This window comes from Lepeophtheirus salmonis, chromosome 2 (assembly GCF_016086655.4).
Source record: "Lepeophtheirus salmonis chromosome 2, UVic_Lsal_1.4, whole genome shotgun sequence".
In the NCBI taxonomy this organism is placed as follows: Eukaryota; Metazoa; Arthropoda; class Copepoda; order Siphonostomatoida; family Caligidae; genus Lepeophtheirus; species Lepeophtheirus salmonis.
The window spans coordinates 38,571,792-38,715,970 of NC_052132.2; the positions used below are offsets into that span (position 1 = coordinate 38,571,792).

At 29.6% G+C, this 144,179-nt stretch overlaps 1 protein-coding gene across 2 annotated transcripts; it reads right to left on the reverse strand.

Moving 5' to 3' along the window:
- Positions 1-19,877: 19,877 nt before the first annotated feature.
- mAChR-A (muscarinic Acetylcholine Receptor, A-type) lies at positions 19,878-119,225 on the reverse strand. 2 transcript variants are annotated; one of them, XM_071886820.1, is made up of 5 exons: positions 119,198-119,225; positions 118,912-119,026; positions 49,304-50,052; positions 30,198-30,351; positions 19,878-22,980 (listed from the first exon to the last, which is right to left on the reverse strand). In XM_071886820.1, exons 3-5 carry the CDS (start codon positions 50,050-50,052, stop codon positions 21,958-21,960), a joined length of 1,926 nt encoding a protein of 641 aa, XP_071742921.1. In that variant the 5' UTR covers positions 118,912-119,026; positions 119,198-119,225; the 3' UTR covers positions 19,878-21,957. The 2 variants fall into 2 exon arrangements, with proteins under 2 accessions (XP_071742921.1, XP_040563560.1); XM_040707626.2 differs by lacking the exons at positions 118,912-119,026; positions 119,198-119,225 and adding an exon at positions 50,126-50,288.
- Between the last annotated feature and the right edge of the window lie 24,954 nt (positions 119,226-144,179).

Here is a 144,179-nt window from a genome sequence, read left to right on the forward strand (position 1 = left end):
TAAGTACTTTACATTACCAACATCAAAAAATGTAATGAATCATGGTGTGTACAAAGTGTTCACTATATACTTAAATATTATAATTTACGATGCCTTAAATACTTGCAAAGTAGTACAAGATATATACTTGATCCATCCATAGAGGAGAGTTAGAGGTGGAATTAAATGTATTCATACTGTAGCGATAGGAATTCAAATCTAAGGTTCATAGAGATGATTATTAATTAGAGTTAAGAAAAATATAACCGTATGCCCGTCCAAGATGTTTTGTAATTGGCAATTTGAGCAGTTTTTTTTTTTCCATTCCAAAGTTGTTATCATTCATTTTTCATTCTTGAGGAGATAACATTTACATAAATATAAAGTGTGTCTTTACTCATGAAAGACTGAGAGTAATCCAGAGGATGGGTTTGGGAGTTAGAAGTTATAATACGAGGAATATTATATATTATTATAGACGGAATACTTAGATCATAGTTCTCTGCCTGTGAGACGCATGCCAGGATATTTATAAGAGAAATATACATACATAGTAATTTACAAGACATATGTAAATACATCTTCATTCATAGAGCAAAGTTTGTCTTTCTAAATATATATGACAACAAGTCACCGGGTGCACTTTATATAGCGCTCCATGATGTATATCAAAAACACACATTGTTTTAAGACATAACAATGTATTCGTATTAATGAAATGTTGCAGATGTGTGAATATAGCATCACAAGTGTACAAGGTGCATTGTATATAGTTTTGAACGAAATATAAACACGTGTTTGTAAAAATGGTTGTTTGTTGTTTTAAGTGAGCCCTCTTAAGACTCAAATACCCCATCATTCATACCAACATATAAAAAAAAATTTCTCCAATTCTTATAATAATTTTTTTATTCTTAAGAAGAGAGTATTATTGTGTTAAGTAGTTACGTTTGCTCGTAAAAAACCGAGAGTAATACTGAGTCTTTCATGGGAAGTTACTAATAAAAAATTATTTAGCTTTCACCCAATTACTTTGGACAATACCGGGTATTACCGGTAGTATGTTATATGTGTTATTTTTATAAAAATATACACTTTCTCTTTATTTGATTGGAATAATATTTGTTTTGTCAAATAACCTATTAATTAGATACTCGCCAATGAAATTTCAGAAATGTAACGCAATTTGGCCAAGAGTTCTCAGCTTTTTTTGGGTATGAGTTGGATTAAAAGTTGTCTTCAAGACACCACATTTGTTACAGTTTTAACAGATAAATGCAGATACTACAAAATTTCGAAGCCACTAACTAATGTAACAAACAAAAAAAAAAAATTTTTTTTTTTCTATTATTATTCTTTTATAAAAAAGTATGGTTGACTTTGACCATATTTTTGGATATTAAATATCTGAAACACCATTACTTTTGGGTAAGAAATTTATTTATTACTATAACTACTTATGGTAATAAATGCTACACGTAAATTGGTTTAAAAACAAAAGATTTTCTTAATTTTATAAGTATTACACATCTAATAACCATTAAATGTACCGTTTTATTATATAATCGTATTTATATGTACTAATAAAACTTAATTGATCTCCCAAGCTCATATACCTATCACTCTAAACTTTTTTTAAAATGTGATGTATAAATTTCATCCTGTTCTGATATAAGTTTTATGAAAATTAGACGGTATAATGTTTGAGTGCCTTACATAGTACATGGTGGAACAATAAAATTGATGCCCTAGAAAAGACGCCATAATTCCATTTCTATTTGATGAAAACTGGTTTTCTTTATTTTTGTAGGAGATCATCTACTAGTTGAGCAATTGTGTAGGATAGGAACATTCTATTGCGTCTAAAAATGATGTAATGTTCAACGAGCGAGATTGGAGATAAACCACTGTATACTTCATACTCTATACTGATCCAAGTCATTGGCAGGACCCTTAAAAAGCAAATCCAGAGAGTTCAACGCTTGAGGACACAGCTCAAGGGATCAAACAACTGTTTGGAGGTGGTGGAGAGGAAGCCTAAGGCCCAGGACACCACCAGGATAACCTGGATCAATGAGTTCGTCGAGAAAGTCCGAGCAATATCTACCTGAACGTGTTGAAGAGTGTAGTGATCCCCTGGGTTGGGGGGCACTAGGTATGGCAGCGGGATACAGCGTCGTACCACAGTCCAAAGAGACCCTAGATTAGTTTCAGAATGAGCGCTATGACTTTTTTAAGCTTCCCTCACTTACCTCCCACCATACGAAAACCCGTCTAATCCCGGCATCCACCAACTTCCCGTCGGTGCTTGTGGAAAAGTTATGCTTCAGGTTCTGGAACTGTTTCCCAGCGGGATTGAAGCTAAATACGGCTACATTAAAAAGATGTCAGCTTTAAGTTATAGAACTAAGTTTTATCGTTTCATCCTGTATGTATATGTATATTAAGTCTAAGAAGAGGGGGAGATACACCAATTGAACAAGTCACCCGGTAACTATGTATATGTATTTATATATGTACAATACATGTATGAATTGCTCACAGTAAATGTAGAGATAAAAAAAAAATTAAGAATTAAATGAGGCGATTTATTGCCCTATATCTGGTTATATCTATGTATGTTACTCTGATGAAAAGAAAATGTTGAGAAAATATCAATGATTATGTATACATCTATACTCTGGCTACACAAAGTTACTCACCAAGACTGTAGAAAAAGCGATATATTTATATGACTATTAAATAAATAATATTTCCATTATGATATTTCTTTAATACATATTTCGGTCCCATTGTTAGAGTTTATTTAACTGAACGGATATTTTTTTAAATAATCTTTTTATTAATAAAGCAAAGTTGCACTCCAGGGTATGCATAGTAACATCACCTCTATCTTCCTTCAATTTAAAATTTGTTCCATTAAGCAATTTAGGGCATTTCATTATATGACCATGATATTATAATTCAAGTATTACCTGAGTTGAGACAATTTGAGTGAAACATCTGTCCTTTTGAAAAAAATATTGCTAATTATCGTGAAAAAGTCTTTAAAACGTAAGATTGATTTTACTTAAAAGCCATCTAGGGAGTATAAAAGAATAATTTTTATTGTTATAAAAAGACGTTACTGGGTGCAGTATAAATAGTGGACCCTGATGTATATATATCATATACCAATACAGTATTAAAAAAACGGGTATAATATACAGGGAAAAAAAGTGAAGTTCCTTACAACAACTTTAAAAAAAGGAATTTGACTTTTGATTAGATCTACTAACGAGCAAAGTATTCCCTGCCTCATCAAATCATATAAAATTAAAATTTAATAGTCTGTTATTATCCTTTTTTTATTATTTAGGAGAGAACATATAGGTATTGAGTGAGTATCTACGTGTGAGTGTGCTCATAAAACACTGAGAGTAACACCTAAAAATAGGTTAGAGAGTTATATTCTATATTATTAAAGCAAAATTTGTATGTTCGTCGTCGCCTAATAACTCCGAGCAATGCTGAGTACAACTACTATTTATTTAACATGATTAAATAAACCACTTTTGAGTTGTTTTAAAGCAGAGATACTCAATATATTATTTGTTCTAGCCCAATTAGTGATGTACCGCGGACCGAGAAGAAAAAATCTTTTTTTTTTGTGTGCGTATACAGAATGTGACCTAAATCAGTTCAATCTTACAAAAAGTAGTACGGTCCCACAAGTCCAACATTAATTCCTATTTAAAAATAGTCTATTTAACACTAAAAAACGGGTATTCGTGGACTCCTGAGTGTTGCTAACAAAAATGAACCTCTCTTGTACTTAAGCAATGCAATTTACTCAATTTATATCAAAAACTATTTTGAAATTTACAAAGACCTTCAGTACTTCAGCAACGCAAATTAGTCAATTTTTGTACAAAATTATTTCTTTTTAACAAATAACAGTAAACCCACACTTGACTGGCAGTGAATTAAGACCTTCCCTTGTGGACTGCGGGTTTAAAAATGATTCTATTAAAGTTTCTAAGCTATACTGGCTAACAAAATAATGGTGGTTGAGTCTGTTTTGACTAATATAGTTACACTGCAAGTATTAACTTGCTGCTAAACATCAAAATAATTAATTTTAATTTATCTGAGTACATATTTGACCAAGTACGCTTTAAGGGGGTACCGATGCATCAAAATTTGCTCAATACTGCCGAAAACAATGCATAATTATTCATATTGATAATATGTTATTTGAGCTCATTTTTGGAGACAAAGTTATGTTTACAAAACAACATAATAACCTGACTGGACAACGTAATTAAGACTAATTCAAAAAAAGTATAAAAGGGAGGAGGGGTGAAGGTACATGGAAAGATTATAAAAAATTTCCTGGGTTGTCCTTGAAAGTAAATTTTTTAAAATAACCATATTTATATGTGAGTAGAATCATGAGTCGTTCAATGGTAGAAGTTGAGTTGAGTGGTTTACTCTGAGACTATTAAGTTATTTTTCAGTAAATCTTTCTTTTTGTATTTTGGTTAAATAATATTGTTTATAGCAGAACTGAAGTCGAGTACATACCTTCTAAGTCAAGTTCGAGACATTAGTATCCATCCCGCGTCCATTAAAAAAGACACAAGTCCGGACTCACCGATCACTGATTTATACATATTTATAAATTCATAGGGTAAGCACATAAAACTCAGTTAGGGTCTGGATACAGTTCAAAAGCATTTTATCTCATGTGGCCCAAACAAGTAAAATAATATGAAGTAGGCTATTGTAAGTTTTGCTAGTATTTTTTATTATCAGTGAGGCAGTTGAAATTTGATCAGAAGCCAAGGAGCAAGGAGGCTGGCCTTAAATATCTAACAAAGGAGAGGCGTCAAATTCCCTACGCCAACAAGAAATTGAATTACTCCTGAGCAGGAAAAGTATTTACTTTTTTAAATTTAAATTTATTAACGACTAATTATTATTGATAAATTAATATACTTTTTTCCTATCCGTAATTAAAAAAAAGTAAACAATTATACTATTTGTTAATAAATTCCTTTATATGTAATAAGAAATGGGAATCGACTGAAAATTTGGTATCGATATATCCCTAGTAAAAATCAATGCGTACAAAAATGATTCCCCTGTCTACTGAGCTAGCATTAACTTTAAGGGATCATTAAAAGTATATGGCTTCGAAACTTTGTCTTGTTTAATTGTTAAATAAATACTTTTTTTTTTGCAAGGCTAGGGTTTTACGACAAAGTGAAAATTGTATTAACAATAATAATCGTTGTTCTTGTGTAAAATCTAAAAAAACGGCCAGTATCATCCTTACGTTAAAAAAACAAAAAACAAAAATGAAGCTAAAGGGCCACTTTAATATTTCGTATTTTATTCAATTTTGATACCAAAATGAGTTAGATACTTCAATCAAAAAAGAAGATAAGAAAGTATATATAAAATTTATTGAAGTGTTTACATCTTAAATATTTGTATTTAATTGACAAATATATTACGATTTTTCAAGTCATTTCTCTTAGATGAAAAAAGATTCTCCTTCAAAGCCTCCCCCCTATATTTACACTTTCAAAAAGCTCTTTAAAATATTATTTATGAATGGAAAACATATTTGAATATATATCTTTGTTATTTGATTCAACATTTTGTTGCTTGAAGTTCCATCAAAAAATAGAATTGTATAACAAAGTGTATTGCTTAGATTTTATTCCAATATTAATATAACTTACCATAATATGTTTTTTTGAACAAAACGACTGCTACAAACATTATTCAAGAATGTTTTCAATATGGAAATGTGCTTATTTTTGAAATGATGTTACCTATTGTTTAGGCACAAAGCTTTTTAAAATGGATATATCCTTGTTAGTTTAAGAATATTAAAAATCATGTCAAAATATATGTGTTGGTTCGTCTGAGGTAGTTTAGGCAGTCATGGTAACTTTTTGAAAGACACATTTTCTCATTAAAAAAAAAAAAAAGGTAGTACATTTTGTGAGTTGTTTGGTTTTGAAATAAATTTTGATTTTTGTAGGCACAATTATATTAAAATATATTACCGATATGTTATATAAGGAAAATTGGCTAATAAAAATTGTCCGTCTGGGTAACTTACCTTGAGGAAAATTGCTCGTCATTTACTAAAAATTTAAAGTTGGATAGTTCTTCAATATATAAGCAACCATCAATTAATGAGTTTCAAAAGGGTCCCAAGGTGCATTTACTTTTGTGGTGAGTTTTATTACATTTTTTCTTAGGTATCTACTAGAATTTATTACCCTGGGATCTTGTTTTTGTTGGAATATCTCTGGTTCTTACGCTCAAATGGACAATTCCAGAGAAATCACAGCACTAATTATTTTAACATAAAATACAATATTTTCCTAACACTTATTTTTTAAATTTTCAAATTAAATTAACTAAGATATTAAAGGTGTAGTTAAAAGAAATCTATTCTTTTTTAATATTTGGCTTTAGTAATGTATATCTCGAATTATATAAGTGCAATCGGCTTAGACTAGATGGCTTTAGAAGGATGTATCTGCTACTATAAAAACTTTGCTTAAACAGTTTTATAATTGTCTGACTCAGTATTGTTTGAGAGCAAATCAAACATGGACAATAGCAAACACGTTTTACAGTTTTTCTTTGAACAAGCAAAAAGGCAGGCCCGATTTGGTTATTTTGATATCAAAGATGCAAAGCTTATTGTCAAAAATGTGGATAAAACATGGGAATTGTCGAGTCGGACCATCATGTAAGCACTCGTTTCATTGCCAATGGGATAAACATTAATAATGCAAAAATATTTCTTTTTTCTAAATCTAATATATGTCTAATTTTTAACATAGTATTATAAATATTTAATTAAAAATATTGCCATTTTCATTGATAGTAGCAGTGTATTCAATAAAGTAAAAATGACTTATAGTTGCATTAAATGGGGGTTATATAAGAAAATCATTGATGTACTTGTATATATGTGCACCATAATCAGTGATGCTACCAGAAGCTGTGAAATAAAAAAGTACATAGTCAATAATTACTTCCATGTCAATCCTCAATTATACTCTGAGTCCAACAAGGACTTACGATCATAATTCCGCAACAAATGTAGTAGAAAATGAATTTCCTTCCTTAGGCATTAAATGGTAATGATAACAGCTTAGAAAAAAAAGACACTCTTCAATAGTTTAACTCTGAATAAAAGAGCAAGCTAAAAAATTCTACCGATTCTCATCACTGACTTTAACTTAAAAGTAAAACATAGTTTTGTAATCAAAAGTACATACGTAAAAGGGTGTCTTAAACGCACCACAAAAGCAAAGACTTCTATTGAAATTAATTAATCGATATTTATTAATTAAGTATTATTTGATTTTAATTTTGTAGTAACTGACAAACAACTTTCCTAGAACCTTAATATGTAGTACATTTGCCCCAGACATTTTGCATTTTCAAGACCAGATCTATATCTCTAACAAGTTGGGAAAATGACACTTCAACGTAATAGATGAATTTCTATTCGCGCACTCCATGCAGTCGGGCGTCCCTAGAACCACTGTCTACGTCATCAGCAAGTCCAAACGTTGGAGAGGAATAAGGTTTATGTGAAAAAGGGCAAAATGGACACGGAGGAGTAAAAGAAAACAACCCATGCCAATCCCCTCAAGCCCACGTGGGCCCTTGCAAGAGATCTTGGGATTTTCACACCAAATTGTCCAGCAAACTATCAAAAATTGGGTGGAAAGAGCCTTGTGAGGGTGAAAAGAGTCTTATAAGGGTGGAAAGGCTGTTTTTGACTACAGCAATTAGAAAACACATATGTTCCACTCCATTACTTTTTTGAACTCTTTTTTCACACTTTTGGCCCCTACTGTCCTAATGCCAGGCTCCATCGACTACAACTTTTAGGTGCATGCCTTCTGCTGCCCCCTGGAAGTCATCATTGCTGCTAAGGGCGGCTACATTAATGATGAGACTCACATCTATTTATAGTATTAATCTTGTTGAAATTCTAGCTTTAATCAATACATTACATATATTTTGTTGTATTTTAAAATTCAAAGTGTTCCAATTTCAATTGACCACTCGGTATTTGAGACAACATACATTACATTTAAAAAAACATATTGCACTAAAATAACAATTGCTGCAGCAACAGCATGTGTTCTGTCCAAAGACATGAATAAAAATGAGCAGGTTCAATTTTCACCCAACATTTTTATTGACCCATATCTTGAGGTTATTTTGCCAAAAAAAACAACAACTAAAATCACCCACCCCCTTACGCCAAAAATTACTTTTCAATTGTTGTGATCATAAAAGGCCTTTTATCCTTAAAGCAATAGCTTTTTAATATTTTAAATTAATAAAATACAGTTTTAATTTCATATTTGTGACATCAAACGTCACAAAGACGAATAACTTTGTCAAATAGTTTATTTTATCATGTGCATCCAGTTTTTTGTCTGTCATTGTTGAAGTTCCGCTTATGTTCAATTTGTTCAAGCATTTTGTATTTACGATATAGAGGGAAATATTTCATTATGTATTTTTCATAATTTAGAAGAGTAAGAAATACCATCAATTTATACTAATACATAAGAATCAGAAGAGGAGAATTCCAAATCCAGAAAAAAGCACCAAATTCTCTGATTTCCTACCTTGATTAATCGTCCTATCAAGAGACAGAGCTTAATCAAAAATGGTTACTCTGGTGCTTGAACACAAAAACAACCTTCAACCATAATCAAGAACAATAAAATTCCTTATTTATTTAATTACTTGTATAATCTCCTGAATATTTCATTAAGATATTTGGATCCGTTATGCCCTTCATATTCAAATTTACGTTTATGTTTGAGATACCCAGGAATGTTATAAATAGTCTAAAGTCTTCTTTTTATTTATGAGAGTTATATGACTCATATATAGCTTTTCAACCCTAATATATTACAATAGCTTTCCTTTATTGTGACAGGGAATTTTATGATCCTGATGTAAGTGCAATTTTCGGCACTTTCAAAAAGATTAATCCCAATAGTTTATTAATATAAGGAGTAGTCAAAAAAATAATTATTTTTAGTGGAAATAAAAGAATAGATGAATGTTTATTCTCTTGGCAATCAAAGCAGTTCTAACGTAACGGCCAGACTCGACAATTTCCATTATGTTATCCACATTTTGGACCATTGACCTTCCAAAGCGTTATGCATCTTTGATACAAAACTTATCGGAACATGAGTGGCTTTTAAAGTATCAAGCCCATACATACTTCACAGTTTTAGCTCCCTGGCTTGCGTTTTATGGCGTATTTTTACTTTGGTGGCGTCCGTCTTAATGTCTTCTACTATGCTTATAAATGCTAAATAATTGGTTTTTTAAATTTCTTTTTTTGTTGAAGACCATATTTCTAAAAATACATGCCTTCTGAGTAGATCTCCTATAAAAACAAATACGGAAATAAATCAATTCATTTTGTAGTAGCGTGCCTGTTTCCCCCCGAATATGTATTAGGGTTGTTTGGTAATTGCCTGGGCGTTGACTGACTAAAATATGAATTTTCTAAGCATACATTAGGTATATATGTATATTAACATAACTTTCTTTTATTTTATGTAGAGGTAACGCAAATGTATGTGCCATTTATATAGTGCACCCTTTTTTTTTAGTTTATGTTTTAGTCCAAAAATTGGTTGAAATAATTAGGTAATTAGTTCATTATTTTGTCCTTTTAATTACGATAAAAATAGTCTCTTTATACATATATTAGACCAGTGGGTCTCCTTAAAGTAAAACACTGGGATGCCCCCTTACCATGTTAGGAGTTCTGCTAAAAAATGAGGATTTTGACATCTAATTTAAAAAAATTATTATATCTGACATATTTAATATATATTTGAATACATAAATAAGTTCTTTTTACATATGTAATGATACAATTTTAAATTCATTTCAAATAAATAAGTTTAAAATAAACAAAAAAATTGTTCGTTCTGTATAGAAGTAGAATTTATATATACCAATTTTTGAATAGATGATAAAAAAAGTCTTTCCAAATGGCATATATACGTACCAATTAGTAGCTCGGGTTAAAAAAAAAGTTAAATGCGATTACATTTTATTCAAAATATTACAAATTATTCTTTGAATTGTCAGAATTACTGTGTTGAGTTTTGGTTTCTTTTTTTTTTAAGATATCAAAAATAAAACCAATTTTCGTCATGCCATATAAAACACTATATGGGACATTCCACGTCAAGTGTACACACCCTCACGGCATGACCATCACCACTTTTGATGATTTTTGGTGTGCTGACTTTTCTATTTAAAAGAAGAGAGTGTGTGAAATATGAAGGATTTTTTATATTACTTGGGTCGTTGTAGGCCTGCTCAAAGTTTTGCCTAGTGCGTTGGACCAATGTTATTCAGAAGGCCATAATTTTACTTATTGTGGCTCGCTTTTAACAAAAATTACGCCAAAAGATGCACAAGAACACAAACTATAATTGATATTCAATCATAATGTTATTTTAATAAAACAAATGTTGGGGGCTCTGGTTTGTCTTTCAAAATGGCGCCCCTGTTATGTCAAAGATCAAGTATTTGCACTAAAAGTTACCAATATACAACCATAATGAAAAAAAAAAAATCTTTATCAATATAGTTTTAGTGATATAATTTGTTGAAATAATTAGGAACTATATTAATTATTCTAATCTTTTAATTCTGATCAAGAAATACTTTTTATATATACGAGAAGTATGTACCTATATATGAACAAAACTTTAGACTGACACCGCATGAGTAATTTATTATTATTGAATTACTTTTCACAATTTATCTGCTTTCGAAAACCAGAAAAAAATATATATTAAATAACTACTTCTTTATATTGTGAAGTATGTACATATAAATCAATCAGAATAAACTGAGAGAAGGCAATGTGTGTTATAAATTAGTCTCCTTTGATGTCAATATATAAATTGTACCCTAATAATAATATTAACACTAGTTATACAGGGTGTGTAAGCCATCATTGCCGCCACTTTAGTGTCTCTATTTGACAAACCCAGGCACATAGGCAGTTGATTTATTTTATAGATAGCTTTTTCAAATTTGTACCAAAATGGAATCAATTGACAATTCGTTGTCCCAGATATTTGGAAAGGCACAAAGCCCTTCTAGGAATCTGCAGCGCCAAAGGCGACAACAAAACAATTGCACGAACTCTGGGACTCTGTGAGATGTTCATTTCAATTTTTAGGAGGGAATTTTAGGCCTCTAAAGGAATCGGCTCCCTACCACACGCCAAAAAAAAAAAAGTATCCCATTCCTCCAAGATAATCTCATTGTATCTGAATCAGATGGATTTTTTTTTGTGTGGGGTGTAAACGAAAGTTTGATCAAGAATGAATTCCTAGATTTTCCAAAGGACCAAGTGGAGAAGGCCTGCTTGAGCTTTTGGCCTCGTATAGAGAATGAAAGTGAGGCTGGTGGCGATTTTATTGAATTAATTAAATCAGAATCAATCAAGCTTTCATAATCTGTTTTTTTTTTTAAATTTGATAACTGGTTGTAGATAAATTGTGTTAAGAAAAACCATCCTTTTTGCGGTACATATGGCATGTACACCGTCTAATCTGTTCAATTTACTTTTCTTTTTACAAAATTTGACGGTCAGATATCACAATGTCATTTCTTACGGGAGTCAGTCAAGTTCGAGCCTCGAGAGAGATTATTAGGGTTTTTGCTGTTGTTGGAAACCTTAGGAGTGTTTTTTCTATTTCCTAAAGCTGTTATCATTATTATTTAACGCATGAAAAATAAGTTATAAGGTGACAGGGTAACCAGGCGTAGTGTTGTGATGATGTTTATTTACAACTGAAGACTGCAGTCCCGTGCAGTGGAGTACTCATATCAGTCCCAAAAGTGATAAAGTTTGGTCCTTTATTATGTCACTCAACTTTATTTATTTCATTTTTAAAAATACGGACAGTCGCCATGGACTGACCCCTCTTAACACTGGACTGGACACAATAAATTTTAATCTGACACAAAACTAAGCATGAGTGCTCATTAATGATGGAGAGGAACCGTTTGATCTAGTTCAGTCTCGGTCCGATTAAGTTCAGTCCTGCATATCAGTCCTAAGACTTATAAAGTTAGATCCTTAGGAACCTCACTACTCAACTTAATTTCTTTTTTAAAACAGTTCTTGTACTGCCAATCTGAGGGACTAATAGTCTTAAGGTACGGCCCCAAAGGATGATAATACCGGTCCTAAGACTGAACTGGACCGAATAAGTAAGGACTATAACAATAGAATTGTAGTCGAATCGACAGATTTTTTAAACAGAATTCAAGTAAAATATTAAGAAATTTGTCCAACCATATCTGATGGACCAATCTCCAATAATACTAATTCCAAATCTACAGAAATCTAAAATTATTTAACTTTACCAATTTTCAACGTCTGACTTGTTAGTTACTGAAATATGTTTGTTAAAATGTATTTCATTTTTTTTTATAAGAATCATGTTTGAAGAATACATTTAGTGATTAAAAAATGGAGGGATATTTGGTCCGGGAGTAGATATTTTCCTAGCTCTTCAAAACAAATATTACTCTAACGTATGGTCAGAGTAGTATAAAATATGTCTTAGAAAGCAGCAGGGCTTTTTTTAAGTTATCAATCTGAATAGGGGTTTTCTGTTCCAAAGCTGTTATCAATATTATTTAATCCTTGAAGACAGAACATCTAAGTACAAAGTCATAACTAGTGAGTGTTTTCATGAAAGACAGAGCGTAGCAATGAAGGGTTGCTCGGGAGTTATGAATAAAAGTCCTTGTTGAACTTGGAGGATAATTGAAAATCGATATCCAAGTAATTTCATTGCTAGGTCTTTACTAGATACAGAGTGACATTTGTGTTATTTCCTTTCTCAAACAGCTGCTTGCAGCTGATTTAATATAACGTCATGGCAGCTAAGCTGCTCTCCTCCCAAAAGTTTTTCATATTATCAGGGATACCACGTTCATTTCTGGCTTAAATAAACCGTCTTTATATATCTTTCAATAGGAATTTATTATTAAATTAACGAAAAAAAAGAAGATTATTTACAAATAGAGTGTTAGTCTTTTTTGTCTCTAGGTTTTTGATAATTTTCTCCCTTCCAGGTTTTTGTCATTGAACCATGTACCTATACAGCAGAGCTAACTTTTGTATAGTTTGCTTTTCAAAAGTACCATCAAAAAATGTTTGTTTTTTTTGCTTTTTTGGTAGAAAAATAGTTCTATTAGTTTTGAGCATGACTAACTCTCCCTCTCTCTATATATGTTATATGCACATTTATGGGGTTTTTTAACGGGGAGGGGAAATATGAACGAGTTCTCTTAAAAAAGAAAATGAATTCCTATGGAAGAACCACAATAATAATTTATGGTGCTATTCATCTTATTTTAAGATGGTTTGATAAATTGTTTTACACTTTTTTGTGAAGGAAGAGATAGAAAGAAGAGAATGCTTCACTTGATTTACTTATATATTATTTTATTTTTGCAGATTTCTAAATCATTTTATTAGTATTTTAACAATAGCTAAATTGTTGACTCTCACTTCTTAATATTAGAAAATCTTTTCCTTTATTCTGAACCTCCCAATTTTATATAGAATGGGGGACTCGATATTATGAAAATACATTGGAAAAAAAAAAAAAAAAAAAAAGGATAGAAAAACGAGTGTATTATCAATAAATATCAACCATTTATCTCCATGTCATGTAATATTGTCTTTCTTTTAATAAAGGAAATTGATCAGCTTAGATAACCCAGAGTTGACATACTTGTATAATACTTATATAAAGAGGAAAAGATCCCTCTCTTTATGAAGAAAGAAAGCACTGGGTGAGTATGTAGAAAGCTTCCTTATGCGATGATCATATTTTGCAGAATTGTAGTTATTTTTATGGAGTTGGACTCAATCCATGAGAAATGGGGATTGATTCAGACGTGGAAACATGTATACAGGAGCTTTGCATACAGGATTATTTGGAATTATTCTCATTCCCAGTATAATGTGCTATATTCGCCTCATATCTCATTTTCTATATTATGATAATAAATGATAAAAAAAACACTATATTGAGGTAAACAAAATTTTTTTGTGGTTGTTGATGAGTTTGTTCATACTATGTTAATATATTCATAGAATAGAAGTGTAAAATTTTGCGTTAGGGAAAGAGGGTTAATGATTTAATTTGATACCTAGACAATCAAAATTTTGGTTATGAGCTATTACTTAGAATTCAAAATTGAAATTTTAAAAGGATGCGGCTTAAATATTGTTGAAGATCCCATTGTTTAGACTTTATTGTATTGAAATGACCAGATTAAAAATCAAATAAATAAGTGATGAAGATTAAATTTTACAAGTATCTTGTCCGGCCTACACTATTTTAAATTATTTATTATTTTGATTGCCTAATTTTACTTTAAAAAAAAGGAAAAATAGTAAAAAGTGGACATTGAAAAATAATTTATCTCATTTGACGTGTTTTGTTAATAAAGAAGCCCTCGTTCGTACAATGCGGATTTTTCTTGTTTCCAAAAAACTGTGATAAGTGGGGACACCCTGTACTTGAACTCAAAGTAAACTCAGATCCTTAACTACAGGGAGTGGCACATCCCCTAACTAAAATCTTAATGACAAATTAATTGAGAAAATATTTTTATTCACTATATTTTTTGTAGTCACCATTTGAAAATACAGGGTTTCCCCCCTTATTGCAGTTTTTTTCATGATAAGTTAGGGTATCCGGTGCAGGTTTGCTCACACGTCATACTTTCTCTTTCTATCTCAAAATGGGAGACATTGACAGAGGATAGTTCAAATTCAATCATTGCAACCTTTTAATAATAAGGAAATAGCTTCGATACGTTCAGCGTCGGGTCCCGAAGCGAAGAATATATTGACCGAGGAAGAATAGAATGATCTCGAATTTTTCGAAGGACAGGAAGTGAAGTAAAGAATATATCATATATTGATTGGTCAAGTGAATGCAACTTAACTTAACTTTTATTATACGCAGAGCATAATGACTCGAAAAGGAGTAATCGAATGCAAGTTTCGATGTAATGCTTAGCCTGTCTATTCATCATTAGGGAATCCTAAATTTGAAAAAAAAGAAGATATTTCTTTGTAAAATGTTTGATAAATATTTATTTAAGAAAAAGTTTCAGCTTTGAAAAATCTTTTTATTATTATTTTTAAATGTTCATTTAATTGGTCAGATGGGCTGATTATATATAAGTAAACATTATTATTGTATTACAACTAATCCATCTCACATAGGAATCGTCTTTGATGTCTATATACAAACCCAATATATATTTTGTTCCCTCAGAGCGGGCATGAATCGAACATACATACATACAGTTAAAGTAATAATTTATTCAGAGCCTGTTGTCATCCACTGAGCACCGTTGCTCCATTTTGAAAAAAATCTTGGACTTCATTTGAAATATTTTTAATCTGCTTGGAAATTGTTTTTATCCCACAATAAGACTGTATACCTTTATATCTTCAGAGTGGAAACAGATACAAAGCAAATAATTAAAAGTGAAGTACCTATAGTCTGATTTTGCTGCGCTATAAATAATTCGTTAGTCAATATGTAAGTACTCTAAAATCCACCGAATCTTATTCCTTGTGTAACTGACTCTTCGGTGCTTTAAGTGATCATTTGATTCAAACAAAGTTGCCAACACAATTTGATGATTTTCAGTATCATCATTTTTTGGCAGAGTTGTACTTATATGTACTTAAAAGACTCCAGAGACAATTAATTGATATTGAGAAAGATATACTATTAAATATATTGATAGAAAATGTTTTGGATTAGTAGAAAATATATTCAATGTAAAATTTCTTTACTAATGGTTTTTATTTTATTTTATTTATTCTTATTGAAGCAAAATTCAATACAAAAAACCCTGAAGGAATTAAGTTGATTATCATATATATCGTGAGTGTACACATATATAATTGTAGAAGGACTAAATAACTCTATAAAATATAATCTCCAAACTTCTACAATTTTCACTTTGAAAATGAGGAGGTATTTTAAATAACATCATCCTTTCATTTTGAAAATGTGTTTTGTTTGTAGAAGTGAAAATTTCATAGGGAATACAATTTTAAAAGCACAAAGATTACTAATTTATAATTTTCTCTCCTCCAGACAAGAAATATTATTAGTCACATAACTTTTTTATTTTAACAGGGAGAGTTTTTGGATGTTTGAAGATTATAATATGTAAAGTTTTTGAAATTAAAAATTAACTCCTCTAATTATTTTAATTTTTATTTAATTTTTAAAAAAAAAAGGATCTACAAAGACAATAATTCAGAACGTAGATTATATAAAATTAATTCTAAGGAAATTGTTAAATAAGCTGAGAAAGTTAAATTAGGGAGAAAATATCAAATATAATAATGATCTTTGAATCAAAACTCTAATTGATTCATTCAACGATTCCCGTGATTCAGATAAGTTTCCTCATAAAAAAGACCTTACAAAAAATGAAGGACTTTTTTTTGGAATCATTTTGTCATTCTGTTGAATTTATTACGTCCAATTATCAGTCTTAATATTCTGACATTTTCTTAAAGTGACCAGACGACTTTATGGTTTTAATTCATCCAATGCAAATAAGTTTAGATGATTGTTATACCAAAAGGAAACTACATTAAATTCTAGAAAAATAAAGTTTATATAGATTTGGGCCCTTCATAAAATGAAATAAATATGACTTCGATGAAACTATGGAGACCAAAATTTGCTTCAGAGCATTCTCAAAAAGAAAAATTTCGATTGATTGTTATTGACAGTAAAGAAGGACAATAGAAAAAAAATGGAGCAGTTCAAAAATCATTGGATGAGTAAAATTTCGTAAAACTGCATACATAAATAACCTTATAAAATCTAATTTTACACACAAAAAAATAGAGAAAGTATATACCACTGCCTCTCAATCCACTGGGATTCTTCGAACTGACTGGAGAGAAATGATGAAAGTCATTTCAATTTTAGATGGACGAATTTGTGCACAAAGTAAATCTACTACTTGGTGCTTTTGGCGACCTCAATCCAATAATTCTAGATCAAATAACCTTATACCAATGCAAGTTAATTCAATGTTTAATGACACCATGCAACAGGATTTTCAACTACAGGCTGAAATCCACATTTATTAATGTTATTTAAGCCGCAGAACTAAAGAATGGTAATTGAAAGTTTCAAGCTAAACAGGTGTGGCCTTTAAATCTTTTTTTTTTTTAAATAGTGCCATATTTCGAACTATATGGATGAAAATCAAAGAAAATATCAAATTAATACAAATATTTCAACGCTTGAAAAAAAGAATCATTGATTACTTTATCTTGTTTACAATTAATAAAAAATTTATATAACACCGAAAAATTTAGTATTATTAAGGGCCTTACTTAGAAGATAATAATACATATTTTCGTTTGGTCTTCAAGTGTTTTATGTCATAATTCAAATTACAGAATAGAGCTAATATTTCAATTTAAAAAAAATGCCTTTAAAAAATTTCGATTTGATTGATTTTTGTTCTATTTAGTTTTTATCATTTATTAGGAAATTCATTAAAATAAGCTGGCTAGGTTGCGTTGAATATAGACTACCATAATATTTCATGGAAAAAATTCCATCTCTTATGAGTTTATAATTAACTATTTCATTTATAAGTGGGTGAATACTAATCAATTATTTTGAAAATGAAGCATCTATAAACTTATTTTAATTCCCTTACATATAAATTGTTAAGTATATAGTTAATTATAAGCTCATAAGCAATTCAGAATCGACCTTTTATAAAAAGCATTTCAAAAAAAATGAAATATAAGGTCTATATTTATAAATTCAGCTATGATATAAAGCACCTGAAGAACAAATAAAAACCATATTAGCTTCTAAATAATGTCTTTCATTTTACTCTGTTTCTTGATGGTTACATACATTAATTAATAACAATTAATTAAATAACAATAATAAATGTGGGTCACACCCTGTGGTTACTCCGAGACCTTCATTTTGTTGCATAGTGTTAAACATTCAATTACGTTATTTACCCTTACTTTAGACACAATGTTTGTAGAATGAAACCTTACTTTTTGTTTTATAAACTCTTCATTAGGTTTTTTTAACTACTTGGGGGTTGACTGACTAAAACATGATTTCTCTGTAGGCTACAAAAACAGAAATGGTTGTATGTAAATATTTTTCTTATCTATTGATGTAAAAAAAGTCATGTCAATGCAAACATTTTTTTAATAGTGTAATTAATCAAAGTTTCTAGGAGAATTTCATAAGCAGGCAATTTTTTCTAATCAGACAGAAAAAGATTTAAAGTACATAATACCTTCCAATTACAATAATAACGATGAAATGCAAGTAAGCTTTTATTTGAAGTTATGACTTTGATGGATGTTGAATTAAGAAAATGAAATACAAAGAACTTTTTGTTTGATGAATGTCTTAGATCTATATTTTAAATCTTCAACCTTTTAATAATTTTTTTTTGCAAATCATATAACTATTATAGTATAATCAATTGTTATCATATCTAAATTATTTATAATTATCATTGAAAATTACAGTTTATAGAATTTTTTTTTTTAGAAAATACAATATTTATTTTGACAGAAAAGAAGTTATGAAAAAAATGAAGATGTAATAATAAAAAAAACATCCGCCTGAAAAAAATTATTAGATGAAAAAACCCTTGAGTGGCTCCATCTATGAATTCAAATAAAACACAAAAAAAATTAAAAATTCTCAAAAAATAAAATAAAAATACTAAGTCTATATATCACATATGAAGGTGGCAGATATTTTGAAATCCTTTTTTTTTTGCTCATAATTATTAAATAAAAAAAATATTTTTTCATTGTTTCTTAGCGTTAATTCTTTTTGTTTTCCCCTTAAGCTGTGTGCAAAAAAAATGCAAATTCCTAAATAACATATTATGAACTTAACTTTTAATAGAATTCAAATTAATTTCATCTAACTACACAAAATAATAAAAGTTAAATTGTTTATTAAAAACGAAATGATTCCTACATTTTTTATTTCCTTCCATGAAATTTGATGGAATAAAAAATTCCACTCTTCATGTATATAGAAAAAAAAACAGCACTTTTTCCTAAAAAAAGTGATATAAAATTGAATCCAGAGATTATCAAAATAATTTATTTTATATATATTTCCTGAATTAAATTAAAAAAAAAAAAGAAAAAGGTTGAACTTGTTAAACTTTACCTTTGAAAAAAAAAATAGTAAAACAAAACCATGTGATCTATAATCATACAGTGTAGTGAGCGACGTGATGACTTTTTTTTCCGCTAGGGGGTTCTTGAATATTACTGCTTCATTATCTATGCAACTCCCATGAATTTACCCTTTTAACTGAATTAACTAAGTACATTCTTCAAAGGGAAAAATTACATTAAAGGATATCTCATCTGGGGGAAAAAGGGTAATTCCATGACGACATATCTTTTAAAGCTGATCTTGTTTTAAAGCTTTAATCAAACTTAAAGTCGAAAACCTTATGTTTATTTGATGGTAATTAAAAAATCCACAGAGTTATACAAAAAAAAAAAAAAAAAAAAACTATCATGAGGGAAAAAAAGTGAAAGGGACATGCCCTTACAGGGGCCCCACGTCATTTTGTAGGTAAGGGGCGTGCTCATATATTTGCTAATTTTTTTTAATATTAAATACTTTAGTTTTGCATTTGTTATTCAAGGACAGTTTCTCCCGAAATAGGCCATAAATTTGAGGAGATACGTCATCGGCTGGGTAATTTCTTTATGCCGTAGTGGAGTGGCATGTACCTGATGCTAGAATAATTTGGTAAAGTACTGTTTTAAATGTGAGAGTACTCTGATACTACTATTAGCAACAGCACATCGACCAATACCGAAGTATCCCTTGTTATGAGGAAATCGAAAGATGTTATGAATGTGAACATCTATAAAGATGCTGAATATTTATAAAAATAAAATTTTGTTTCGAAATGAGTCTTTTATTATGATCTTATAATATCCATATTATCTTTTTAAAAACAAAAGTTCAGCCCATGATATGGTATTCCATGATAGATGGTGAAAAAGTTAGCTATTACATTCTTCATTTTCTACTTAATTTCTTTCAACATTTCCTCAAATCTAAAGATTTTATCTTTTTAAGTCTTTGAGTTTACAAAATCATTATTTTTTGCAATTCAGACAAATACAAAAAAACTCGTTTTTAGATATTCACAAAATTCATAACCGAATACAAATCGTAGTTTTGTCGTTATTTGAAGGCCTTTAAAACTCAGTGTAATGTTTTGTTTTTACATCTATTGTGCTGCATGGTATTTAAAAAAAATAATTGCAGTAAACATAATTTGAAAGATTTTGTATATGTATTTTGAATTACCAATTTTCCTCCAAAATAAGAGGTTTATGTAAGCTTTTTGAAATAATTCAATAATTAATATGTTCCCAAAATTTCAATCATTCCCTTGTATAAATCGTTTTCAATAAAAAGATGAACATTTGTTACTTAGAAAATCTCTAATTTTTGGAGGAAAAGATTAAATTGATTGAAACATAGAGGGTTATTAAAATTATGTCACTATAATATATATCCAAAACCTTACTACGAGACGTTGATCGATGTTTAAACGAGCTCATCATTGATCATACTATTGCGTGTTTTAATATTAAACCAACAAACATATCTACATGCTCAACGCTCGTAGCTGACTACAGTATGTATGCCGAGTTTATGAAGGGTAATATATTGATATGTACCCTTAAAATGCAGTGCAAAACCACTCACTGTAGAAAGTATTTGTATAGGATTATAGCAGTAAAAGAAAGGAAAATACACTTTGGGGCTATTTAAAAAAATAAGTAATTCCTAAAAGTACCTGTAAGATGCTCTACAAAAAATATTAGTGTACAGGTGAGATAGCTTTACTCTCCCCATGCATATACCTCTTAATATGACAAATAAATGTACCCTATGAACAATTTGTAAACATTCTAAATAGTTCTTACGAATGTATAAATATATTTTACTTTAAAGGTTTTGGAAATGATATAAGGAATGAATTTGGAAATTTCTTTGTGGGTGTTGGATTTAATTATGTAAGATCTATTCATGTTTTTTTTTTAATGTAGTAACTCTTTGTGGGTCTTCACAAGCCCATGCTTTTACAAGCTCAATTTGATCCTTTTTTTTTCTAATACAAATTGGTGATTATTATTGCGAAATCATAGAAAAGTTAGAAAAAAATTAAATTTAAGGTGGATGTGTATAGTTGATGATAATAAAGAAATAAAATTATTTAAAAATAAATTTCCTTAGAATAAAAAAATAACCCGTATTATCTACTAAAAAAATTAATACATATTGTGATGTTGTTAAGAAATTAACATGAGAGTATTTAGAATAATATTAATAATGATTAATCTATACTGATTATAATGAATTAACTATTAACATGGATCATGCAACTTTTTGACGAAAGAAAAAAATCCATTAATTTGTTTTTGGGAAACAAATCTTTTGTGTGTGCGTGTGTGCTGACGCGATCTTCGTCAATGCGTTGACAACTACATATGAAATAGTACTGATAATTATTAATTATATATATAAAAATAGTCAATATTTGTGCTTTTGAATTATGAAAACTTCTGAAAGCTACGAAAGAGATGTTCATACAAAAAAGGGGGAGGGGGTGGAGTTAATATTTATATTAATATTATAATTAATAAATTGGGATATTGTATTTTTCGAGTATTATATGATCCTAATACTGATGCGTGCTCTGTGTTTTTACCAAATAAAGGAATCCTAGATAGGTATTTTGGACATAGCATAATATGTATTATCCATAGTAGTACCGATTGAAGGGCTGCCGGAATCGGGCTCTCCACCGACAGGTCAGTATCCGTACGTAGGTTCGTCTAAATGCAGCATTGCAGAGAGCATAGAGAACGGGATTGACAGTGGAATTGATATAGCAAAGGTAGTAAGCAAAGTCCCAGAGGGTTGGAGGTATGTACACATCTGCCGTTTCTTTGCCTAGAACTGCATTCAAAACAGTCAGAACGGAGTATGGAGTCCATGTAACTATAAAAGCGAGAAGGATCGCACTAAGTGTCTTGGCAGCCTTTCGGTCTTGTTTCTTTTCGTTGGTTTTCTTCACTTTCCCAGGGTTTTTCTTACCACCCCCCGTGAGTCGCTGTAGAGTGTTGTGTGGAGAGGAGCTTGAGCCTCCAGATTGAGAGCGTTTGATCATTTGACGACCTACCCATCCGGAATCTAAAGGGAGCTTCGTGATGTCACTCGTTGTCGCAGAAACGCCTCTCTTGGGAGGAGGAGGAGATCGGGATCCCGTTGTTTTTCGTGAAATGGGAAGAGAGCGAGGATAAAAGTCCGAGGAACTCTTGTCACAGAGCATTTGTATCGATGCAGAAACAACCTTGTCCTCAAGAGAAGGATCACTCTTTCGAAGGGAAGCTCGCTTTTCACTCATCTCCTTCGGTGGGAAACGAATCAAAATCGTGTAAATATTGTTATTATCTCCACCACCACTGGCTGTTGTCCCAACAGGAGAGTCACTTGATCCCATAGTATTTGAGTCTTTATTGACTGAAGTGGTTGTGATGAGAGACTTGGGCCGATTTGCTTCTCCTCGTGAATAGCGATTCACATTCGCATAAGGATCTCTTATATAATTAAGAGATGGGCATTTAGACGTAGTTGGAAGAGGGGTTTCGTTACTTCTAGGTGTTGCATAGCCTTCACTTGAGGGATCATCAACTCCTCCAGGATTCCCTCCATGACGATCAGGATCCAGACAAGAGCTGCACCATGAAAAGAGTCGGGATTCCCTTTTGTAACCAAGCTGAAATGAAAAAAGAGATATGTTGTTAGAATAAGTGACACTGTTGTTTGGTAACCCGGTACTGAGGTGGTACAGGGGTACTGACTCCTTCAAAACTGTACTGTACTTAATTGTTATTGAAACCGTCATTAAAATTAAAATTTATGGGCTATCCTAAAATTGAAAATGGTATTTTATTTGGAAATGTCATTTTCCGAGCAAAAATCCAGCGTTACCCTTGTAAGTGGTCGTTCTTAGCGAGATTTTTGTTGGCTATTGTTGGAAAAATATGGACTAACATCAAAGTATCAATATTAATTTTGGTTCAAAGACCGTGTATTTCTCATATTTTTGGTACCGTGACGACAGAACTACACGGTGTAAAATTATTTTGTTAATTAATTTTATAGAAGCCCCTACCGGACTCTGTATTTTGGTGACTGAACTATGAATGAGGTATAATGAAGCGATGTAGTTCAATGGACAACGCCCACAGGAAAAATTATTCTCTTGAACTCAGTCTGCGTAGGTTGGAATCGCGGACTCTACTAGAAAGGGAGATATAGAACGGAATTCAAAGACAATTCTTAGGTGAGATCGATAAGTTGTAAAACCAGTTATCCTTCTATACTCCATCGCACCAAACAAAGGAATATCAAATGAAATAAAATTGGGAACTGAATTAAGTCAGAGAGATAGAAGGGGAAAAAAAGAAGGATTTTTGACCTTTGTATCGTACATATTATATGAAGAAATATGGATATCAAAGACATTCAAAGGATTTCTAAAGCCCCCCTGGATAAAAAGGACTCTTTTCCTATTATTTCATTCTTACTTCTATGAGTGAAAAGTGTTATTATCCCTCCCCCCCCCCCCAAATGAGCTTGCTTGGATTTTGAGCTTATAAATCATCATTGTATAAAAAGGAGTGTACAATATACATGATGTTTTCCCCGAAAAGTTAAGTTTATTTTCATTCTTTCTTTACTCTATAAAAAGAAGGAGAGAAAAAATGTATGAAAAAAGGTTATTTTAGGTGGATCCTTATTTTTTAAAAGATTGTTAATATTTTGCTCAAACTTTTTGGAATCGATTTTAAATTTGCATTAACAGATAATCAAGGCAGGTGGTTTATTTTATAGTGTCATTGTTTATTAAAAATAAAAAAATAATTATTTATTTTGTACCAGACAATAAAGTTAATTTCATGTTTGTAAGAAAAAAGAAAGATAAGGAATTATTTAATTGATGGTCTAGATAAATTGAGAAAACATTTAGAGGCTTATAATGAACAAACTAAATTTTTAATTGTTTGAAAGCTATATTTAATTACATTCAATTAATAATAACAAAATGCACCTGTCTTGATAGCCTCGGTCACACGGCGCTTGAAGTTTTAGCAGGCACCCGGTGCAGGTCCAGCATTGCCATTGTACGGATAAGGGACTTCTTCCACAGACGAATGATACTTGGGACATGCTTCATGCTCGTCCCTCCCAAGAGATAGAAATCCCAGGCCCAAAATCCTGGCTCAAAAAGTGAGGAGATTTTTTGGCCAAGACATCCTGCACTTTTTTGACCCTGTGAGATGGCGCATTGTCTTGTTGGAAGGTGTAATTTCTTCCTTGGGTTTCTTCATCCATCCAGGGAATGTAAATTAAAAGTGAAGAACCAGAAAAGTCACAAATCTGTATCTGCACGAGCGTACGTGTGCCTGCCAAAGATACCGGCACCGTTTGGACGAGGTTATCGAGAGAGGCATATTTAATTGTAAATAATTCAATTTCATTAAATGTAGCTTCCGTCTAATAATAATGTTCTACCATATCTAGTTAATTATTTATAAGCCTTCAAAGATTTTCCCAATTTATCTTGACTACCCTGTACAATTATGGCAAATTTGACTTTTTTTCTAATTATATACCCGAATGCTAAATTGTATCAAGATCCTACTCTATCTTTTTGGATACTCATAGCGTATGAGAAGGTTAGAGCTATATATTAAAAAATAGCAAAATCAAAGTTCCAGCTTGGCTTTGGCGTCATTTTCAATATTTCCCAATAATGTTTTCATGATATTTTTGGTATAAATGCTATTTTTTAATAAAAATTAAATTAACCCCTTAACAGATTTTCAAATCCAAGTCAATTTCTTGAGGAAACAATCTCTAAGAAATAAGGAACATTTTTTGTAACCCACACACCTGAAGAAATATGAAATAATATGGTAACCCTCATATCTGAGATTCAGCATATTAGTTTTCCATATTTGTATTTTTGAAGAGGGGTCACTCATCATCAATCTGCTGTGAGAGAAACATCATTACGGATTTGACAACCCATGGATCGTTGAATGAATAGTTCCTCTGGGAAGGCTACTTTTTTAAAGGAATCCATGAAATTTATAAATCAACACAACCTCGAATCTATTAAATGCATTGAGTTACAAGGCACATGTTATCATTTTATTTAGTTTATTATTATTTCAACTAACTTTAATGTTATATTGTTTGTCATAATTATTTTACTATTTGGTATAATTTTTATTAATTTATAACTTTGATGTTGGAGTGCAATGAATGAGTATTCTATGAATCCATTTCGTATATCCCCATCCAAGGGTGCATAATTATGGAGTCACATTAATGAACGAGCTCCTGAAGTTTATGATCTCCCCTTCACTATGAAATGCCGCATAGAACTAATTAGTCGACTTTACATATTAAAAACTCATTATTTTTAATTCAATCTACATCATTGGGTTATCTTTCGGAGCACTCAAATCCGCGTGTAAGTTTCCTAAAATTATTCTTATTATATATTATCTAGTTTTTCTTTTAAGACGAGATCTGCAGCCAAGCACAAAACAAAAAAACAACATTGCTTCGAGATATCTTTTGTAAAATCTGTTAAAAAGTTAAAGTTCCTTTTAAGTATTTTCAAGGAAATATTTTTGAAATCAGTTGACTCAGAGCGGAGCTATGTCCCACTGAAGTTCAAGGTTTCTTCAGAAAAGGACCAAACCTTGAGAGACTCCCAAACGAGTCCTCACGTATGTATAAGTCTAAAACTTCAGCCATTGTGTTCTTATATTAGGATAAACGCCCGTACTAAAAATTATCAATATTGCTGATGATTAAAGAGGGTGTGTGTGTAGAGAAAAGATTAAGTCTAACAATTAGAAAAGAAAAAATGGATGATGCGTGTGCTCTTTCTTATTTTTAGTTCATTATTTAATGAGTCGCGGGGCTGTTGACATCTCCCTTTAAAAAAAGTTTTCTAACCTATCCTTCAAGTAAATTGATTTAAAAATTGTTAATAAAATGAAGAAATATGAATTTGATTTTAATTATAATATTTTCCCTGTACTAATGCTACTTTAAATTTTCTCCCCTTTATAGCAGTAATTCGTTATCCCCCTCCTAAATAATAAAACAATCAGACAGAGGCTTTAATTCAGGTGTACCATATCTCTCCCTCAAACCTTTTTCTCTCGCTCCTACAAAAAGTACATCTCCAGTGATGGTGAGGTCTTGGTTAGAGTTGTACACTTTACATGGAATGATCCTAATATTATATCAAAATCACGCAACCTCAGCCCTAAATCTATGTAAATTTGAAATCCATATAAAAGAGTTCTGCTCAATAATATTGGAAATAAAAATCTCTCAACACTTTTTCTTCAAATGTCTATTCTCATTTACAAAAATAAGGATCACCCTAATATAATTCCCATCAAACTTTCTTTAATAAGATAAATGAGTGCAGGAATTTCAAATAAAAAGTGGTATAAAAAGCACACACGACAAAAGTATAGGAAGAAGAAGGGGAAAAAGATGAAGGTTACTTTCACTTCCTGACTTACAGAGAGAAGAAGAAGGATTTCATAAAATGAATTCTAAATGAGATTTTATGAATGTATAACTTTATTTTTAATCGAACTTTTTTTTTGTGCTTTTTGATGTATGTACGGGCTAAAGAAAGGAATCCGTATGATCAATATAATTAAAAAATTGTTCTTTTGTCTCTCTAAATATCTGTTTATATGAAAAATAGTCACTGGGTCCACTGTATAAAGTGCTTTATTATGTATATAATAAGCATATTTTGATCTAAGAACACCAATGTAACCGTATGCATGAAATATTGCAGACATGGCACATAGTATCGAACTTGTATACAGAGTGCACTGTAAAAGTATATTACATAAATATTTTTGAAATACTAAATAAGAGTGTAGTCGTATTAATGAGCCATTACAGGCGTGTCCGAATAACAAAAGGACTGTTTCTGTTTGTTTTGTATATCATAATTCGTGTAGGTATATTTTAAAGTACAAAAGTACTCATCAGTCATCCCAACATACGATTTTTTTTTCTCAAACTCTCTCATTAATTATTATTCTTCCATTCTTGAGGAAGGAACACGTCATTTGGATTGATATATGTATTATTGTATTGAGTAGTTATGTGCAAGTGTGCTCATGGAAAACGAAGAATAATACTAATTATTTGTTAGGGAGTTATCTTCTTTATTATTAGCTGGCGACTAATTACAAAAACAGGGTACATCCCCTAGTATTCTATAAATGGAACGTGCATGATCCCCCACGGCCTTTCCTTTTTGACTACCTTAAGGGTACTTTTCTATTTGTAGAGCAGTTATGGAATAAAGAGGTAATTGAGGTTAAACAATTTCGTGTAATGAATGCTTAAGGAATTAAAGTACTTTTTTCCCCAAGTTATCAGAGTAATAATCTAGATTAATAAAGAAATGGATGTTTGGAATAGGTGTAGTTATTTTTTGTTCCAAGAAATAACAATGTGTCATTCAATCTCGAAGATGCCTTGAATTTAGAATAGCATCGAGAAAAAAATTAAAGAAAAACATCACTCACTAAAATTGTCACCCGGTAGAGCGTAAAATCTCCGCCTAAAATCAAATTGAGCTATTTATCTCAATTTTGTTTCAAGGTATTATGTATTTTTTACGTTTTGTCTAAAATTTTGAAATTTAATAGCTTCTTACTGTTACCATATATATTTATCATCTTTGTACATTGTTTGATCAAAATCGATTGTAACTTTTGCCGTAATCCTGATGCCTCACATATAAACAGAGGCAAAAATATAACCTCAGTCCAACTTTGTTGCAGAGGTAAACATAATTATAATGAATGCCGGTTTAGTGTTGGTTTAAAAAATTCAGCCATTTAACCCTCTTGAAACATCTTGGCGCATCGCATTATGTTATTTATTTTCTCAAGCTGTTACTATTTGATTTTTGAGGATAAAACATCAAAGTATTGAACAACTACGTGTGAGTAAGCTAATAAAAAATGTACAGTGCACTGAAGATTTTGTGGGGATTTATATTCTTTATTATAAGAGTAAAGTTTGTCTTTTCGTTGTCGCCTAAAAACTCTGGGCAACTTTATATTAAATCTTTACGACAATTATTGAAGGATAATTCCACATCAATACGAATACTGAGCATCATTAGATTATAAATCCGGAAATTGTTGACTTTGAACTGATAGTCTAGTCATATCTAAGTGCCTTTATTTTTGAAAAAAAAACAAATTTAATTTAAAATTTTTTAGAAGCCCATATCTCTCATATTAATAAACTGAATAGTTTTAAACATTTAGGATTTTTATGCCCGTTCAATGTATATTTCTTTAAATTATTAAGCCAATTTTGAGATATTTGTTGAACTCCAAATTGTCGTCTGGGAGAGGAAAGGTTCATCATTTCAATATTATTCTACTAATTGAAAAAATCGACTTTAGTTGGCCAAACAATGAGTATATTGATTCAAGTTATGTAAATAAGGGCCTTGTTTAACTAACGAGCTCACAAGGAAAAATGTTATTTAAACGTTTATTTAATTGTTAAATTCTAAAGTCGTCATGATTCTTTAATAAATAAAAGTAATCGGATTAACTATTTTTTTATCGCTTCTGTAGTGTTATAAAATAATTATTTTGTATTATTTGAATATGAGGTAAAATAATCTTTAGGCTTTAATCTCCTTACATAAATCATTTTTCCATTAAAAAAAGAAAGGAAAAATATATACTAAAGTGTCTAACCTTGTTTGAATACTAAGTCACTAAACCCTCTTCATTATTACGACAATACTTTACAATTTACTAATTATGTCGTGTATATCTCTGAAATTTGTTGACTAAAAAAAATAATTCAAGAACCGCAGGTTACATTGCGAACAACTTATTTCCATTCAATAGTAGGAATAACACCTAGCTAAGGGTTATCTCTATACAAATGCCCTATAATGATTCAACTCAAAATATTTATGGATCACATTGGTAATTCCAAAAAAATATTTCGATTAGTCCTTTGGAGGTGCCCAAAATTTCCTTTACATAAGGGTCGTAAAATTTCTGATCACAATAAAGGAAAAATAATATGGTAGATTGAATTTCAAAGGTCATGTCGAAGGCGAATTGAGTCCTGTAATTGAATAAAGACTATATAATCTATGCCTGAGATTTCTGGGTATCTCAACTTTATCACAGAATCCTAACATTTTGTATTGTTGTTATATCTTTACACGTACTTGTCCTATTTACGGTGGCAATAATAAAAATAACTAGATCTGGAAAGTTTGAGGGACCTAAAACCATTTACCACGTGTTATGGGGCATTTCAAAGTAAAAAAAAATAACAAAATGTTTGGTTTGAAATAGGATGTTATTAAAACTTTTTTGAAGATTATTAGTCAAAAATTGTACTGTTAATACTTTTTAGTATTTCTTATATCTGTAAAAAATATAATTCAACTTATTCTTCAACATGCACTCAATTATTTGTTTTTTCTGTTTTATCAAGTATTCAACCACCATCACTTTAACTAGAATTAAATAATACTACGCATTGTTTGACAAAACATAGAGTCTAAAAATCATTCAGGACATCTTTTAAGAAGAACAAGACAGCTACAATTTCGACCCATAAATCCCATTTCTTCACTTTAAAATAGCCTGAGAGGCCTAAGTCTTTGACAAAGTAATTTTTTTTATTGTCGTCATCAGAAAAGTTCTTTGTGTAGGGACAAAAATATTAATTCAAAAACGATATCGTGTCATGTGAATATAGACGTTTCTCATTTGGGTTCAAAATTACTTTTATATTGATACACAGCTGACAAAAAGGGTTAAAAGCTACAATGACTATATAAATTTTCAAAAATATGGAATATTGACTTCAAATTACCTGATTTGTGAAGGAAGTACTTCTTCGTAGAGCAGACGTGGGAACATAGGTGATCTCTTGGTGTGACTCCCGTGAGCGTGATGATCCGGCAGTGGGTTGACTTGTTTTCCATATCCCCTTAACACTATGCTCTGTACCTGTGCCAACCTCTTCACTGTAAATAAAATCATATATAATTATAATTTCAATAGACTCATTTTGACTATTTGTTTTACTCTAAATAAATTTGTGAATTTTAAGCATTTTTTAAAGTGCGAGTTTGGGTTGTTGTTTTATATTTTGTAAAGCTGTTAACATATGTCTCTCATTTTTGAGAAGAGACGATAAGCATAAAGAGTACTCACAAAGGTTTTTGCACATGAATGACGGAGAGTAAAACTGATAATTTGTTGGGGATTTATAAGTGTACGATCCTTTTGAAATCAAAGTAGAATGCAGGATTGGCATCAGAGGGATTCATGCCAATGTTTCTACTAGATACGAGGAGAGATTATTGTAAATTTGTAGCTAATCTAATAAAACATCAAGACAGCTGAGCTGCTCAGTGACAGGGTTATTATTTTTGTGTTTGCCCTTATTTAGAACTGAAGACTCCAGTCCCTTCTGGATCAGTCTCAGTCCAATCCATTTCAGCCCTAAAAACTTATAAAGCTCGATCCTTGAAGACGTCACGCAACTTTATTTCTTATTCGTTTAATCAGTTCTAGTAAAGACAGTTCTAATTAACCTCAAAGTCTTAAGGACATGTCCTAAGACTGAACTGGAACCAATATAAAGGACATGCACAAAACTTAGGTTAATTATGTTGATTTTTTCACACTAAAAATACTTACAACTCTAACCAGAAATTTATTTGCTTAATGGTTAATGAAAATCTTAATTAAAAATCAATTATTGGGCTCTTTGAATCTTTTTTCCTCTCTCTCTCTCTTACTTATTTTTACTCAAAAACATTCTTAGCCCAAATATTTTTTTTCCCCTCTTTTTTTTTTGCATTTTCAAACTTGGTGAGTATATATATATATTATTATCTATATATTTTTTCCAGACATATATTATGATATGTAGTATGTATTAAAAATGATATTCCTCCATTATAGACAGAAAAATCTTCCATTTTATATGGAGGAATGGTCAAAATAATATAAAAGAAAGAAAGCAGATGATGGCACTCAAATGGAAACAGAAAACTTGTCTTTATCTTCACTGTTGAAACATGTAGGTGATCATAGGTATATAAAATGTGTCTGCACATAAGAGCCAATTAAAGGAATTACTATTTTACTATTGGAGTATTCTTAGAATGGCAAATATTATAAGATTTATAAAGTATTTACCTTATATATATGTATATATAAATCTATTTATTTCAATTATTTTTCTTTGACAAATTTATTTATTTGTAATTAATAATTATATGTAGTTTAAAGACACATTTTTTTATGAAATACATTTACACCTTTTTGTATCCCGGTTAGATAAATATAGGGTCACGTGACCACAGTATAAGTTTGTCTTTGACTCAAAGCCTTCTAGCCAATAAATAAAACTATATCATAACTATGTCGTAAACAGATTCTTTAAAAAACACTCTGTTAGCCACAAAACCAGAAAAAATCTTAGTTAGGATGATGCTATGTATATTTGACAGATTTGTAGAATGTTATTCCACGCAAAAACTATCATGGTTGTTGGCTAATATTATATAGGATGTGGTTACATTTATGTAAAAGTATGGGAATCCTGAAAATTTGAGATCAATCGATATCTTAGAAACAAAAATAGGTGCATCTAAAAATAGCATTATGAAATAAATTTTATTTAAATAAAGGGCCGAAGTTTGACTAATTTCTCTCTTCAACATGAATAAATTTCTCATTCCTCACCCAATTATGTTCATAATTTGTTTGTACATTTATCAAAGCATAATTAACCCAAAAGTGTAAATTTGCCAACACCTCCAAATGACTAATAAAAATAGTTTATTGGTAAATAGGACGACAAGCTCAATTGACAATGTGCTCGGAAGAAATCATTTTTTTAAACTTAGATATAATACTCAGTCTTTCCTAGATAAGAAAGTATTCTTAATGTATATGGACTTGTAAGACAATTTCTCGATCAGATCGAGTAATCATAATTCTATATTGTTTACATAGACTTAGTATGTGCAACTCAATCTGACCAATTAGAGGAACATTTAAAATAAAAAATGTTGAAAAGCTTGTGTGCAAAATGTTCACCAAGAAGATAATGACATCCGTAAATGAAGTGCGGCTCCAGTTGTTTTTGAACAAGTACAATCAGAGTTGTGCAGAGTTTGGAAGGCAGTTCTTTAGAATCATATTCAAGATCACTACTCCAAAAGAAATACGTAGCACTCGTTTAGTTGCAAGACGGTGGCTTACTGCAACTAGATCGACCCAAGCAGAATTATCTCCCCAGAAATATTGATGGAAGAATGTAAACGGAGGCTACCAGTTGGTGTGGTTCATATATTGGATAAAAAATTTAAAAACTGAAAATTATCATTCCTGAATTTTGTCCAAATAAATTCATAACTAATGCCACAGTCATCAAATTTACATTTTATCTCAATTTTAAAACTATGCATCCAGACAAAGATGGCGATAGTTGTGAGGAATGTGAAGGCAGTAACAAGGAGATTTTAAATCCACACTATCCATGGCAAATGTCTTTGTAGCATCTATAAAGTTTATAATACAATATGTAGATGAAAACAAAAATATATAAAATGCCTATTTTTGTGTGTGGAAAATATTTTCATTTTGCCTACTGTAGATGCACATTCTATACAAATTAATGAACCGATTTACCTCAAATTTTCCGGATTCCTATACTTAAGTTATGTTTATGTCTACAATATATTCTGTAAAAAAATTAGCCAATTTTGAGATATGTCGAAACTTTTTTTAACTTTTTTGTGGGAGTTTTGTCAAGGAAAGACCCTCAAATGATTTGAATTCTATTTATAACATATTTTTTCTTGGACATATTATATAGGACCATCATGGAATAGAAGAGAAAATACAAGAACTTTATAAAGATATTAGCATCTTTAACTAAAACAACTTTTTATTAAAAAAAACCTTTTGATTAATGGTCTCCTACTTCATCACAAATGTAAAAAGTATCGTAAAAATAATTCAAATACTATATGAGTAGACCAAGTTATATACAATATACATAATATAAATATTTTTTATGTACTTTAATGTTTAAATATTTACCAACAAATATACATATATAAGTATGAAATGTGAACTTTTTTTATTCATAAAAAAGCTGTTATTTTCCTTCTTTTTTTTAAAGACAAAAATATATGGCAAACAAACCTTTTCATCTTATATATATATATGTATAAATTTTTGTAAGGGAAACTTTTTTAAAGAAGTTTTGATAACTATGACTTGTTCCTTACTTTTCATTATTATTGCTACCCTTTTTCAGAATAAAATAAAATAAAAGTTTTTTTTTTAATGTATGATTATCAGAAAGTACATTCCTATAATTTTAGTGCCTTGTATTTCATTAAGTATAATGCTTGATTTGAGTATGAACCATCAACTTTTATAGGAGAAATAATTTTTGTTCTTCTAGGGACAATAAAACTAAGTGACTTTAGCACATTTTAAGGCAGGCATTTGTGGCGTGGGCATTTAATTTGAAAAATCGGGTTTCGGGATTTAAATGGATGTTTTTATACATTTTGAGACACTGTCCCGAATATGAAGATACTATGCTTCAAAAGTTCTACCTTTATTAATACATGGTATATGTTTTATCAGTAAAAAATATCTCACTGTTTGTTTATTATCATTTAAGAGGTCTAAGACGTGTTCAATGATCTGAGGAATTTGTCAAAACATTAAAAACAAATATCCTAGTTGAAATGATAATTGTTATTAAATAAAATAATTAGGGCATGTGTGAAGTTACCCAGCAGAAAAGGTTTGAGCGCAGCGAGATTTTTGTTAACCTAAAAATGGGACAGTTTAATGAACACAATACATGTACTCATAGGTAAAGGTTTTCAACCTGACACAGAGATACTACTGCAATCAAATTATGCTTCCTGCTCGGTTCAGGTGTCATATTTTTATATTTATATTATGATAGTTTTAAAAAATTTTGCTCAAGTGGTTTCAGTAAACATCTTTTGTGTTTTTTTGTAAAAATGGATAAAATTGAATATCGTACGATTATAAAACTCTTTGTTTTGGATGTATTAATGAATATGGAAATTTATTTGGAGTCGACAAAATTTTACGGGGTCTCTGCTCCTTCCATGTCAACTGTTAAAAAGTGGGTAGCTAGATTTAAACGTGTTCCCATATCTCTCAAACATGATCAAAAACGGCAACCACAAAGTAAATCATACAAAAGGGAAGGATATTGTGTTGGACAATCGGCGAGTGAGATAGCTGAGGCTGTGGAGATATCGGAAAAAAGTGTGCAAAACATATTGCATAAAGAATTTGGGGCTCTAAAGCTTTGTGCAAGATGTTTGCTGCATTTGCTTATCTAATTTACTAATTCTTCTTACTTGCTCTTTTTAGTCAAATATACGAAAAAAAATGGCAAAATATCTAAGCGGGTTTGGTCATTTTTTTGTCCATTGGCGTTTCTTATTTTGGGGCATAAAAGGGAGTTTGTATGCGGGCCTTAATATCCTACGAGGTTTTTTTTCCCACTGAGGGGCTTTTGTCCTAGAACTAGTTAGATCCTTGATGGTACAAATGCCTTTTGCCCAATATAAATGCTTTACTTTCTAATCCAAACTTTTCAATGCGCTACTTCAAAGATACCTACTATCAGTGTAGTGCCAGTCCTTATTTAGGAATATAGACTACAATCCCGACCAGTTTAGTATCGGTCCGGTCAACTTGGGTCCTGCTCATCAGTCCTAACTTTATACAAGTTCGGTCTTTAATGACGTGACCCAACTTTATTTCTTCTTTTATTAAGTCAGTTCTAATACTGACAGTCCGAAGGACCTACAGTCTATAGGGACCATTCCTTAGGACTGATATTATTCGTACTAAAACTGAGGTGGACCGAATAAATCAGCACCAACACAACAATACCTACCATTACCCATAAAACTATATTTAAAATGTCCTAGGCTTACTGAATGGATGTAGCTTTATTCCATTTTTTGTATATTATCTCATAAACTGGTTTTTCGTTCCTTAAACATATATAAAATAAATTTTTATATGTAGAATATTTTTTTGTTCGATAAAATAAGGAATATAGGAGATTTCATAGTACTTAAACATGATTTATAGATATGAGACATACATACATTCAAAAATATATATACGTACATAAAAAATGAATTATAATTTTTTATCCTATTGTTCTGAGACACATCGGTTTAGTTTTTATATTTTGTACCGTCATGATTTTTTTTATAATTTTTTAGCGAATATAGGAATATTTAAAGTAGATTTGTATTTTTCTATGTCAAATGCATGTGTGTAGAGATGTAAGCACTTTTAGCATTTGCTTAAGCATTTGTGTACCTACAGCCATGAATAATTTATGGATACATATTTTTTTAAAGGTATAATTTATGATTGAATCTTCCGTAGTAACCTACTTTTTAAAAATGAAAAAATTCTAAATGAAACATCTATAGAAGCAGCAATATGTTTAATTGCAAATGTCAGGTTGCTCGTACACCAAAAATTACTCCAAGATTACTACATCTTATAAATAAATAAGCAACTGTATACTAACGTGCTATAGTTGCAAGACAGTAAAGGGTTTTTGTATTAATGCAAACACTTTCAAATGAGATTAGAGATGGGAGAAAAGGCGTAGGCAAAGGGAAAGAAAACGATCACTAATAAAACTACTAATATAGAATAATCGAGCAAGTTTACCATGATGAGTGTATTCGGTTATCAAATAAATCTTTTTATAAAGTCCTAATCCCAAATATTATTTCCCACATTATAAGAAATATTTTCTTTGACGCCTTGGGTCTTAGATAATACTCGTATCCGGAATTTCAATATAAAAAAATATCCACATATTACACGCAAATATATAAAGAACCAAATTATGATATATTGCAGCTAAATACGCGTTGTTAGGTACAATAAACAAAACATATTCGGATTATTATTTATTGGCAAATACTCATTTGATAAATTCGAGTCTTTCCATTTTGGTATATGTGTTTATGTATTTACATACAAGTCATGTAAATATTGTTTTTTCTGGTGTCATAATTTGTTATAAAGACTCAGTAAGAAATGCTCTCTCAGTAGGCGGAAATGAAAACAATTCAAATGAGGAGAGGGAAGTGTATTAAAAAGGACGTTATGATGACAACATTATACTCAATTATTCATAGTTATTATTTTTCAAAAAATGAGCGCTCTCGACCTCTTATTCTGGCGCCTGAGCTCATCACTCATAAATTCCCCAATTGCATAATTTATTATTCTATACTCTGTAATTAATTAAAAACCAAGCATTTGCAAGTTTTAAGATACTTGTTCTAGGCTTGATAAAAAAATACTTAAAACCCATCTTTAAGGGAGAGATATATTCTTTTTTTTTTTTCGGAGAGTGAATTTATCTCCCACTCAAACACAGATATCACTCGTTATCCAAATTAAAAAAATATCAATGTTTATCGAACCTGGGTATTTCTGTTATGTGAAATTCATATGATCTAGTGGTACACATTTTATTATTTTCAACTTTTACAATTAAAATTTAAACGAGAGGTTTTGTGAGGACATTTATTTTATAAAATCCTCTGAAAATAGTGCTCGGCACAACTTTGATCCATTTTGTGAGCCCTCAGCTCTAATAATTGCCTCATCCCTAAATCCCTTGCAGACCTTGACTACGTAGTCAGACACGAGATTGGTCCACTCCTTCTTAATAGAAGTATCTACAGACTGGACACTCCTGTGAGAAGTAGCACACCCCCTCTCCTCAAGACGCACCTAGATAGAGCGTCATGGTGGGGCTATAACACGGAACTCCATTTTGAGTGGAAAAAAGTTGTTCCGAACTTTTCTCTGGTCCAAGTATGTACTTTCTTATTCAGAAGTTCGATGTAAGCATCTGTATTGAGACACTCCTTCCTCTCCACAAAAATGGGAGGGGAGACTTTGCCTGTGATGGCCACTATATTTTTTGTTCTGAAGACATGTAAAAGCTAAGAATTTATCAACGATGTTCGGCTGTGATTTAGCTATTGCGTTGCTTATTCACAGTAGCATGAATGTGAAAAAATTTTCATCAGAAAAGAGCAAAACTTTACTCGAATTTTTGTAGTGCTTGAGAAAATTTATAATCTTTTTCCAACCGTCTTAGCATGCTCTGCTCAGAAATAGTATCTCTTGTTGTCCTACTCCGTGATTTTGAACCAAGGTTATTTGTATTGAAAATAACAAAATAGGAACCACTAGATAAAAGCAATCCTGTAAATATTATTAAACAAATTTCATCAATATCAAATCTATTTTAAACATTAGAAAAAATAAATAATAATAGATATGAAGGTAAGATTTTAATCCAAAAGATCTCCTTTCATATAAGAAATAAGTTATTTATTTGTTTATACAAAAAAGAAAAAAAGACTTTTAAAATACACTCCAGTTGATGAAAATCCAGTGGTAAGGTTAAAGGATAATTTATATAATTGTCCAAGTGTTTCCAAGTTGGCTTCACGATACCTTGCAACTACAGGTATTAAGTAAAATAATTTTTTAAGCAGCTGGGAATATTGTCATTGCTAATCGGTCTTGATTATTACCAGAAAAAGTAGACATAATCATCTTTTTACATATGTAACCAGGGTATATTTTTATATAACCTTTGTTTTTAGAGAAGTTTAGTAAATTTATGAATAATCTATTTGTACAGTAAATAAATTATTAAAGAATAACATATATCGAAAAAACTAGAAAAACTAACTTAATTCTAAAAAAAACAACACATTTCACTACTATTCCGTACCAAACCGCGTACCGTGAAGGATGTACTGCGGTTGGTACCTTGCCGTGGGTATAGCATACCGTTCCTGCCCTAATACATACATTCATTAAATTCAGCATACCGATGATTGAATAAATATTTTATTCTTCAAATTATAAGATTATATGTAATAAATAAATATCAATGGCTTATCAATCAAATTTACATTTTAAATAAAATGCATATAATAGTAATTTGCAAATAACATCAATGTTTGCAAAAGGATAAATTAGATATTAGCATATCGGCTTAAATAAAAAGATTCATTCCATATGAAATTTGTCTATTACAAAATTCCTTAGAAGAATTTACTAAGAATTGTTCATTACACGAGATAAGTAGATGTCATAATTGGGATCGGATATTGTAATATGAACCCACAGGATATTTAATAGAAATATAAGTATATATTTTATTACCTTGGGTTCTGAAAAAAGTTTTAGAGGAAATTTGTCCAAAAGTGAGCATAAAATACCATTTTAGATCAAAGGTTTTCTATAATGTATAATTTGCCCTATATTATTATTTTTCATTGATCCAAAAGGCCCATAATTATATTTTATAATAGTTTATTTAGTAGGGCCTCAGACCCCTCTTTGATGTGACCAAAACGGTAGCACCTATTAATTTTTGTAGCTTGCAGTTATTACTCTCCATTTTTATTATCCGCTTTCATATTTATGATATCTGTTGGCCTGTTTTCTACTTCCAAAATATAAATGATTAGAGAAAGAAAATACGCTCATTTTTATGTCGTGCAGCGAGACCTCAAAACACAAAACAGTTGACACCTTGAATCATAAGGCATGAGCGTTGTTTAGTAGTTTCTATACATAGCCAAACATGCGTTTTTAAGAGATTAAAACTAAATATAGCTATAACATCAGTTGTTTTTGTCTGTTTGTAGCTTATTTACTAATTTGTTTGCTATTTACAGTGGTGCCATCTTAGGGATAAGATTTTTTAAAGTTTACCCATTCTCCATTAATATAAAATATTCATTTATCTAGCTATTTTTATTATTTTATCCTTCTTTCTTGTAGCAAGGATTTTGAATATGACAGCTACGCCCATAGGCTTACATCAACAAGCTGACTACCATATCGTTTTTGATGTCATCAAGAAGAAAAGTTAATTTGTAGACGCTGTATGCATTTAAATGTCATTTTCTAACAATTATATTGGCTGAGCGTCGTATTCAAACACTAATAACACATTGGCTTATTTTATACTTCTAATATTTATAGAAGTTTAATGGAACGGAATCTCCATAACACAAATCAAGCCATTGCTTAGCTTGAGAGTATTTTTTCCTATCAAGAAGGAGTGTAAAATTAAAGGAAGAAATTGTTTTTGATCCATTGCCTTGGAAATAACGAAAGTAGCGTTGCAATTAACACAATTACTCAACAACTAAAGTACAAAATGTCACTAAATTTTTGGAACTATCTTTTGAAGGTAAATACTACAAGAAAATGAGATGAATACAAAAAGCGCCATATATGTGCGAAATTCGCAATTATTCTGCATGTTTTATATTAAATGTTACTAGACTTCACTTTTGAACGATTTCTTTACCCTTTTAACTGCACTAAACCAATTTAAAACTAAAGCCTTCGACATGAAAACTCACTTTTTCGTGGTATATAATGGATTTCAACTACTTTTTATGTACCCCTGTTTTAAGATGTATAAAGTGTGAACGAACGGGTTTTAATTTATTCATATGAGGTAAAACTCTTTGTGATAAAATAAAAACTTTAATCAAAGTAATTATAAATATCTGCAATTCTCCCAAAAGATAGTGATAATAAGGGATCGAAATAGAACTTAAATTCACACTTTTAATCCATGTGCTTTTTTTCATTAATGACTGCTATAATTTTCTTTTAAGTAAGAGTGTATATTGTAGAACTAGGATATGAATATATATCTACTGTTGGGAGAACAAGACTAGTATGTATTCGAAGGTTGTGAATTGAGAAAAGGATTCACATTCCAGGATTAAGAATAATGCAAGATTAAAACCCAGAGTTGTAAATCCTAATTATTTTTTAGTGTGCGATTTATTTTGTAGTTGGTAATCTAAATAGTGTTGTTTTTTAACATTCCAAATCTACTATAATTATTCTTTAATTATTGAGGAAAGAACATTTAAGTATTAAGTCTGTTGAAAGACAAAGAGTCACACCGATGATTTCACGGGGAATTGCAAGTACCGACTGCATTCCCATCCAATCAGGTTCGGCCCAGTCCTAAAAACTAAGAGTTCGGTCTTTGATGACGTTATTTATCTTTATTTCTTCTTTTTTTAATCAGTTCTAGTGCTAAGACTTCAGGACTGGTCTTAATACTGAACTGAACTGAAACAAATACATCAGGACCAATACAAGGTCGAACCGTAATTCGTATCATAAAATTGGGGATCAAAGTTCTTAAATCAAGTGAATAAATGTTTTAAATTCTTATTCAAACGGCGCTTTTTTTGTTCCTTTTAATCTGTTTATTGTTTTGTTTTGTGGGTTCGTTATGTTGATCTTTTTCATATAGCTGTGAGAGTATATTGTAAACATGAACTGTGATGTCTTTGATTTTACAATTAATGACATATGGAATACCATATGGCCAAGAAAAAATAAATTATAAAATAATGTCCAACACAACAATAGTTACAATTGATAGTTTTTGTTGAACACAGAGTAGAATGACGGACGGATCGAGATCGGAGGCATTCCTTCATATGTTTTTTTTTAAATTTAGCAGATGGAGTTGCACTGATTGAGTAAAAGTTGAGATTATAGCGTTACATTTACTCCATCTGACGTAAGAATGGCCGTTGAAGACCCTATACAATCAGTAAGCATATTTACTTCTCTAGGAACGACTTAGGCGCAAACCCACACATATTCAGTTCAAGATAATAATTTGTTTATATCTTTCCCTAATCCTTTAAGTAATGGAGCACAGCTCGTAGAAACCTATTTCAAATGAAATACCGCCAATTTACCGTATACACCAACTAGCCCCGAGTTTCTCGAATGCATTTTCTCAAATTCCCATTAAAATAACTCTTCTTGAGCTAACATTAATTAATTAGAATATATATATTTGGTGTTCTTATTGAAACGTGAAGCATGCATTAATGACATTTTTCTAATATATGAGTACATATGTAACGTTTTATGGCTTGGTAAATAAATGAATATCCTATATTTATAATTAATATCTGTTTAAAGAAATTTTTATTAGATTTTTTGATTTATTTGAAAATAGAAAGCTTTGCTTTCGCTCTTTGACAAAATGTTACTAAAATATATCGGTTAGAATATTTTACTTAAATGTTTTAATATATTTTTTTATCTGGCATACTTAAACTATACTTATTAGCAGTATTTTCTAATCATTATTTTTGAGTTCTTGAGGAGAGAACATTTAATAATAAAACAAATCTGGGTGGATCTACTCATGAAAGACGTTACATTGGAGATTGTGAGACTCAATATAGGTATTGAATTGGTTTTAATTGTATTGTATACGCTTTTACATAAATAAAAACTCGACGAAATAAAATAAAAGCTATTTGTCAAGAAAAATCATTTTGAGACACTGATGATTTTGATTGTGTTTTAAGCACTTGAAAGCAATTCTGTCGATTGCATAGATCTATTTACATAAACTATTTGTTTCAAAAGTATTTCTATAAAAGAAAAAAATTTGTTTTTAGACAAACTTTAATAAACACGGAACTATATGAACAATCCCTACAAACATTTTAATGCTTTGAGTTGTATCAAATATGACCTTAATAAATGCACAATATAAGTTGTGCATTTATTAAATTTCAAAGACAATATCAGTATTCTTGAAGGAAGAACGTCTAAGTAAAAAGTGTGTATGCTCATAAAAGATTGAGAGTAATAAGTAGGGTGTGTAAATCCTAAGCATTTTGAGTGTGCGATTTTTGTTGTTATTGTCAACCTCAACAGTGTTTTTAACTTTCCAAAGCTGTCATCATTATTCATTAGATCTTGAGAAGAGAACATTCTAAAATTTAAAAGTGTATGTGCTTATGAAAAAGAAGAGTCAAACTTATGATTTCTTGTGGAGTTACAAGGCTAACTCCTCGTTGGACTAATAGCAGAATAAAGGGTTCGACATCCCAGACATTCCTGTCAATATTTATCTTAGGTATGTTGTGGGATTTGTGTTTATTTCCTTGTGCTTATAGCTGTTCGCAGCTAATCTTAGGACACGTAATAACAGCTAATCTGTATTTCTACCAACATGCTTCAAAATATTAGCATATTACCAGCTCAATTCTCTTTTCGTTTTTTTTTACATACCGAAAGTGATTAGAATTATTACAAACAACTCCATACATGGGTATGTTACAATGGGGGAGTCACTCCCAACTCCCCTGTGGAGAAGAATTTATAAAAAAGCATCAAAAGCATCAATTGACTAATAATTGTGCTAATCGTGTTGTTTGCTAATGGGAGTAAATGGTAAAATATTTTAAGTTTTGTGTACGGTAATATAACCACATTTATGTATACCAACTAATAATTTATGTATAAACTTGAGTTCCGCCCCCCCGATTTATGTCTTTTAAAATCAGAATTCTCTACTTCCAATATAAAAACAGAAAAAAAAGGATGTACTTAAATTCAAAATTCAAATGGAAATTTATATAAATATGTTACATCAAGAAATATAATTTAAAAAGGGGTTTTCTCCACATTTAGATTTTTTGTAAAAATAATTTACATAAAAGTTATTTTTCCCCCACTTCAACTAATACAACTTCCTTACTGAATTTAAAAAAAATTGAACTTCAACTTTTTTCTTCAAATGATGTGTTTTAACAATTTTTTTTAATGTATCCATCAACTTTTTAATTATTAAGTATTAAACTTTATTCCTACTTCTCTGAAGAAATACTCTTTTTTTATTAAATGATGAATTTAATTCAAACGAATTTAAGTATCAATTTATGAATTTAAAAAAAACCTTTTATGAATCAAAAATTTTCTTTTTTCTTTCATTTAATGATAAAATATGAGAAGAAATAAAATCAAATAAATTTGGCATAATTTTTTTTAATAATTAAACTAAAAAAGTAACGAGAAATTCACATTATATGTTCAATAACTAATATGAGTCTTAAATTTTGACCAAATATGATAACTTTTTTATATATCACATCGTTCAATAGGTTTCCGTCCTAACACAGGTATGACAACATTATTCAAAAATCCACGTAGTTTCTATTTATTACTAAATTCAAACAATACATGTTAAAATTTTATTGTGTTCTGACCATTAGCTTAGAGATTACAGCCATTTAAGTTGATCCAGTTTTGTCATTTTTAAGACAATGGATAGAAAATAATTTGGTATGTTAATTAAACACTATTTTTTTTTATGTTCATAAGTACTGTTCAAGTCAAAATAATGGTTTGATAATCAATATGGGAATTCTGCAGCAAGGAAATCAACTATTATTGACTGGTATGCTGAGTTTAAACGATATCAAACAAGCACAGATGATGGTAAACTGTTAAAATAGAAAAGGTCTTGTGTCTTGTTATGTGACTAAGGATGAAACATGGATTAAGCACTATACGCCTGCAGAAAAAAAATCCTAAGCAGTCAATAAAAGTCGTTTACACAGCTGGTATTAGCAAAACGATTTTTACATCGAAACTAACGGTCTGAGGCTATGAAATTGTGACTCATACTGTTTGAAGGCTAGTACTACCCAGAAAGAACATTGGTGGCTCTGTGGTATTTTTCAGATTGAGCCAATTATTGAATAATGTGTTATAAGACCATTCGTAATTTTCTTTTTATAAGTTTCGTATGGAGGTTACATCATTGGCATTCAACACTCAATGTAGTGTAGTATTGTTTTAAATTGCGTTCGTACCCTCCAATACCACTAAAACACTGGTATCCCAACAATATGAGTAACAGGATTGAAAAAAAAGAAAAGAAGGGAATCCGTGTTTATTGGATAATAATTTATAAATTTTGTTAATGTATTGGTTTGATATAACATTGTAAATATTAAATAAATATCAATATTTATGAAGGCTATGCTACCGACTGCCAATTTATTGTAGTATGTATAGAGGGCTATCTTTGTAATATATATTTTAATACCCGAATAAAATGGGGGAAAAGATTCATTCCTACGAACAAAGAAACATTTTACAACTTATATATTATTAGAAGTACGTATGTTTGTTTTCAATTAAGTTATTTAGGTAGTGTCCGATCTTAGCGATCCTCCACTTCCCTGAGGGATAGGAATTGTATGAAATATCCATGTTTTATCTTGTGTGTCTCATATTTCCCCTCTACTTTGATAGTAAACCACAGTCATATACTTCTTTTTTAAAACTATACTATACTTTTGAGTACATTACCTTCTGAGCTTTTAACAAATTTTGGAATGAATTATCGAGGTTTTAAGAAATGTTTTTTGTATTTGTCCTTTCTTGTTATCTACCCCAACGATGAATAAGTAACAGAGAGATGACAAGGGAGTTTGCCATGTCTTATTCTGTATTGTACATGTCCTGCTTGATAATTGTTTATTATTTTTGAAATAGTAATTCTTCAACTGTTCTCAAAATTTTTAATTCATTTTTCTTCAACAACTATTTTACAAGATGAATCTCACAGGTTTAAGATAAAAGGGTGAAAATGTATTTGATTTTATTACTTATGCTTAAAGTAGGCATCATATATAACAACTTCTAAGGTCAATATATTATTATATTGGTAAAATATCCGTATGAAGCATTCATATTCCTATGGCAAGCAATATTTCTTATATTGAGAGCAATTACATGATATTGCGCCCCTGGGAATAGTCAGGTTGTCCACGAAGTTTATGTTCCTGACCTGTTTCAGTAAAAAAAACCTAAAACTGTACTCAATGATGCCCTCCATGGCTTGGTTATTTGATTTATCCGCCTTCAACTTAAATATAGTTTAAGAAGGACAGAAGAAGAGACAATTTCAAACTATCATATTGACCGTTTATTTTTAACAAGCAAGCTCCAAGTCCTTGTTCATAACTTTGAATTATTGAATATTTCACATTTCAAATATTATCGGGACCCTTATTGATTTTGTAAAAATATCCAAATATAATTTCCGTATTTTTTTGATAAACATAGTTTGTTGACTCCTTTTTACATACATAATTTAAATTTGAAGACTAAAAAGTTCAAGAGTTTAATATTTTTTATCCATTTTAATTGGTCAATACATGAAATAGACAAATTCCTTTGTTGGTACAACATCTTGACTAGTGTTAGATCTCGGCCTGGAAATCTTAGACAAAGATGAAACTAATAATTTTGTGTGACCAATATAATTCCGATCCTTATAGTAGTTTGGTGTGGATCTGTCACGTTAAAAAATCGCTTGAGATTGGTCCAATACGCATTGAGAAGGCAATCTCGATCAAAACATTGCTTTGCAAAAATGAAAAAAAAAAACTTTTTATGGTCGAACCAAAAAATATTTATCTTGTTTGACTATCTCCAAAATAATAAAACATTACATAGGAAACTCATTTTTTTTTTTCAATTGCCAGCCCAAACCCATTCATGCATACATTTATTTACAAACAACGAAAAAAACTTTAATTAAAGCCAATGAAGGGGAGTTAAATAAGAAGTTTTGATGACATATAATAAAAGATTGCTTCATTAAATACATATATATAGTTTCATTACCATAACAAACAACGAAAGAAAAAAGATTATTGTATGTCAGTACCTAGTTACTAAATATGTAAGTATACACTTATGTGGCCTTTCAACATAAAATCAAGATAAATTTTTTCCAAAATATAGTTAATTACATTTGTATTTTTTGACGAATAATTATTGTCAATTTTTATTAGCAAATTGTTCTGATACATATTAGGGAAGAATTGCAAATTAAAAAAATATATATTATAGTATAGATGCAGATCTTTAATACAAAATAGCTAAAAATTAGGTTTGGCTTCCTAAAAGTTCTTAAATTAAATATAAACTAGTCGATTAGATGAAATTAATTTGTAGTAAATACTTATCAAATACATTGGATATGAATCACATTTAAATAAATCTTGAATCTAAAATGTTAATTACTTTTTATAATTTGTTAATTAATCAAATTAATTATATTTAATTTCACATCTTTTTTGAAGCAATCTTATCTTTTTTATTTTGTAAATATTCTATAAGAACATAAAATTTCAACGGAAAAAATCAATTCATATTGACCTTATTTTTTCACAGCAAATCTTTTGAAGTTCTGGAATGAGATATACTCTAATAGTTTTAGCTATATTATAACAGCATTTACAAGAAATATTGGCTTTCAAATAAAACCCTTTATGTGCCTGGATTTTTGTATGACTAGACACACTTTTTGTATGATCTGTGTTCAAGACAACCTAATAAATAATTTATCTCTTTAATGCTGGAATGTTTTTTATTTATTTTCATTTTTCATTTATAAATTGTTTCACGTAAAAATATGGTTCTGAATTGTAATTCTACTGAAATAACTTGAAATAAAAGATAAAACATATTCCAGTTTTATGGTTCTTTTCCTATTTTATGGATAAAAACACTATTATATGGGATTTTAGGCGTTCCAAGACCAAAAATTTCTTACATGGTGTTATGTACAAAGCCTTGAAGAACTTTAAAGTGTTAAAGTAACATGATAAACATTTTATAGTGATTCATCTTTTAATATGTAGAATTGTTATAGATGTAATTAATCTATATGCAATTACTTTATCAAAATGTTTGATGGATCCAAAAGGCAATAAAAAAAATACTTCACTCTCCCAAAAATGCTAATATACGTATTAACATCTTTCTTAATACATTTGTAGAAACTAATATGCCCTTTAATCAAAGCATAAGTCAAAGTTGTATATATTTAGTAAGAGAAAGCTGATGATTATTTGACTTTGAGTCGTATCATTCCGTGGAAAATGATACATGGAAATACTAACAGTAAAAAATTAATATTGTACATCAAAGTTTGTATATATGTTAGATATTTTATTCCTTCATTGGCGTCAGACTCTCAAAGTACTTAAACAAAATATTTGTATAAATATTGTGAAAAAAAAAAAATGAACAAAGTATATATCTGCTCAATATCAGTGGAATTAAAGTTGTAATGTTTAAAAGAAAATTAAAAAACAAACTGTTTGAAAATACATAATGATTTAGCCAATGTTGATAAAATATGGTGTAAGGCTTTTTTTAGTTGCAACTTGAACTGGGGTTTTTATTTTCTAAAACCATTATCATTATTCTTGAAGAGAACACATATATTAATCATTAGTGCGTAAAAGACGGAAAGTAACAATGAAAAATGGTTACAGAGTTAAAAGTTTAGACATTGTTACTTGACTCCTTATTTTTTTGGTCCATTCTACTCTTAGGAACGTCAAACCTTCAGACTTTCAGTACAAGAACTGATTAAAAAAGAATGAATAAAGTTGAGTGACATCATCAAGGACTGACATGTAAGACCGGAACAAGACTAAAATGGACTGGACTTCATTTCTAAATACGGGTAATCACAACACTTAATCTAAGTAATAGACAAAAGCATAAAACAAATACATAATCTGTTTTAAGACTCATATGCAGGACCGGAACAAGTCTTAGTCTCAGTAATAGACCAAGCAAATAAGCACAAATCACAATCTTTGTTCGGCAAGGACATAGGCTGGAATTAATCCGATATCGATCCTCGATTCTTCTCGATGTCCAGATGGAATTACAGTTAAAACTCCTTTATGTATAGTCCGTGTTACTAGGAGTGCCCCCAGCCCCACCAAAAAGATTAATGATTTTTTGATTTTTACAAGAAAATGTAAAATTTGATTTTTTTTTCAAAATATTTTACTTTCAAATTTCAATTTAACTTTTTTTAAGTTTATCTTCAAAAAAATAAGAAATGATTATTTTTTTCAAAAAATTGAATATTGTGTGGATAGCTGCGGATTTTTGATATTTTTTTCGAAAAAAATTTAATAGTGAAATTTTTTCTGAATCTAGCTTTTTTAGCTAGCATTGAATTGTTGAAATTTTTCTTCCAAAAATTTAATATTTTTCCAAAAAAATATATTTCTGAAATTTTTTATTAAGAGTAGTGAAATTTGGAATTTTTTTTTAAATAAGATTATTTATTTAAAAAAAAAATTCAAACCAATACTGAGAAAAAGACCAATCAATAAGTCCATTTAAAAAATAAAATATAAGAACACAATAAAAATTAGAACCGAATCCCCTAAGCATTACCACATTGACCCCTGAATTTGGGACATCTGCAGTGGCTCGGATTTATTGCAAGTCTCAGGCTTATGCAGAATAAGTTATCAAATATTCTTTACAAAAATAATTGGAATGATAACATTTATTGGTAATTACACAGGGTTCAGTAGATTATAGTTCAATAGATAGATAGGTCAAAAAATAAAGGAAATTTTCAAAAAGGCTGCAAGGTTTAAAAGTTTTTCTATTTTATGTACTTTTAATCTCATATTTTCCCATAAACAAAATTTTTGGCTGTATTTAAATGGTATTGAATACTGCTTTGGATCTAGCAATTTTTAAACAATACATATAATTGGTTTTAAGAGTAGATTCGCCGATGCTATAACTTATATATGAAAGAAAACAGTTGTGTGAGTAATTTTATTTTTTGTCATTTTGTTGGATCCCTGATTCATTGAGTCAATACGTGAAATATATATATAAAAAGCTGCGTTTGTATAGAATCTGACTCATTTTATCGGATGATATAATTTATCATACTCTGTTTTTTTGTTTTGTTTTTTTAAACAAATAGATCTTTTTTACTAAAAATTTACAAAAATAATGTTTGCAAACATGTGTTTTAGGAAAGGGAGAGGAAGGGGAGATTTTCTGTTTTAATTTAATAGCAGAAAGCCATGTCGTTAACCATGATACATACATATGTTCCATGTGCTACCAATTCGTTTTAAGTAAACACTATCAAAGTAAAAATGATCTTACCTTGAATCAGATTTTTTGGAATGACTTTTCTTCCCGGCCTGTAAATGCACAAGCTCTCTTTGCCGCTTCACTGTTTCCCACCAAACCCGGACATAGAGACCAATCATAATGGAGACAGGAATAAAAAAGGCTATCATAACCGTGACGATTGACATGAACTCATTGGAATAAATATACTGAATGTAACAGTCATTCGGTGGAATTGTTCTTTTCCCCTCAATATAGGGCCAAGCTAGAATTGAGGGTGGCCAAACAACGGCAGATATAGCCCATGCACTAAAAATCATGAGAGCAGCTTTTCTTGTTGTCCTTCGAGCACGATAAGTTAGAGGTCGTGTCACGGAAAAGTACCGATCAAAGGAGATGACAATGAGGTTCATAACAGAGGCATTTGAGGCTAAATAGTCTACACTTAGCCAGGCATCACAAATGTTGGCTCCGAGAGTCCATTCCTTCTGTATGATGAATACAGTGAAGAGTGGCATGGAAATCATTCCAATGATAACGTCAGCGATAGCCAGAGAGAAGAGAAAGTAGTTGGAAATAGTTTGAAGTTGTTTGTCCATTTTAAAGCTTATCATGACCATCACATTACCCACTGTGGTGAGGAGGCTAAGAAGCCCTCCTGCAAGCCCAATAAGAGTGGCTTGAAGAGGTGTGTAAGGAACTGTTGAAACGTTCACATTTTCAAGGAGAGACACGGATGAGGAAAAGTTATGAAATGCTTGAGGAAGGTCCGTTGTTCTCATCTGAAAAAACAAAAGAAAAAAAACTATATATATATATATTCGAAATACAACATGGATGTAAAAACTATTTAACTGTTGTTTCCAATCTTTTCCACTCTTTTCAGCATATCCTTTTTATTTCATTTAATGTCGGTAGCAAATAATAAAACCACGAAATATGTATTAATCTGATATTTTTTCTTGTATAAAAAGCCCAATAAACATCGACTGTGTTATTACTTCACTCAAACAGAAATGATGTGTTTTATTAAAGTTTTTTTTACATTGTTGACTTAGAGAGATATAAAATATACATAAGATAGAGTAGCTTTGAATACTAGCTTACAAATATGTGCGTAGAAACATATATTTCATTTTCAATATACTGTGTTTGAACAAATAAATTACTTATAGAAAAATGCATTAAAAATAGATTGAGAAATATGTTTAACTATTTCACATCCGTAATATTATATATACATTCTATTGAAATCATACATTACATAGATTTAAACAGGATAAAATATATTATAATTTACCTACAGGACTTACATACATATCTATCCATATGGTTAATCGTCAAATATAATATTTTCAACATATATCTCGAACATCATAAAATTATAATTATATAAGAAAATCTGCAAAAGTTTTATTGGACTTAATGTTTAAGTAATTACTCAGATACATCAACTTATGAAATAGTATACTCAATTTTCAGATTTTCTTTGTATTGCGATGACGTTGCAACTATCCAATCCAAAGTGCTGAGTTCTTGGCCGTACTTTTCACGGATAATAAAGTCCACCCTTTTAACAACAGGACCCACTTTTGAGCAAACATAGAACAAATGGAATGAGGCCTTGATGTTTTCTTTACAAAAGGATCACAGTATAGAGTCAACATTTTGTTTTGACTTATTAGTAAATAGAGAAGAGGTGGTTAATCTTTAGCTTAACCATTTTGGATGGAAAGTAGTTATTAGATATTGTTTCAGGTTCAGTCTTTCCCATCTTGCCTTGACGATAAGAGACGGCTCTCCGTAATTATTACTTTTATATTAGATCCTATTCTACTATAAGAGAGTGCTTCCACTCCCATGAAGATTGAAGAAGGGTGTTGAAGACTTGAGGTGGCAGGTTTTGGAACGCTAGTGTGAGAATAATCTCTTGGTTCTAATTAATATTAATAAACTGTCTAACTCTGTATCTCCACAAGATAGATATTGACCAACAGAAGTTAGTCCTCCTCTCCTGAAAAACTCGTACCGACTTTTCAACCTTGGATAAAAGTTCAGAAGTTCGTTAGAGCTCATAGTTTGTCGAATTTTATTTATAATTGACTCCCACGACCTACCCATCTGTCTCCAGTATTTACCACTTTACTGAGATCCATCTTTAAATCCCTATATTTCCCAATACATTCATGTATATTATAGAGGAGCCTAGAATTTGAACATTTCATGACATAAAATTGTCTCGGCCACCCGTCAAATTGTGTAAAATTCTTGATATATTCTATTCATCACGACGTAGCCTGGCTAACATAAAAACACATTCAGTATTTTTGTCTCAGCTGTTGCTTCCCTCGTCTCACATGATACGTCATGTTTATTTCGTTAGTTATTCTTTTTTTTTCTTCCCTACAATGTCTTTATTCATCCATATTAAAAGTATACATTCACACACAAGTAAGTAAATATACAAATAAAACAAAAAATAAATTTGTATCGATAAAAAAACATAGGCAAGCTTATAGCTTATATTTAATTTCCCTTTTTCAGACCTCTGAAATAAACAGCTCATCAGTGATATGAACTGATAACAAAAACAAAAAATAAACACACCACACAATAAAACACACATTGATCATGACGAAAATCCAGCCGATGAAATATGATCAGGTTGAAAGTTAGTATAGAGTTGAGACTACAACTAAAATCGATGACATCCAGTACATATAACTATAATTATATATAGAAACAATAACTAAACAGGAGCACTAAATGAAACTATCTTAAAAAAATTAAAAACAACCCCATGGCCGTTAAGCTTCCCTTGTCAGTAATTTTCATATTTAACCTTATCAGTTCCCCCAAAACTTCCAAATCGGGGTACTCTATAAAAACATGCAACTCGTCGTTAAATAATTTGCCGCAATCTTACCAGGGATGGTAAATTTTGATTGAAATCTGGAATTCTGAGGGAACTTCCTTTCATCATAGATACCAAGTAGTGACCTTACTATCCTTATTTTCTATTCTTGTGGCACGTCTAGTTTTTGAGATATAGTAGCCGCAAATCGTGTTGTATAAACAGATCTTAGCGGATTAAAATTAAATCTTAAATGACAAGGGACGAGGGGCTGATAAAATAAACCTTCCAGTAAAAAAAAAAAATATTGTAGTGCATGACTTCATCCCTCAAAGTAATTCGTTCTAACTCTTCTGGTATTAAAATATTTTTGAAGAGGGAGCACTCTTATATTTTTGTCCAATAATATCCACAGTACTGTTTGAGTTGTAGCTCATTACTCGGTGAGCTGCTGCCCATTCGTTTGAGATATCCCCGATGGCACAATTAGATAGATTTGATCCCAAAATTTAAATACTAAATATTGTAGGATTAGTTAAATGAAATCTTCACTCCAAATTAGGTGTTCTTCTAGTGACATCAATAAGTATCTTCACATATACTTTCAGCAAAATGTTAGCCCCCCTGCAAAAGGGGTCTTTTAAGAGCTGGAATGTAACTATGTTTGAAAAAGATGCTCCAGCCAACTGTCCTATTCACTCAATGCCCTTTCTGCCACAGATGGAACAGCGGTAGCAGTATCAATAACTTTTGACGCTAATTTAATATTGCAAAGATCTACCCTCTTTTGAAGATTGAATTTTCTCCACTTGAGACACCAAATGTTGACAAGAGAGTTTGACAATGTTCAAGTGGAGTCTTGAGAGCCTTTATATGCCCATTTAGTTCCTAAAATATTAACAACATTCTTTAAACAACATTCCTCCCCGCTTAAAATACCCGGTTTCCACATACCCATAGGGAATGTGGTTGTTTTTTCATTGTTCATAATTAGACGTGATATATTACTATATTTTTAAAAGACATTTAAAATGCATTCCATTCTTTTTATAAGTTGACTTTCAGAGTTTCCTTCCACCATTGTTGTTAGGTTATCTGCGTATAAATTTAATAAATATTATTCATTTCCAAAGTCCACAGCGAAGCCTGTATATTTTCTAAGTAGAAAACAATTTATGATCCCCATAGCTGGAACAAATAGTAATGGGGCATCCCTGCTTACAACTCTTGCTAAGAGTTATGAGATTGTTCTTATGTCCATCAAACTCTATTGTCGATGATCCGTTAAATAATGGAGCTCCTCCTACGGGGTTAAAAAACATTTAAGTAACAGTTTTTTACGGCTCTGAGAAGAAAATTATATTGTATTGTATCAAATGCTTTACTGAAATCAATAGAAATTATGGTGGCATGAACATTCCTCTCCTTAGTTTAGTCCAGAGCAGTTGCAATATTAGAAATATTGGTGATTTGTCGTTGTTTAAAAAAAACAAAACCTTTTTGCTCAACTCTCAGTCTTTTCTTAAGGAAGGATCCCTTTTTTTGCTACAACTCCATTCAATATTCTATAAGATTCCTTGAGGATGGTTAAGGGACACCATGGCTAGGCAAAGTTCCATTTCCTTTCTTTGGAATAAGAGAAATGCTACTACGGAAGAGATGCAGGGAGTTGGCCCCTCTTCTCCAAATGGTTACCAAAACTAACTAAATATGTAGGGAACAAATGGTATAAATTTCACCTCTGTTACCATCAGGCCCACATACCTTATAGTCGTTGAACAAGGCTCTGAAATACTCAGAGATATTTATTTCAGAAAAGGTGGAGCACTATTTGTATTTTTAGGTTTAGAAAATCCATACCTAGTCCTCCTCCAACTATTTCCTGTAGATTGACATGAAAATAAAACAAAAAACGTAGTATCGATTCCGAGTCAGTGAGCACTTCCTAACATGCAATATTTTTTTTGTTTATTCTTTTAGAAAAGAAGTCTCTTGTAATAGACAGATCCCAGAACCTATGAAAGGGGTTACGTTCTAAGACAATTTTTCTAGATATTTCTTGGTCGGCAATTTCGGTGATGCTTCCAAGAACCCCAAGTAAATTTATATAAGAATAAAAATCCTCCCATTATTATCTTTTCAATGTCATTTTCCATGCCTTCTATATATTCTTCTTCTTTTGTGTATATAAGAAAGACTTGCGTCTCGAATGATATGCAACAGTTTATGACAGAGTTTTGCACAGGAATTATTTTTTGATAAATACACATAGTACAAAATTATATTATAGTTATTCTTTGTTTCTAAAAGGACATGAACATTATTTTTGTTGATCCTTCTTCGTATATATAGATATATATGATCATCTTATTATTTATATTAAGAAATTTTGGCTCTAATATACAAATGTATAGCTACGCTTTTGATAAATGTTATTAAGTTACATATATTAAAATACTACATCGAATAAAAAACTACTCTGTGCGTATTCCCGTAAATCTGAACAAACATAAAAGGTTTAAAATGAAAAGTTAAGAGGAAAGAGTTACAAGTTTTATGTTTTTCTCTAAGTTTTATGACTTTATGAAAAAAATTTGGGAGTAACTTTTTCAATATTTTGTTTTGATTTACAACATGGACCAAACAAAATTTAAGAACATCCTGATTTTGTTTTGCTCGGAAATAAAGCCCAAGAAAACATTGCCAAACAGCTTGGGTACTCCTGCATCGCTGTGTATGCAGTTAAAGAAAGATTTAAGGCAACAGGGTCAACTTGAAGGCTTAAAGTACAAAGTTTAGAATGAGTCCAATTTATGTAAGTTTTGGCCTGCATTCATGTGGCCCCCATGATTACCACATCTGAATCCATTGGATTACAGCATATGAAGTGTTTTTGAGAAGGAATCCTGTAGAACCTCCAGTAAGAATTTAGAATGTCCGAAGGCTTCCATCATTGTGGCCTGCGACAAAATTAATGATGCCTACACCACGACCATTTTTTTTGTCTTTAGGTTCCATTTGGAAAGCTGTTGTTGCAGCTAATGGAATCAAATTAAATAAACAATGGCTTAAATTTATACTAATTTATTAAATAAAATTTCAAGTTTCTATCTCTTATTGTTCTTGAGATAAATGATTTATGATGATAATTGGACAAAATAATCGAAATCCTCGAGTACGACCGTCATGTAAGCACTTTTTTGATTTTTTTGCCCAAGAGATACACATTATTGGAAAAACAAATCCTATAAAATTAATAGATCAATTTTTCCTACACCTTATATATTATCATAAGCAAAAGATTATAATAGATAGATTCCGGAAAAGGCAAGAATTATATAATATTAATTTTGGGTTTTTTAAATTACTATTATGAATGTTCTTTAAATTCAGTGTTTAATTGTGTCTAAACTGTGTATGTTTCTAGTTTATATGTTTATTTTTGACTTTGCTAGAATGATAATAACCTTCAAGTTTAGGGGGTTTACCCCTATAGATATTTACATATTTTGAACAATCGTTTGTGGAAATAATTTTTCAAGAGTTAATGTTTCAAAAATATACAAAAAGAAAAAAAAAAAAGGGCTATAGCTGAGAAGGATAATTTTAAACTTTAATGTTTATTTCCAATATTTACATTCACATTCAAACAGGGAGAAAATGGTCACTTGAACTGAGACAGTGATCAAGTTAAATCAAAAGTCTCCCGAGAAGGGTTATTATCAGAAGTGAAAAAAATATGTCAAACCCAGAAGTATAACTCGAAGAACAATAGATGGTTTGCAAAAAGTCCTTATAATGTTCCTAGTATCGTTTAAGCAAGTACCCATAGCAAGTGACGGTTCTTGTCCTTTTGAGCAGCGAGGGTCATCTTTTGCCTCCCTTCATCTTCAAGTTGAGTCTAAAGGTGAATGCCAAAGTTTACGTCATTGTTCTACCCTACAATGTTTTTTCCTAGATCCAGAGCATCATAAAAAACCGACATTGAGTCTGCCAGCGAGACGGGACACCCTGTGGACTATTTAGTGTGCAGTACTGTTGAATGGGTTTCCAATGAAGGACCCCACAGCACCACAATGCCCCTGAGAGCTGAGATAATGAGGGAATTCCGGACTTTACTCAGTATGGTGGTATAGAAAGCAGTTGTACGTTTCCAGGGACGTTGCAAACATGTGATCCAAGTTAACAGAAATTTTATTGATTAAATGACCAATTTAAATTATGACAGCGCTATACTTATTTTTCTCGCTTTCGAACATTGAAATGGGCCACCCCTTACAAGTACAAGTTATGTTATTTTCCTTTCTTTCCTGAACCTGTAATCTATCTTAACATTCTTGAAACTCTATAGATGAACCCGTGTCTGAACATGCAATATTTTAGAATAGACAATTATTCTTCAAAGGAAAAGTATGTCTAATTAAATCTTTGTAGGTCAACAGAAGCTTATTTATAATTTAATCATATATTTAAACCCCAGAATAATTAAACTTTTTCTTACATATATTTTAATTATTCCAATGTCACATCTGATAATAATAAAAAAAAGTTACATGGCACAACTATTATTCTTTTCATAAAAAAAATATTAATATTAATGCATACATGCTAATGCTAAATTAAGGTAAAATAGTACTCGTATATGAATGTTTGTTTGCAAAAAAATATAAAATAATAACATTATAAATAATAAACACTTGTTTCAATCCCTTTTTGCACTGTATATTCCCAGAAACTTATAAATGTGCAAAAATACCCACGTTCTACTTACGTAACTAATTAACTTTTTTTGGAGATGCATTTAACATCTATTTCAAATCGATGTTAAAATCCACATCAGTAAGAACGGTTTGAACAAAGATATAATTTAAAATAATACCTTGATTCGTAATTGAAAATTATTCAACAAAATAATAATTGTTGATTATTTAATAATTCATGGTTTTTTAATGATAATTTAGATGTACATTGCCACTTGTATGTATTTATTAGACAAATAGAATTATAATCAATAAGTAAAGACTTTAAATTAATTTATTTTATTTTTAGAAAAATCCCTTTATAAAGATATATCAAAGGAATTAAACTATTATTATTAAACTAATAACATCAAACTAATAAATACTTTTTTGTATTACTATTTAATTAAACACTTTTTGACCCAATGTAGACAAACTAAAGTTTTTTCTTTAAACAATCGTTACAAAGGAGTTTTAGCATTCGAATTCCATATATGCTATAAATATCTCTATACTAAATATTTAAAAAAAACTATTTTATTATAGGAAAAATTCTTTTCCTAAAATGTTTCAACTGTTGATTAAATAAGAATGCATTTTATTTTTTTAATGGATATATAATTGAATTATATACATATATCCTTCTTATATTTAATTATAGCATAATTGTTTGTACTAAATATAAGTTGTCTATTTACAATTAATCAAATGAAATGAGTATATCAAGTTTTGCTCTCTTTTTTTCTTCTAATTACCTCGTTGTAAATTATATTTGATTTATTCTATTTAATTTCAAGAAAAGATGTATATTCATTTTTCACTTGGTTGATTCATTACATAAATAGTGATGATAATCAAAGTGAATGAGACACATACAATAGTGCAATGAATTAAAATTTCTTTTCATATATATTTTTTCCAATGGAGTCAAAGATATTATAAATGGACAGTATTTAAACCTATCTAATTATTTAAAAATAGACCTGATTGTGACAAAAATTTTTATCTGTCTGCAATTTTTTTTATTTTTTAAACAAACTAAATTGCATTTATTTCTAACAACATTAAAAAGTTGATACATTTTAAATCCATTTTATTATGTACATTTATTTCTTGTTTTTTGTAAACTTATTACATCTTGATTATTTAGAACATATTGATATTTTAAATCAAAAATAATAATGGCAAACTAAAATAAAGAGACTGTCTAGGATTATAAAAATTATAAACTAAAGTTGAGATACAATCATAAGCATTAAAGTTTGGTTTGGTCTCTTGACATTGTAGAATGCTTATCCGCTTTTAGTTGTCTATTGTTCCAGGGTTCACACTTTTACAGCCTATTTCTTTTTAACTCACCTCATTTTCAGTGTGTACCAACCTTCAAAAGACAGCTGTCAAAATTTCATGCAAATATGTTCTTACGAATAAAAAAAAGTTTATTGATGTCAGTATTTATGTCATCTTTTTTTTCATAATAACAAATTATATTTATTTATTAGTTGCCATTATTTAATGTCCATATTTTATGAATAGCAATGTTCATAAAAGATAAGAAAAACTGATTTTTATAATAATAGAAGAACTATATATGAGTATGTACCTATCCATACAAAAACACAGATTTAATTAGTTTCCTCATTCCCTATGTACAACATAATAGATACATAAATGTTACATACATTCAGGCTTCAAGAAACAAAAGATAATGAAAATCATATGATGGCAAAGATATGAAATGGAAAAAAAAATCATTTTCTCTTAGACATGGAAAAATGCTACATCATTACGTCAAGTTCTTGAAATAATTAATGCAAAAGGGGGATGGAATATATATATATTATTAGACTATAAGCCATGATTTGTATATAGGTACAAGTTGGAATTTTGTACAAGACTCCTAATAAAAGTACAAACTAGGAACGCAAAACTTGGAGTAGCATGACTAAGTTACAAAAAACGTAATTTTTATGGAATCAAGCAAATGCCAATCAGAACCAATTTAAAATACTTCAGGGCATTAAGATATTCTTTATAATGGTGTCTCTTTTTTTTGAGTAAAACCGTTGTTGCCTCAACTAACGTTAGTTAAGTTTTGGTCATCATAGACGTAGCTGGTCCAGATATAAAGAAGATTGAAAAATAAATTCGACTTTGCGCCTTGACAATTACTTTTATACAGAACAACATACACATTTTAAATTGGGAGATCTCTAGTTTCTCAAAAGATTCGTCCGTGGGTATGCCAGTAGGTCTCAGCACCCTTCCATGCATCAGACTGGTAAAAGATTTTTCCAAGGGAGCACTGCTATGACCTCATTGGAAAGAAAATATGGAGCCCAGCAGTCTGGATCATAATCCAATTGATTATTTTGTCTGGGGCTACGTTCAATCTAAAACAAATTCTACGTTTCATGCCAAGAAGGCCTCTCTGATTGCCTCGATCAAGAAGACAATGCCCATTTTGCCAAGTGCATTTTGCAACTACCTATTCAACGCATGATTGATGATGGAGGCAGACACATCGAATGAGCTCTTTGTCAACATTTATAAGCACAATTCAAGCTACTTTTTAAGTAAATCTCACTGACACATTTATATACATATACTTGAAAAATACACCGATTTGATCTGAAAACCCTGTATATTTATTTAATTTTTTTCCTAAGTGTTTTCCTTCACTCACGTGCAATAACAGCATTGATACGACGGTGAACAGATTGAAAGCTCTTGATGATGAAAGCCGTGTCCATGGTTTCCACACTGTCATGAGTGGAGCTCAGAGGGAATCAAAATTTGTTTCTCCATACATTCTTCCCCTAGACACCCCCACCCTACAAAGTACACGGGTTTGAAGTGAGGACTGGATGAATGCTACATGGAAGCATAAATGTCAAAATTTGATACAAGGTCTAACTAATACAAGTAAAGAGTGGGAACCCAAAACTTGCAGTAGCATGTTTAAGTTACGAAAACGGGATTTTTATGGTGTCAAGATAAGACACCTCAAACCCAATTTGTGATATAATGAAACAACATATTTTTTATTCTATATATTTTCTTTACATGGAATAAAAGCCTCAATCAGCCAGAGAATAAATTGGCAGCTCTTTACGATTAAGGGCGTGTCCATAGTGTATCACACTGTCATGGTGGTAGCTGGGAGCGAGTCCAAATTTGGATGAGAGATACATCAGAGATTCTTCTCAAAGACGTCTCAAATTACAAAGTCCTAGGGGGTTGAGATCAGACTAGAGTAAGACGGGTCAGAAGTCTGTCATGTTGTCGCTGAAGAAGTTTTGGTTCTTCTTGGCTGTATGGGACTTTAATGGACTTCTTGATGCTGAAGTCAGTTGGGATGGAGATGCTCTCGTTTCATTGCAGCTTTCTCTGGACTGACACCGGAGCAGAAGGGATCACACATGCATTGTTTTTTTATTGCTGCTCCGCGATTTTTACACTTGGAGAAGTGGGACAATAACCAAGCTCGTTTGGTTGAGTTGTAAAACCTCATAATTAAATATAACGGGAAACAAAATTAAATGCTACTCCTAGGCTTGGGACTGTACAAGTTGCGCCACCAGACAATGAAATGAAAGATTTTAAATGAGATACTTATAATAAAAATTATATGTTCTAAGCATATATGGTGTAGTTATGACTTTATTTTTTGATGAAAATTAATAAGTACTTTGTGACACAATATGAAACTCAAACGTCTAGTGTTATTTATTTTACTTGCAAGAACAAGATAAAATAAGTTATTTTAATAGATCAAAATCGCTTCAATATTTGTGACAGTTGGTAATTAAAATGAATTATCTTGCTGTCAATTAATATTTTGATTAATCTAAATAATAAAATCATTTTACAAATTGTGTAATGAATTTGTGCAAAATAATTAATAAAAACTTAATTAGTATATAAATTTGCTGTATAAATATTTTTTTACAACACAAAAAGTGATTTCCAATCCTTCATTTTTAAAGTCAATATTTACCTTTAATTCATAAATGATTAATATGTGTATTTAAACATAACAAATCCATAGAATAAATTGTTTTAATTTAAAAATAAACCTTATATTTGCTATAATTGGACCAAAATCAAATTTCCATTACTATGGTTATAGAATACGGTATTTCCATTATATATTAATTCTCAAATTTAATTATAACTCCATTTAAGTCCTGTGATTTAAACAACAACAACAGGTTTTTAATAACCTGTTCTGTCTATAATTGTATGCATATATATTTTATCATACAATCATTTATAAATTGTCTCAAATAGAATTCTAAACATATTTCACAAAATTTGGAAATAATTAAATAGGAGGGTTGCAATTTATATTTCTGGTATAATAATGAGATAAACGATGGAGTGGGATTGATTATATTTTATACCGCATATACTAATCCCACTTTATCATTCCGGTTAAGTAAGATAATCTACATAGTCTCATCAAAGCCCCCATCCTCCCTTTACTCTTCTAACCTTAGTATTACTATTATGAATTTAAAAAAAATATTGAATTATAAGCCTCAAGTCACATTCTTGAATGATAATAATTGATATTTATCTACTATTTTGATGAATTCATTGTGTGCTTCTTGCAGTTCTATTAGTAGCTCTTTCCATTTTATATTTACAAAATTAATACAATCAGTCAAAACTGTTGCATCGACGTATACAACATATTTTCTTGGTATTTTTGATGTATTTTTAATAGCTTATAAATCATTAAGTAATCTTTTACAAAACACACTCATTATCAATTAAAATATACAAACATAATATATAGGTTGTGTACCAATTGCGATGTTTGTACTACTTGTAAATTGTAAGTGCAGAATATACCAAGTGGCACATTAAAATCTGACCACTTTGAATAATAAACTTCGACAATATATAATTTATTAATTAACAATATCATTGAAACAAAATCAATACTCTAAATATCTGTGTGTCTGAGCTATCTTAATCATTAATGTAGACGACTTTAGCGGCGATGATGGATTCCAGGCGGCGGTGGAAGGCCTGGAACCCGTTGAGGATGTAGTCATCTGTCCTGGCTTCTCAATTCTGTCTGATACTAGTTTTGAGGGCCTTGGTGTTTGGATGATGGACACTGCAGGCCTTCCCCTTGACATGCAACCAAAAGGTTTAGTCGAGTTGTTTAGCAGTGGGTATGTAGGGGTGTCAAAAAAGAGTTCAAAAGTACTCAAAAGACAAATTCAAACTTTTTCAAAAGAGTCTTACAACGAAAGAGATGGGGTTTTTTCTTTGCTGGTGTCAAAAGGGCCCTCTCCACACTCACAAGGCTTTTTCCGCCTACTTATTAGATAGCTTGCTGAACAGTCTGGTGTGAAACCACGATATCTCATGCCCACATGAGCTTGAGGGGATTTCTTTAACATATCCGTGTCCAGTTTGACCTGGTTTGACAGAGTCCTTCTTCGTCTCCAACGTTTTGGACTTTTTGACGGCGTAGACAAATGGTGCTGGAGATGCCCAACTGCTTGTATTTTGTTAATGGAAAATGTCAATCACGTTCAAGTGTTAGTTGCTCCACTTGTACGTAAGCCAGGGAGATCAGGGTTTTTTTTTTGTAACTAAATGTTTATTTTTTAATATATTTAGATATTAATTACTTTCAATCACTCAATCTTTATTAATTATCAAATTAGTAAGGGTTCAGATTTCCATGGAATACACGGTATAAGTGAGAAAGCGCTCATTGATTAAAAAATGAACACAAATGGTACGGCCCTAATGTTTAAAAAAGTGCATTACCAACTATACATTGATCTTTTCATTTCCTTTTTATATATTATAATTACACATTTAGTATGTAATAACGTTAGTACCTCTCATTGATTGGGATATAAGACACCGACGTACAGACAAACCTTGTGTTTATGAAAATTTGCTTTATTAATATAAATGATAAATCTATAATAAATCAGGGCGTTCACAGAGTTAAGGGGTAACTATATGTGCTTCAGTTTTTACTTTTAAAACTTTTGATTCGAACCTTTTATATCGGTTTGACCCAACCTTTGAGTTAATTTTCGTTTTTTTTTTTTTTTTTTTTTTTACAAAACAGCAAGTTATATTTTTACAACTCTAAATATGCCAATCAATTTTTTCCAAGTATATCACAAATTTAGATGATATGTTTTTAGTTTTTATAGAATTTGCTTAAGTACTTTTAATAATAACAATCACTTAATATGTCTTTTTATGATCCTAAGGTATAATTAAAAGTAGAGACGCTGATAGATAATGAGCCGATTAGGTAAATGACTATGGAGTAATAATAACAAAAAACCAATGAATATTACATAAGGTCATAATATATTTTGGTCTTGCGATATATATCACCTCAATAAAAATGGCTTTAATTAATAATATAGATATGAGACTTTGATTCAAATGCCTACAATTAAAAACCAGTTATATTCTGGCTTAGTTCAAAAGGTATTACAATTGACAATTATTAGATAGTTTGTTCAAACTTTTTATAATTCTAATGACAAAGAATTTAGCACATGGGCTGAAAGGTCCCAGGTTAAACAAGAAATTGGTTATTTAAAAAAAAATTTATTACATATTTATTTATTAACTTTATGGAGCGAGTCCCCATCACACTTTTCAAGGCATTGCTTAGCTTAAACAGTATTTTTCCAATTTAAGAAGGAGTCTAAAATTACAACAAAAAATTGTTATTGATTCATTGTCTTGGAAATAACGACATAGCGTCATACTTGGTACAATAACCCACAAACTAAATTACACATTGTCATGAACTTTTGACAGCTGTGCATTGAAGGCTGGTACTAACTGAAATTAAGGTTAATTTTTCTAAAAATAGTGTCATCTACGTGTGAAGCCTTGGAATTTTCAGCCAACGTGATATCCATGAAAAATTTTAACGTATTATATGGATCCATTTTTTATGAATAGTACTTTATTAGTTTCTGACTTATTAATATATTTTAAAGTTGTTTCTTGTCCATAAATATTTTTGTTATTTTTATACCGGTTCATATCAAGTGGAAAAAATTCACAAAACTGCAAAAGTACAGGTTCTGTTATAGAGATTTAAATGCACAATTTAATTTTATCTTATTATTATGCACAATTGCAAATCAAATAAACTGACCCACTTCAGCATGCCTGACTAATACTTTATGTATATTTATATCAGTCTATTTTCCTCATCATGAATGGTTAAATAAATAACGGCATAATATATATAATTAACTCTCATTTAATCCTTCATTCACACTTGTCCTGATTTCTTTTTCAAGGCATTCAATGCAGGGTTTGTTAATGTAAATAAAAATATAATCAGATAATACAAAAATATTTAAAAGGGAAAATTAAAAGATGTGTGTACTTCAAAAACTTTTTTTATTAATTTTGACAATACTAATTTTTTCCTATTTTAAGAAAGTACTTCTTCGATAATTACCATTTTTTAAAAAGTTAAATGGGGTTATTTGCACCCCATAATTTACAAAAAAAAAAAAAAAAAAAAAATTGAATCAGTTGCGATGGATAATTTTATATAAATTCTTCTTTTTTTCGACAATTACAAAAATTATATATTGATTTATTAACCATTTTTTACTTTTTATTTGAGGTTTTATAAAGAAACACAATTATGTTTTGTTATTTTGTTACTCAAAGCTTATGATTATTAGGAAATATGTTCATAATGAGAAGGAATATAAAAATCTGCAGGGAACAAAAAATGATGTTGGAGTTAATAATGACGTTATCATGATTTTCATATTACAAGGGATGTAGGTAATTAAATTGATATAAACATAATAAAAAATAGTTTATATGAATTCATCAGTATTCAAAATGTTAATAGATTCATAATTATTAATCGAAATTGAAAGATCGCCAAATACTAATTAGTTAGAGTTGTAAGATATATGATATTAAACAAGTGTGACCCTGTTCATATTTGCATCCTGAACAGTATTTCTTATTATATAGCTTTTATCATCATTCTTTAATTTTGGAGTGGAATCATCGAAGTGCAAATGGTGGCCTTCCTTTTGTCCGTAAGGATATGTCTATTGTAGAGGCAGTATTATTTTAGCCTCAAGTCAGTAATTATGGGCCTGTAGACTGTTGCGTGGATTACTCGGCACTTTATGGCAAGAGCGTTCCAGGAGATGCCTTCACGAACCGTTTCATGCCTATGAGGAATCTGGGAGTGCGTTTTTTATCACTCTGGGACTCTTCTTTCTACTCGCTGGGCAGAGTACCACGAAAGTCAATTCCACAATGGTGTACTTGTTTTTAAATTTTTTTAAAAGCGACAAACTTAAAGCTTACGTTCAACATCTCACTATAAAATTGAAATAACTGAGTTAAATACTTTCCTTCGGGATTTTGTTAAAGATGATCCGGATTGAACTATACGACTCTGTATAGGGAGTATGTGTTCTGATTGTAACATCGAAGATTTGTTGAGGAGTTATAAGGATAATTCATGATTGGACTAGGAGTATAGTTCAGGATCGACCTCGGAGTAATTCCTATCCATGTCTTTACTAGATAAGGAGTGGAATTTATTTTTAATTAATTCCCCTCATAGCTGTTTCCAGCTAATATCATAAAAAGTCTTTACAGCAATGCTGCTCTCTTCCAAAATATTATTCAAATTATCATGGTTATAATGTTTCCCTTCGCTTTCTTTTTACAATTCAACCGAGGGAAATTTAAACGAAAAATACACATTTTGAATCTGGAATTTTAACTAATTACATTAAAAACTTTGTACAGATATTCCCATTTCTAATCTTTAATGTAGCCTCAGCTGATGGAAGGACTTTTCAACTCTTCTCATGTGTTTCTGTTATTCATCTCTTTTATAAGTATCCAGATTTCAACTACGACCCCGAAACATGCACAATAAGAGGCTGCAAATTTTTGGCAGATCATATTTCTTACTACTCTAATATTGATCAAAAAAGATAAAATTTTCTTAATTGGATATGAAAAATCCACATAGTATAAGTACCTTTTCTATTTGAATATGAATTTAATCAAACGAAAAGGTTAAATTCATTATTCGTATTTTTGATTCACATTTTGAAGTTATTTGATAAGAGGCTAATCGAATGTATTAATTAGAGTAATATCAAGACAAGGCAAAGGATATATTCCTTTTAAGGAAAATTAGCTCATTGTTGTTTATTTTTTCATTAGTTGTCCTTAAAGATAAATAACAACATATTGATTACCTTATTAAGAATGTACGACGTTCCATGCATCTGATTTTTCTTTGACAAGATATTTACAGTATTTATACTTCAATTAACTTTCTCTTTTGGACAATACCTACTATTTTTTTTTCTTGGGGGGGAGGGGGTTGTACAAAGTAATTCTGATGAAAGTAAGAAGAAATATAGTAGGTGAATCAAAAACGTCGATGTTGATTCAAATCCCTTTCTTTATTCCATTTAATCTAAATGAGTATATTGGTTAAACTCACTTTGTAAGAAGAAAACAAGCTGAGGTTGAGATCAACATATCTGTATATAACAGAAGGTTTTTGTGTACAAACGTTAAAGGATGATATTTTTTTATTTTCTTATAAGAGGATTAAATTACCATTTGACTAACAAAAAAAAAAGTTGTAACAAATAATTTTGTTTTTCTTCTATAATTTTATCATCTGACAACGTATGGTAAGAGAAAATATCATATTTGTGAAAGCAACATGAAGCAAAATATCTAAGAAATAATTGAGTTGAGTTTTTTCAATATTGTTATACATATTAAGTGTATACAGAATTATCAGGTATTGGAACATTGATTTGAAACTTGCAACTCAACTTGGACTTATCTTTATAAATTGAAGCCTTACGACTCGATTTGGTCTCACAATCAAAGACTTACAACCTGACTTGGACTCGAGACTTTATACTTTATTTAATTTAAGAACATTTTAAACACATTATGGTCTCTTTGTTCTAACTTTTTGTATAAAGGTACTCTTCATGACACCCAAGAATTAAAAGTCAATGGACAACGCTCTCGTAAGAAATTATTTACATGAACTCAATGTGCGTAGGTTTGCACCTTGGTCTTTTCTAAAAAAGGAAGAATACTTTATGTATAAGCACTTCAAAAAAGATTCCTAGGTCAGATGGAGTAAATGTAATACTATAAATTTTACTCATACTTAATCAGTGCATCTGACGAATCAAAGGAACATAAAAAAATTGTTAATACATATAATATATTAAAGGAAAATGCTTTCACACTCAGTTTCATTTTTCCCAATTTTATGGAAAAAGTAGTCCGTAAAGTATCTTTTATATACAAGAAACTCAAGAAAAGTATTACCACTATTTACTTGTTATGGACTTGCAATGAACATGAATTAAATTTGAAGACTCAATGAAAATATTCAAGGCCTTGGACTTGTCAGCAAAGACTTCAAACTCTAACTTGCCTTTCAGTTTTATAATATTTTTTTTTTGTAAAGCTTTTTATTTGACAACATTTATTAAAAATATATAAATAAATATTGTATTTTAAAATTAGTGACCAAGGACAAAAGTAGACTAAAAAATTATACAATAAATAAACTGTAGAAAAAAAAACCCCTCATCAATTAGTCATACAACGTTCCATTAGTTTATTTGTCTATAAGAATAAAAAAATAAAAACAAAAATAAAAAATCTCCAAAAAGTCAGACATCTAAAAAGGGGCATCTAGGAAAGGTCTATTTTTATGCTTATTGAAGGCACTGATAATATGATTTAAAAATTTCATGTATTATTAGGGCCCAAATACTCAAAATAAATTTCCCAACTACCATAACACTCGCTAGCTTGCAGAAACAACAGAAGAGGTCCAAGGAATTTATCACATTAAATATCGAGCTCAAACAATGGTCCTCGGCGTTGTGGCCTCTGATGGAAAGAATATGCCTCAGTTCTTTTACAAGACTGGACAGAAAATTGGTTAGGATGCCTACTATAAGATGTTTAGGTATACCATCTTGATTGCCTGAGACCAACCACCTAGAGGGTAACTACCTATGGATTCAGGACGGCACCCCCTCTAACACGTCCGCCAAGTGGCAAAAGTTCTGCACCGATAACATAGCACGGTTCTGGTCCTAAGATATATGGCCATCTTCCTCACCAGATTTTTCTATATGGTGCACATTAGAGAGGGAAACCAACCGGACCTACCAACTAAATGTGGACTCACTGAAGTCCCTCATAGTGTTTGAATGGGACAACTTGTCAGATAAGTTTGTCATCAATTCCTACTACATGACCTTCAGGCGACGTCTAAAGGCTGTGATTGATAATGAAGGTGGCCATAATGTATTTAAAAAAAACTACTGTTGTGCAAAAGGAAACAAGAGAGTATTGCGCTTTAATAAACTGCATTTTTTTTGGTTGCTTTCGACGTGTTTTTCCTTTCAGGTAGTCAAAATGTAAGATATGCCGAATTTTTCCTTCGAGATCGCCATACTCGGCGCATGATAATTCAGGACTGAACTGGGTAAGGGCAATACCGTCCCAAAAAATTTGTAGTATATACTTACACCTTTACAATGGCTTATCGTATGATTTGATGTGATCAATAATGAAGAAGATATATTTAGTTAAAAAAGAGGCAGGAAATACGAAATTACTTTTTCCCCCAAACTTATATGATCTAATTGTCATGTAATTTTATGGCTCTAACATTTTTGATGTCTGAGAGAAAAGAACTGTTGCAACTAATCATCCCTACTTCAGAAATACTTCATTTCCACACAAAGCTGAGACATACTTTCATATTAAGAAACCCATAAATGCCCTAAGTAAATATTTTATTTACTTCTAAAGCAATTTAAAAAAATAAAATATACCAACACTTGAGCACCAACAAATGTATGTATCTTCATCATGCAAGAACTCTTCAAAATGTAAAGTATTGTTCATAAAACCACTTTGAGCCTCGTTATCTACTCTTTATGCCATTAAGTAGTTGATATAATATATATTAACATATCGCATATCCCCTTTATTACAGCTTCTACAGAGATACGAGTATATACATATATGCCATGAACAAATATTATCGTACATGATTTATAGCAGTGAGCTACATCAAAGCTATAAACCAAATGGTGAAGCATAGACACCGTGATCAATATGTGTACAAGGTAGTGATTGAAAGCACCAATGAATATTACTCCATAACTGACAACGCGGACTCCATGAATTCACCATTTGAAATGAATAAACAACATACGAAAAGTTACATATAGGGGGAAAGGACACAAAATGATAAAGAGACGTCCTCTTTGGTATTATAAAAAGTTACATCTCGCGTATGGAAAAGATATCAGTACGAATAAGTGTCTATTTTGAGAGTCGCGTTAAATTCTTTATTTTATACCTTTAAGCTACATATTTAAGAAATAGTGTAGAGAAGACTTTCCCAACTTTACTCAATTACTCAAAGATGCCTTTAATTAGACGCACACACTTTTTACACAACAAACTTAAAGCTGTTTCCTATAAATTAAACAAACTAAAATACGGTTCAAAAAGTTATTTTGGTTGCAATTTATATTTGAGCATGAATTGTCAAATTCAACAACGTCTACAAGATCAGATCTGGTTGGAAGGACAAACATTGTAGGACTAATGAATTTTCTGACCAACTTAATTATGAACAGTCTACAAACTTTGTTATCTTGGTGTATAAATATATGAATTGTAGATAATTCTGGATAGATACCAAATATAAGATTAAGAGAAGTTAGGCCAACTAGTATACAATTTACAAATTAATTTGATGAAAGATAAGTCTTATTAAGTAGGTTGGTAACTTGTTATTCCATGGTTGAAGGGGAAAAAGCGATATAATTACTTATAATTCTTTAGTTAAAGGAAAGATTATTTATTAGGGCATACGTTATAAAATCACGTAGAATTTTTTTCTAAAGTTAACCAACATTGGAAAAAAAAGAAACTTTTTTTGCATCATTAGATATGGTAATGTTATTCATCTGATTGTGAAGACCAATAAAAGAAATGTTTGTGCATTTTGTGAAAGGGAAAAATCCAATGAAATAAGAGTTAAATAATTCAATGAGTAACAAAGCGGTTGTATAAATTAGATATCGTAAAGTCCAGCATGAATTCCAAAACAGTTTTCAAAAATCATTAACCTCCTTTGAAATAAAAATGGTTTCACTACCGAATGCCCACCTCGTCAATGTATGCCAATATATCGAATCATCCAGATGACAGTATGAATTCCATATTCTGTAGCAAGGAACTAGGAACGTCTATAGACATTCTGTACGAATGTGTTAAGATTTACCATTTAATAAAAATACTTGAAGAAACAATATAAGACAATCTACAATTCAGTATCTCCAAAGAGATGGGGTAGTGATCAACTAAGGGATATTAAGTTAGAGGCCATCATCGGCAAAATACAAGCAATATTATTTTGAAGCAGATACAAGAGTAAACTCATTCCAATAAATTTAGAATGAGTTTTAATTAAAGAATTATTTGTTTTTACAAATTTCTTCGATTAAGATCGTTGACTGCAACTTTTAAATTTCTTTAAGATATTTAGCATTTTAGTTGGACAATATTTCATTTTTTATCAAGGATATCTTACAATTGACAAGCTTTTAGCTGAATAAAAATTCTAGTACTTTATATTTTTCCTTAAATTTCTTTTTTATTATATTTATTTATAACGTACAATTATTTGGAACATTTTAAATAAAGACTTTTTGAGGAAAAAAAATCATATGTAATTTTGAAGTATGCATATGTTTTTTTTTACGCAACTGAAAAAAGTAAATATTGCCTTTTTGATACTCTCAGTCACTTTTTTGTAATAAGTAATTGTTTTTGAAAGAAACTCTATATATTTATTTTCTAATAATAATATCTTTAGCTGAAATATATTTTTGGAGATTTTTAACATTATAAAAATCCCAGCACGTGATTTGTAGGTTTTTTTGCCACTTTTTCAAAGACTTTATCGGCTTCTTACCGAAAGAATATAATTGCACACAATTGTTTATCAAATTCATACGCTGATTCAAATAAAGTTATGCAATATTCATAAAATTAAAAGTTGTACTCTGGCGAACATAGTATATTTACTTACTTACCAATAGTACATAAAGATGTTTATACTCAGAAAATAAAAGGATATTAAAGCAAATCCCTATCCAAATTTCAACAAAATTATGTAAAAAATAAAATCCTATTTCATATATGTACTTATTAATTTTCTTTTTCAATACAGTCTAAATCATCATCCTGGAGTTTGTAGAATTTCCAAAACAAATCTTGGAAAATTTCTGCTTCAAAATTGAAAAATAAAATGATATAGAATTTATAAATTAAAAATATTACCTTGTATATAAAATATCAACTATGTACGCTTCAAATAAATTCCTTTGACTTACAAAACATTTATTCCTACCCAAAATCCTTAAAAAAGTAGTTTTTTGGCTTTTAATTACATTTTATCAAGATCGAATGACCCCAAACAATATAATAACCCAGATTTAACATTTGCATATAGTTTTGCGCATAATTAGTTCACATTTTGTTAGATTACTGATTTTTTTTTCTACTTGAAGGATGACTTAAACTTATAGAAAAGGTTATTTAACATAATTAGATAGATTTTTGCAATTCATTGGAATAAAAAAAAAATCAGATCAAAATTCCACTTTAACTAACTTTATAGACTAAAATATAATCTTTTGTTAATAAAATCATAATTTTTGATGCTTCAAAGATATTCCCTTTGTGTAAAAACAAATAAACACTTAAAATATGATTGTTTTTAAAACTTAAAATTGCCTTTTTGAAAAATAAGCTCATATTTGAAATCAATATGTCATTTAGCAAAAAGAAAAGTAATTGTTTTATATTATTTATGATTTATTTTTTCATACTCAAAAGTAGACTCAAACCTATATAAACAAATAAAAAAATGTCGAAATAACTAGTCATAGATTCGTGAACAGTGTGTCAAGTATTATATATGAAACAGAGGAAATTTTTAGAATTAACTCGCACAAACCTCATCACTAAACGGATTTGTGAACAATCTTCATGACTCTATACTTCTTAAATGTTTACAATATTACAAAAAGAATGCCTCTAAACAATGTATTTTCCTCTCTCCAAATATGTTTTCCCATTACCTTGAAGGCAAGCTGACAAATAAATGAGTGTAGCTATTTTTCAGAGGGTTATTTTTTTGGAAATAAAAACAAACTCCTTTATATTTGTTCATTAGGGTGTCTCCTATTGTGTACTTAAGAAATTAATATTTTTATTTTTTCAATATTAATTGTCTCTGATGGTAAAAATCCATTACTTTGTCGTCAAAAGCTCTAACATTTGAATCACATTCAAAAGTGGGCCTGAGTGCATACACTTTATTTTTGCAATGTTCCATTAATTGGGTAGATAGGGTTGTATTGATTAAGTAAACATTATGTTATTATATTTACTACATCTGAACTTGTAATTGTCTTTGAAATCCATACACATTTAATATATTTCTTTATCTTAGGTATCGGTATGTGGATTTTGCAAAGGGAGTTTTGTAATGAAGGTAACAAAATCTAGGAGTGAGACATGTATAAAAAAAGTTGCCTTTTATGGGCCACTCTAATGTACTAGGTATTACTGGATGCATACATACATGAGAAATTTCATTTTCTTATTTTTTCCATAAGAAATGTTCATGCCATCATCATATTCAGAATAAATTAATGGTGAAAAAATTCTCTACTATGAAAATAGAATAACACCATTTATTTTAACAACAACTGATGTATGTACAACAGGATGATTACAAGCAAGCAAGCAAGGAAACCCACATTCATCCACTGTGTTGTTACTCGTTTTTACGTGTATTTATTATGTATATGTATTAGAGTAGTCCATAAATCTTGTACATACACATACTCGTTTCTACTATAAGATAATATATTTATGTAAAATGTAGATATATACAAATAATTGGAGTTGTAAATCCTAAGGCTTTTTGAGCGTGCAAGTTTTTTTTATACTTGGTAATTTGAGTAGTACTTTTTTTTAATCTGTTACGTTTTCATGACTATGAAGTTGGGTGCAATAAATGCAAAAAAAGATCAAGGTATGAAAATACACATCTCTTGCTAAAAGAACCGAAATCGAAGGTTATCAAACTTGGAAGTGAAAACATTAGACTAATGGTTCAAGCTTACACTGGTAACGGGCCTTTTTTGGCCCACCTCAGCAAATGGAAGAAAACAAGTGCAACGTGCAATTTTTGTCTCGAAGACCAATGTGCGGACCGTCTCATCAATAGATGCCCCACTCTTTCATATGAAAGACATCAGACAATGCAAAAAGAAGACGAACAACTTCGTATTTAATCATTCATGAAATGTACAATGACAAAAAAATTATTGAAACTGCTGTTATACCAAATCTACCCCTTCATGAGGTCGTGTTCATTGCCTCGTGTTTGTACTCTTTTATTATTGCCCCTGTATGTTAGGGTGACAATGAGATCAATGTTTTCGGAAATGTCAATTGCTTAGGTTAAAAAATGGTTCCTAATTGTACAAAAACATTTAAAAAATGTTTCAACAGTTTTGAAAATAATCTACGATAGCGATAGGGGTATTTCAGCACGAATACACACATATACGCCTGTATACATAGTAAACACATTCACCATGAAATAGCCCATTGGAAAACGACAAAAAATCTGATGTAAGAATGAAAATCATTGAAAAATGACCAAAGTTTATTTGTTTTTTTCAGAAAAATAAACTAATTTATTCAAATAGAGAACTTTTAAATAATTATTTCTATGAAAATGCATTGGTCATTCACCGACTTAAGACACGGATGAATGTTGTAGGAAACTTTTTCAACTCTTGTGTAAAGTAAAAAAAAAATACTATGCGGTTTTAATGGGAAATAAGCCTTAGAATATTTTGCAAAAACTTAAATTGCCCTCAATTTTAAATAATTAACTATATATCTTTTACTAAAGGCCTTCATAAATATAAATAATATGTTGGTAGGTATAAAATTATTAATTAGATATGAGGTGGTAAGATGGAGCTATTTTAAAAAATGGTGAAAAAGATCGAAATATAAAAAAACCCATATATCCCAGGAAATATATAGTAAATATTTTTTTCTATAATTTTATAATCAAAATATCATACTGATACTAGGGATATTACTTTAAAAGCAACCTTATTCGAAATACTTTTTCCTTTAATTGGTCAGATGGAGTTGAGCTAGGAACTTTCTTTAATGCCCTTATTTCATACTATATGTATTATTTTTTTTGTAGGAGCAACTGGAAAATCTACACACATCGCCCCCCCGTCCATCTCTTAGTTATTTAAAAAAGCTTTCTCGCTGTACATTTATCAAATTAAAAAGACAATCTATAAGAAAATATAATGCACAGTACAAAGTATGGAATACTTTTTACATTTTTTTTAATGGTTTAATTACGCTGAGCTGGCTCATTTTACACACGCCAAATTTTAACTCAACATACCCATATATGTGTATTTTAATTTAAACTTACATAAAAGTTTAAAATATATAATAGTTTTTCACTTACTGCCTTTGATTGCGACTCGTCAAATCGTAGCCAGAACCCGTTTCCAATATCAAATTTAAGTAAGAAGTGTTTTTGACTATATAATATTTTTTGTGAATAAAAAAGTAAACTTTTTATTATATTGAATTGTTAAATTATTATATATATTAATAGATTAAGATATAATATGATGTAGATCAATATTATAGATAGAATAACATCACTCCTAAAAAACTGGATCTAAAAACATTTTAAATACGAAATAATAAAGAATACCATAAATTTTGTAGCACATGTTGTAGCTGTTTTTTTTTTGTGTAGAGTGTTATAATAACTCACATTTTGTTTAAGAAAAAGGTATTGTTGCAACCGAAACTCACTTTTTATATTTTTACATTAATTTTATTTCTGTATGTGTCATTAATTCAATCTTTAAATATGTATTTATAAGTAAATAGTAATACTGAACTATTTTTACAAACTGATTCATCACATAAAATATTATTGAAATACCTACAATAAATATGGACTCAATAATGAAGAATATTTTAGTAGGCACACAATTTGTATGTGTTTGATTAATAAAAGTTCCGTAAAGAATCATGAAGTATACGCAATATAACATAATGATCCACGTCGTCATTCAATCCAATGAGACTTTCTAAAGCTTTTCACTTGAGTAATTTTTAATGGTTTTTTTGTAATGAATATTTTCCCAATGGATAAAGGCAAAGATATAATCACTTCTCTGGAAGATAATATTCTTATTTCACTATATTGTGGAGAGGCCACTTTTGACACCACCTATGAAAGAAATCCATCTCCTCGGTTGCAAGACTCTTTAGAGTTCTTTTGGAAACCCTATAGCCCTGATGACGTTCCCCAAGACTACACATTTTAGGTACATGCAGGTGCAGGCATGCAGTGCCCGTTATTCAAACACTGAGGCCCTCAATGCTACTGTCATCCAGTACAATAACACCATGAAAGTGGACTACATCTGCAGCGGGTGCCAAGACTTTCGCTGCCGCTTGAAAGGCATCACTTCCGCTAAGGGCGGCTACATTAATGATTAAGAGAGCTCTGACAAAAATCTATTTAGAGTAGTAATTTTGTTGAAATTCTATTGTTAATTAATAAATTATATATGTTGAAGTTTCAAATTCAAATTGTTCAGATTTCAATGGACCACTCGGTACAAGCAAGACTTACATCCATTTTACAAAGAATAAATTTATAAGGACAAATATTAATTATCTTTCGATTAGATAGCGCTTACGCAACCTTGGGATAGTTTTGAACTTTTTAATAGAGTTCATAAGTCTTTTTCAGTGTAACAATACTTTAGTGGAACTGAGGTACATATTAATTTAAAACACTTTTTTATTAAATAGACATCGGAACCGGTACTTTTAGTTCCAGTACTTAATAAATAAAATGTTCCGCTGATGATATAATCTCTGAATTTCAAAGTTTGAAAATTTTCTTTCATGAAAGAAAGCAAGAATGAAAAGTATATTTTATTATGTCGGCAGATTTTCTTACCGAGCCCATTCCGGAGGATGGGATAGCTTCTTACTACATAAATAATTAATTATATAGAGGTGACAAGTAAAGAAATACCTTGATCAAAATTTCAGCTGTCAACAAAAAGTAGAGAAGATTCGAGGATTGAAAAGAGTTGGAAAGGAGAAGAGAGTCACATTATTAAAGAGTTAATCACCCCAAAAATGACTTTATTTATTTTCTTCCTTATATGATATAATTTTAGCCAATTATTTAATCAGTTCAATTAAAATAGCTATAAAAAACGTTGAGAAAATATTGGTATCATAAAAACATTTTATTATAAAATAAATAGGGATATAATTCTTTATTCATAAACATTATTATCCAATGTAATAAAAATATATATTCGTCAAACCTGCATTAAGCGTTCAAACAATAGAAACGACTGCTAAGTGCAAGTGTAGCAATATTTTTATAACCGCTAGGGTACCAATGTTAGCATCAATCATTTAGTATTTATCCATATCGAAATACTTATCCATACTTATTTCAATAGAATTATCAAACAAAAATACAGTTCAGGGCAATTCAAATGCACTTATAGGGTGTCTACAGGATTTTTGCTTGGAATAATAGAGCACAAGACATGTCCACATGACACACGTTGTTACTTTTATTGTATCACTCAACATCTTGCCTAAAATAAAAGAGAAAAAAGGCCAGAAATCCTAGGGTAGTGTGACAAATATGTAAATTATACAAACTTCCATTATTTACATTGAGACTATAATTGTTATACTATTTCTGCAGAATTATTAAAATGAATTATGTAAATATATTTATTTCATAATATTAAATTATATATTGTATATTATTCGGTATTCTATTATAGTACTTTTTAGTAATAGTTTATTAATAGTGCAGCTATACAGTTTTATTTTTGTATGATAGCCAAAATTTCGTCATTAAAATTGCCAATATATATATTAAATATACGACAATGGATCAACAAGAAATTCTAATTCTCTTTTTTTATCAAAAATAATACATTATGAAATAGCCATGACGTATCAAGCGAGAGGAGGGAATCAACAGCCGACAACAAAATAAATATGGTGTTTTTGTGTTATCAAGGAAACGCCATGTATAAGACACTTTTCATTCTTCCTTGGTTTCACATAGTATTATTTTATATTTAAGAAATTTTGGCAGGGTGATATAATTGGCAGGACAACCTTTTAATGATATAATGGAGATAGAAGAACTTGTTCCTTTTCTAACTCAGTATAGTACTGTTTTAATTGTGTAAATACTCTGGTACCACCATAATATCAGTATACAAACGACACTAATCTATATATAAGTTACAATACGAGGGTACATAATAACAGAGTTACCTGTTTTGTAGTTCCTGATTTTTAAATATAGACATATATTGTTATATGACAATATATATATTTATGAAAACACAACTTTCAATAGAGGAAATCCCTCTAAAAAAATGAAAAGAGGAGGTTTAAAAAGAAGAAAATAAGAGACAAAGATCAAATTGAATAATAAAGACTCGTTTGATAAATGATTCTTCAGTCTTGTTCATTTCTTTCTCCACGCCAAAAAATCCTTATAAATAAAAGAATAGAAAAAAACTTTTTTCTTTTTGTATAAAAACTATTATACATATAGTACTATTAGGAAATTCACTTTGATATAATTTGAATATAAAGGCTACAGATTCATCAATTTCATTTCTGGCTTGAATCTTCTTTGGAAAGGAAAGTAAATGACTCTATTAGATTTTATACGTATAAAAATAGGAAAGAGGAGGGATATTCCAACACTTTTTGCGTCTGTCTTAACGATGAACGACAAAAAATCACTTTTAAATCGTTACCCGTTTATTTAAAATATATCATCAGAGATATCTTCTATAATGCAATTGTTTTTATCATTATTTCATGAATAACTTCAACATATGTAAATAAATATATTTTCTCATAGATATAACACATGGCCTGAAAAGATCCGAATTTTACACAAAGATGTTTTTTTTTAATTGACCTCAGTTTCTGTTTGTGTCAATTTTCAAAAGACAGCTGTCAAAATTCGGAGCAGAATGGAAGATTGACATCAAAGAAATTCTTGCATAAATGTATTTGTTTATTTCATTTCCCCCTCCATTTCGTCACAGCTGCTTGTAGCTGATCTAATTAAACGTCACGGAATCTTAGATGCACTCCTCCAAAAAAAATTTCAGTGTTAACATGTTGAATTTTTTTAGGTTCCTTTAATTGGTCAGATGGAGTTCAACTGATTATGTATAAAAAAATTATAGTATCACATTTACTCCATCCGACCCAGGATTCTTCGTTGAAGTCCATTTACATAGATAATGTATATTTTCTTCTCTAGGAATGACCGGGGCGTGAACCTATGCAGATTGAGTTCAACATAATATATTTCCCGAGCATATTGTACATTGAGCTACGTTGTTCCAATTTTTCCACATGGCCAAAATACTCATGATTTCCATGACTATATGAGTATTCATGACTTAATTTGAGTTATTTGGGAGTTCTTTACATATCGGAATATTTTAATAATTTGGATATGGCAGCTGTGTACATAAAAGATGAATTTGTATCAGGATTAGTGAGGGTGATAAAAAGATATTACTTCGAAACTAGAGGGAATTTATAACTATATTTTAAAGTCAATCTGTGCAAAAATGAAGGTATATTTTAAGAAATGAAATAAATCATGAATCAAAACTCGTTCAATACAAAATAATTTCCATAATCGAATGGGCTGGCCTATGTAATAAGAAGGCAAAGGGGCTGGGATTGTAGTTTGACGTCCACTATATTAAAAAAATGCTAGTGCTAAAAATTTGTCGATTTAATATGATTGCATTATATTTTTCTGAAATTGGTTAATGCGAAACGAAAAGTAGTTTAAAAAGTAAATGATGATACAAATTCGACAAAAATGAACAATTAAATTGAGCTAAATGATTAAAAACTTTGAACACAACAAGTTTGAAAACAACTACTAGTTTTTTCAAGAAATTGCATCTGATTTCGACTTGTCAGTGAAAAAAATAACTAATCGGAAATAAAAAAAATAAAAGATTTATATACTTGATTTTACTTATAGAAAATATTTTTAATGCATAAAGAATTAGACTTTCGTGATGATTAAAATTAACGTATTACTATAGATTTGTACCGAAAACATTTATATTACAGATCACTCAAAAGTCTTAAGATCGTACATATTCACTTTTAAAAAACTCTTCAGGACCTTGCTTTGTCTAGAAACATAATTTGGTATCTAGTGTTATTTTTTAATAATAATAAAGCTGTATAAAAAAAACTACGAAAATAATGACAGCATTTTTGTACTGATCATTACAAAAAATTTCAATTTTTTACTTAGTGTCTGTGTCTTGATAGCAAAATAATCAATAGTTCAGTGGTATTCTAATTTAAGGTCGTCAGCCAAGGGAAGACAAAAAGAAGAGTCATCAATGTTGTTACCAAAAAACCTAATTTTTAATTAACATTACCTATAAAGAGTGGGCCACGAAACTTATTTTTTTTGATATCGCTATAAAAAAAGACAGATGAATATTTTTAATAATTTTTTTTTATTTGAAAGCCTTAACATTTCGGTTAAAAATGGAACACCACTTTATTCATATGGCCGCTGTCGCTGGCCTTATATTCTGTCGACCCAGTGTTTCAATACATTTTCGATTGTGTGAGCTTCAATAGCTGCAATGACGACTCCAATTTCGTGTTTCAAATCGTCAATCGTCTCTGGATGGTTGGCGTAACATTTATCCTTGACGTTTCCCCACAAAAAATAGTCCAACAGAGTCAAATCGCAGCTACGAGGTGGCCAGTTGACGTTGCCGTTTCGGCTTATGATGTGATTGTTGAAGACAGTGCGCAAAAGATCCACTGTAATGTTGGCTGGGTGGCACGTAGTGCCATCCTGTTGGAACCAAATGTCGTCGATGTCTTCTTTTTCCATTTGGGGAAACAAAAAATCTTCCAACATGGCCTGATAGTGCTCACCATTGACCGTAACAGCAGCTCCTAGGTCGTTATTTCGCTTACGGCAACAGCAGTATTGTTTTCAATTGAACGCACTGGACGAATACGGGAACGCGTTGTTTTATCCATTAACGAACCAGTTTCGCGCACACGCTTCACAAATTTATCCACAAACTGCCTGGAAGGCGCTTTATTTCGACCGAGGTCATTTTCTTGCAGTTTCGTTTGAAGAGTCTCCATTTTGGAAGGAAGTCTTTGGTATTTCACAATTTTTTTCGAGCGTAAACTTAACCATTTCGTAAACTGGATACCTTTTACAAAATATTCAACACAATGAAAATGTTACTACAGCTGTCAGACGTCAAAAAAATGGTAGTTTAAAATGTAACCGTTAGATGGGCCACCCGTTACAAAGTTTCTTAAAACTAAATCTATAAAACTCTTCAAATTGCCTGAAATCAACAAAAGGTCTTAAGGACAATTTAGTTATTTTTGAAATTGTGTTTGTTTTACAAATTTACTTGTATCATTGTAGGCTTCATTTACAATACTAATTTTCTAATTGCATAATTTTTTTTTTAATGTTTTGAATATTTTTGATTGAAAATAAAAGAGAATGGTTAAAATACATATTTATCTTTCATCTTTGAGAAAAAAAAAAAAAAAAATTCATCATTCGTTTCATTCACAAATTCATGAAAGAAACAAGTTTCACAATTATATTTTTAATCTTAAAAAAAAAATGCTTAGAATGTGAAAAACTAAAATTAATGTAAATACTTTTTGTCTCAGTTATTTTAAAGCTTCTTGAATAAAATTTTATGTGTTCCCCCTTAAGCAGTTTTCCGACTACCATGATATTTACTTTATTGATAATTATGTATTTATTACGCTTAAAATAAATTAAAGTGATGACTTATAGGTATTCCTTTATATTATTAAATTTTATATTCGTGATAATCCTTTTAAATTATAAGATATGTTCAAGAAAAGTTGTATTCAATCAGTTTCCAGAATAAAACAATGTTATCCCTAGTCTCTTCTTCATATTTAAATAATTAAAGTTATTTTTTTTAAATATAAGCTCCTGTTCAAATGATTTGAAAAGGAAAATATTCACAATAGATTTCAACTTTCCTATTAAAATACATTTAATAAAATATTCAATGTGAACGTCAAAATTGATTACCAAAAAATACAACCTATTGATTTTTATTTCATATAATGTTTATGTTCAATAAGTATATTTTTTGATTGAAATGATGAGTATTTTTATATTTGAAAATAAAATACGAAATAAAAATCTTACATATTTTATAGACAATACATGTAAAGTTCCGTCAAAAGAAAAGAATAAAAGATATTTAAATTTATTTATGAATATATTTTTGACGAAGTAAATTTGTAAATAATGATGTGCATACATATATCTGTACAAATCAAATTTCCATATTTTGGTTCATTTGAAGATCTATCCACTTATTTAATAAACTAACAGTAAAAAAAGTTATATGAGTCTAAATTGAATTTGCTATTGAAATAATACTCAATCACATTTCGCTAATGAAACAAAAATAAAATGTAATTTTAACGAAATGGGATGATTCCAAAAAAACTATTTTTGTGTGTGTGTGCCTTTTATGGGCGCCCAAACCGTTGGACCAAAGAAGCAGAAATTTTGCATAGGTGCCTCTTTTGAACCTGGGGGTGTTGTTTGTCGGGAAATGTCATATACGAAGAGCTTATGCTATACCCAAAACATAAAAGTTTTGTATGTTTTTACAGGTGGAACAAAATGTATTTCCAATGGATTATTGGATTCGTAGAAACAATAATGTTTGTAGACATTCGTCTGGAAATTCGTTTGCATATAAATTTGACCTTTAAAAATTTATGTTTAACTAAAATATATGTCATTTTCTCAATCATTTGTTTAATTTTTTTAAAATTTTCGTGTTCCTATTTACAATTCCAATAAATACTTTTTTCTCTGTTTTTGAAAAAAATAAAACATTGACTTCTTATTTAGACATTTTTTTAATACATATATCTTGGCATGTTGTTTGAAGTTTATAATACATTTAAAAAAAATTAATAATAATAATACATTTATAGTAATGCTCGCCTGCACCGAAAGGTTCTATACATTAAGAAGATATAATATTAACCCTTGTCAATGTGATTTCCCGCTCCCTCTTTGGTCCAAGCAACGCCAGGTAAAACTTTGCTAGTTACATATAAAGTTATATGTTGAATACAAATGTAAGGATTATATTCTACAATATATTCCCCAAAATTAATTTTACAATTCAAAAATGGAGAATTTTTTTTTTATTTTTTCATCTGATTTCAATAAAATTTGATATGTTACATAACCTATTATTGGGAAGCGCAGACATGAAATTTCAGAATCGTATCATAATCTAGCTTTGAATTATGAGTTTATTTTGGTGATTAATTAGTTATAAATCGTCTCAAAGATCCGTGCGTTTTAGATTGTACTTCGTAAACCACTCATCTCATTTGTTGGAGATAATAATATATCATGATTCAACAAAATACTTTAAACATTTTTTTTTTTTGATAAGCTAAATTATTACCTGAAATATTTTGTTTATCTTAAGTATCTTAAACATTATATCCTGTGATTTGAATAATAATTTATTAGAACCGTAGATTAAATCAATATCTCACTTTAGAAAAAAAAAAGTTAGAGTGTCTAAGCTTGGAAGATATGAGATGCTTAATTTGTAAGTATATAAGCATACTTTTTTTGTGAAAATAGAATAAAAATCTATGAGTTCTGTTTCATTTGAATAAATCGACTTTTTTCACCAATGAATTAAAAAAGATGAAACTAGGTGTCAGAACTTTTTCATAAGGAAAAAGACAATTAAAGTATTTGAATGAACGGAGATAATTACTTTATACTCGAATAGAGTATCTTGATGAAATGTAAGGATGAGATAAATTCAAGGAATAAACTATACGGGGATAAATTACAAGACTTGTTTAAAGAATTTACTAGTTAAAAGATATAAGTTATATGAAAAACAATAAAGAACTGACTCAGTTATTAATTTTAAAATAGTGTTCTTTCAAATGTTACTTTACGTTTGTCAAAATCTATTATAATTCAATTTTTCAAAGAAAAGATTCAAAAAATATTGATCCTTTTTACAATAATAATTTGCATTAAATCATTATATAAGTAGTATGTAAATTTTGTGGATAATTTTTTTTACAATGTTTTAGAAAAAAGGCCTATTCCAACTGTTCCTCTGCATACGTTAAAGAGAAGGAAAAAAGTTTGTTGGATGAATGATACATTGCTTTAGAAGTAGATTTCTATTTATATGTTAACACATAGGGGACATAAACTATATCCACTGCTAAAATGATATTTTCTAAACGCCATTTTCTCTCCAACCAGTTATTAGATTAAAAAAATAAAACCAAATTCCGAAAATTTAATAGATTTTGATTTTTTATCTATATATTAATATTCAGCCTCAATTAAAGTATATATATGAGACACAAAGCGCGAGCAGGCCTTCGCCTCTTGGTCACTTTGCAAATCCTAGAATTTCTTTATGATCGAACTGATTATTTCACTTTTGGTGTTATGGGGTTCTGTTAGTTTGTTGTTCGATTGTGCCCAACACACAAAAAAAAAAATCGATCAGATTCAGATCCAGCGATTTGTGAGGCCAAAAGTGAGAGATGCAAAAATGTTTTAAGAGTTATTTGATACTTTTTTTATGTGTAACAGGTAGCCTAGTCATGCTGTCATATTTTAGGATCTGATAGGCAAGGATGTCGATCCAGGGCTTCACCAATGAGTCTCAGAGTTCGAGCAATTGTTATGGTGTTGCTCTCGCTGTGGATTCCAAGGAGGCCTCAATGCCTTTTCCAAATATTTCGAACATATTTAATTCTTCAATTAATTTCATTTATTTTCCAACTGTTGCAAGGTAGAAAAAGCTATCTATCAAAAAAAAAAAAAAATCATCTACCTAAGTGTCCAGGTTTGGCAAAGAGAGAAAGAACCAAAGTGGCGGGATAGATAGCTGGTGCACCCTGTGCATATTACAGCATGAACCATTTCTTCACAAGTTTAGTTATCCATGAGCTTTCAAATATTTGGCTCATATTTACTTAATATTCAAAGGCTTTCTAAATCATGATCAAATATCAATTATTTCTAACATCAAAAAGATTTAAGTATATTTTTTTCTTCAAATTTTCAATTCATGCTGATGATACTTTATTTCAAAAGCAATAAAAGAAAATTGTTGATTAAAGTATTTTTATGCTGTATACCCTTTTCATTCTCAAGGTTTATACAACAGTTTACAGTTACGCATATTTATGTTAACAGAGTCCTATATACCTTTTTTACCAGTGCAACTATTTGCTTAAGAAATGTTATATTATTGACATACGTATTCTTTAAAATATAAAAAATTGCTACAAGTTAGAAAGTTACAAATATTTAGTGACATTTTTTTCACTTTGAAACATTTGAATTTTGTCCACATATTTTTAATCTATAATTAGAGTGTTTATTTTTTTTATTATATGTCTTTGCTTCACGATTACCATTTTTATTTGAAGACATTAAAAAGTTGCTCTCCTCATAGATTTTGGGCATAGTACTAATATATTAAAGATGAAAAAATTGGTATTTTTTCGTCTTAAATGCCCATTACCCCGTCTTAACTTTGAAAACTGTGGGTCCAAATTTGTGATCTTGTTCTAACGTTATTTAAATCTAACAAAAACAAAACTTTAGTCAACATTGAAATTAAAATTTTCAAACAAACCTTTCCTCACTTTTATTAAAAAATTAATTAAAAAACCTTTTATTTCAATGGTAAATATAAAAAAATACAATATTATTTAATTTAATGTAAAAATTTAAAATAACAATCTTTGCCCATAATTATAAAAATAGGGAATGGTACAAAACCTCGGAAAAGGGACAATTTTATGTCAAATTTTACATAAAGGACCTAAATTTTTACAGATTTTTTTATGTCTCTTGCAACACAGGTATACTTGTAGTATTATACACAAAAAAATTACACCTAAAACCGGTATTTTTAATGTACGTAAAGGACATTTGTAATATGAAGAATTTTAATTAGTGACATAAATATCTAATAAAAAAAGAAATAAATATATCATTAAATCGTAAAAGAAAATAATTAATCAATGAATCGATATTTCAATGGTTACATCATAATTTATTCAATGAAATGAGAAAATAAAAACTACGTTTACGTTAGGAGAAAAATTGCATTAGCATGTCAACCGTATTTTGTTGCATTCGAGCATTATGTTTTTCAACATTATAAGTTATGCATAATTCACTTTTAAGTTTGACATATACGTTAATATTTATCTTTCTATGTCAACTTACCAATAGCTGTCTAACGACCATTGAGATAACTTTTTTAAAAATAATCTTTTATTTGTACAAATACAGGTGTACTAAATTATAACATGCTAAAATCACTCGTACGAGAGATATAGACAATTAATTAATGCCATTCTCTATTAAGTATTTTGCTTCATAGCTAGAGTTGTATAAAATTTAACCTACCAGGGTGTAAAAATAAAAGAAATAAAACAAAACATGCTAATCCTGTTAAATTGAGGAATATTTGGGAGGTGAGCTACTTAAATGTTATGACGTTTTATTAAATTAATTGCGAAGATAAAGGATATCACCTTAAATACGACTCTGTATATAATAACCATACAGCTGGGAATTACTCAGATATCGTTTCTCAATTCTACTTTGAGTTCAACTTAAAACTCTTAAACAAATCATCAGCATTATTCTTTGTCTTTTATGAGCACACACACTTTTAATTACTTCATATTTAGATGTTCTCTCATTAAAAATAATAAAAGGCGAACAACTCATATATTTCTTGCAAAGAACTAAAAGATAATTTAGAAAAACGCAGCTCAATGGACAACAAACTCGGAAGAAATGACTCTTTTGAGCTCAATGTGCATAGTTTTGTGTCACATTCATTCCTAGAAAAGGATATATACTTAATCGATATGGACTTCCAAAAAAATTCCTCGGTCAGATGGAGTAATTGGAGTAATAATACAGGGTGGTTCAGATAAATTAGAAATATCTTTGAGGGCTTATACTGAACAAACAAGATGGACTAGAACCATATTTTTTTTATTATTTGAAAGCTACATTTAATGACATTGAATTATCAATAATGAAATCCACCTCACTTGATAACTTTGTCCAGACGTTCCCCGAAGCTTTGACAGGCCCTGGAGACCATTACGCAATAAAGAAGACAATATGTAGGTAGTCATAAACTATTTCTAGTTTTTTATCTAAAATATTTACACAATTTTTGTATCAATTATCTGGCGTCTAAATTACATTTTTTCTCTAATCTTTTTTATCAATTCGATGTAAAATAACAAATATAGGGAGATATATAAGTTTTAAATTATATGCATTTTGTACAATCATTAAGGGTTGAGTCAATAAAAATTGTTATTCTGTCAATTTGCAACTTTTTTCTTTATATTAGTATTTATTTTCTTGGTTCATTAAATAATGATTATTAAAATATACAAATCAATTTCAAATTTGATATAATAAAGGATATATCCAGAGCAAGGTTTTTAAATTACACTTTTTGTAAGATTTAATACGAGCGTATGTTATATGGACATTTATTATCTATTTAAAGGTTATGTAACTAAAAAAAAAACCCTAAAAATCGTCAGAGTTTAGTCTCACTTTCCTGAAAAATGCATAAATATATATAGTTCCAGAGACTATCCGATGTATAATAAAAGCTATGTTCGAAAATGTATTTACCGAATGGTCCATTAAAATGTGAACACTTTGAATTTTAAAATTCAACAAGATATTAATGAACAATAGAGTTTCATCAAAATTGATAATATAAATAGATGTTTGTCTGAGCGCTTTTAATCATTAATGAGTCACCCTTAGCCCTTAACTTTCAGGAGGCGGCAGAAGGTTTGACACCAACTACGGATGTAGTACTCCTTCATGGCGTCCCAGTACTGGCTGAAATTCGCATTGAGGGCCTCAGTGTTTGGATGCCGGACACTGCAGACCTTTCCCTGGACATGTACTCAAGAGGTATTGTCAAAAGGGGTTGACATTAGGGCTACAGTCAAAAAAGAGTTAACAGCGGAGAAGATGGGTTTCTTTTATTGCTGGTATCAAAAGTGGCCTCTCCACCCTCACAAGGCTCTTTCCACGCCCTTTCTTGATAGCTCTCTGGACAGTATGGTGTGAATCCCTGAGATCTCTTCATGGACTTGAAGGGATAGGCCTGGGCTGTTACCCTTAATTCTCCTGGATCTAGTTATACTTTTTGGACAGAACCCTTCATTCTTTCCAAAGTTTTGGACTTGATGAAGGCATAGATTGTGGTCCAGGAGACAACAACTGCTGGGAGGGCACGAATGGAAATTCGTCGATCACGTTCAATAGTAATTTTCTCGACTTGTACGTAAGCTAGAGAGCTCATGTTTTTTTGTAACTAATTGTTTATGCTTGAATATATCGAAATATAAATTAATTTCAATCATTCAACCTTAATCAATAATTGAAAATAAACTGAATAAAAATTAGATAAGTTATAATTTTTGTCTTAAAATTAATTGCTATTTGCATCCTTACTCCTCCATTAATATTTTAAAAAAAACCTTAATAAATATCATTATAATTTAACCTATTTTTTACTCCGATAATGAGAATTATCAATCATGAAAATTACCAAATGATATTAAAGTTATGAAATGAATTCATCGTCAAATTTATTGCCTAATTTGATGCACTTCCTAGGTTGCACTAGAAAATGCATCAAATTAATAAGTTATGAATTTTACTCTTCGTTAGTTCACTTGAGATTTTAATACTTCCCTGGGATGCTAATATATCCCAACATTTATACTAGCATAGGGTTACCCGGGGTAGCTTCGGCCAAGGATGGTGCAGAAAAGAAAATTTACAAATGTCAAAATTATTTTTAAAAATTGAAAAATTAATCTGAAAATACTTCTATTTACAACATATACCAATAGTAATGTTTTGTTGTTGTCAAGAAAGCTCCTGATAATTATAATGTTTTCACTGTAATAATAACAATGGAGCAGAGAATGGACTATAATTTATACTACATATACTAATACCACTATATCGATCCAGTTAAGTGAGGTAATTCTCAAAGTTTCATCATATCAACCCCCCAAATATTCTTAATATTCATGTAACCTTAGTACTGTTATTATGAATATAATAAAAATATTTTTCAAACTTCAAAAAATTGTCTAAGTGAAATACCCATTTTTTATTTTGTCACAAAATCGCCAAATTGAAATTTGCGAAGAAAATGGGGAATTTTTTTTTCTACTCGAACTTTGCAAAAAAAAGTAGTAAATAACATTGATTGGAATTGTAAAAAGGACACAAACATTACAATATAATTTTTTCGTACATGCAAAAACAAAAAAGTAATGGAAAATAATGTCGATGAAAAAATAACCCTTGATAACTGATTCATTTTTGCTTTTATTGCAAAAATTATGTAATAAAATGATTAGGAAATTGAAAACTTATAAGATTTTATTCTATAAAAATACTTATCAGATAGTTTTGTGATTATTTAAGTGTGTCTCGAAGATGAATACAGTCAAGGAGAAAATATGTCATAGTTGACAGATTTTCTTCGAACAAGGCTAAAACGTAAGCCTAACGGCTGAAAATGAGAACAGTGTTTATGGTCTTGATACTTTAACTTCCAATTAAGTGAAATTATTAGCAATTATCAAGAATCTAGATAAAACAATATAAATCATCATGTTCGACCATCATGTAAGTACAAAGGGATTTCCATTTTCTACACCTTATTCTAACATATGATTTGATATTTAAAGAAAAAAAAAAAATATGTACTATTATTATGAAGCAAAAATAAAACTTTTCTTATTAAAAAAATATAATTCCATTTTTATTCTTTTTCGCAGATCATTTCGAAAAAGTGTATCGCTCGCAAACTTCGAATAGACTATCAAAAAGAGTTTTATCGTAAAGAAAATACTATTTTATTTATATTATCATAGATAATTTTGCCCAAAAGTTAAAAAATTTATTTGTTTAGGTATATGGCTTGTATTAGAAAAAGAATTAATATATTAACAAGGATACCTTTTTTTCCAAATAAAATTTATATAAAAGTCATAAATCTTTACCAAACATTTCTTAGTTCTATTTTTTGTTCATAATCAATAATATTACAATAATAATAATATTCTAAAAGAGCAATAAAAAATTTAGAGCCCCTTTCTCAAAATAGCATTAATTATGTAGAAAAAAGTGCCTTTTATTCTGTAAATAAATACTGACATAATTTAAATGAATTCCATAAATATTTTTTCTATAAATCATTAATGGAAAAATTATTTTACTTCGATCAAGGTTTTATTTAATGTTTTTTATTAATAAGGGTAATCTTTGTTCTTCTTGTTTAACTTCTGTGATCGTGTGAGACCTCTATTGTGGATTGTGATTACCAATAAGTTTAAGATAACTTTAAAGGCGTCAGACTGACTCTTTGCTCTTAAATTGAGAGGAGAGAATGATTTGAAAGTCGAAGCAATAGTTGCAAAGACACTCACAGTTATTTACGCTTTTAAAACAGAAAAAGCTCCCTTTCCTGCAGGTTTAAACCAAACAATCGCAAGATATAGTGAAACTATGGACTTTTAAACTGTACCAACTTTATATTTTAATTTATAAGGATATTGTTACCTCATCCTTTTAATAACTTTGGAATCTTTGATGTTCTTTTTTAAATAACTTGAGAGAAAAAAAAAACTTATTTAATTATAATTTGACATGTTTTAATTAACTAAGTTTGACGTACAAAAAATCAAAGTATTTTATGATATTATTTGAATCCTTTAAAATGTATTTTAATAACAATAGCATGATAGAAAATATTCTGATGGCAAAAATAATAATAATTAAACGACTGAACGATAAAAACAAAACAAAGTTACATCATATGTAACTTTGGTCATTGATCCATATCAAAAGGTTACTTCTTCCATCACTTTTAAAAAGTTTTTAAAAAAACAACTTGCTAAGATTTTGAAATTTATTTGGTTGTTCAATGCTGCCTTTATTCATCTCCGAGTCTGTTGTAAAAGGAAATTCTTTATTTTAAATTTTTTTTTGTTAATTTTTTCTTTAATTAATGTTTATCCCATAAGCAATCAAAACAGTTCTTATATATTGTTCTGACTCCAGGATTCCCATTATTTTATCCAAATTTTCGACTTTTCATCAAAAATACGTGAAGGGAATCAACAAAATCAAAATTGGGCGTGATTAACTGTTCAAATTTTCAGCCGCCTGGCTTGCATTTTATCCTTTATTGAAGAAAAACTGTAAAATATAGGATGGAACAACGTAGCTTAATGGACCACGCTCTTGAACTCAGTGTTTGTCGGTTTGCACCACCTCAATCTTCATAGAAAAGAAAATATACTTCCTAAATGTGGAACTCAAATATGATTCCTTTGTCAGATGGAGTAAATTTAATACTATGATGTTTAGTCATATTTAATAACTTCGAATCTATTTGACTAATAAAAGGATCATTTTAAAAAAGATATGGCGTATTTTCTCTTTGTTGGTGTCCTTCTTTGAAATGCCCTCAAACAATACTGAGTCAAACAATTTCAAAGAAAGTTTTTTTTTTACAAAGACACACTAACCTTATTGATGGTGTCTTCTGAATAATCAGCTTGCAACTTCTTACTTTCACTGTTTTTTTTATGAACAGACACAAATTTTAATGGACATTTTTTTAGAATATTAATTTTGTTGTAAGAAAAAAAAGCAGGGTAAAATTTTTTGAATTTTTTTTACAAGCTTCAAAAATATTATGGCAGTGACATGTGGGCTTGACGGCGGACTCAAAAGATCTCACAGACCTATGAGTCTTGTTTCTCCCTCGACATTTGCCTCGATTGAATAATGCAAATGATTCAGATCCGGTTAAGTAGGGGTGACATGTTCTTGAATACATTCAAATGTACTTGTGGTTGACCAACCCTTTTTCCATTGTGGCTGTCGTAATGAAATGCTTCTTCCTTCTTGATTTTGCTTTTGCTCTCAAGTCATCTTTAATGTGCTTTTGGAATGTAATCTGCCTCACATTCATCTTTTTGGTTCTAACACTAATCGTCCTCACTGGATTTCTACTCAGGTTTTTTTGACACGCATAATCAAGGCCTGTGTTTTTACGTTCGTTTCCGACCTTGCCCAGACTTTCTGGTGACTGTTCCTTGGATTTCAAATCCCTTTTAAACAATATAAACGACCTTTTGGCTGATACTGAGGTCATTGGCAATCTCAGTTTGGGTCTTGTGGCGTGCGACCATTTACAGCACAATGATTTCTTTGGCTTCAATTTTGTCGTCTTTGAAGATAGAGCCAATATTTATGAATAAAATCAAATGCAAATGATTATTAGAGTATATCACAATCTCACTTTTGTAAAAAATCTTATCTAAATTTGAGCAGTGGGTATTTCTTTAAGTCTAAACTTAAATTCGACGAATGGGGAAAAATGACTCAAAAATCCCTTAGTATCAAGAAAGAAAATAACTAGTTTATGAATTTAACTATAATAATAAAACGTTACTAACTTTATTTTAATGCATATATTTTTAATTAATAGCTACAACCAACAATTTTTGACGAGAAATAAAATGAATAATTATATTTCACGTGTATTTAGAGTAATAATATATTAAATTAATTTGAATTTTCTTTCCATTTTAATTAGAAAATTTGATATATATATATATATTCTAAATCTATGATCATCATAATATATTTTTGTCTTCATTTAAAAAAAAATCAATTTTCTTTTAAATTATGTAGCTTATTTTAAATTGCAAGTCATTAAATATAAGTAGTAGCATGAAATATGCAAAGTAAGTTGATAAAATGAAATTTGAATCTATAAAGTTAATTAATTCATTGAGTTTAATATTTGAAAATACAAATAGGAAAAATTATATATATTTATATAGATGCATATACATGTAGTAGTAGGGATTGAATTTTTAGCTAGATGCCCCCTGTGAAATCCGATTAGTCAATCCAAATATAATTAAAAACTTCCTTGTACTTTTAATTATCTTTTGTAATTAGCATTTATACGTAGTATTTTCTTCTTGTCCTATAAACTGTAGATAAAATAAAAAGTTCTCCTTCATTATAGTCTCAGACTTAAATAATGAATGAAATAGAAATAAGCACCTTACCTAACCTCAGTTTCAATCGTTGGGGGAAAACCGTCATATAAGATATAAAATATCCATGCCTACATGCCTAATTTAGCCGTTTATATCTTTCCTTCTCCTTATTCTTGTCCATAAACATCTTTCAACCTAGAACCAAAGCTATAACCAAATGGTAAAAAATTATATTTTCCCCAAAATTTGATTGCCTACAGAAGACGTTGCATGTATCATGGAACTGCTCTAGAATGAAGTTATTAACTTTCAAGAAATTCACAAGGAACAACAATGGTAAACATCATGAGGGGAAATGATTAAGTGAGGTCATTAGTTGTAATTCAAAAACAGACATCTCGTGAGGGAAAAAGTGTTTTTGTGGGCATGTATAATATATCTGTTTTTATATAGGAATATATCTTCCATCGTCAATAAAGCCAAATTAAAATGACAAGAAAAACTTGTTGTAAAAATGTCTTTCTGAAGGTTAAAAGTTAATTTAATTTTCTTTAGTACCTCATCAGGATACTTGGTGGTATATACCTGACTCTCCAGCTGTTGGAGACTCCATTTGTCAATCCCGTCAGAAGAAAATAAATTGACATTGATAAGATATTTTGATCTAAGGAGCCTTTTCTCCTCTGTAGTGTCATTAATCAAATGTTTGTGTTTTTTTTTCATTCTAGGCCTTGACTTAGCTCCCGGGGGGGGGGTATTTCAACCACATCTTTCCTTGTCGTTTCCATTTCGCCTATATCGTACATAAAAAAATACTTTTAAATCAAAACAAACTTCAAGGTACGTCATTAACACGCAACCTTATCAATGCTTTTACTGAAAATATGAAATAAATTCACACCACGTAAATTACAATATCCCGAATACATTTATGCCCGCATGAATATAAAAGATATTGCATACATTTCGATAAAACGCTTTCCATCAACGTCAACTAATATCCAAGAAATAATAATATTTTTCTGGTGCAATTAACTATATATATACAATAGTGTCCATCCCTTGAAAAGGGATAAGCTATGTAGTTATGGGGAGTGACAGTTTCTAACTTGGTTGAGGAATATTTATAGAATTAGCGATAAATTTGATTATGAAAGACACATGTCTAAATAAATGATCAAGATTCCCTTCATCATTATATTACACACCTTTTGAAAGCATAACCACGCATACATTTACTGTCTTAGCAGAAACATTTGATCGGATATACCACACATCAAAACATATACGGAGTTGTAAAAAAAGAATCTGCGCAAAATCTCATTAGATAAGAAAATACAATTCACAAGGTTTGAACAATTTGAATGAAAATTTTGAGGTAGTTCAAGGAAACTTAAGTTTTGAAATTTGTATAGGCATATTTTTTGATAAGACACATTTTTTTAAATGATTTATTATTTAACTTGGCTATATAGATGTTTTTCCTGAAAAAAGATTATAAAAAAAGTCATGAAGGTTAAGGTCATCAACATTAAAGCAAAAAAACGTATTTGCACTTTTTGTAGATATCAGTAGCTGCAAATTGGCTGTGTTATGTAGGTGAACAGAGAGATAGGTAAAAAGATAATATTTTATTTAATTATTTTTATCGTTATTTTAGACACGTATAAAATGATTTATCAGAAACATTTTTTAATGAAAAAAAAAAACACATTTATAATAATAGAAAATTATATAAAACTTTTGATAAGAGCTTTTATTAACTGAATTAAGGTGTAATGTGTAGTATACTGATGATATTCAAACAAAATCACGTTATTGTTTTTTTTTCAAATATATGTAAATTTTCAAAACATAAGAGCCGTTGAGTTATCTCAAAATATTCATTGAAATGGTTCAAACTTTATGACTTGTATTTTTTAATCAAAATGAACGCTTTTGAACCCTCAATTTTTTAATTATTACAAAACATAGTTTAATTGACAGCCTTTTTGGGCAAAGTAAACAATTAATAATCCGATATGGATCCATCCTCAAATATACGATAAATTTAACCAATCATTAATGTTACTTCTGTTATTCATGGGAAGACGCAAATTATCTATACTTATAAGTTCTTTGCTCAAGAATTAAAGCAAAATTATATCAACTTCCGATAAGAATAAATACTGTTGAGGTTGCACACACAAAAAACTCTAAACACATATATGTATGTATGTGTGCATAGATAATTAATTGTACATATACATATATATAAATGTTTGTTTTAAAGAAAGGCATGTGGTCATACCCTTTGAGGTTTTTTTTAAGTTATTTGTTTGAAATTTAAGTGTTTCTTGTGTAGATATATGCCTCCTACATTACCAGGTTGATCCTTGAAATCTAAACCCTTACTAATTTAATGAAGGTTGAGTGATTGAAATTAAGTCATATTTGGAGATATTAAAGGATAAACAATTTGTTAAAAAAGTAAAAAAACAAAGAACATCTGCTCTTTAGTTTGCGTACAAGTCGAGAAAATTACTCTTGAACGTGATCAACGACTTTCCATGCCCACCCTCCAAGCTGTTGGGAGTCTCCAGGACCACCGTCTACGCCGTCAGCAAGTTTTAAATGTTGGAGGAGAAGAAGGCTCTGTCAAAAAAGTCAAACTCGATCCAGAGGAGTTAAAGATAACAACACAGGCTAATCCTCTCAAGTAGATGTGGACACATGGAAGAGATCTCAGGATTTTTACACCAAATTGTCCAGTGAGCTATCAAAAAAAGTGGGTGAAAAGAGCATTGAAAAGACGAAGAGGCAACTTTTGACACAAGCAATGAAAAATACACATCTCCTCCGTTGCAATACTCTTTTGAATGAGTCTTTTGAGTTCTTTTGAACTTTTTTTGACCCCGCTACAGCCCGGAGGCCAACTCCCTCGATTACAGCTTTTCGAAACATGTCGAGGAAAATAACTGCAGTGTCCGTCATCCAAACACCACGACCCTCAATGCCACTGTTAGACAGCTCTGGGACGCTGTGAAAGATAATTACTTCTGGAGTGGGTGCCAGGTCTTCTGCCACGGCCTGGAACCATCAAATGTTTCCAAAAATTAAGAGAGATCAGACACCCATACGTTTATGGTATTAATTTTATTGAAATTCTATCGTAAATTAATAAATTTTATTGTGTTGAAGTTTGAAATGGAAAGTTAATGGATAAATTTGCTCTTGTTTTATTTTTTTATTTGTTAAATATTTGTTTTTAAAACAGTCATATATATAAAACAATAACCTACTAAAATGACAAGTTATGATTTCATAATTTTTATGTCAAATAATGAAAATTTGTATCATTCAAACACCTTGATGTGGACGTTCAATTAATTAAATGTTGGAGTAGTAAATACTCTTTTTCTTATCCTAAAATTCTGTGGAGATAAGTTCCCTTGACTCTTTGATACCGCCATATAAATATTTTAGATATTCATAACTTTATTGATTTTTAGAACTTGTTATTAATAATACTATCAAAATAAGTAATTAAATTTACCACTTTTATATATATTTTAAAATTTTCCTTTAATTAGTCAGATTGAGTTACATTGATTCAGTATAGGGAAGTAAATATGATAGAAACAGAAATATCATAAACACCCCAGGAAAGTAAAAGAGTAAAAATACTAAAATATGGATAACAATTTGAAGAGACAATATCAAAACAAGTTACTTTGAAAGATAGAGATCTAAAAGGAAAAATGAGTATTTTTAAAAAATAATACCTAGGAATCTTTTGGTGAAATCCATATACATGTAGGATATTTCTTTCTCCAGGAACCACCAGGGCACGAACATACACACATCAAGTTCAAGAGAATATCTCCCGAGCGTGCTGTCCATGAGCTATGGCGATTCAATTTGTTTTATAATTTTAATTTTGTTGCTTTGATTTTAGAGTAAACAATGAAACAAGGACTTTGAAATGTCAAGATGAACCTTTTTAATTTAATAAACAATATACCTTGTACATTCAATTGATGCTCCATCGTTTAGCCAAAAGAAAAATATTTTAAATATTTAAAAGACTCTGCATGGGAAAATTGAAGTACATATATATTCTTTCAAAAGATTCATATCAAAGAAAAAACCATCCTACTTGAGAATAATAGTAATTTGAGAAGAAGGGAAATTTAGAAAGCCAAAGAAAAAAGAAAAGAACCCACCAAAATCGAGTCACAATTCTTAGCTTTTTAATTTATTGCCAAGTTATTTTTTATTCTCATATTATTGTGCTTATTTTGAATAAAAGCACATTAATGTATAAGATAGATTATACATTTAGATAAAAAGTTAATAAGACGAGAAAAATAAGTAGAAACAGAAAGAGAGAGAAAAGAGCTTTTGTGTAGGTTGTGCGTTTGTGTTCCAAGAAATCATGTAGTACCAAGATTGTACAAGAATATACCTATTTATTTGACTAACAAATGAGTAATCCACATATCATTCAGTAAAATAACACAAAAAATCCTAATGAGATTCATTAGAATGCAATTGTAAATAGAAACATAATATATCATTTTGAAGAATACATCTTACATATACAATACATATGTACTTGAAGCTATCCATTTTATATAATTTGATAATAATAAACTTATGTTTACCTATAAAGTATATTTCTAAAAAATATTGGAAAAATATATAAAATTAGTGTACCCAAGAGGACCCTGCCCCCCTCCCCATAAATTCATCATTAAAAGGAGCTCTACTTCTCCACTGTTAATTGAAACTTACATAGAAGAACTATCCATACCACTTAAGATGCTGTTCTTTGTATGGTCATGAATATCAATTGTTCTACTGTTTATAAATACTCTAAGTATAAGTGGTAAGTTAACGAATATATAATCTTGAACAAAATAAGGAAGAACATTTAAAAAAATTAGGAAGGACAGGACTCGTCATGTGAGAAATTATTCAGTGGTATACTCTTTGAGGATATCACTATAAAAATGTAACAGCCAAATATTATTATGGACATATTCCTGTCAACTATAGACGTTGTATTCATTGTGAGACTTAAGAATGTTAACAATATGAGGTTTTTAGAGTCTTCATTTGATTCATTAAACTCAATTTGGCCTTGATATCCTCTTTCCAATAAAATACATCATAAAAAAAAATTGTAATCATCAACTTTAGCAACTTCAAATGCAATTTGGTGGTGCTTTCTAAGTATGTATAAGAGTCATTTGTTATTCGAAATTGAGAATGATATCTGGAAGAGTATAAATATAATCTGGAACATATTTATAAAAAAAAGTCTAACTTGCTTTTGTGTTGACAGTATGGCTTTAAGTTTAAAAAACTTGGTCTTCTATTTGAGTGAAATTCATTGTATTTCCTGCCTTAATAGAAAAATAACTCAGAACATCATTGATACTATCACGATCTGTATTGTCCAGCCCATAGAGAACAACTATGTTCGATTTGTGTGAACACAGGTTTAAAAAAAGGCCCTCTCAAGTCATCTGTCACTGGTAGTATTACATATTCAAAAGTAAACATTTATCGCAGTGAAAAAAAACAATTGTATTTTTATACAAAATTAATACAAAACATTATTTAATCAAAAGAAATTCCTAAGTTTTTTAATGAAATATTAAGAAAATTCGTTGTTTTTATACCCTAGCAGCTGTCTAAATGGTAGTATTCATACGACTAGGCATGTATTTGTTATGCTTGTAGATAATCGTACATATAATCAAAAATAGCTTACAAAACTTTAAAAAAAACAACATACAGACATCAATGTGAGGACCAAAAAAATCACTGGGCTTAGATTTTAATATCTAAATCATTTGTCTTTTTAAGGTATCTCAGTACTGATGAAAGAATAATTTAGTAATATATCATAAATGGCATTTACATTTAGATGACTATTTAATTTCTGAGTTTAAAAACGCCAAGGAAAGAAAGAAGAAAATTAAAGATGCTTTAATTTGATAAGAATATTATGTTACCTTATCTGTTTTTGTTTTGTTTTCTACTGTATAATATTGTTACATAGACTTTTTGTATTCAACAAAAGTTTATCAAAGTAGAGAAAACAAGAGAGCAGAGGTCCATATTTATGCTCCTTCATTTTTCTTTGGAAGGGTATTTATTGTTACTTACAAAATACAAATAATTAAATAGATGTTTTGACACATTATTTATTATTTTAAATTCTTAGCTTTATTTGTTTTTATATATATACAATTTATTTTTGGTTAAATATGAATTTTTAATACGCATATAGTCAAAAAATACACAAGGGATTGCCAAACTGAAAAACGTATCTCCCAAAGGAGATCAATAGAATAAAGAAAGGAACTTTGCTTCAGGATAATTAAAGAGGAGGGAGGATATTTCCATTTTCTATCGTGGAAGGTTTTTAAATTTGGAAGAGAAGTTGTCAAATATACTTTAATTTTTTTTTGTGTGTCTGTGATCCATATTTTATTGTTGTGTCCATTTTTTTTCAGACTTCCATTTCATTTCCGGTCCAGTATAGTTCAGCTTTAAAAATTACTAAACTTTGGTCTTTGACAACGTCACAAATCTTTATTTATTCTATTTTAAATCAGGTCTAGTCCCAAGAACTGATAGGGCCGGTCCTAACACAAGACTCGACCGAATAAATAAAAACTGAAATAACACTTGTAATGATACTAAAAACTTTAGATTATTTTCTTTTGTTTACCCAAGTGACGTCATTATATTATAACACAACTAGGAATTTTTGATTCTCTTTTTTACTAGAGAGGTATTAGTATTTAAACTTTTTGCGGATTACAGATCTATAATTATTTTTTTTTGTATCAAATCTTGTTTTTAAGGATTTTCAATTCAATTTTACACTTTTTATATCTTTGTTTCAAGTTTTGAGTAAGACTAATCTAAGAAGCATGCAATAAAACAAACTTATTATCTTCAAAACATAATGCTTAATTCAAAAATGCACTTAAATTATAGGATCAAGGATATAATTTAAAGAAAAAACAATGTAAACCCTCATTTTTTAAAATGGTTTTATTACATAAATAAAAAACAACTGTTTGGATATTCATATACAAAGGGGTATTTAAGACTTGCAGGATCATTTAATTACACTTTTATCCCTGTTTCATTACTACACCAAACAACAACTGATAGTAAAATAAACAATTTTTGTCTATATCTCATGTCTCCAAGTGTAAAAATGTTAGAGCAAAAACAAACAAACAATGGCAACGCGTTTGCAGTCTACTCCACGCCGGTGTCAGTGCCGAGAAGGCTGCAGAGACCGTTAACATCTTCATCCCGACTTCCTACAGTATCAAAAAGTCCATCACAGCCCCATTCAGCCAAAAAGAACCTTCTGCAACAACAATATGCCTGACTTCTCCCTGCAGTTTGAGTAGACTTGGATCTGGCTCATCCAAATTTAGATAAATTCCGAGCTGCTCTCATGACAACCTGGTACGCCATGGACATCATAAAGATGTTATAATCTATTTTCCGGCGTATACAGACTCTTATTGTTTGTGAAAGAGGACATATTGAATTAAATATATAGTAGTTAAATATAATACAAATTAGTTTTGAGTTGTTTTTTTCTGGATTCCATAAAAATCCTGCATCTCCAAGTTTTGAGTGACGACTCTATATGACTTGATTAATATATTTCATTTGTCAATTAATAAGCGGATCATTATGATTCCGAGGATAGGAGCCAAAGATCATTATCCTTGAGTGACATTCTACCTCTCAAATAAACAGAGATCAAAAACAGAGATCTTCTCCTACATTTTTGAAATAGGAAACGTTACAAAGGGAAGGGAGTGGATGTGATAATTAATATTAATGTCTTTTACTACACGATTTATATTATCATCATCATTATTGTGGTTTAACCTTTTGAGGAGGAAAATATTCCAACATTGAGTACTGTACATAAGATTTCATTTCATAAAACATGGATCACAACTCAGGGCGACACTTGAAACACATACGTGGAAACAAACAATCTAAATGAGGTACTTTTCACACTTGTACTATGTTGTGTGTTGCTCTTACTACTTCATTACACATTTTCATCAAGTCTTTTTTCTATTTATTTGTGTTTGAGCTCTTACTAGTCTTTTATGAAATAAATTATACTTTTTTTTTTTTTGAGAAGTTTCCATGTTGTGACTTGAATAAAAGGATTTAAATGTTCTACATAGACATATACTACATTAAATATTTACTTTGTGTTAAGCATATACTTACCAAGCATCTTTTAAAATAATATAATGTTTAATGTATATAACTCTCTTTATTTACATGTAGGTGTAAGGAAGCTTGAGTGATATCAAAGGGGAAAATGCATTGCTTCAATGTGATCATCATCAAATAATACTCTGCAAAGGTATAGGGGTGCACATATTAATTCCCCTTTTTTTAAAGTTTAATTTCATTGCATATTTATAGAGAATTATAGAAGAAGTTGGTGTTATTAAATTTCTGGCTTTCCTATAATATATGGATCTTACCTCTTTTGAGTAAATATGTGGGGAAAAATACAACATAGACAACGAGTAGTTCAGGCCCAAATATAGAGATTGCCCACATTGTAAACGTAAATATCCGGATAATCCAACGAATCAAAAAACGAGAATGAAAGGTGGGAAGAGTCTGAGGAAATTATCAATAATTCAAAAGGGCCTTTTATACCTTGTACGGATGTCTAGAACCCATCATAGTGAATACAACGATGTCCATGAAAAGAAACAGGGACATATTGAGAATGACAATTTCATAACGGGTCAAGAAGCTTGGTATGAGATCATATAATTACAGCGTGGAGCTGTTGCTTAACAAAGAACTTAGAGTGCATATGAATGTAAGACATTGATTTTTGTTTTAACGGATAGCCAGAAGTTTTTCGCGTCAGTTAAAAAAAATCATTGATTAACAAAGTATTTATTCCAAAATCGTCGAAAAGACAGCGTCCTTGTTAAAAGCCAAGCTAGACGAGACTATGTTAAGATTACAATCTTCTTAAGTCTGGACAATCCCTTGGTCGGGAGAGTAAGGAAGGCACTGACAGAGTCTAAGCATGCTGATCAAAAGATGAGGTCTGACTTAATTTTTGACTTTCTTGGGTCCTGTGTTTGGTGTCAAAGCTTACCGGACCTCAACCGCATGTACGCCTTTGTGTGGGGCACATTTGAGCAACACACCAACAGATCCTACAGCAAAACCAAAATCTGACCTGACGTACAAGATGCAAGTGGAATTCTGAAATCTGCCAAAGATTTCCTTCTGTTCCTGATGTTAGTTAAGGCCGTTATTGACGCCAAAGGCGATTATATTAAATACTATTGAACTTTTTTTGGATTTAGCTTTCATCTGGCATTGGTTTTGAATCAAATGGAATGTTTATTTTTAGAGAAAATCCATTTAAAAAACATTGTGTTAGTTTTTAAATAGAGTTTACAATCTGTATACAAGTCCCGAGGCAAGTGAGAATAAAAATTGTTATATTAAAAAAAAAATCACAAGTATTGTCCCAAGTCAATAGTCCTCATTATCGACCAATCCTATAAAAGGAATAATGATAGATACCTGACGTTACTGTCGTGAACTGGACAAAAATTCAACCTCTGAATATGATTTTTTGCTTATTGTTTTGAAAAACAAGGAGATAGTCTCATGGTGTTATATTACAATCAAATACAATATAGGTTGTCTCTTCGTATGTTTCAATCAATATCTAACACAAACTAGAGCACACTATTTTTGTGAGACGTCAACACAAAAAAATCATTTTGTTAACCAAAAATAAGAAAATTGATAAATATATTCTATACTTCATGAATATTTAATTGACCAATTTTATATCTATCTAATCAATATTTCTGCTCCTTTGTACTATTTAAAAGCAAATAGAATTTATATAAACTTCAATTGAGCTATTTATTATTATAAAAATTAAAGCAATAGAATTAAACAAACGATTTTCCTTATAGTCTTCTCTCCTAAAAAACTTTTTGAAGCAAACAAACAAAATATGGAAAAAAGTTGTTTTTTAAAATCTATTTATAGCGTTGATTGACTTACATAAAATTAATATTTGTTTTGAAAAAGTAGAAGGTCAACATAAAAACAAACTTGAACAAAAATAACAATATACCAATGTGTTTTTCCCCTTCAAATTTGCAAAAAAAAAAAATTCTCCAGGATATTTTAAATTTTGCAATTTATTTATATAATCATGAAAATAACTTTCAATCCTCCCAAAAAAGGTCATTTATGTACGTGTTTTGACTTTAAAATTTGTATGATATCAAAAAAAGAAAAAAATCATGCTGTTTCTTTCAAATTATCATGTTCAATTGATATTCATATTTTTTATAAAATAAGTTTTTTTTGTACCTCGGTACAACTATATTTCCACTTATTATTTATAAAAAAATTAATTTTGTAGCATATTAAATACAATATTCTTTTAAATTGTAGTAAAATCCTTAGACAATGATGTTCTTGTGCATCTAAATTTATGTAACAGAGCTTTTACATATGCAGTTATGTAATTAATTACCGCATGATTGTTATAAATTAACAAACATCTTTATGCTCAAGACTTAACTTAAAATTGAAAAAAAGAAAAAATAATAACCTAATCACTTGGTTCATTTTTCTATAAAATATGTTAATATAGATTTGAACAATATCTTTCAACAGTATTTGTAATTCACACTCTATTGATTTTTGTTGCGCATCTGCAATATAAGAAAACCCGCAAATGTATAAATTATTCAACAGAAAGGTGTGAAACTTCCATTTTTTTATATTTGAGATAACCTTGTTTGGTACGTGTAATTAGATATTTAGTATGACGTTAGTACAATTTTTTTTCAACTATGAAACTTTTATTATTTTGTCAAATTATTTTCAACCCAAAAATTTAAAGTATTTAAGGGTTAATTGCTTTACTTTAACTCCCATTATGAACGATATAGTCATAAATATTTCACAAGTAAATAAATATATTCTTTTGGTATTACGTAGTACGCACAAATATGTTTTTTATAATTTTTACTAATTAAATCTAGTTTGTGTATATTTAAAAGATTGTGGTATAAGTTGGGATACCAAAAAAATTAGTTATAGCATATAACTTTTATTTGAATAATGATATTTGTACGCAATATGGTCTCTTTAAAAATAAAGTATATCCATTTGTTATTTTTTTATTGAAAGAATGAATATCCACTTCTTTAAATACAAATTGGGGCGCCTTTAAAGGATTAACAAGTATATTTCTTGACAAAAATTAACAATAATTTAGCGAAGAATACAAATTGAGGATTGAGAGCAAAATTGTTGTAACTCAAAAACTACAAATATAAATGATATTGAATATATGTCATACTAGAATTCTAATATTCAATCTTGATACTTTTTATTTTATTTTTATAAATTATATTTATTTAGATACAACTTTAACTCGATACAAAACAATTATTAAGTAGGAATAGAACATTTCTAATTAAGTTAAAAGAGGAAAAGTAACACAATAGTATAATTCATCATTACATTTTAAACTTCAAAGACTCCTATGTGAAATATAAAAAGAATATTAAAAATAAATATGAAAGAAACAACAGGTAAGTTACAACAAAGCTAGCGCATGTGTGTCCCATAAATAGTATAAGATTACTTAGGTAAATAAACAACCAATGTACATCAAAGAAAGCTCAGAATTAGTGTTGGATCGGTCTAAAAAAAGTAAAAAAGACTGCAATCCTAATAAAATTTGTCGGTCTAAGTACCGGTCATTATTGGTCTTTTGCAGAAACTACAACATCTGAAAAACTAACTACTTCATTTCAGTAGCTGAAATTTCATCATAATTCATTAACTCTTTCAAAGGAACGAGATACAAGTCGGGGATGTATAACTGGAACGTATTGTTATACTTTATATCAATAATTCATTATTTTATTAGTTTTTATATTCTTCAATCCTAGCTGTTAGTGAAAAAATAAAAATTATTTACCTTAGATCCTTCAAATGATAAAAAAGATTGGACCAAAAAATTCCGAATGGGGTGTGATTTTCTAATTGCCTTTATGAAGAGTGCTGTGGAACAGCTACTACTCCTTTGATTATGCTCAAAAATTATAAACGAGGAAGTCTGTTATGATGCACTCCAACTTCATATTTTCTTTCACTGCCTGGATCATCATTATGAGCCAGTCGCTCTCCAAAGATCATCAATCCAAAAGTTCTTCGTCACAATCCTTCTGCTGCCTTACGGAGGGGGCCCCACTAAGACAAGTATAGAATAGATGGCGAGAGGACTCTACTTCCATATTATAAAAGGTACAATAATTCTCAAGGAAGTTTGATTTCTTATTATTTGTAAATAAGGGCATTGTAGCTAATTTATAGCGAAACCACTTTTGTTTCGAGTTTGTGAAGGGATGTTGGAAAATGATTCCTGCATTATTCATAATAGGGTGGTCGGAGGAAATATGTAACTGATTCAGACGTTTTTTTATCCAATATCTCCATGACTTTCTAGAAAAGACTCTCCTGACTCTGTTAATGCTTAATGCCCTACAGAGCAAACATACCCGGTAAATGCGAATACTTAAAAACTGAGAAACTCAAACTTTGGAAATGGATTTTTAAAATCCATTTCATTGTAAAATACCATTATGCATAATGGAAGAATGGAATTTCCAATCCTAAGTCTGCAAGGTAAATATTTGAGTAAAAACAATTTGACTCTCACCCCATGAAATATAATTCACACTAAATTTAAAAAAAATCATATTTGCTTGCTTTTGTGTGACGATTCACATATATGTATATATTATCTGTCAATTATTGATTGATGCTTTTCTCTTTATTTTTTCTGAAATAACTATATATTGCAGAACACATATTATATGTATTTTGAGTGGTAAATAATCATTTATTCATTGACAAAATATGTTAGTGAATAGTATTGTACAAGATACTTTGATAAAATTTAAATAAAGATCAAATATTTCTTAATGAACGTTATGAAATAGGAAAGGATGTTATTTATATTTGTTTTAGTAAGTAGATTTTGCATAAATACAGATCAATAAACTAATGTATTAGTTTATTTTTTATTATTTAGGATTTATCTTTATAAGAGATAATGTATGTACCTACAAAATAATAATATTTATAATAAGTGTAAATTATATTTGGTGTAAGCATTAAGCTGTTTCAAAAATGCAGTCACAATGAAAATTCTCTATACCTGAAAATAATGTTGATAAATGCAACATATAAATAAAATGTAGTTATTAACAGAGCGTGTTGTGTTCAATATTAAAGAATCGCGACATGTTATGGTGGGGAAAAAGTAATTTATTATTTCCCACCCTTTTTTTAAATAAGTATATCTTGTTCGTTATTGGTCACATCTGATCTTATGAAAAGGCGTAGTATAGGTACTACAAACTCTTTAAAAACAATATTGCGCATGGCAGTCTCAGTTGTGAATTATCGTGCGTTGAGTATGGAGGTCTCAAAGAAAGAAATTCGCCATATTTAACATCTTTATTACCTGAAATGGAAAACACGTCGAAAGCTCCCAAGAAAATTTGCATTGTAGAAGGGACCGACACTCTTTCAATCCCTGTAGTACAACAGTCGTTCGAGCAATTTTTTTCCCGCTCCATTCTGCCCTCTTCTTTGAACGACTCAACCGTTTGAAGCTGGCAATCGAGCAGAAGTGGCCAGCATTAGTGAATTGGAGACAACTAGACTTCATCAAGACAATACCAGGCTGCACACATCTTTGATAACTCGATAGGAGCTCAGGAGTTCAGATGGGAAGTTCTCTTTGTATCCACTCGACAGTTCTAACTTGACATCAAGTGACTACCATCTGTTCCTGTTTGAGGGTACAAATTAAGCCTCAGTATAGGCCTGTGAAAATTGATTGTCCATTTGTTTGCCAATGGGGACAAGACCTTCTACAAAAAGGGCATCATGAAGTTGGATTTTGGTTAGCAACAAGTTATCAAACAGAAAAGGTAATATTTGGCTTAAATGGATGATTGTAACACTTCTTATACAACATTGAAATTAAGTGCAATATACGAAATTTCTCTTTCCCCAACCTATTATCTCACGCAAGGAAGGGATTCTCAATATACAGCTTGCGTGTGGATTCTATACAGCCCGCGGAATTTTATGGTTTATTTCCAATTGTCCAATAGAAATAAATGCATTTGATGTTGATATAGTTAGACAAAATTTTGTTTTATGACTAGTATACATTGTCAAAAAGTCTCAGAGAGGATTGAATCAATTGCTACCAATTGTTTCTATCAGTTTCATCACACACCTTTATAATCACAAACATTATCTCCACGCCAAATTCTTCACTTGTAAAATTGATCAAACGACCGATTTCAGTTTTCCCTGGTTTGATCTCATATCTATACTTATTTAGGAACAGAGCCTTTTTTCTTTACAATAAATGTGGTGAAATATGAATATACTACAGAACTCACTCATTAACATTTGTGTAGATAATTGTTGTAACCAGTTTAGGTGGTAATTTTTAAAAAGATAACTCCGAATTCAAGAACATATTACGATCATAAAAACATTCAACCGTTAATTACTTTTATCTTGTTCATCATATTTACATTTTTTTAAATCAAAGCCAATATTTCATTAGTGTGGCTAGCGAGATGATCTCTTCAACTAACATTGGCTAACACTTAAAGAACTTTTGAGAAATCCTTACCTAGGAAATTTACAGACAATTGAATTTATAGGCATTTAAGTTGTGGAAGTAATTGAAAAATGAGTTTTTTATAAAATACTATATACCATTTAAAGAATAATATTTTACTTGCTTTTAAATTTTAATATTAGTCAACAATGAAAAGAAAAACAAATGGCTCAAATATGTGAAAGTGTGGTCTTCATTTATGAAAAATTCAAAAGTTATACATGTCTCCTAAATGCAAAAAATAAATATTCAATGTAGGTTTAGTATAAGTTTCTCATTTAGGCATTCGTTATTGTGAGTCTACAGTGTATGTTCCATCATCATATGTACAACATGAATCGGATTAATATGTATTCAACTTTTCATTTAATTAATTACATAGGGGAACCTTTTATAATTATTTTTTAATTCTTGATGAGAAAAAAATCTCACTATAAAGCGACTACGAACGAGTTTGCTCATGAAAGGCAGAAAATATTTATGGGGAGGGAGCATCAAAGTTTATCAGGTGCCGGTAAATGATTCAGAGGAACATTGATGAGTTAATGTTGTGGAGTAGGACTGGGAATAGAATTGAGGATTCCCATCGGAGTAGTTATGTTCCATGAATCTACTTAATAAGGAATGGGATTTTAAATTCCTTTCCTTCCCCCACCCTCTTAAAGCTGCTTACAGCTAATATAATAAAACATCATAACAGCTGAGCTGTTCTCCTCAAAAAATTTGCTTAAACTATAACATTAATTTTCAGTTTCTTTTTATTCACAATCCGACAGCTCAGATTTTTTAACGACTTTATATACAACCTTAAATGAGTAAAAGGAATCATACCTGATGAGTGTAGCTTTCAGCAAAAGTTCACTACTCCCTAATGCAGCTACATTGGAATCAAGGTTGCTTGTCAGCAGAATAAGTTAATATAGAAATAAAAATTATTTATATAAAAGACGAAACAATATGAACATATGGGTTGATAATTCATCAAAAAGTTTCATTATTTTTTCGTGGAAGGAGGTTCAGATTTTGTTTGAGGAAAGGTCTATGGTATTATTACATGTTTAGTTTTTATAAGAAGAAGGTCTTTTTATTTAATTAAGAAGAAGAAGATCTTCAGAAAAATATAGAAGGAAATATCTTGGGATCAAAGAATAGTTAATTTTTATTTTTCTCTAGATATGTTAGGATAAGTCTATTTATTATGAGGGAGGTTGAGCTACAAAAAAGCAGCAAAGGATGTTAAACAACAAATAATTATTCAAGGCAACCCAGTCATTGCAAGGTGCATGGCCTGAGAAAAATATATATGTCGGCACAACGTTCATTTTTTTAATTTTTTTAATTTAAAAAAATCACTTTTTGGGTTAAAAAATCCGGAGCCCTTATTCAAATTATCCTTCTCGATGGCAGACTTTAAAAAAATGATTGTTCACATTTCATAATATGACCTTTCGTTAGAAAAAGTAAAATCATTCTAGGTTTTTTTTTGTCTTTGTTAAAATTGTGTGCATATTTGCTCACTATAATCATTTGGGTTGTCGTAAGGGTGTTAATACCTCAACTAAAATGAGAATTATCACCTATCTTTTTGTGTAAATTGATTTAAAAATTTATGAATTTAATTACAATTACGATATTTTTTCCTACAGTAATGTTATTTTGAATGTAGAAGGTTTTCTTCTTTATAGCAGTAATTCATTTTCTCCCCCCCAAAATCATGTACAAAGCAGCTTATTAATTGATTAACATCCTAATTCTCGCTCCTGCCTTCTCCTTGCACTAATTTTTTTCATACAGAAACGACATCTTTAACTATAAACTATGAGGGTAAGACTCATTTTTAACAACAAGTATGTGACGCTAAGGATGAGCTCAGTAGAGCTCTAGAGACTATTGATAGGGCACAATTATTTGCAAATACTGTTTGGTTAATTGAAATCTGAACACTTACTTATTCACTAATTAATGAAGGTTGAATGATTGAAATCAATTCATATTTCGATATATTGATGTAGAAACAGTTAGCTACAAAACCGAACAAATCTGTAGTCTCTACATTAAGTAAAAGTCGAGAAAAGGGAACATGATATTTGAATTTCCATTTGCACACTTCAAGCAGTTGGGCATCTCCAGTACCATCATCTACATCTTCAGCAAATCTGAAACGTTAAAGAGGAAGAATCGCTCTTTCAAATAGGTCAAAATGGACCTAGAGGAGTTAAAGAGAACAATCCAGGCAAATTCTCTGAAGTCCATGAGTGCCCATGGAAGAGATCTCAGGATTTTCATACCAGATTGTCCCGTGAGCTATCAAAAAAGTGGGTAAAAAGAGCCTTGAAAAGGCGGAGAGGCCACTTTTAACACAAGCAATGGAAGAAATCCATCTCCTTCGTAGCAAAACTCATTTGAAGGAGTCTTTTGGGTTCCTTCGAAAAATTTTTATACACTTTTGTCCCCATTACAGCCCTAATGCCAACACTGTCGACTACACCTTTTGGGTTCATATCAAGGGAAAGGTATGCACTGTCTGTCATCCAAATATCGAGGCCTTCAATGCTACTGTCAGCCAGCACTGGGCCACCATGACTGAGGACTACATCTGCAGCGGGTAGCAAAACTTTCTGTACCCCTGGTAGCCTTCATTGCCACTAAGGGCGGCTATATTAATAATTAAGAGATCTCAGACACACATCTATATTAAACTATTACTAATTTTGATGAAATTCAATTGTTAATTAATAAATTATATCTTACTGAAGTTCATTATTCTAATTTTAATGGACCACTCGGTATAGTACAATCATTATTAAATTTTTTCTCAAGATTTATCCCCTGATAACAAGAGTCAACAAAAATTTACTTTAAAAATAAGGGTTTAATACATTATTTTTGTACGTTTGGATATATTTTTTTAACGAAAAAAAAAGTTTCATAAGAACCGTATTAATTAATTACTTTTAAATGGCAAATACGGATGCCATCGGAAAGCGAAAGCCAAGAAGAGAAATTCTACAGCAAAAGTAGTCTATAATGAGTTTATTGAAATTATATTTTATGATTTATCAAAATGATAAATTATAGCAGAAGCTTTATTTTTGCGGACATATGTTAGTTTTGAATTCATATTGTAAATGAAACATAAACAACTACATATTGATGAGTAATGTTTTATATTCAATATTACGACCGTTTATCTATTTTAGTGTATTTATATATATTTTTTAAATAAAAACCATTTTATGGTACATATTATTCATTTTTCATAAATTTTGATTGGATTAAGATTGTAGATTTTAACACTTTTAGTAAGAAAAAAAAAAAGACAGAAAAATGACTTATTGAACCATATATCTTAAATAATGTTTGAGAGAAAAGGTTGGATTAGCTACAAACAGCAATAAAAATAAATAGAAAAACATACATACAACTTTGTCTTGAACAAGAACATTGGTTGGAATTAGTTCAACGTCAATACTTAATTTCACTCTGAGTGCAACCATGATTTACATTTAAAACTCCCTGCAAATTATGAGTGTTACTCTTCTTCACTTATGTGCAAACGGAAACGCAATTATTTAATCCGTGTAGATTTGTAAATGAATAATTTTGACTACTGAAAGAGTAGTATAAATCGTTTCTTAATAAACATTGGCTATTATTTCTCAAAGAAAAAGAATGTAATCCATACTTTATTTTGAGAAAAACACATTTGAGCTTGTTTTAATGTTGATCAGCCACATATGCAATTCTTTCTATAACCTTAAATAGTAACTGATATTATATTTCGTAATTTGCACTTAATTTGAAAAAGGACATGAGACTACTTGTACTTGCAATATAGGGACTTATACAAGGCTAGTTTAAGCGTAAGTAGATAAAAAGGTCAGTTGCACCAGATCAATAAGGGTAAAGAAAGCATTTCTCACCCAAATTTTTGAAGAATTTGTTATAATTATATGAATAAGAAAAAATCGTCTTCTGGTAAAAATTTGTCATAATTTTGAAAAAAAAAAGAAGAAGATTTGTTTTTATCAGAAAATTAAAAACAAGTTTTTTTTCTCCTTACAAGTGATCTTTTTTAATAAATTATGCTAATATTTCATTGTGAAACTTTACTTTTTTAAATAAAATCAATTTTTATGGCCTGTTTCAGAAATTTATTCTCACTGGAAATATATATGACAATATGTAAAATTCTATACAATGCAAAGCCTAAGAGTGAGAATCTATGCACGTTAAAATTGACATTGCCTATATAACTAAATATTTCTTCAAATAATACTTATTAAGGATAGCTTTATTAGTATTAAAAATAACGTGTTAGTATCAAAACAAGATCCAATATTATGCACACATAACAACATCGCCATGCTTTCAATCTTCTCTCTCTCCAAAAATGTGTATTTAGAAATGATAAATTATAACATATGAAGGTTCATAGAGAAGAAAAAAACATACTACAACAGCCCAAACATAATCAGATTACATCCTGTTAAATATAAATAATTTTTTAGTATCTCATAAATTATTATATTTCCTATTTGATACATAATTCAAATGTGTTTGATGTAGTGTCTGCAATAATGACAAGCATTATTATAATTTATGTTATTGTAACATTAGATAACAATGGTGTTTTTTAAACCACTCCGCGCCACAGTAGTTGATGGATGTTCACTTACTTATAGTATCAAATTACATAAAAAAAGAATCTCTTTTTATAAAGAAAAATACTAAAAAAATTATCTTAAAAATCCATATACATTTCTTTAATAGGTAAAAAAATGTACTTGAATAAAAAATACAGATCAATTATTTGAACTACATAGAAATTTAACATATATATATATATATTTTGAAAACTATTAAATATGATTAAAAAAGTTATTTGATTCAATGTGGTTTTTAATCAATTGTTTGAAAAAAATTCTTTGTAACCTCCATAATGGAAATTCTATATTCTAAAGTATCATTTTCAATAATACTTTGATTTTATGTAACTGCAGATACATTTTCGTTAACATGTAATGAGATATATATCCTAGTATCGAGTTTCACTGTACTAGCATGTTTACACAGTGTTTGTACAGATGAATTCCAATATTATTTAGATATGAGTTGATTTTGATATGTGCTATTAATATGTGTATTGTTGAATTATATATGAATAAACCATCTTTTAAACGTTGAATATATTTTAGGTGGCGTTGGATATTAAAAGGTTTATTAATATTTATTTTTCTTTAAAAATACAAATAGCATTTAAGGATTTCATATTATTCGTAAGCTACAATTTTCATACAATAAATACCCAAATTTCTATAGCCTACTTCCCAAATAATTATTTGTCTGTATGTTGGATCGTTCAAAAAAACTTAAAAACTGCAGTCTACTCAGTCCATTCCCGATTAATTTTGTTAGTCCAAGGGCCGATCCTTGTTGGTTATTTATAGTAACTACTTTATTCGAATTGTCACAGTTTTATTATAACCTCTTTCAAAGAGACGAGATGCCTAAATTTTAAAATAGGAGGTGTGTTACAGCACATGGGCATCAGAAAAGAGAACAGGGACGTGCTTACTTTTTTTTATTTGTTACGAAATCAGGCCTAAAGAAAATTATCATCAATTGATGTTTTTTTATTATAATATTTGATTGAGTGCATTGAGACGTGCGTGGTTATCATTATTATGTGTCAGAAAATTTATAAATAAACCCTTTTTCGAAGATCAAGGAAGAATTCAAATTCATTATATTTCATCTATTTCTAAGGATCATCATCGGGATTGTTTGTAAAAAGACAAGAAAGCCTTTCTTCATGAGTCAACGTATTTCATTCCTGCACGAAATGAGAGTCGTCATTCCTTGCCTTTTCTCAACTAGGCGTAGGAGGGAATAATATCTTTTTCTTGGTGTTTATTTTCTTCAATCCTAACTAGGAGTGAATTTAATAGAAATTTAGCCGGGATCGTAGAGGTGGCCAATCTATCCTTAATACTGTGGAACAGCGAAAAAGATCGGATCGATTAGATAAAAAGACTGAAAGGGAAGAAAAGACAAACCAGGACTGTAGTCCTAGGACCGATCCCACACAATTTGTCAGCAGAATGTGAATTGTATTTTACCATAAGCGTTTTTGACAACTTTTATACGTAGTTTTAGTTTTTTTTCCATTTTTGAACAAATATTGCATACCCCTGATTAGACAACAAAGGTCAATATAAAGACCATGAATTTTCATTATTCTTATATTGAGAAAAAAAATGTTGTGCATAAAAGAATCTAACATCCTCACAGTCTTTTAAAAAATTAACCTTAGCATATGTTCAACCAACGTGCAAACAAATTTAAAACAAGTCGATTTTAGGAGATAGTAAGTCAGCTTTAATGCTCCTTTCAAATTCTTGTCATGTATTAAAATATTATTAACACTTAGATAAATAAGTGACTCAACCCTTTACTTTTTCATATGCGTGTCAAAAATGCCCCCCCTATTGTAATAATTCCATTTTTTCCATATCTTATTAAAGTTATATCAGATGTAAAATATTACGTACTACACAAATTTAAGAAAAATAATCGAATAATTTACAAATATTTCTTCATCATCTCACATCTGCAGAGGCGTTTCTTTCATTAATATGACGAAATAATTTTGTTTTTTTCTTAATAAAAATAAATGAAAGTATTTGAACGCAAAGCAAGCAAGTAATATTGAAAAGTCATATAGATAGCAGTAACTTTTTTATATATAAAAATAACATCAACATCAGCAAAGAGACAGAACCCATCATTGTAAGCTCTTTATATTATTTCTGTCACACTTCTGGTATATAAAATATAAATTTCTTAAAAATGTAATTGATATAATTCAAAAATAGTAACGATATTTTATCAAAAAAGCTTATTTCAAGAATTCCTTGGGCATGAAGCGATATTTATATCTGTAAGGATAGTTGAAAAAAAAAAATCTCTTGGTCATTTAGACACAACGACACATTATATACTGATAAAACTCCTTGGGTAAGAGTCTACAACTTTAAAATGCTGTAAAACAGTTCTTGAAAAACTGAAGAGGGGATATTATCGGCTTCAGAGAGTCAATTGCTATAAAATCGTAATGATGATACTGCAAATTAATCTGAAGACTGATTTATATCTCTACTCTTTAAAGGACTTTGAACAGTTATCAGCTAAGTGAGAGCCAGTTAATATTCAGTATTCTTGAGATATAAAATCTTTATTGGCAGTTCTTTTGAGCCTGTGTCTGACAGTATGTCAAAATTGGAGTCACGAAGGAGAGAAATACTCACAATGAGTATTCTAAAACATACATAATTTATTCAAAATACATACCAAGACTTTTATTACCTTATTGGATAAAAATAAGATGAAATTATTGGACTTTTATTGTCATATACATCCAGGTATATACTTTTTTTTATGAAAATACTTTGACCCTTACACTAGAAAATAATAGTCTTTATTCCTTCTTTCTCATATTTTCAATATCAAGAAATAAAAAAAACAACCTTTAAACATTTTCTAAATAAATGAATACTTAGAATACAATCAAAAATATTAAATTATTTTTTTTTTTTTTTTTTGGAAAGGATTATTTTTCTATTAAATCTTGGAAATAAATACACATATGTTCAGTAATATATTACTCTTGATTTAACAAAATGATTTCTTTGTACTGATATTGGGTAAAAATTAATGACATCTTATAATTCTTAAAAAAAACTATTGCAAACTTGGAAATTGAAAGATTTAGGATATTGAGAAAAAATAAGTATTTGTTCCCATTGCCGATTTTGTAAGTTTGCCCACTGACAAAGAAAAGAACGATCCATAAGTTTAATGGGAGGTTTATTTTAGCGATGAGAGACATTACATGAACAAAAAAATTGTTGTGAAGAAGAAAAATGCTGAGTATAGTCCCAAAAAGACTTTTGTCCCTGTCAAGCAAGGCGGTGGAAGAAAAAAAAAAGCTAAAAAGAAGGAACACTTTACTTTAACGAAAAGGGGATGAACAAACCATCGCACCGGGAAATCTAGGGTACATCCCCCATCCTTAAAGACAAGGACTGGAAAAGGGGTAATATATGCATAGTTTAGCACGGCAATGTCCCAAAGCATATAGCTAACACAGCAAATGAGTGTATCAATAAGAAATAGACATAGGTCAATGAGTGGCTTAGGCAATCCCCGGAACTAATTCCATTGCAGAAGCATTATCAGTGGATAAACTTATAAAATCATATAATTATTTGGTCCACAGTATGTTCATAGCTTATATGTATATTTAAAAAAAAGAATTAATAAAATGACCGCATAATATTTCATCATCAGACGTCCTTGTGAAAAAAAGCTACAGAAAATATAAAAATAACAAATAAATAAATAATTTAATTTTTCTTTTTTATATAATATTATGTGATGTGAATTACTCAGCAAGTTTTATTTAACAGGACTCTTTTATGATATCCAACCACTTAAAAAGCTTTGGTGATATATAGCATGTGATACTTTAAACTTTCTTACACTTAAAACAATTTCAACGAATACACATATATATAATTAAATATATGTGACCCATCAATAGAAAAAAAGGTTAAAATGATTTTTTTCTAAATTTACTGTGGATTACATTTGTAATTTCCATCAATTATTCTCAATTTCTAAGCTTTAGCAAAAAATAATGTGGAGGTGAACTCATCTGACTACAAATTTGAATAAAAAGCCGAATAATGAACTCAAATATATACACGGGTTATACATAGAAATAAAATTAATTGGAATGTTCTCAATTTATTGATTGATGTTCAAGAGTGATTTTATGTTGATGTATCACATATAATAAATTTTGATGAAAAATTACTTGTGATGTGTTTTTATTTTGAACAATTTATAATAATTGAATCATAAATTACGATGAATAATACCTTTTATTGATTTATATGATGAAAAGAAAATTATATATTTTCTGCCTTCTTTTTTTTTAAAGTAAGGGAAGAATCAAAAAAAATATTTCCAAAATGTATAAAGTAAATTTTTCTTGCGAAAAATGAAATTATTTTTTTTTATACTCCTTTAATTTTTTCAATGGAGTTGCCCTAATTAAGCACAAGTAAACATTATAGTATTACATTTACTCCATTGAACCAAGGAATCTTCTTTGAAGTACATATAATGTATATTTCTTTCTCTAGAAATGACTGGGGCATATTGAGTTTAGAAGATAATTCCTCAAGAGCTCAATGTCCACGAGCTACGTCGATTCCATATTCTTTTTAGAAACTAAAGGTAGTCAATATATATATGTGGAAATAATTAGATTGTTCAAAGTATTATCTCTAGAATTATTTATAATAATCTTGTTAAAATATTAATAAATTGTCTTGTAATTTTTTTATTTATAGTGTGTCAACATAAAATCAATACTTAAAAAAAAATTTAAAATACCAACTTATTTTTTTTTATCATATATATGAACATACATACTAAAATTTCAATGAAGAATTTGTGTCCATAATAATCTTTCTATTCAAATTAATGGTATGTGTTAATTCACCCAAGAGTTGTAGCTATATTTGATTTAAGAGATTTATATCGACTCGGATATGGCCTTTCAAATAAAATCAAATAATTACTATTTATTGACTGTGACAATCAATTTAGGCTACTTCAAAATCAATTTGCAGGGCTTCAAAAGGTATAATAAAATTAATTTGTTCATAGAAATTGACGATAATTTGTCAAAGAATATGAATATTTTGAAATTTAAAAAAAAATTGTTATATCTTGCTTGTGTGTTGACTGGCCTCATAATACATAGTTAAATGAATTATTATATACCATTGATAAAGCCTAGATTATATACATCCAGCTTGTGTTTACCAAATATAAATTTTGTTAGAGTAAACAAAGTGACCCTAGCTCTAGTAAAAAGTTTTTTTCGCTTATTTGTTCTATGCATTAGTAAAATCCCGGATTTGCAAATGTTTCTATATATTTGAAGCATCTAATTAATTCACTGTAAATAAAGTCAGCCTTGGAATATTTATCTTTATAAAATGACTAGGGTTGGGATTTGGTATATAAGTATTGGCTTAGTCTGGGAGGGTTATCATTTAAGTAAAACCCAAAGTTATATGATATCCTAGTAAAATTTTGTCTATACAAAAAAGTAATGATTTTGAACGGGTCTTCATAAATGATAGATTTTTTTTGGAATAGAAAAAAAATATGATGTAAAACTTTAAAGACAAAACAGTCTAAAACAAACCGGTACTAGATCCAGGGCCTACACTTAAAATAAAACGTCTTTTATTTTTATAATACATTCCATAGAATTTAAAAAAAATTATATTAAAATTTTTATCTGTATGTACAAAAAAGTAATGATTTTGAACGGATCTTCAAAAATGATGGATTTTTTTTTTTTTGGAAAAGAAAGAAAAAATGTGATGTAAGACTTTAAGAACAAAACAGTCTCAAACAAACTGGTACTGATCGAGTTTCTACACTAAAAATAAACCGTCTTTTTATTTTTATAATGTATTCCATAGAATTTAAAAAAAATTATATTTAATTTATTTTTTTGATAAATATTTAATCATATTCATTGATGGCTTTTTAAAAAAAAAAATAACTTATGGATTACATCAATATATTACAAATAAGGAATTACTTGTTATTATTTAAAAAAACAATATTCAACAAATATTGTTCAATATATAAACAATACAATAGAAAATATTATCGAATTTACAGATTGTATAAATCAAGGCTTTCTAAAATACGTTCGATAATATTGTTTTTACTTTACTCCTTCTAAATGAAGAAATCAAATGGGATTTTTCTTTTCTCTTCAAATACTAAACAAACAACACATCTTCATCAACCACCCTCTAGGTACACAGTAAACAAGTATACAATGTTCCTTAAATCCACAACACATAATTGAGATAGAGTAAGTATTTTATGCAAATATTTGCATATATGTGGCCCGTCAAAACAAATGTACGCGCCAGTAATTTTTCTCCAAAATGAGTCTAGATTACATTTGGTAATCTCCAACTTCTATTACAAAGTTCTTCTTTTTTAACCCTTTGAAAGCGCTGCAAATTGCGTTAAAGTAGCAATAACTGATTGATTATAAAATAGTGATAGAATATATTTGAAATACGGGGATAATATAAGTGTTTGAAATCTAATAAAGGTGTAGATACAACACTTGGGTATTTATAATTATACCAGAAATTTGCATATAAAGTCCCTAGTTGACTAAAATATGCCTATTAAATATTTGGCTGTTTGTGTTTATATCAAGTAAAAACTAAACATGGGATTTCTTCCTTTTTTTGATTTTTGTTTAAGATTGTTTTTATTTTGATGCATCACATATGCCCAATTTGCATAACATGTTATTATATAATAATTAGCCTTTAAAATACAAAAACATTCTTTTTGAATAATCTAAAAATAGCAGTTCAAACAACTTTTAAGCTTATTCATTACTAATTATATGTATATAGAGATTTCAATAGTTCGAAGCTAGTCCTGGTTTGTATAAACCGCAAACAACGAGGCTTACTGTATACATATTTATGCCCATCAAATACACAAATATTACTCAATACAAAAGTTTAAAAAACAGTACACATACAATATAAACAATAATAAAAAGCTTTTCTAATAAATAAATAAAAGGAGTAACAACAAAGATTCTCACCTTATAACTTTTGAATGAATAAATATTTATTTTCGTTTGCAGAAGGAGGTTTCCCTGATCTTTAGCCTATTTGTCACTACATATTTTATGTTTTATTTGTGTATGGAGTTACATACTACATGTTAAAAGTAAGTTCGTCTACCTTAATTTTTTTATTTTTTTGTATAATGGTTCTCGCACTCTCATTTATTTGATTGGTTGATTACAAAAATATGGAAAAATGAAAAATAAAAACGGAAAATAAAGAATAAAAAAATAAAAAATTAGAATTAGACGAATTGATTACTTGAACGGAATAAATTCCACTGGATGTTATTGAAAATAAATACTTTCTTCTTCTTTCAAGAAGAAGAGGAGAAAAAAGAGGAGAAGAAGAAGAAACGGGGAGTAAGGCACACATACATACATTGTGCGTCCCAAAGGGAAGGAATGTAAAAAATTGCTTTTGCTTCGTATTAAATATATTTTTTATACATAAAAAAACATTCCCGTTCTTTACTTATTTTAATGCAAACATTAGCAATATATATATAATATTATTATATACAGAAGAAGGAATGAAATTTGTCTTTATAAAAATAGGTACTTTTTCACATCACAAAGAAAACACCTTTTAATTTTCGTCAAAGTAAAGAAAAGAAATGGAAATCCCCCAAAAAAAAAAAAAAAAAAAAAAAATTGCAATGAAAAGCAAGTCATTTCTGATAATTATCTGAATTAAAAAATACTCTCCAATAGAAAACAATTGTTCCTTTTAAATATTTATATTTTGTACATATATCAAAAATATAGAAGTATACCCTTAAAAAACATAACTTTCACAATTTTTAAAATACATTTTATACTAATTTACCCCCCACCCCCCGGTACGCTGTTTTAAAAGCTATTTAGTTGAGTTTGTACATAAAAAGCAGAGACTCTCAGCTTTCACTTGGATAAAAAAACAAAACAGGGAATAATAAAAAAGATTCTATTTAATGTATAAATCATTACTTGAGCAGATGTATATATAGATTTGATAACTTTTGTGATTGTGTTGGTTTTATGTACTGCCATCTGCTTATGTGTCCATTACGGATTGCCATCTTTGACAAGGGGGGTTCTTGTTATCAAAAGAAAATCAGTATTTTCTGCACAAGAAATTTAATTTATCTTCGAGAAAGGTAATAATGCAAGGTTTTAACAATGTGTTACGCATACAATTATTAGAGACATGTAATTTTGATCTTATCTAGTATTACAGCTATTATTATTTTCAAAATTTTCGAGAGTAAAATTTACAGGAGAGGTTTTGTGAGGATATTTATTTAATAAAATAATCTAAAAATAGTGCTCGACAAATTCATATAAAATATTTGAGGCCTCAGCTTTAATAATTGCCCGAATAGAAAGCCTAAATCCCTTGACTATTTAGTTAAACTCGAGCTTGGTCCACTCCTTCTAGATGAAAGCCTCTACATACTGGAGTAGCACATTCCTTATTCTTCACAATAGGGCAGGGTCTGGAGAAGAAGGTGACCACATGTTGAGGTCCGTAAAGTAGAGAAAGTCGTCTTTCAAGATGGCCTGGGTCTTAGCTCTGCGATAGCACGGAGCTTCGTATTGAGTGAAAGGAAAGTTATCCCGAACCTTTCTCTGTTCAAAGGAAGCACATTCTTATCCAGAAGTTTGATGTAAGCATCTGGATTGAGCCATTCCTTCCTCTCCACAAAAATTGTGGGGCAGACTTCACAACATCCAAGTCCATGGGTTCCAATGGATTTTTCGTATAACAAAATGTCTGACTGAAGCTGATACATTGTGGATCTTAGGATCTTCTTTGCTTTTTCCAACCGCCTCATCTTGCTCTTCAGAGATAAGGTGACTTGTTGTCTTCCTCTGTGATTTTGCAACAATGTCATTTCGGATTGAAATAATAAAATTTGTACCACTAGATAAGATCAACCCTGTATTCGTATGCTTACATATGTAAATGATATAGACCTCTACATAATAATTGCAAATAAATTATTTAAGATAATTAAGATATAGATCATCTAACATTCTTGATTTAAAATCAGATCTTTGTATGGGCGTAGAATCAAGGAATCAGCATGTTGTTGGAGCATTGACCGTCGTTTTGAAATGTAATCCCTTAAATACTGCTATCCAATGTTATAACACTTAGCCTTTTTATTTTTATTTGCTTTATGAAACAGTGTTCCCATAACAATTTCCAAGGCATTGCTTAGAATGAAAGTTGTTTTTTCCATCAGGAAGCAGTGTAAAAAAAAAAACGAACTGGTTTTGGAAATAACAAAAGTAGTGTCACACTTAGCCCAATAATCCATAAACTCAGAGTACATATTATTATAAAGTTTTAACAAAAACAAAAAACGATCCTATCCATGTGCAAAGCCCAAGACTTTTTTGCCCATATGTCATATGCTCTCAGATGGAGTAGCTCGGTTTGATTCCATAGATGTTGACGATGTTAACTCCAATAAACTTTTATATTTATTCATATATATTTTTCTTGCTAGTTCCTTCAAAAATTTTTACTTTTTTAGCATTTCTATACATGTTAATTTATTCCATTGTTTTTTTAATAGTTTTGAATAATATTCTATGGGAATTATTACTATTATAAATGAGATCAAAACTGTTTTATATTTTAGATATCCACATTACCAAGAAATTTTCCTGGTAGTAAGAAACAATTGGATCTCTATTTGTGTAGAACCAAGGCCCTAGGATGTTGTTGGAAAATTCCTCATCGACTTTGAAACGTATGCTCTTGAATGGTACCACGTAAAATCTTCCCTTCATTCTCGTATGCTATCATATAGACCCTTAAAAAAATTTAAAAATTTCTGAAAAAACTTACAGTCTTCTGTATAGTAAAGAAGAAAAAATCATCTTTTCTTTCAGCATTGACAGTGGAGCTACAAACTTCAATTCCAGGAAGTGAGAAATACTAAAGCAAATTTAATACATTAGGACCATCAAATGTCATAAGATCGTTTTAATAGTTTGAAAAATTCAGGGTTTCTCGATACTTAGAGAGATACTTAAAACATTTTGAAATTCTGAATAACTGGGATGGAGTGGAAGATAGAATAAGCCTGTTAGTGTGTGTTGTGTCGGACACAAGCAGTGCTTGATAGAATCTTGAAATACTGTTCAACTCACCACAATTGGAAAACAAAGACAACTTTATCCCGTTATTTTAGATATAGATGAAGCCAGGGAAATGGCTATGGAAGACACGTATCGTAAAAAAATCATGCACACTGCCATAAGGACTTTGTCGCGTCCTTTTGAACATCCACGACAAAACAAATGGTTGCAACTACAAAAGTTATTGCACTCGTCTTAGGTCATATGTTTTACAACTCTAAGCATATAATTAATCCATAAATATTATATTTCTTAATATTTTATTACTATAGTGTGATTAATGGTTATTATGTGGCTAGTGTACCTCCAACGAGAAGGAGTCCATGATATGAATCAAGGTAGACATGCAGCCTTGAATTCCGTGTGGACTAATTCAACTTAGCCCTGTAGAGCACCTCCTGGATCCTTCAAAACAATAATCTCCAACACTCTCTTCATGGAATTAATACTTTATATCCTCTTGACTCTGTCTCGATTTATTGGTATTAAGTGAGGAAGATGTTGGCACCCCATACATAAGCCACTTCTGTCCAGTGTCTTTACTCTTCCCCTAACTAGAGTTGATGGGTATTCCAGGGCATGGCCGTTGGAAAAGACGTTTCTTATTAATTTACTAGAAAAAGTTTCTAGTGCAAATATGACATAGTTGAAGGGCCAAAAGTCTTATTCATCAATGATCAGAGGTTTGGCATTGCACTGTAACTTTCTAAATTTCCTAATTTTAAGAAGAACAAAACAACTTTTTTGAAACAAAATAGTCCACATAAGTCAAGATGAATTAGTTTATTATTAATAAATATTCTATTTGAACAAGCAATATCTCTAAAGTTTTAAAAAGGAAAAAGAGGAGGAAAAAAATTACATTTTTATGAATAATATTGTCAAAAAACATACTTCTCAAACAAGGTTATAAGTTCATTTTACATGCACGTAATTAACGGAGATTAATAGATACATTTACTATCCGCATACGATCAAATTGAATTTATTAGATGCATATTGCAAAGTTAATATACATGCATACAAGAAGTTATAAAGAATATACTTTATTCAACATCAATTTGATATCAAAAGTGAAAATATAAATAAACAACTTTAGAAGCATCTCCGTATCTTTTGTTATTATGATAAAAAGACAAATAAATTATTGCTTGGGGTGACAGGGGATAAAGTGTCGAAAAGTTAAGCATAAGTTATATATTTTTGTTTAAGATAGTTTTTTTGCAAAAATGCATAACTTATTATATACGTACATATAGTATATATCAATTATCATTCATCGAATATATCCAGTATTTGAATATATATTTACTTTCGTAAAATTAGTCAGAAAATTGATCATTCATAATATAGATAAACATATATATATGTGCGGTATATCAACATAAAAACAACGTAGACCCAAATAAGGAAAGGAAAATATTTACGAGATTTTTGGGTGATATTAATCAAAGCAAAGTATAAAGAAATTAGATGAAGCACTTTGAAAGAAAATATATTTGAAGGACCTTAGATCTTTTTCAACTGACAAATGAACTTAGGTGGTACTGGAAAAGAATGTTTTTAAGTGTGGTCAAAAATCTATGACCAATTTAGTTATATCCTAGGCCATAAAGCATCAGTAAACTACAACTCAAGACTGGATAAAAGGAACAAATACTTTTCATTCCTCAAAATTACCACTGCTGGAGAACTCTGGCTTAGGAATAAACAAAGAGTTGGACTTCCAAACTTAATAACCCACAGGAGGAATAATTCACTTGTGCCCAAGCACAAAGATACTGGGCGTTTTGGACCACCAACTCGCTTTTTGATAACTCTGGAATAAATTAAAGATGGAAGAATAAGAACAGAAATACTACGTCATGGAGAAACCTCAGACGAAAAACTGGTTAGCCATACAGTTGGGCATACTAGGTCACTCAAGGTTCACACCAATACAAAAACTCTATTTGAAAACTCTCCAAAATGGATCTGCTACTTCATCTATTTATACGAATAAATCAAATAAAGAGGATACGAGTATAAACTGCACATTCTGTCGAGAGAAAATAGAAACGTCAGTACACATTCTATACGAGTGTGATAAGATAATACCTTTGGTAAGAAAGTAAAAATAAATAAAATCTACAAGCTTTGACATCAAAAACGGATTGTGTAGTGGCCACGGACCGAATCTTCAAAGGCATTTTAAGGTGAAGGCCATCATCAGCAAACTTAAGTTAATAATTTATTTTTGCTGATGCAACAAGAAACCCATTGGAACAAATTTGAAGGCGTAATCGAGAAAGAAATCGACGTTTTAGCAAATTTCTCTCTGAACTTTTAGGTGCTTCTATTAAAAAAAAAAAATGTGATTTTTACTGTAGTGTAGGGATTATATTATATTAAGTTAGAAAAGTTTGTTTTACTCGTAAGAGTTATATATAAATTTTTATGTTTAGTGGGATTTAAAAAAATAAGGAAAGTATCCCAGGTGTTTTTATGGTCAGTTAGAAATACACCCTAATATTTCAAAGATATATTTGAGTTAGTTAAAAAATTTGTACTCTAATTTTTGGAGGGAAATAAAATACTCAAGAACATAAAATAAAGTTTAAAGCCCTTTCATTAATTTATGAGACTTAACTTCGTCCCGATATGGCTCATTTTAAATCAAATTTATCATTTTCTCCTTCTTTTATGGTAACGGTGAATTTTAGCTACTTGAAATGTAATTTCCGAACTTTCAAAAAGATTAGTCAGAATACTGTCTTAATTCGTCGTTAAAGAATTCAATCCAGCAGACTACATTTTTTTTTTAAATCTCTTTTTTGTTGACATATACAGGGTGAGGACTCAAAAATTAGAATCCTCTACGAGGCTGTCTAGTCTCAATTTTAGGAGTTCGACAATTTTGTACTTGGCGACATTCGTAAGAGCTGATACAAGCTACAATTTGATGTTGTTTTGTTTTTGCACGACCAAAAAAGTTCGAGTAACAAGACAAACGGCAGAGGTTGTGCGATTTCCTCTACGTACAAGTCGATAACAAGGAGATCTTGGCCATTGTCAAAGTGTCCCTAATCACCTTCTAGAATACCAAGAAGGCAATGAACAACTCCAACACGGTCCCAAGAAAGCTTGGAAGTGGAGGCCATAGCAGGAAGAGGAGTTGCCGAGTTCGGTGTCATGGTCAAGGAGGAAATTTTAAAAGGCCCGACGAAATCCATAAGGAAGATAGTTGATGAGATGGAGATCAACCTCAAAACCAATAAAAAGGCCATCAACGAAGACCTGGGCCTGAGGAACTTTGTCCAGGCCCCAAGGCATCTACTTATCGAGTCCATGAAGGCAAGGGCGAAGAAAGTGCCGTCTTTGTTCAATCACCACGGTGACACGGTCAAGATTTAATCCGACAAAAAGATCTTCAAAATGGACGCTGTTCTGAAAAGGATAAATGATGTTTTCTTACTGAATAAAGAGCTCAGATCGAGGGAACCTTCAGGACAAAACAAGACTTCTCACCCAAATTTCGACCCCTAAAAGTATGGAGGAGTGGAACAACCTGTCTTTGTACTTCATCAAGGCTGGTTGTGCTTTTGTTTGTCCCCGTATTGAAGCCATCATTGAAATAGAGGGGGATATATAAAATAGAAAGTGTAGAAAATGGTTGAATCACCAACTTTTGCTTCAAAAGTTTGCCATAAAAATGGCAAAAAATAAAAATATGTAGAAGGGAATACGGCTTTTATAATTTTTGATTCCTCATCCCGTAAATAACTAAAATATCAACTTTTGACTTGTTAATCGAACTTAATTATGCAAATTTAAGTATGCCTTCCGTCAAGTTATCATTTTTCATTATTCGTAATGGTGAATTGGGAATGGATTAAAATTTGTCTAATTAAACAATCTGAGAAGTTCCTTTTTTTGTTGATGAATAAAAATGATAAATATAAAACTCTTTAGAATTTGACCCCCTAAATTAAAATATGACCTGGGATTTTATATCAGGCTTTGATTTATCAAAAAATGAACATAAAGTTTCTAGTAATTTTGCTATTTTTAGTATTAATTTTTTTTTTTAAAGTCCATTATGTTGAAGATAGAGATAAATTCTGTATGTATATCCCATAACCATCTTTAATATGTCTTTATCATATTTAAAATTCGTGTTATCTTTGGTTATTGTTGAAAATGAGTAGTTTTTATTAAAATGCTAATATTTACAAATAGAATGAATGAAGAAAGTTTGCAAATATACCATTGCATATTTGAAAGTATAATATTTAAGTTAGAAAATACTTTTTGAAAAAATACTTTCAATCCTGCATACCTACCTGTCAATAATAAATGCATTTCTACAAATAAAATGTTGGATAAATTACGTCAACCATTATTATACAGGGTAGATCTTATCTAGAGGTACATATTTTATGATTTTCAATGTGGAATGACAATTGTTCGAAATCACGGAGGAGAGTAACAAGACATGTTATCTCTGAACAGAGCAAGTTAAGACGGTTGGAAAGAGCAAAGGAGACTCTGAATTTTCTCAAGTCCAACAGAAATTTGATCAAAGTGTTGCTGTTTTCCGATAAATTTTAAAAGCGTTGATCCCTCTGTGAATAACCAGAACAGCCACAACGTCAAAACTGATGATCCATACAATGTCTCAGTTTCAGTGAGACATGTTTTCAGAACAAACATTCCAGCCGGAACCATGGTCTTGGGCATTGTGGAGTCTGCTAAAACTAAAACCACTAAAAAAGATCAACCCTGCGTAAATTTTTTATAGTGGTTCTTTATGAACGTCTTGAATTAGTTATTTAATAGAGTATATTATGAGTAGATAATAAGTTTATAATCTATAAATAATAATATTCATTTTCTTGTCCCTTGCTCCGTTTATTACAGATTATAAGTAATTATAAGATATTATCTTATTTATTGAATAACAATACATAGGCTCCCTAAATACTTACTGACTTTATTCTATGTAGTCATATTTTATTTGTTAAAAATGTTCCATATTTATTGTTACCTCGCCTTTTTTGTAACAAAAAAAAACGAAACAAATTGTTTCAAAATTCTGTACCAATGTAAAGCCCAATTCCTTTAAAATATATCAATTTTATTTAGCATCGTCGAATTTCTTTCTTAATCATTTCATGTAATTTAATTAATAGTTTGAGTTTTAAGGCTTTTCTTATATGGATTATTAATTAGTTATACAAAGTAAAAAATTAGTGCTTCTACCAAATCACTATTGATCAGTGATATATATTTTTTAATCATAAATATAAGCAATACTTATTCTTACTTGAATTGAATCCCTATAAAATAGACTTGAAATGTATTGCTACATATGGTTAAACAATTATTATAAATGTAAGAAAAGGTGTTTTTAAAAATGGTAAAAACTCCAGTATATATTTTCGAGTTTTTAAAGCTTTTGAAACCATGTCAAGTTTTGATTTTGTGCTCAAGTCAAACCTTATGTCTTCAAAATAGGGAATTGAGGTTAAACTTTCACCTTTGTTAACACTTATTATGATATCAAGGATAGAAGTTATTCGTGGGACAGCTTTTACCACCAATTCGAACCCGTCTTTAAAATTAATTATTATAGAATACAGAACGTGACAATTTTGTAACCAAATTCCAATGAGCTCCTAATTCTTAGTTTTACTGTAGCTATGTGTATAGGAGTCAAAGAGCGGAGAGGCAAAAAACATGAATAAAAGGAAAAGGTATATTTATCACCTTTTATTTGGTGATGTAATTTTTGTGTATTTTTAGTTGCCCCATTTTTTGGAAAATGAATTTTCCTTTCCATAGATGTTGTCAATATTATTAAAATTCAGAATAGTGAGCTTCCTTCTCCAATACATTCAATTATATTCCAAACATGTTTTAAAATACGACGTGCTGTCAAAATAAACGGAGAGTAACCCTGAGGATTAACTGTGTAGTTATAATTGTAAGTCCTTGTTGGACTCAGAGTAGAATTGAGGATCGACATCAGAGTAATTCTTCTCCATTATCCTTGTATATTTCCTTCTCTATTTCTGATTTCTTACAGCTGATTGTAGCTACTCTTCTCCAGAACATTATTCAAATTGTCAGGGTTACCATGTTGATTGTCCGTTTTTTTTAACATGCTCAAAATAAACATGATTTCAACACTACCTATTACTCTGACTGATAGTTATTGTCCTTTAAAAATATTACATTTAATCTCTTTTGTTTTTGTTAAAAAAAATAGTTGCTAATATTTTGTTTTATTAGGTATATTTAATAATTCACTTAAAAAGATAATATTCAAGACAAGAAAGTAAATAGTTTAATTTTAAAACATTAGTAACTTAAATAGACTCCTTCAAATCATAATTTTATACAATAAACTTAAATAATTATTTTAAGAAAAAAAAAAAAGATATAATACATTTAACTCATCAATTACAATTTAATGATTTGAATAATCAATCAAGTTGGTTGGAGTACAATTAACACCTTTGATGGCATTAATCAACATCATTCTTCTATGTATTTCAATAATTAATGTTTTTCAGAAGGTTTATCATTTTCATAAAGAAGAAGACAGTAGACTTTTAATCCTCAGGTTATTGCTTTTCTCAATACACTACACATGACCACTATAAAAAATATATTGCCATTATTTATTGACTAAATACAAATAAATAGTTAAGTTGAGTATTGAGTCAACTCAATGCAACATTTCCAAGATCTTTTAAATAAAAAAAAAATGACAGCTAACAATATAAACCAAATAAGAAATGCTACTACACTACTAAGTGTTTACTATTTTGCTTGAGTCCTTCAGCAACTATGTAGATTTATTTTTTTAAACACTTGTGTGTGTAAAATGATGGGAGATGGATCTAAGAAAAAATTGATTGTCTAACAATACGGACATAAAAGCTACACAGGTTAAAGAGCGAAAGAGATTTCAACCTATTTCTTCATACATTTATAAACCATTGAATACTTATAAGTATAAAATATGCCAGATAGAATGATTTATAATTAATTATCTTTAATTAATAGACAATCATTAAATAAATAAATATGGCAACCCATAATTAATATTCTATACCTTCTAACCTATTAATAATGGACATTCTACTTATATTAATTGTCAATATATCCCTTAGTTGTTAAGCTCCTAATTATATATCATTTGTATTAACTTTGTACGTTGTAAATACCTCGAAAAAAAAGCAATAAGTAAGTTGGTTAATATGTCCGGGTTTTTTTTTTTTTTTTAAAAAGTAATCATAATCTTTTTAATTACATAGCAAAAGCTTCAGGATTTACTCTTCTAATTACAGTTAATACTCATATGCAGCCTTATAGGTATTTATACTAAATATTACTATTTAAAAAAAAAAAAAATACAACATGTTTTGTTAGCACTATGAACTTAAGTGTTATATATTTTAAAAATTGTCTACATGCAATTTTTTTTTCCATAAATATTACTCATTTAAAGAAAACTTTATTTCATAATTTTGTATTCAATTCTGATTCGATTCTCACATTTATCTTTATAATATGTCGGTTCACATGTTCACAAAATTTGCGCTGGTATTTTTTTTTCTATGTGAATAAAAAGGTTGTATGTCTTTGGGTTTGTTCTGCAATTTTCTTTTATAGAAATTCATCTAGTAAAATATTCTATAAATGCATTTGAAAGTTTGTTTATTCTTTTTGAAATAGTTATTATTTGCAAAAGTTACTTTTTAAAGAATAAATGATTTTTATAAGGTTTTTTTAGAATTTTCTTCTAAATAGTGTTTTATAGAATATTCCTCTAAATTGTATTTTTTTTTATTTCATTTATTTTTAAATAGTAGAATATCGTAAAGCACAACAAAAGACGTCCATCCTTTTTACCTTCCGAAAGCAAACGTACAATAAATATATTGTGGACAAGTAAAATCATATGCAAATACCTAAATTCGGAATTAAAATGTAACTGTTTATTTTTTATTAAACCTCGTATATATATAAAAACTTCTTACAATATTTAAATAGTACTGTTCTTGGGATTTAAAAAAAAATACTAGAAATAGTTTGGTGTTTTCATACCATGCTCATTAAACTATTACATCGCTATTTATTTTTGTACACTACAATAATCAATTTTTGACTTAAGGCAAAAATTAGAATTTGTTGTGATAATTTCCATAATTACTTGAAATATATATAAAAGAGAAAAATATTTGAAATTTCATGGGTAAATATTGTTTGACCATGGAGCTCTAATTCATGTTACATTGTCTAACAGATGAAGAATTTCCCTAATGTACATTAATTAAAATCAACATTTGATTTAACGCTACAATTTGACGCGTATTTAAGATTTTAAGGATAAACTTATAATGTAACTTATCTAGTTTTAGTTTTAATATTTACACTGTTAAGTTTGATTAAATTTGTGATATATCTCTTTTCTAAACAATAGGCGTAGAAAATTTGGACATTCTGTCCAAATTGAGTGCAAAAGAAGAGTATAATAACATTTGCTTAAAGACAATAACATAGATATAATTTCAAAATCATTTCCTCAATCTATGTATGATGGAGGTGAATATATCAAATGTTTAAAATAGTTAACTGCATTTTAATAAAGCCTAAATTAAAATTAATGTCAGACTATTTTCGAAAATTATGTCTGTGCAAATAAAAATATTTAACTGTTCTGTTCCATTATTCTCCCTATTTATACAGGAGAAAATTGAAAGAAACAACTTTGAGGTTACTACAAGTCAAATCAATTACTCAAAAAAAGAACTGTCTCCGATTTTCTTTGGGTAAATACTCATTTTCTCGGCATTATGTAGTTAATGGTTCTTTAAGTAAATGGATGGTTTCAAGAATAATACAACAATTTATACAAAAGGGTTGGTGGCGCCGATTCCAAAATTTTAGAAGGTATTAAATCCCGAACTAAAAATGGGTGAAATTTTGGATTTCTGAGTTTTATATGTGCCAAATTTGAAAAAAATTAATACAAATACTGTTAAAATTCTCATTTTTCTTTATTGGCTTCTCTCGGAATGACCCATTGCCAAAGTTTGAGGTCTCTCAGACCATTTTAGTGTTTGGAAATTAATGATGAACGTATATATTATATTTCTGAGTCAAAATTGGGCGTTCTAATGCCTCTTGTGCCCCCTGTTCTAAATAGGATGGTATAAGTAAAAATTGGTGTCTTTATATTTTTTAGTATTGGTTAATTAGTTAAAAATATTATTGAGCACAAGTGCTCAAACTGGTTTTGCAGCATTCTTGTATTTCAATTAGGGCCTCATCCAGCAGTGAATGGGAGTATGAAGTCGATATATACTGACTTCGAAGTGTACTGGGTTAGAATAATTACAAGGAAAAAGATTGAGAAATGATGCTCCATCCCCCCCCCTTCCTTCGTTTTATAAATGTATGTACACGCAAAAGAACAAAATCTTATTCCTTTGACATAAGTATACATATACCTATATAACATTTTTAATTATCATAATATAAATTTAATTCATTGTATAATTTATAACTCGTAGAAGTAGGTACATGTAGACCTAACATATTTATGTCCTCTCTTCCTCTCATATATCCGCAACTGAATAATTTCTTTCTCTCATTGCTTTGATTATTGTTTATATACGATAGAAGGTATCCACTACTGGCTATTAGGAGGAAGTAGACACCCACTTAAAGAAAAAATAAATTGCTGTAATAATATGGAATAAAACTCCCAAAAAATCATAAGTGTTACTCTCTGTTTTTCTTCAGACACTCACACGTAGTTACTCAATACATAGATGAAAGATGTTCTCCTCTCCAGGATGAACTAACAATTATAACTGCTTGAGAAAAAAAGGATGTTATGATGAGCAAAGGAGTAGTTGAGTCTTTAAAGTACTACCTCTTCTAAGCCTTAGGTCCACACGCTCGATGCTACATATGAAATTTTTACGAGGTTTTATTGATAAGACTACTTTGTTATTTCTTGGATAAAAAAATGAATCTGATATACGTGAGGGAGCACTATATACAGGGCACCCTGTATAAACACTTGATGCTACTTGTGAAACGCCTTAGATATTTTATTAATATGACTATATTCTTATTTCTTAGGCCAAAATGACATTCCAAACAACATTTATACACAAATAGTACATGAAGACAAACTTTGCTTTATTTATATACATAGATATGTATAAACATATGGAGACGGTTAACCTCTCCAGGATGATCACCTCTTTTGAGTAATTTGAGAATAAAAATTAATTAAATTTCAAAATAAACAACACAACTTCAAAATACAGTCTCAAATACAGCAGTTTGATTATAAAACTTGCACTTTTGCTTGATGGGTATGTTTTGAGCTATTCTTTTATTGAAGCAATTGTCTCAAAACACCAATAAAAAGTCATCAAATCGAGTGCATTCAGTGTCAATCAAGAAAATAGAGTGACTTAGAGTCACTCTATCTTCATACAAAAAATACTAATACAACTATTTGGACAAGAATATGTTCCCTTGGGCCCATCAGGTCTATGGCAACGCCTGGCGGTGAAAGCAAGATGGCACCAACTGTCATACAACAAATAATATCCAGGATTACTTTTGCCCTTAGTCTTTGAATTTTTTGAATGAGTTTGTCTCAAGAGGAAGCCTAGAGGGTTGGAATCTAAAGTATGGGAAAAAATACAGAATCCTAACAAAACTAAAAAAAGTGTTTTTGAATAGGTCTAGGGTTAGATACATGACTATGGACTAGCATAAGGTCTCTATCATATTTAATGGGACCAGTCTTTTTTAAAAACTGTTGGATGAAGTTCTCTCAAGGTCGAAGGTGTCTATATTGAAGGACAATGTCTGGTAATGTGGGATTTGTTTCTATTTTTTGTTGTCAAATTTGTTTATATTTTTAGAGTTTAGTTATTCCTGGAATTATCTAAATGCCCTTTGTCTTAGGCGGAGGGGTGCCCTTATTATATAACGTAATAAGAAATTCTTCCGAAAAATTTTCAAGCAAAAAGAAAAAAGATAACATATATCTAAGCACTTCATGGTAAAGATGTTAAAGGGGAAGAAACAGCGGAAATGAGATATGATGATATAATGTGTACACAGTATACTCAATTCCCAGAGAGATTATACATATATATATAAATATAGGTATACAGTTCGAGGGAAACCCCATTAAGTTATGAAATACGAATACAATACTTGCTACTGGAGATTTATGTTTCACAAAGTACGACTATTTAAAGTTTTTTTTAGATAGATAAAATGGGTTTTATAATTAAATACTTTCAAAAAATTTAATTTAATGAAAATATAGCCATGAAAACACTTTCACTCCCCATTACATACATTCAAAAGTAAGTAGTGAATATAGCTATACCCAACTTAAAATGTACATTTAAGCGAAATAAAACGTTATTTATCCTCAGAATTTATTACATATGATATCTACAATGAGTAATCCCCTCGCCAAGCCCTCAAGCCTGTAGATAAGGAAAAACGCCTAAAATTTAAAGGAGTGTTCAGTTTTGGACGCACACATAGTTGAATGGTTTAAAAATGATTGCCAACCAAAATTTCCGATTTTCTAAAATGTTCAAAAAATATTTCCCTTTTTGTACCTTTGGCATTGATAATTTTGATGAAAAACTATGAGAAATGCCACTTGTTACAGTTTTGAACCTGAATTTAATGACAATTTTGTGGCCTGTTATTTTTTGCAGATGAATGTATATGTGTACAAGCACTAAATAAATAAAAACGTTTGAAACACTTTTTACGAGAACTTATTCTGTAAAATTAACTTTTTTTTACAAGATACATTTCTTTAAATTACACTACTGATAATGTGCAAATAATTAATTGGGAGCTCCATTATTTAGTATTATATTTGAAGACATAATTATAAATTATTAAGCTATTATCCTTCAGTCACACGTGATTTTTTATGCAGAAGTTGGGATAAAAAGAAAAAAGAAAAATAAAGCAAATTCAATGTGAGAGTATACCATGAGTCATGGTCTACTCTCAATGACTTATCACAAATTAAAGGAAGAAAGAAGATACAATGGAGATCTACTTGTTTAAATTGAGAACCCCAATTCAATTTGTTATAAAGTATTTCATGTGATGATGAGTTCAACATCAAATTGCGGAGCTTTTTATTTATAAAATCTCGTAGAAAATATACGTTATCAAAAAATTTCGACTTTTTATAATATTATTATTTTACCAGAATAAAGATATATTTCAGGGTTAAGTATATTTTTTTATCCATGAGAATTACCATAGTAATTTCATAATATGTAAAAATAGCTGGAAAAGGATAAATGTAGTGTTATCGTTTTCTTTTGCCTCTACACATATATAAAATTGCTTTCACCAAATGCTACTTTAACAATGTCACTCCAGATCCACGATATGCCCACTAAATAATAAGACATAACCCAATCTTCTTCTATCTCTCTTGTTTATATTCATCATTGGCTCAAATAAATAGTGAAGAACAAATAATAAAATATTTCTTGAAACTCATCGAATTAATCAAATACTTCATTAATAACTTAGACACCAAAGATGCACCATATTAAAATAATTGAACATAGGAAGTATATCATAAATTAAGAATTTAAATAAAAGCTGGAGCAATATGTTACACAAATCCAGAGACGCAACTCTTTGGATATTGACGTTACGTTATGAATGAGTAGTATTAAAAAGTCGAAATCTTTTGAATTAATACATGCAAAAAATGGTATTATTTTAGTTTGATTATATTAATAATATCTTGAAATTTTGTTCATCCAAAGCTTTAATAGTTTACTACTCCTTTTCATTTCAACTGATTTTTTACTGCAGCTAAACGATAAATTATAAAAAAACGGGGAAAATATTAAAACTGACATCATGTTATTGCCTTAATTTAATAACGAATCTTGAACAGGAGACGGTTCACAAAAGATAATCTTAAAACCCAATAAGAAAATGTGTTTCTATAGTTATCAACTGATATTATTGAAGATATTGAAGAATATGAAATACTTATAACTGATTCAAGCTGATTTTCAAATTGTATTGATATTATTTGGGGAAATCTAGCGATATTAAAATATTCTGAGTGGCATCTCTTCATACAACAGATATTACAATGAAGAGTCATAGATCTAGTGAAGATTTGGGTATGTTATGTAAGTATTTCACATTATTGTAATATAATGAAGTCATCATATCAATATATAGTTTCGAGATAATCCAAATTAAAGTTTGAAAATGCAATATTGAAGTATTTTCAAAAAAAGTTAATAAATTTTTTTGACAAAATGGTGTAAATATTATACAAGCCAAAAAACTTTAAGAATGAATGATTAATTATTTTCTTTGACAAATAGATATTCTTGTAATTTGATCGGAATTCTTCATAATAATTTCCATGTCATCTTTACCTTATCCCGAGTTGTCTACAAGCTATTTCTACAAGTGCGAGACACGTCTTGAGTTATTGACTCAAGTTTAAATCGAATCTCCTGTCATGATAGATAAGTTTGAGTCAGGTTCTGTATCTCATTTCATTTTTTCAACTTAAGTAGTAATAATAAAGACTTGTTGTAATTAACAACAACGAAGAAATTATTTAAAAAAATTGAATTACCGCACTATACAACTTTTCAAACCATAAATAAAATTAGAATCTGGATAATCTAATGTATTATTTTTATTGAAATAAAAACTATTGTGATAATGGGACAAGATACTAAAAAAAACAAAGTTGCAGCGACGGATGTCATATTTCGGAAGAATAATGCATCTCTCTGAATGATATTATTAAAAATACCCTAGGAGTTACCCGTGATTTTTTTATTTTATTTTGAATTATTTCATTAATGCTTTAAATAACACCAGAATTTAATAAAATTGGTCGATAGACAACATTTGAAATTCTTCCATCCGTTTGGCCTTTATAATTAAAAATATTTTTCTCCTTCAACCATAATAAAACTCCCTTGCTAATCCTCTTCCTCCTTTTTTTAAATTATTATTCAATATACATTCTCGTTTTTCCATTTAAACAAAAATCCGTTTTTTGGATTTTTTATTTTTTTGTGTATTTTTGAAACGACAACCCATACTTTAAAAACACAAAGAATCGATCTTATTTTATTTAAAAAATTAACTTATTTGCAAAAAAAAAACGGAACATCCGGAGTCAAAGAATCTGGAATTTTGAACAACTTTATTTTATTTTTAAAGTCTGTATCTATCTCTGTTTTAGAAATAAATACCCTGCCTTATGCGTTTTCATGAGGGGACATCCATATAATCATACAACAAAATATCATATAATAGTAGAGTTAGATGTAAGATTTCATTGTAATTTTCAATAAAAACCTCTCAAAATGATTTTCTTTTTTTGTAAATGTAGGTTTATATAGATTAAAGTGCAAAGGGGTCCATAAATTAAATTATAGTACAAAACACCGAAAGCCTTTTCAACTACAAGTCATACTCAAGAAAAGAAAAATCCCCTTTAATTAAGATGGTTTGTTTTAGATTTATTTTACCAAAAGAAACATGAGAATCACCTTAATAAACCAGTGTTAATTGTTTTTTTCCGTCGTGAAGGATCAAAATGAAAGAAAATAGCAGAGTACATACTTAGTAGCTACATGCTTCCAGATTCAAAAAACTATTTTGTCTGTTATTGAATCGTAGAAACTATCTTCAAAGTACAAAAAATGACTTTTTCTTTTAAAAATCAAATAAATTGCTCATTTTTATCAGAAAGGCAAATATTATAGTTATTCATAAAGTTAAGACGTATAACTTAAAAAAGTTGATATTTTAAGTTATTTGATATTTGCTTCTTCAAAAAATATTTTTAATATTTATTAAGCTATTAATGCATATAGTTTCTCTCGTAGATTGTAAAATGGAAATTGTACACAATATATTTATTTTTTTCAAGTTGTTTGAGATAGAGTCAATCAGGAACATACCATTTCAATTCAAGGAAGAAAATTTGTTGACTGGGGTTATTTTAAGGCATAATTAACATACTAATTTTGTTCACACACATACATCGTTTTTAGACTAATTTTATAAAACACTATATATACATTTTACAAATTATATGCATTAATATTTCCATGAAAAAAATGTCATAAATTTTATAGTATTGATTGACTGACAAGATATTATTACTTCATCTGTGAGGCCCATAGTCAAAAAAATAAAGAATAAAAGGAAGTTATGATATATAGTTTTGAGTATAAATGAATTTTCAATCCCATGCTCGAAGAAAACAAACGCGTCCCCTCAACACAAGCGAAAACTAACATTACGTTAATTTCTTTGTTTCGTCTCATTTCCATCATTTCAAATCAATAAGTTAGATAAATTATAAATGAATCACTTCAAAATAGTGATTACCAAAAAACATCTTTTTTAAGTACTGAAAAGATTAATAATAAATGAGGTCACTAGAATGATTTTTTCTCAAAATAGAGTCTGGATTCCACTTGTATTCTTTAACAAATCATTGTTTATTTCTACTCACAAATTACTTCATTTAATTTGTGGAAATTGCTCTTAAAGTAGAGAAAAACAAACATTGTCACAAAGAAGACGAATAAGAAACTGATCGATTCTATTTGAAAAGGCATATTCAAGCCAAATTAAGTCTCAAGGATCAAATAAGGGTATCACACAATTGCTAACTTTATTGAATATACAACCTACAAAAAAATTGAATACAATTTTTATAATTTACCAAATTATGTCCATGAAAAAGGGCGCTGTATGTTCAATAATATGATGTAAAAAAATCAATTGGCAACTTCTATCATTCTGGACTTTGAATTGCTTGATGTTGACGCTGCACAAATGATAAATTGACTCATTTTTTTTATGTATGAGGGATTAAACCTTTTAATTATTATTCTATGAAATCTTAAATAAAGTAGTATTTTTGAGATTTATACACTATTTATATTAAAATTAAACTTTTTTTTTGTTATAGAAGTTGGAAAAATACAGGTACTTCAAAAATTAAAAACCTTCAACCATTAGCTACTAGAAAGAAAACTTGTATTTAGGTCCATATTTTTTTGGATAATTTGAGTTCTACACTTAGTCATATAAAATAGACTCTGATATCTGTTCAATTACAAAGTCAACTCCATAACAAAACTAAAAAATATAATTTTCGACTTGTACTCAACTTATAAATATATAAGTATTAGTAATTTCTTTTATTGTCCGATTAAAAAAAAAAGAACTTTCAAATATAAATTAATAAAGGGAATAAATTAATTTCTTTATGACAAACGACCTAACTTTTAATGACTTCCGCGCCCTATATTGACATTACAATTGAATATAATAATATATTTACTCTCTTCAAAACTAATATGATTGTACTGTTGGATTTTCAATATTTTATAATTCTTTATTACAGAAGAACAATAAATGTGACAACACACTTACATTTTGGCTCAATCCCTTGGAACTAGTTAGACTTATCAAAGTGAGATTCAATATATACATAGTGAGGACCCAAAACTTGCAGTTGGATTTAATTATGATTGTATCATTCCAATTTTTTATTACGATATTTCATTACGCAACCAAACGATACCTAAAACAAAAATAAACAAGTTTTTTTTATTCCTTGTCTCTAAATATAAAAATTTCGGAGCAACAAACAAAAAAGCAACATACATTCGATCACCCCTGTGCAAGTGTCAGTTCCAAGAAGACTCCAGAGAACAGCTGCCATCTCCACACTTACAACGAAGAAGATCATAAACTTCTGCTGCCTTTAGAAGTGAGTATGGTTGACTTCTGGCCTGTCTCCATGCAGGCCTACTCCGGCCTAACGTCGACCCCCTTGGTCTTAAAAGTCAAAAGTGGCTTAGAGAAAAATGTCTACAGGACCTCTAATCCCAATTAGGACTTGCTCTGAGCTCCCACTATGACAGTGTAGTACGCCATAGACACGGTCTTTATATTCAAGAACTGCTAATCTATTCATCGGCTTATTGAAGCTGTTATTGCTTATAAAGGATATCATAGTGAATAAAAAATATAGGTAAATATAGTATTTAAACAAATCACAAAGTTGTTTAGTGTTTTTATTTTTGATTCTATAATTTAGTCATGCTCATACAAGTTTTGTAATTTGGTAAATTTTATCAACGGATAGCAAATTCACATCATGTAAGTTACTGCAAATTATTCAAACTTTATTTTTCATTAATCAAAAAAATAAATAATAATAATATTGTTCCACTAGAACTATCATCACAGTGTTATACAAATTGTGATGTAAATTTCATAAAATAAATTTATGTGTTTAGAAAGCTTGACCAAGCATCATGAATGCCTGATTATAAGGCCTCTAAATTTGAGTCTCCGGTAGTGTTGAACATATTCTTAACTACGTCTTACCAATAGTAGTTAAGAAGGTTTAGTTCCTGTCTATAGTGAGACCATTTTAACTTGTACATTTTTGAATTGTCACCAGCAGAATTATTGTGTTTTAATGGGATTGCGACAAGAAGCAGAAACGGAACCAAAGCAAGAACCTGTATGTCCTCCCTGGTCTCAATTTTAGCTCCTGGCTCAAAGAAGTATGGGAACATAACTTTTACATCAGACGCTATTACTCCCTGAAACATTATTTTAGATGTCCTTTTTTTACATGGGCACTCCTGGAATTTTCTTGATTTTGAAACCCATAAATCATTTTGTCGGCTGTGATGGTGATCATTAGTAATATTTTTCGCTTATGAATTATTATACTTGAAAAATTTATAACTTTTTAGACAAAACGAAAGGATTCGTTTTGCCTAAAGAAGTTAATAGGTTATTTGGAGATCTACCGTCGCTCCAGCGTCGTCCAAGAAACTTTGTTTTTGTACGAATGGTTGAGAGAGGTACCTTCAAACCCCTTGCTATTTAAAGCATTGATGTAGAAGGCGAAGGCTATATCCAAAATTGCCTTCTCATTTTGATACCCAGTTTCACTCCATATGCAAAAATGAGTTTGAGGGCATTGCAACCAATGGAGAATACTTTTTTTCGATACTTGGGCTCAAAGCATATTGATGACCCTTCGTCTTTGATACACCTGCAAGGACATTATTTGCATTCTATATTCAACATATACAATTAACCCTTCTAAAAGATTTTATGTTTCCGTAGCAAAAATTTTAATTATTTAAGTTTGAAAAACTTTGCTTTTTTTACGCCCACTTTGTAACATGTTTTTCATAACGTTCTCTAACATATTTTTGTACCTACTTTTTAATCAATATTAAATTTTTATAAATCAAGTAATTTGACAAATTACCGAATAATCTTTTTTTCTTCATTGGTGGATTAAATATTAATTTCTTAGTAAATACAAAATACAGTTATTGGAAAACTAATTAATGCCAATAATACTTATAAAACTCTTGTATAATCTTATTGGCAGCACATTCCTCTCTTTGTATAGTTGCTCACTAAGTTTCATTCCACCTGTTGGAAGATATCAATACACATAATGAATGCCCTCTACTTAACTTGCACTAATTTCTTGAAAAGTTTCTTCTTACGTTTAATATGAATGTTATTCTACATTTTCTTATAAATTAAGCTCATGAATGTATTTTATGTGTCCATGCAGTTGTTGAATAATAATTATAAGACTTTTAAATCCTAAGCCTTTTGTAGCCTAGCAAGTTTATTTATAGATGACATTCAGACCAGCTTTTATTTCCAAAAACTTGGTCAACATCATTCACCAATTATCAATTAATTGGTATATCTTTAATATTTACAGTAGCATTTTATTAACCTTAAAGAAGTAGAAGTACTTGTCGGATTTAAAAAAAAAAATGAAATAACGATCATCCCAATTGAATTAATGTTTTATTTTAATTTGAATGCTTCCAGAACGCCCAAATGTCGACTTCATATTTCACAATTCCTAAATATTTACCATCAAAGCATAAATATTGTCAGTTTAAACATCACAGAAATACGATTTTCTTATACTAACCATAATTATGATAGAATACTGTCCTCCATTTGAAATTCCATTCTGACTCCAATTTTGAAACAATCTATATAATGTACGTTTATATCATTTAAAAGTGTGTTTTATTTTTGTAAAACTATTAAAAAGTCAGTAAAATATGATTGCATTAATCGCTTCATTGACTTGGAATAAATATTTCAAAATTAATGGGGTATTATATATTTTTAGGGAGAGAGAATGGAAGTTACAAATCAATGAAGGAATTGCATTGCAATGGTCTCTTTTTTAATTCTAGAAAGTTCTTCTCTAATTCATTTATTTTCAGATGTACATCCCCTCGAAATAAATTAATGATGCAGATTTGCTCAATCTATTGAACAAGCAAAGAGGGAGGGGCAACAAAGTCAAACGTCCAGACAAAGTCAATAGTGGATTAGTTCAGTAATTTACTATTTTTTGGGGGAAATATAGATAATAACTTTTTCCAAGTCGAGTTGTTTCGCCCTACAATACATTTTAATTATTTAAATACTTTTATGTCAAATACTGAGTGCATAGTTGAATTTACAAATTTAATTTTTGAGAATAGCCAAGGATTTTTGAAGTGTTTTATGAACAGCTATGGATTTTGAAATTTTTCTCCGAAAAATTTAATATTTATATCTTTTTCACACGAAAATATAAATTTTTTGAGAATAACTATAGATTTTTGAGATTTTGCTACGAAAAATTTAATATTTTAAATTTTTTTCCAAAACAATTCTTATATTTAATTTCATTTTAGAGCTTCTTTTCCAAAAAATTTCTTTATGTGAACATACTCTGATTTTTGAAATTTTTTTATAAATTTCTATGGATTTTGAAATTTTTCAACTAAAAATTAAATATTTGAATTTTTTACCCAAAAATATTAAATTTTGAGAAAAACTATAGATTTTTGAGATTTTGCTACGAAAAATTTAATACTTGAAATTTTATTAGAAAAAAAAATTATATTTATTTATAATTTTATAAATTTTAAATTTCCTTTTTTAAAAACATTTTTGGATTTTTGAAAATTTTTTTTATAACTATGGATTTAAAATGTTTCTGCAAAAAATTATATAGTTGAATTTTTTTACTCAAAAATATTATTTTTTTGAAAATAACGATAGATATTTGAAACTTTGCTACAAAAAATTTAATACTTGAAATTTAATTGCAAAAAAATTTATATTTCAAAGCAATTTTAAAAACTTTTTGTAAAAATATTTTCTTTTTTGTGTGAACAATTTTGGATTTTTAAATTTATTCGCTTGAAATAAATCTAATTTTTTAGAAGAGTTATGAATTTTTGAAATTTTTCTCCGAAATAATTTTTGTGAATAGCTGTTGACACATGTGTTGCCCTCTGTACAAAGTTTAGGTAATGAAATTCCCCTTTCTAAAATTAAAGATGCAGTTTCAAAATCTTTAGTTTTCAATTATCAAAACCATTTCAACAACTCTAATGATAAATGTTAACATTGATTTTCCTACAATTAATACAAAGAATTATAAAACCATTACTTAACACAATCAAATGTTAAATTTACATGTTTATAAATATCTAGTGGCAAATCTTTAGATTTTACTGTTCAAGGCTAATATCATTAGTTTTTCATTTCTAATGAGAGAACATTTAAGTTTAAAGTAAGTACTACTGAGTCCTTGTTGGATTCAATGCAGAATTGAGAATCGATTCAGAGTAATTTTTTGCCTATGTTCTTAATAAATATGGACTGGGATGTGATTGTATTATCTTGCTTGACCTTTCATGGCTGCTTGTGGCTAATCTAATAAAACACCACTATAGCTAAGTTGCCAAATATTATACAAAATGTCATTTCTTGGTCACACTTTCATTTTTACATAACGACAGATCATATTTTTACATTATCGATAAATGCATATACTAGCAGAACTTAGTATCATTCATATGGAATTTACTTTTAAAAAAATCCTATTATTAGAGTTGTATAAAAGATGCCCCTTTGGTATGTAAAAATAGTTTAATCCAAAATTAACGTAGTAATCCTAAAAAATTGGAAAAATGTTTGGTATAAGAGTAGCTCTCCTGTCATGAGGATTTATTAATCAGCTACGACCCCCTATATAAGGAAATAAGTAATCACAAATCCCACTCCGTATCAGAAATTACTCCGATGTTGATCCTAAAATATGCTCTCACCACAATAAGTACTAACCCTCGTTATAACCCCCAAAATTAATCCTCAGTGTAACTCTCTGTCCTTCATGAGCACATCCACATACGACTACTTTATAACTTGGATGGTATTTTTTCAATAAGGAAAGAAGTTTAATAACAATTTTATAAAATTAAAAGACATTGTTCAGATTGCAACTACAAAAGAACGCACACTCCTTCCAGGTCATATTTTATACATCTTTACTTATAATCTATTGAAAGTTATTTCAAAAATAATTTTATTATTATGTTTGCTTATTTATAACTATTTCTTGCTCACTAAACACTACCTTATGGATGGCCCCTAGGCGTCTTTGGGCCATTTGTAAATACAGTTATTGTGTAACTTTATCAAAAAATTGGGAACAAAATTTTACTGCTTATTTATATTCATTAATGGAAACTTCTACGTTGCTCTGTTTCTCTGTGAATGTTTTCCCAAAAAGCCAATATTTCTTTTATTAAAGTATTGTATCATATCATTTTGATAACCTCTGTTTCTGTCCATTCTTTTTATAATGGAATTAGTAAACTGGGCAAAAAGTAATACGTCTTATTTTACATGATAAACAGTTGATATTAATCAGGTTATTTGAATTTTGTGTCATTTATTTAACTATTTCATTTATTTTACACTCGTAAATACCAATTAAAATTCTGAAAAAACTTATAAATATAATCCATCCCGATAAAATACATCCTTATTTCAAATTATCATTACAACATGAGCTAAGGGATTCAACTTGATATAATTTGTTATTTTTATAGTAGAAACATAAAATTAATATTTTAGATAATCTTTTATTATTAAATATTTATTCC

Excerpts from the sequence above, each read along its gene's own strand:
- mAChR-A (XM_071886820.1), bottom strand. The coding sequence starts at position 50,052 with ATGAGAACAACGGACCTTCCTCAAGCATTTCATAACTTTTCCTCATCC. Across the intron at positions 30,352-49,303 it reads TCCAAAAAATCTGATTCAAG|TGAAGAGGTTGGCACAGGTA; the intron begins GTAAGATCATTT and ends TTTTATTTACAG. Across the intron at positions 22,981-30,197 it reads GTACTTCCTTCACAAATCAG|CTTGGTTACAAAAGGGAATC; the intron begins GTAATTTGAAGT and ends TTTTCATTTCAG.